This window comes from Apium graveolens, chromosome 7 (assembly GCF_009905375.1).
Source record: "Apium graveolens cultivar Ventura chromosome 7, ASM990537v1, whole genome shotgun sequence".
In the NCBI taxonomy this organism is placed as follows: Eukaryota; Viridiplantae; Streptophyta; class Magnoliopsida; order Apiales; family Apiaceae; genus Apium; species Apium graveolens.
The window spans coordinates 230,563,416-230,707,594 of NC_133653.1; positions in this window are offsets into that span (position 1 = coordinate 230,563,416).

Here is a 144,179-nt window from a genome sequence, read left to right on the forward strand (position 1 = left end):
AACTAGATGATTTTCTCTCTGGATATTTCTAAACAGCTCAGGAAAATTCTTATCTAATTACTAGCTGCTACTTGGTTTATATATCACCAAGTTTACAAGTGAAGACAAAACTGTAAAATACAATTAAAAAGATTCTTTACATGGTTCTTCTTCATTTCTCTATCAAATACAATTTAGGCTTGGCTGTAGATCTTTGACTACTTCCTTGTTTGCATCAGAATGGAAATGCTGGATTTTCTTGATTCCTCCTAGAGGCTTCCACATTCCAGTTTGTCTCTGTCAACCCATGTGCCTCTGTTAGCTTGTGAATTGTCACTATCAACTGCTAATGAACTAAGCATCCGTTGAAGCTTTCATCCATTGATGCCTTATCCGTTGAGGCTTTATCCGTTGAAGCTTTATCCGTTGATACATTATCAGTTGAAGTCTTTATCCGTTGAAGCACTTATCCGTTGATGGATATTATCCGTTGAAGCATTAGAGACATCCGTTGAAGCTTTGTTTCTTATCCGTTGAAGGTCTTCAATATCCGTTGATACTTCTTCACTTATACAAAATTACAAGGCATGAAATATTTACAATTAGCCCTCCTATTTGCATATCCACTAGTAGTCAACATGACTGATAATTTCCTACAACATCTAAGAATTACAACTTGAATCCAGAGAATGAAATGTGCTACAATACTAAACTTATTGCTAAGTAAAGCTACTCCTTCAACGGATAGCCAAGATGGTCTTATCCGTTGAGGCTACAAACACTAGATTTCTACTTAAGTGTTTTGTTTAACTTATCATGAAACTAATACACATATTCCTAACACACTCAATAATATATCAAAGATTGAATCTATTCAAGTCTTAACTTGTGGTCTCATCTATGGGATGACCTTTTGAAACCTATGAAAGGAATATGTCCTAAGTCCAATCATGTATAAGGATTTGGGAATAACTTTTTATGTAATCTGTTTTATTTCATTGATATTAATAAAAGACTTGTTTTGTTTTTATTACGGGCTCTATCTATTTAAGTGTTTAAATAAGATATACCATAGTTTAGAGTAAAGTTTTTTATGGATTATGATGAGATCATAATAGTGAGACCTAAAAGATGATAACTCTAAACTTAAATAGTTCCTGATCATAGGATTACTAACTGGTAATTAATAATCCGCAAAGATCGGTACATACTATGCTTGCTTCATTATGAAGGATGTCTGTTCTCATAGACATTTGTGTGGTGACACTATAGCTAGTATGTAGGTGCTTATTATAGAATAAGTTCACTGAACATGACTCGCACAGCTGAACAACTGATGGAGTTCACTCACGTGTCAGCAGTTGTTCACATAGTGATAGTTGTACAAGTATCCTTAGACTTGAGGTCATCATAGTCATCTTGTGTACACTGAACTATACTTTGGTTTAGTTCTTAGTCTCCAGGGACAATTATTAGGGCTCTACTGGGTATAGGAATTTGTACACGAAGATAGTGTATGATCAATAAAGGATCTACCCCTTCCAGTGAAGGAAGCGAATGTTCAAGGCTGATCCACTTATGCTAGTTCAGGAATCTCTGGCCAGAGTGAATGAAATTAGAAAGGAGTTTCTAATTTGCATAGAACTAAGCATAGTAAATGGTAAGCAAGTGATTAAATTAGATAGGCTTGATACAAGATCCATGCCTTGTATTTAATCAGGACATTGTAGGGTAGAAGGAGTTTATTGTACGGTAACTATTCACTGAATAGGTTCTTGGTATTCTAAGCAGTGAATTCGTATTATCCGGATAGTCGTGATATGCTGAGAAGTATCCCTCACGATGTAGAATAATATGATTAATTAATTAATCATATTTAATAAATTAGAGAATTTATATAAATAATGATAAAATAGTTTTATTATTATTTATTTCTACTACCGGCTTAATATTGAACCTACAGGGTCACACCATAAAAAGAAAATGATTTAATGGTGGAGGAATTAATTAATAATGGCTAATAATTATTTATTTATGAAATAAATAATTAATTGGCAAATTTAATAATTGATTAAATGAGATTTAATTGATTATAAATTAATTAAGAAAAGTTCTTAAAATTATTAATTAAGAATTTAATTTTTGGAAATTAAATCAAGAGAGAGAATTATTTCTAAAGTGTTTAGAAAAGGATTAATAATTAAAAGGTGTTTTAATTATTAATGAGAATAATAAATGGGTTAATAATAATAATATTTTATGGGAAAATTTCAGCTGAAAATTTTGCCTATAAATATACTATTATAAACCCTATTTTTATTCTAACCCGAACCCAAAAGTTTTTAGAAAACCTAATTCTCTCCACCTCCTCCTCCTCCTTAACGTCGTTTTCTTGGTGGATACCGGTAGAGTGCTTCACGTTTGAGGAGCAGCTGCTAAGGATCTCCGATCATTGCTTTTGGATCGCTATTAAAGGTTAGGAATCGATTCATATGTTTTAATCACGATTTATATGCTTTTATTTGGATTTTATATGTGTAAAAGTGTTTTACCATGCCTCCGCTGCGATTATAATCCAACATTGGTATAAGAGCATAGGTTGTATGCATATAGATCTATGGTAAAAATGTCAGAATTTTATGTGCTTGTATGAATTAATTATGATTTTTACAAGTTATATCATGGATTAATTTTGTCTGATGAGAAATCGTTTCTCAGAATAATTTTGAATGTTGATCTGGGTTCTACAAGTGTTGTAGATCGTCTGGGTATTTTTTTCATAATTTTATGATGTATAGATTTTTTATTATGAATTTTTGAAGATCTTGCAATTAAATTCATAATTAAATAATCATGTATATATATAATATAAAGTATGTATATATCTGCTGTTGTCTGCTATTATTTGTGTTGAATGCACTGAAAGTAGTAAAGAGAATGTCAGGCGCGGCGATCGAGAGAAAAAGCAACGGCGGCTGCTGCAGGCGCGTGTGGCGCACGTGCGCGGGGGGGGGGGGGGGTGTCGCGCATTCTGGGAATGCGTTACACCCTGTGGCGCATTCACGGAATGCGTTACACCTTTTAATGGCTTAAAAGGGTTGTAACGCATCACCGGAATGCGTTACAGGGCTTGTAACGCGTTCATGTAATGCGTTACAGCCCGACTGTCCACATTAAATTTGATTTTTTGGGAGTTTCGTAACTCCGTTTTGGGCGTGCAATATATCATTGGATTCGTTTTTCCGATACGGATCTAATGGTGTGATCAAATTTTAGTTTATATAAAAGTTTTGAACTGATTATATTCCATGAAGTGTTTTAAAGCTGTTTTTGACTGTTTTAATAGCTTTTAAATGCTTCATGTGATACATAGAGATGTATAACGCTTAGACCAATATTCTAGATGATGTAACATGCCTACCTTGGAATTTATTCATGTTGATATATGTGATATATGCTTAGTTTATCATGCGATGATAGATTTAGGTGAACTTAAATGAACATAAGGCGCTTGTTAGACAATCTAGTATAGTGAAATTGTTTCATAACCTTAATAATAATATTATGAATACAATCATGAAATTCTTATGTTTATGAAACACGTAATTGAATATGAATTTTCAATATGAGAGAAAGGATGATTCTGTCAACAACAGATTTCTATCTGTAAGAAAGGGTTATTAAGTGACGCCTCTTGACAATGCTCCACCCGATCTGGGAATCATCTGATTATTGATTATTGATTTGAAATATTTAATTTAAAAGGAAGAATCTCTTTATAATATGATTATGATTGTAACATAATATAATCCCTCTAAAATTAAATAATATCAAGTAGTAATTGGCCAATGATACAACGGGCTTGTGTCGGTCATAGCCTTCCAACATGATAGAAAGTAGTTCTTATTTTTAAATCATTGTCGGTTCGTGCTACAGCCGAGGGCTTTGATTTCGAAATAATAAATACTTGTCTATTACATAGAGATGTGTACATTGAATTAGAATCTAAAGGTCGGTACGTGCCACAGCCGTGGGCCGTTGGGGACTGATTTAATTGTACGGAATGTTGGGTTAGACTTAACTTAGAATATTGAGTTTGTCGTGCCACAGCCGTGACTCAATTATTCAAGAGGCTAAAGTTTGATTAGGGAATAACATAAGATGTAATTGACAAGAGTTGTCTGCCTATTGAACATTACATGGCGGTTCGTGCTACAGCCGGGGTTGTGTAATGGAATGTAGGATCCATATTCCCACTAGCATTATGAATGCTTAATTTTTCATGTAGGGGGTTGAATAAATTAGGTAACCAGTTCTAAAGGTAATAAAAGGCTTCTATTTATAATATTTAAGTTCTTAACGACAGAATTAACAAATTCATCGATGGTTACTTTCTTAGCCTCACTTAAATCATCATTGATCGCATATTTGGCTTTTTCCAATTGATCAACATTTCTTCTTCCCAATTTCACATGTGTACTTCGTTAGTCTTCGTCTTACATCGAATACTTGGATTCGCGAGCTTTCAAAAACTTTTATTCAATCACCATTCGATATGGGTATACTTTCAAGTCTTTCCTGGAATGCTATTATAGATGATAGAATCCCTTTGCTTTATCTTGAACTTTCAGTTCTTGAAAATTTTCTTCTTACTAGCATGTACCAATTTCTTTCTGTTCCTCTTGTTTATCAAAAAGAGCGTATTCATCTAGATAAGGTCTCGCACATGTCTGAGGTAACATCACGCTAATTCTACTAAACTTTCGATTCCTGCTAATGTCATCACTTCCTTCAACTTCCTAACCGCTTTGATTTTGGATCTGAAAATCATGTTAGAGCTTGACTCAATCTAATTGGAATCGATCTCCATTTAACTAACCATTAGTTAGTAAAGTTGATCAATTAACTCTTTTAATCGATCACTTAAACCAAGTGAAGACTAGCTAACTAGAATCAAAGACCAATTACATAAAGTCAGTTCGATCATAACATTCTTTCTCAAGAACCAAAATCACAACCATTTGGAGTACAACTAGGAGTGAGAATATACTTCTTTATCCTTATATGTAGAGTAATTTCTGAAAATTTAAAGTTATAGTCGGAGCAGCACAAGGTCTTGCTTATCTTCATCATGATTGTGTTCTAACAATTTTACACAGATATATGAAATGCGATTATATTCTACTAGACTCTAGGTTTAAAACTTATGTGGTCATTTCAGATTGGCCAGGCTGATGAATTCTCCAACTTATCACCAAAATGTCCAGGGTATAATATAAGGTTAAGTGACTATAAATACCATATTCTCAAAATTTATTTAAGAATAGAAATGTCAGAAAATAAAAAGCTTAAGACAAGTGATATATGACTCTATTTACAATTATCTTTTGGAGTTTGCATATATGTTCATTTTTGTTAATTAGTATGTTATATATGTTCAAATCTTCTTTCTTGTTCTAAAAGTTTTTCATTTTCTATTTGTTCTTATGACAGAGATCGAACTTAGCAATTCACAATAATGTTATGGTCCTATTCTGGGCTGCTATTTTTTTTAATAGCCAGACACCATCTTGTAGATTGTTGCTTCACCATCTTCAATCTCTGATCGTAATGGATACAAACATATGAGGTACTATTACTAGATATATTGCTTCTATTGATTCTTTCCATGTTTATTTTGAAATTTCTTTTAATTTAAAAGCATATTTAATTGTCTATATGGTGTTAGCAGGGATAAGGGATGATAGTTTTGCGACAGTTAGAGATTGAAAAGTAAAGCTAGTTTTCTTGCTCATTTACATAATCAGTAGTCTACTATGTATTAATCAAGTGTAATAACTTGAATATGGTGTGATCTTATATAACAGAGACTACCTCCAGCTGTTAACAAAAAAAATCTAAGAGAATATCCTACTTCATCGAACAACTAAGAAAGCAGTTGGCTGCAAACAAGACCCCGACAAATCATGTAGTGTTGTTATTTAATCACTAAATAATTTTTTAGGGGTATTTGTAAATAAGATAAGGTGTCTGATTGCTACCTTGAATTTAGAAGGCTAAGCGCGAGCTTTTAGCTTGTTTGCATTTAGGTTTAGGATAACTGAGATAACTATATTGGGGAGGGATGATTTATAATACATTTTTTATGATGAAGCAGGAATCTTGGCGGCCTTCTCTGCGCATTCACGTCCTGCTAAATCCAAGGTATTGCTACTTTTCAGCACACTCTTTATGACCCCGCTTTTATAGTCGTCTTTCTGTGTCCCAGTAACTAATAACTTACCCTTGTAAGATTCCGCTATTATGTCTTGATGTCCGCTCATCTTCTCCACTGAAATTGTAATTTAAGAAGTACCATCTGACCTCATTACCTCATTTGAGTTGCAAATCTTTATTTAGTTCACTTAATCTAATACTTAAAAAATTAATCTAATACTTAAAAAAATTATGCCATCAGATCAGATGACATATGATATGTTTTTGTATATTAATTCAATTTTAATACATCTATTAACTTAATACATATGTCTGGACTCTGCAAGTGGAATGGGATTGTGGCACTAAAAAATGGAGGAATCTGTTACAAGCATATATAAAACAGATCTGGAGACCAAATCATCCGAGCAATCCAGATTTTTTGCGAAAATTTGTTAATTTTTAGAATTTGACAGAGATCTCTCTAGGAACTTGTCGGTGTGTTGCTGAATTTGTCGGTGGTCCACTTGAAGTTTTCGCATCAGATTGCTTTATGTTTAATTTTGTAATTCGAACTATGTACAAATAGATAGATTACTCTTTTATTTAAATTATAAATGGTTGTAAGATGATGTTGAGACAACCTGAGAGATGCATTTGAATTGGTTATAGTACTTATAAATGACATTGATATTTGGTTTTGTGGCATAAAAAATTCCTGGCATGCTCTATTTACAGTCAAATTATATTGTTTTTTTTAAAAATACTGTTACAATTGTGTCCAAATATATTGCCGTTTACAATTACATCAGTTGTAAAATATTGCAATTGGTTCAAATTTTTTGCAATATTTGTCAAATTTGACCTTAATTTTCATTACAATTGGACCAATTAATGTTGCCTTAAGGTGGCTATTTAGCTGACAAAAATAGCTATTGCATTGATTTATCTGTGTTGCTATAAAATACATTTTGTTGCTATATATGGTTTATTGCTATAATGTTTTATTGTTGCTATAAATGGCTTAAAATATTGCTATAGGACCTCTATTATATCACCACCGGATGCAACGCCAAAATTTTACATATTTGTTGCAATAAATTCTATTGTAACATAAATAGCACATAAGGCAATATATTTTTGTGGTTGCCATAGCCATTATATGGTGTAGTGTGCAAAATCAATTGCATAGCTACGCAACATGTCTTCAATTGTTTGAATTGTCCTCTAGCTTCGACCATCAGTCTGTGGATGATACGCCGTACTCATATTCAACTTGGTGCCAAGACTTTCTTGAAATTGCTTCCACAATCTCGAGATAAATCGTGGATCTCTGTCTGAAACTATTGACACAGGTACGCCATGTCATAATACGATTTCATGCACATAGAGGTGCACCAATATGTCCAATGAAGACCTCTCGTTAATTGGAAGAAAATGTGCCGACTTCGTAAGGCGATCAACTATAACCCATATATCGTCATGTCCGGATTTCGTTCATGGTAATCCTACTATAAAGTCCATGGCAATGTTTTTCCACTTCCATTATGGAATCTTTAAAGGCTGAATTAATCCACTTGGTCTTTGATGTTCTGCCTTAACTTTCTAACAAGTATAGCACCTCGCAACCCATTCTGCTACTTCTTGCTTCATATTTGGCCACCAAAAGTTCTGCTTCAAATCCTGGTACATCTTGGTGCTTCCCGGATGGATTAAAAATTTAGAATTATGAGCTTCTTGCAATATCTCATTCTTCAATTCAGTCACATGAGGAATCCAAATTCTTGAGGAAAACCTTAATATACCTTGTTCATCCCTTTTAGTATAAATCTCTTCTCCGGTCAGTTGATTATTCTCCTGTTTCATCACTTCTTCCTGACATTTCTTTATCTTTTCCAACAATGATGGCTGAAAAGTCATAGTACGACAAATCTCCTCAGCTATTCTGTAAACACACAGTTCTAATTCAAATCTCCTGATTTTTCCAGATAATTCCTTTGATACCACTTCCATATTCAACCTCTCTTTCCTACTCAAAGCATCAGCTACCACATTTTCCTTTCTCGGATGATAATTTATCGAGCAATCATAGTCCTTAATTAATTCCAACCATCTCCTTTGCCTCATATTGAGCTCCTTCTAAGTGAAAATATACTTCAAACTCTTGTGATCCGTGTAGATCTCACACCTTTCTCCATAAAGGTAATGTCTCCAGATCTTAATACAAATACTATAGCTGCTAATTCCAAGTCATGTGTAGGATACTTCAATTCATGTGTTTTTAACTGTCTTGACGCATACACAATCACCTTGTTGTGTTACATTAGCATGCAACCTAGGCCCTTATGTGAAGCATCACTGAAAATCACAAAGTCTCCTTGATCGTCTAGTAATACTAGTACCGGAGCTGTAACCAACCTTTGTTTCAATTTTTGAAAACTATCTTCACATTCTGCATTCCATTCAAATTTCTAATTCTTCCTAGTCAACTTAGTCAATGGCGTGGTGATTTTCGAGAAATCTTTAACAAACCTTCTATAATATTCCACTAATCCTAGAAAACTTTGCACTTTCATAGGTGTCTTTGGTCTCTGCCTCAATCTTTGACGGACCCACTTTGACTCCTTCACTTCCAATAACATGTCCCAGAAATTGAACTTCCTTTAACCAGAACTCATACTTAGAAAACTTGGCATACAACTTCTCTTGTCGGAGTATCTCCAATGCTAACCATAGATGCTGCATATGTTCTTCTTCTGAATTTGAATATATAAGAATATCATCAATGAATACCACTACAAACTTGTCCAAATAGTTTTTAAATACCCGGTTCATCAGATCCATAAATGCTGCAGGAGCATTAGTCAACCCAAAAGGCATTACTAAGATTTCATAATGTCTGTATCTTGTCCTGAATGCTGTCTTTGGGATGTCATCTTCTTTGATCTTCAATTGATGGTATCCTGATCTTAAATCAATCTTGGAAAAACACTTAGCTCCTTTCAGCTGATCAAATAAATCATCTATCCTTGGTAGTGGGTAATGCTTCTTAATCGTCATCTTATTCAACTCCCGATAGTCTATACACAACCTCATGCTTCCATCCTTCTTCTTTACGAATAGAACAGGTGATCCCCATGGTGACGTACTTGGCCGTATCTCTCCTTTGTCCAACAATTCCTGTAGTTGGCTCGCCAACTCTTTCATTTCTGCTGGTGCCATTTTATAAGGTGCCTTCGAAACTGGTTCCGTGCCTGAAGCAAGATTGATCTCAAACTCAATCTGTCGATCGGGTGTTAAACCTGGTAGTTCATTTGGAAACACATCTGGAAATTTGTTGACTACGGGGATATCTTCCATGCGGAGGCTCTCTCTCTCTGAATCCACTACATATGCTAGGAACGATTCGTAACCTCTCCTAAGCAATTTCGTAGTCTGGACGATTGTAAGAAATAGTCACTCTTGCCTCTGACCCTTAAATACCATTTTTTTCTCCAATCTCTGTCTTTAAATATACTTTCTTTGATTTACAATCTATCCAGGCGTTATTCTTCCCTAACCAAATCTATCCAGGCGTTATTCTTCCCTAACCAAACCATGCCTAAGATAATGTCAAACTCCCCTAACTTGAAAAGTATCAAGTCTACTGAAAATTTATGCCCCAAAATATCAATCTCACACTTAGGACATAATTAACTCACAAGAATCTTCTCTTGGTTCACAATTACCACATCTATTACCTCGTTCAGGGTCATTTTATCACTTTTAAGTTTATCAACGAAAGTTTCTGATATAAAAGATCTAGTAGCTCCAGAATCAATCAATACCTTAGCTTCAACATTATTCATTAAAAGTTTACCTGCTATCACCTCGTAATTCTGATCAACGTCCTTTATCTTTAAATCAAATATCCTTGCTGTCGCTTGCGGAGTTGCGGTAGATGGTGGAGGTAATGCCAATACCTCAGCTAGAATGCTTGCACTAGTACTTGCCACGTTCATCAAAGCCTTGACTGGTCCAGTTGACTTGCATTCCCTAGCTATATGTCTAGTCTTTCCACACTTATAGCATGTAACTCCCGGCTTCGGTATCTTACACTCGTTAGCCAAGTGTCCCTTCTGATTACATCTATAGCATGTCATGTTCAACTTATTACACATTCCTAGATGTCTTTTTCCACAATGCTTGCACTCTGGTCTCTGAAATCTATTTTTTCCAACTTGTCATTGGCTTGACTGGTTGTCCCCCTTAGAATCTTGTCTCTTGTTCAAATTTCCCTTCTTCTGAAAATTTCCGCCTTTGTGGAATCCAATCCTTTTCACACTCCTGCCCTGTGAGCTTCCGGCTTCAGACTTCTCTCCATAAAATGGAACCTTTCTCTTCTTGTTATCATTTTCTTTTCTTGATTGAATCCCATTACTCTCAATCAGAGCAGCTTTCTGTACTACTCCAGCATAAGTATCAAGCTCAAACAGAACCACTCTATCTCTGATCCAAGGCTCTAATCCTTGTTGGAATCTTTTTGCTTTCTCTTCCTCAGTGTTGGTATACTTAGTCACAAACCTTGACAGCTCCGTAAACTTCTTTTCGTACTCCAATACAGACATACTTCCTTGCTTCAATTCAAGAAATTTAAGCTCCACTGATTCTGCGTATACTTAGGGTAATACTTTTCCTGGAATAACCTCTTAAACCTTTCCCAAGAAACCGGCTGATTTGTCTCCATAGCTTTCACTGAATCCCACCAATAGATGACTTCCTCTTTCAGAAAATAAGTAGTATATGGCGTCTTCTGATCTTCTCCTAACTAAACCAATTCGAAATCTCTTTCCATTTCCCTAATCCATGTATTAGCTATTAACGGATCAGTGGTATCATAAAATGCAGGTGGATTCACATTCTGAAAAGCTTTGAAAGTAACATTTTGTCGAGGTGGTACTGGTGGATCAGGTGGTTGGTGTAGTTCACGATTATCTTGGTTTTTAAATTGTTGTTGAAGAGTTAGTTGTTGTTGAGCTATAACATTTGTTTGCTATTGTAAGGTTTCCAGAAGTTGAAGAATATTAGGATCTGTGGTAGAAGTTGTTGTCGGGTTTTTCTTTTTAGGTGGCATGATCCTTAAATAGAAGTTATATCAAAATAGGTATGAACAATACAGAAAATTTCAAGGTTAAGGTGTCACAAGTCATTATATTCATTCAATCGGGTTTCAAATTAAACTATAAGGGTGATGCATATAAAAGCATAAGAACAATTGAAAGCAAATAGAATGATAATGTATAATTATCGAAATTAGGGTCATGGTACATCAAGATTGGAATAGAGTCTGAATCTAGGGATAACATGCTTCATTAAAGGAAATAACAGGGAATTCTACAAAGTCCAACAATACAATGACATGAAAAGTAGATAATGGAAATAACTAAGGCTCCACTCCATCAGATCGGTGTCTGGTAGTCTTCTCCTCAAGAAGCGTCTTCACAATACTCTAGAGCTCGTCCGCAATCATCTGGATAGTATACTGGCTGGTACGGTCTCGGTGCGATGGCATCTCGTCAAGCTTAGTGTTAACGTACTGAACCAAGGTCTCAAGTCTCGCAGTCATCTGCTCCTTAGGCTTTCCTTCATAGTTTCGGCTGTCCGGATACACGTTCTTCAATCGCTCTAACATTCGATTGTACTTGCCCTGAAGCCTGTCGAACTCACGCCTCAACTCAGCATACACGGAGAAAGCAATTGTGTCAGACGGTTCAGAAAATGATGAGGAATGCGCCATTTGCTGCCAAACAATGCATAGATATATATATATATAAGAGTTAGTAGCGAACAACTCGAATATCCTATACCTACATTCTCGTATAATATTCTATAAACCTATATACATATATAACCTATTTGGGCTGTCCAGGGACTCTAAACTGTAGATCTGATACCAAAACCTATCACACCCCAAACATTTACAAAAGACAATATACGAGTAATTATATTAGTTACCAAAAGGATAAATATATCCGAATCCAAGATCTTACAGTTTAGGGTTTGGAACAGCCCAATACTATTAACTATTACAACTTGATTTTTAATATTGAGTCCTCACACAAAACGATCATTAACTACCAGAGCTCGTACAGACGAATCAGCATCACAAGTCTTATGCGCTGTCTTCTTCAATCTAACTATATTTGCTAGCTGTAATATCAGGGTAAGCAAGTAGTGAGCCAAATGCTCAACAAGCGCTATAATATACATAAACAATAATAAAACATTAACAATGGAATTGAAAGATTCAACAATATAGTATCAAGAGATAAACTTTCAGGATGATGGCATCTTTTATTGTAATAAAACCATTCAAAACCATTTCCTTATCAAAACCATTTTATGACGCTACGGATTACAGCAGGTGATCAGTCGTGAAGTAATAGCGAACGGTTCTAGAACATTAATGGGATCCCTAGGAAACTTTTAAGCCTACAAATTAAGAGCGGAAAGGACTTGCGTCTCAGTCCAGATCCACTATCTAAAGAAAATATTTGTTCCCCTTTGGGATTAGAAATCCAAATTTTAACTTTTTAATTTAAAAACTGATGCCAAGAGACGGTTAATTTCTTAAACAGTGAGCATCTTATCAAGGGTTCTAGATCAACTTTGAAGCACAGGGAATAGGTCCACTAAATTTCAAGGCCGTGATGAACTAGACTATACTTTATCAACGAAATTGCAAGGTTTCTATTCACAAGGAATTTGACAATGAGATTTAGCACGGTTATCGGATAGTATGAAGGAACTGAGTCAAACTAGGTTCAAGGTAATGGTTCCAGAGAAGACATAGGTATTGAAATATAAAGAAGGTGAGCATCAGTTCAAAGTATAACAGGGTATCATGTTTTAGGAGTAAGAATAGGGTTATCAAGCAATCATGAACGACTTTTAAGGGATAACTGACTTTTAGGTATCAAGATAAGGTTACTGAGTATAACTTGCACATGGTTCCACATCACAATTACTTGGTATATCAGCATGGTACGACTTTTGAATTACTTGCATAGAAATCTCCAAGCAATGTTAAACTACTTGAAATAGATACTTGAGGGTTCATGGCATTTGCATATAATGCAAGAGATAGATTTGAAACCACTTGAATCATATATATATCAAGGTGAATTAGAATACTCGCATCATATATAAAAGCTGGGCTAACACTATCTTGCAGTATAAACAAAAAGGTAGGTTGAAACACTTGCCTTGAGAAAAGCTTGACTTGACTGGCAGGTGGGAGCAACTGGAGCTTCACTCGACTTTAATGGCAAGTTTACCCTCATCCCGAGAGCCTACACAAAATAATAATATCCTCATTATAATATATACTCACTAACTCAACCTAATTATAAATCGAAATTACGCACATTGGCATTTAGGCCTATATACATATAAACGCTTATAATTACCTTATAAGCATAATAGTTCACATAGCCACTCATGTTCATATAGAAAATTTAAGTACATAATAATATATCCATACACACTATATTGCATCACTAGGCTTGGATGATCTCACTCCACTTACTCAAGTCACTTAGTTATGCTAAACTAGCCAAAACTCTTAATATCGCCCTCATAACTCGAAGTGCCTTTTCTAAACCATCAAGTTCTTATGGACCCTGACTTAGGCCTTGCACTCTAATGACCTCATACTATCTTACAACTATGGTGTTCAACCTAGGACTCACTCATAAGTGCCCTAAAACTAAAGGTTAAGTGGTTTTGCTCATTATAGTGATTTTAGGGTGACACCAATGGGTTTATGAGTATAATTGACACACTTACACTTCAAGTTTACCTCTCAAACTTCTACACTAGACTCTTCTAACCATAAGGCTCTCAAACTTGGTATGGCTCAAGGGCCTAGCTTGGGCCTACCTGGGCCTAAGCTTAAAGTCCAATGTTCCCTTGTTTTCTGGACAGAAAAGTGTCCTGATTTGCACTAACTTATGACACATGATTCTAACTCAATTCCTATGAAATATGGCTGCAAAAACTCCTCTGACACTCCCTCTAACTAGGGCTAACCAATCCCTAGTGAGGACCTACCCATGACATGGTGAAAACTTCTCATTTCTAAGTTACAACAAAACTGTCCCCTGCTGGACAGATTCTAAATTTTGGTGTGTGCACCTCACTAAATGGTTGAGTTTCTCTAATTTGTGACTTATAGACTCAATTATACCCAAATTTTTAGCTTCCCGTGGCTTGGGCCTAACAATTCCTAAGAAATTCCCATTCAAAATCAACACAAAACTCACATGCAAATCTGGAAAAAATTCAGGATTCTATCCTAGCCTTTCCACCTTAACGCCCACTTTAAAACCACGAATTAAATCTCAACCAAGGCAAATTTACTACTATAAGACTCTAAAGTAAAGCCTCAACCAATAATGGAGATCATCCATGCCCTATAGTACCAACATGCAAAATAAAACTTAACATGCAACTCGAGATGATCACTAAATCAAGTTCGACTAAACAAGAGGGTTATTAGCTCATAAATTCGACTTAAAATACTTAACTACTTTAAAATATCATGCACAATATCTTTTAACAACTAAGATCAAGCATAATATCAAGGAAATAATTCGTTTTAAGCACATATAAGGTCGAATTTAACATAAACTAAGCATGCATGTACATTTTCAAAAAGAAGAGCATATATAACATGATTATACTTGAAAATAATGCCCTATCTCTAACATGCAAAGTAGAATATGACTTTAAAACTAAATATAAGTAGCATGCAAAGGTTTTAAAAGAGTTTTATTCATGGAAACACTTAGTTTATGCACATAAAAAGTATATCTCATAGAGAACTCTTTAATCCTTATGAATTAAGAGTTTCTCTTTGGAGATCACATAATATCAAGACATGCAAGCATTAAACTTCATCTCCTAAGAATGGAACTTCTTGTAAAGTGTATATTATATGAATGGGTAATGGAATTACACTATAATGGCAAGGATTTGATGAAGAAAATTTGAAGGGAATGGGGGAAGGGGCTTTAGTCGAATGAAGAAAAAGAGAGGGGGAGGAGAGAAAATTTGAGAGTGAAAATGATGAGCTTGAGTGGAGTGTGGTTTTGGGTTAAGTCCTCTCTTTATGGTTCATCATGCACTAATTCAATAGTGGAATTTAGAATGTACTAAAGTGCCCTTCTCCAATAACCAAGCAAAAGTGCATGCAAGGGTAGTTTAGTCTTTTGGTGGATAAAAAAAGGTTAGTGGGTTATGAATTGTCTCTTATGCCCTTTAAATTGAATTGGAGGGTATTTGCATGCATGGGCTAAGTAATTTTCAATTTAAAAATCAACTAATTTATATAAAACAATTTTTAAAAATATAAATGCACCTCCATAAATCACAAAATAAATATCATAAAATAGCTTATGATTTTAGAAATTTAATGATATAAAATTTGACAAATTATTGTTAAAAGATTTTTAAAATCAATTTTTCATATAAAATGAAGTACTTTTGATTATCATTTAAAAATACTAAATGATAAGATTTTCTTTTCAATTTTTTTTATATAAACTAATACATTAAACACTTAGTTTATTGGCACTTAGTCATATAGATCATCCACATTTAATATTCCACAAAATTTAAATTTTAATTATATACACACAATTATACATATATAGGGTTTAGAAATACCGGTCGTAACTTGGTTTATATACCACCAAATTATATGATAAAAAGACAAGTAAATAAGACAAAAAATTTCAAGTCTAATTTCATGTCCTTCATTTCTCAATCCAACATCTTTGAATATCTTCTGTTTAGCATGGAAATTGAAATGCTTCTTTGTTCTCTAAACCCTGCAAATAGGCTACCACATTCCATTTGCATACAATCAACGCATGTGACTATCAAGTCACTATAAACTGCTCTTTTGAATTTGAACATCCGTTGAAGCTTCATTGAATCATCCGTTGAAACTGTGGTTGATCATCTGTTGAAACTTTGGCTGATCATCCATTAAAACTATGTGAATCATCCGTTGAAGTTTTAGTTGATCATCCGTTGAAACTTTATGAAACATCCGTTGAGACTGTTTCTTAGCAATTAACTCCATTTCATTTATACAATATTATAAGGCATCTAATATATACATACAATTAACCAACCTATGTTGCATATCAATCTAGTAGTTAACATGATCTATGCATTCTACAGCATCTATTTCATTAAGCTATTTTGATATGCAGGAATGTGCTACTAAACTTATTGTTACATAAGCTACTCTTTTAACGAATGTTGAAATGATCATTTGTTGAAAGTTACAATGACACTTAATTAAAATCCACTAAGTGATTTGTTCAAGTTATCATCAAGTATACAACATATTCCTATTAAAGAGAAATGATGTACAATAGTGATTTCAAAAGATTTTAATGAAATAAACAATTACCGATGTAGAAAGAAGTTTGATTTTTCTCTTAAAAATGTTCAAGTGCGCAAGTCTATTTTTATTCCTAAAAAGATAAATGATTTGAAAAAGATACACACAAATCACCTAGCAGTAGTAAGAAGAGAAAGAAAGATTTTCTCTTTCAATATGAATGAGTTTTTAGAAAAAGCATTGATCACTTAGGGTAAAGTCTAAGCAATTCTCATTCATGTCAAAAGTTCCATAATCTATCTTTATAAAATTATTACCAACAACATTGTTTATTAATAAATAATCTTAATAAGAATGACTATGCTGCTGATTTTAAATTGTAGTGAATCTGTCAGATATAGCAACTTTTATAAATTCACTAGAACTTAAAATCTCACAATTATCTGCAACAAAATATTAACAATATATCATTGACTGATACTTGTCAAGTACTTTAGATACCAATAATTATGTTGCACCTTATTTTAATATAATTTAAATCATGAAACTGATTTGACATGGAATCGTCTAACATCATAATTTAAATATATTAAAATAAGATATCAATGAATTAAATACCAATTATCTATCAAATAGACATTAGCATTCAATTTCATATTCTATACAATTGTTAACTTCTAACAACTGTAATATCTCAGACAATATTGGTTCGATAAATAAAGCAACATTAACCAATATTGTCTTGTTTGCAACCTTATAAAGATATTCTAAGTTTCATAGACTTTGATCCACTGAGTACTGCATCTAGTATTAGAGTATTTAGGAATTTGCAATTAAGTATAAAAATAATTCTAAGTTGACAACATATGGTTACTTCTAATAAAGCATTATCCACATTGACCATAGTTGTACATAAGAAAGATTTTTACACTTTTTATATTAGTATAAGTGACTGAGGATAAGCATTGATTACCTAGAGAAGTTCTAAGTAATGTCACAAATACTAATACTTCATAATTAGTTTATAGTTGAACTCTTAACTGATATAAGTCAAAAACTAGCATACAACTAATCATGCTACAATCATGATTCTGATTTCAGTGAATTCTTGAGATGTAAACATTTCTAAATTCACTAAAACCAAAATCTCATAATTAACTTATAACACATAAGTTACAATCAATATACTAGACATCAATTATTGACACATTTAGTTATATTCAATCATGCTGCTTATTTATTTTAAGTTAGTTTGAATTATGGAGCAAATAAAATCATTGAATTGCTTCAATTTCCATAATCCAAACTACCCAAAATAAATATTAAATAAGTAATTTTAGAAATACTTGTAGGATTTTATACATCACAGAAGCATGGTAAAATAATTTTCTTGATATAAAATCCAAATAAAGGCATACAAATCGTGATTAAATCATATGGGATCGATTTCTAACCTTTAAAAGCGATCCAAGAACGAAGAGCGGAGATCCCTAGCAGCTGCTCCTCAAGTGTGAAGCACTCCACCGGTATCCATCAAGATATCAATGTAATGGAGGAGGAAGAGGTGGGAGAATTAGGGTTTGGTTAACTTTTTTAGGTTAAGGCAAAAATAGGGTTTATAATAGTATATTTATAGGCAAAATTTTCAGCTGAAAATTTTCCCATAAAATATTATTATTATTAACCCTTTATTCTTATTAACCAATTAACTAATAATTAAAATGCCTTTTAATTATTAATCCTTTTTCTAAACACTTTAGAAATAATTCTCTCACTTGATTTAATTTCCAAAAATTAAATTCTTAATTAATAATATTAAGAACTTTTTCTTAAATAATTTATAATCAATTAAATCTCATTTAATTAATTATTAAATCTGCCAATTAATCATTTATTACATAAATAAATGATTATCAGCCATTATTAATTAATTCCTCCACCATTAAATTATTCTCTTTTATGGTGTGACCCTGTAGGTTCAATATTAAGCCGGTAATAGAAATAAATAATAATAAAACTATTTTATCATTATTTATATAAATTCTCTAATTCATTAAATATGATTAATTAATTAATCATATTTATTCTACATCGTGAGGGATACTTCTCAGCATATCGTGACTATCCGGATAATACGAATTCACTGCTTAGAATACCAAGAACTCATTCAGTGAATAGTTATCGTACAATTAATTCCTTCTACCCTGCAATGCCACGATTAAATACAAGGCATGTAACTTGTGTCAAGCCTATCTTATTTAATCATATGCTTTCCCATTCACTATGCTTAGTTCTAATTAATGTAAATTAGAAACTCCTTTCTAATTTCATTCACTCTGGCCAGAGATTCCTGAACTAGCATAAGTGGATCACCATTGAACATTCTCTTCCTTCACTGGAAGGGGTAGATCCTTTATTGATCATACACTATCTTTGTGTACAAATTCTTATACCCAGTAGAGCCCTTATAATTGTCCCTGGAGACTAAGAATTAAACCAAAGCATAGTTCAGTGTACACAAGATGACTATGATGACATCAAGTCTAAGGATACTTATACAACTATCACTATGTGAACAACTGCTGACACGTGAGTGAACTCCATCAGTTGTTCAGCTGTGTGAGTCATGTTCAGTGAACTTATTCTATAATAAGCACCTACAAACTAGCTATAGTGTAACAACCCCAAATCCGGGGTCGGGGATCCGGGTTCTCACGAGTTCCATTTCCCTTAATAACACCTAATTCTTAATAAACAATCATCTACTGCGTACTGTGACCCCACAATATACACACACACCACAAGTTATAGTCTCAGAGATGAATACCAAACAATAACACAAGTCATTATATTCCACAATTATAAGTCATTACACCTCAAAAGGGTTTCTGAATAAATTTACATATTCTTTGCCATTATTACAATTCATAAATATACATAAGTCTGGTACATCAAAAGTTGAAAGCCTAGCCTATTGGTAGACCCTACCTCAGCTACAACGACATCAACGCCTACAGAAAACTGCGGAACATTTCTTAACCTCTTGCGAATTGGGAGCTTGGTCCTGTTCATCTTTTCTATCTGTTGTTGTGTGATGAAAGAAGAAAGCAAGGGTGAGCAACAAGCCCACCGAAATAATATGTATAATAATTAACAATATATGAGCATTCTCATAGTACTCATGAAAGTCTTGGTCAAGAAGAAATGAACCAAGTTTGATATCTTAACGCGACCAAGTCGTAAAATATTCAGTATATATGTATATATACTTTTCAAAATCTTGGAAGTCCTCTTTCATGCATAATATACACAGAGTTCCAGTTTATAACTGTATAAAAATATCGTTGCAAGGTGATCTCATATATCTAACCTTGTCTCAACATTTTTGTGAAAATCTTTGTCATGCATAAGATAATCATTAACCAGATATAAGTTGAAAAGATGAAGTTACAAGATACTCCAATATACTTATATCTTTTCCGGATACTACTTGAACTACCACCATTCAAGGTATCATCAGTTTCAAAAGTTCATCACATAGATGAGACTACAAGAAAAGACTTGAATAGATTCAAGCTTTGAAATATCATTATAAATAATGAAGTGACGAGATACTTCATTAAGTCCCGATATATATACACCTATATATATATCTCATACTTTCCTTGAAAACCTCTGTTATGAAAAATATAAACAGAGCTATAATATCCAATGAATTTGGAAAGAAGAAAACCTTGGCATAAACCTAATATCTTGCTTATCAGGCAAAGATACCAATAAGTAACCTTTTCTACTAGTAGATGGACGAATTCCCCACTGGTCATCACCCTGGCCACAATAGGACCTTATGTTGGACTGCCACTCAGCCACTTACGCATTTGATGGACTCCCACTGAGCCACTTACACTTTCATGGACGCCCGCTGAGCCCATGTTGCTTATGCCGACTCAAATAGATGAACTTACTTCCCGAACGATGGGCAAGTAATCAAGATGTTTTCTCAAAACAGCAACCTCGTTGCGAATGTAAAATACACCACTGAGCCGGATCCCTCAGGTTTTGAGCGAGTATTTAATTCCCCTTCGAAAGGAAGATCTTAAATATAAAAATAAGTTTTGGGATCCGCTCTAACTTTTAAAAATCATTTTGAAGACTCGAAAACATTTTTAAGAATGTTTGGAGTAATGCTGATTTAATGAAATAAATCAGTCCCGATATATTAGAAAATATCTGAATATTATTATTTAAATAATATTCCCAAAAGGATAATCCTTATAAAAATAATTGAAGTAGAAGTTTTAAAACTTATACTTGAAATGAATAATAAATAACCAAAGATATACGATCTTTATTTAAATAATCAGAAATATGTTTGATTATCGAAACATTATTCTTTATTAAAATAAAGAATATTATTTAATAAAATAAGCGGAGTCATAAGTCCTCGAATGAATATTCAAAATAATATTCATTAAATAAAATAAACGGAGTCATAAGTCCTAGAATGAATATTCAAACTAATATTCATTAATTAAAGTAAAGTTACCGAATAAACCCTATTCGATTAATGATTGTAAACTATTCATATATATATAAATATATATATATATATTATACTCGGGAACATCGACTCCCGGTTTAGAAAAATATGCACCTTTGGGTCCCATATACTAAGGGTATACGCAACTACTGCTTATCTCTAGTATATGTATTATGCAACTTATAAGCAACTGAATCAACAATTAGATAACAAGATTACGAAACAGACATGCATATATACCATATCAGCAAGCTCCAATATATCGCAAAATTTGCTAATAACAATCATGCACTTATCACAAGATAATGCATATGCATATATACATCACAACAACAGTATAACGGGTAGAAAACTTGCCTGAGTGTTCCCGGATAGACTTAAGCTTAGAGTGGGTCCGATAACCTATGAACAACAACATAAGTCGGAATTAACCCACGGTCACTTAAGAAACTAGACTTTAACCAACTGAACCCTAATGTTCGCTTATGGTCACTTCTACGCTTAACGAATCACATAAGTCGTTCGAGTACCCTCGGCTCCGCCATTTTTATAAATTAACCATTAAGAATTTTAAGGCGATTCTTTTGCGAATACCCTACCAACTGCTTAATCCACTTTAAATAATTTTTTCATACTCCAATTAGTCATTTAATGACCTTAACCAAGGTTTCAAAGTAAGGCGAGGGGTAATGGTTCGTTCGCGAAATGCCGTTACTTAAAACGGTCGTTTCTCCTAAACTGTACATCGGATTCAAGCGAACCACATATCAAAACGAAGCTTACAACATAATCTAACTAAAAATGGAAAGTCACAGATTCAATAGTTAGCTCTCTATCCCGAACACTAAGAACAAGCAGTTGTATGAAATTGGGCATTACGACGACTATGTTTACGCGATTACCAAGTTTTAAACCACTCCAAACAACAACCATTCAACTCACAACCAACAATACAACCAACCCTCATCCAAACCTTACTACATCAGTCCCCAAACCTCAAGATTTTCCAATTTATACAACCCCACACATGAACTACCGGCTATACTTAAGTTTCATTAACTATAAACAAGATTTCAACATCCAAATCACTAAAAATCCAATCCAAACTCTAAACACACAAGCATCATGCTTCTCATTTACTATAACTATCAAAACCATCATAATACTCAAAGTAAAGTTAGGGTTTGGAGGTGTTATACCTTCCTTGGAGTGATTAGAGTAGCTTGGAAGTCTTAGGGAGCCTCCTACAAGCTTGATCTTTCCAAAGAAATCAAGAACACAAAGTTAGGTTTTGAAGTTTCTAAAAGTCAGATTGAAAGAACTGTCAAAACGAGGGTCTTAGAATGCTTATTTGGACGAGACTTGTGAACAAGAGTTGTAGTCCATCTCAATATCTTTCTAAAGAGCTATAGAACATACTATTTGAGTGAGTATTGAAGGAGATATGGTAGTTTGAAGTTGCTGCTCTGGTTTTGGCCGAGAGCTTTTGTTCTTGGAAAGCAAAAGTCAACTTCTAATTTGTGTTTTGTGATTTGTTTTGCCTTGTCTTGGTTGCTACCTTTTGTTTGTTAATTAAATTATTACCATGGTAAAAATTGTGTGGCTCACAATCAACCAACCAATCCTTCCCACTTTGTCATGCTCATGTCATCTGCTTATGTCATCTTGTTACACTTGTCTTCCTCTTGTTGGTGTGATGACATCATCGTCCATTAACCTCTTTGATTAACCCCTAATTACTTGGCTAATGACCGCTGATCTGTTATACGGTTCGCTTAACTTTCGTTCTCGTTTATCATTTGAGAGATCATACCCGGGATCTTATTACTTGGGTTCCCCTAAACCTTTCTCAATATTTTATATTCCTTTTATGATCCTCTCTTATAATCCTTGAATTAAATCCTTTTAATTATGTTACCTTATACTCAATTCTTTCGGTATCTGGTGGATATTCGGGAAGAATTAAAGTGTTCGAATTTGGATTCTGACGATCTTTACATACACTTATTTACTTTATGGAATACTAATACGATCTTAGAATTTCCATAACAGTACTCCTATATAGTGTGGCCTGATAATTTTCCTTAATCAGCATCATCAGCAAAAGTTACTATTCATCCGTGTTTCAAAAATTCCAAAAATTGGGGTTATTACAGTCTCCCCTCCTTAAAAGGATTCAGTCCCGGAATCGGATTGAAAATGAATAGGGATGCTCTCTTAGCATTGCACTTTCTAACTCTCAAGTAAATTTTCCTACATTGTGGTTCTACCATCAAACTCTGACTAGTTTGATAACTCTTCTCCTAAGCACTTGTTTCTTTTCAATCTATAACCCTTCCTGGTTGCTCCATATAGGTTACGTCTGGTTGTATGTCTATGCGCTCATATGCCCCTATTTGTCTGGCATCCGAATTACACTTCCTTAACATTGATACGTGGAACACGTTATGAACTTGCTACAGGTTCGGGGGTAGGGCTAGCTCATTTGCTAACTTCCCAATACGTCTTAATATATCCAAGGGTCCAACAAATTGTGGACTTAGCTTTCCTTTCTTTCTGAACCTCATCAATCCTTTCCAAGGGAATACCTATAACAACACTAGGTCCCCTACTTCCTATTCTTTGTCCTTTCGTGTCAATTCAACATACTTCTTATATCTATCTTGGGCTACTACCAGCCGTCCTCTGATTAGATCTATTATATCCCTGGTACCTTGGACTACTGCGGGTCTGAGCATCTTGCGCTCTACAACTTCATCCTAACATAAGGGAGATCGACATTGTCTTCCCTCAAGGATCTCATAAGGCGACATCTCGATATTGACATACCATCTATCGTTGTAAGAAAACTCGATACGTGCTAAGTGATCATTCCAAATTCTTTCAAGTCTACCGCACAGACTCTCATCATAGCTTCTAGCGTTACAGCTTTTGCTTCTCAATACCCACTCTTTTCCAGTTCGTAATCGTTACTATCTTCCGTACAGAATACTATTCTAGATATACCTTTACTCGCTAGAGTTTTATAACCTTTTAATAAATGCGTCAACCTTAGTATCACGAATGTGTTTGCATTTCGAATACCACCGTAGTCATACTACTCCTTTTCTAACTACTTCTATCTTCGAAAGCTTGATCCATCATATAGAGGTAGAGGAATTTGTTGAGAGATCACTATGATCATGAACACTTGTTCTATTGCATAGTTAGTACAGAAGGTGGCCAGCCTTTAGTACTTGACAAGCAATTAAACAACATGCGGTATCCTACTAGGCTTCTATCACACAGATAGATAGTCATTCGGCAATACCTCCCCTTCTGGAAGGGTTGTTCTTCTCAGCTTATACAAAATGAAAAGGAGAGAAAAGAATGAATTGAAGAGAATTGTATATATATAAAATATACTGCCACAAAATATCTGGCTTGGAATCCACCTCTGAACTATAGAGGTTTGTCATAGGAGAACAAAATATATACGTATATATATCAACATCAGGTATTATAGCATCGCATTTCACGTGCCAGAATATTTATTATTCCGTCCATCATTCCATGGATCCATTCTCTTGCTCGAGCTCATAAACACTCACTTTTTAAACTCCCTCGACATCGAAACTCGAATAAGGGATTTCGTTCTAGATATCATCGTTATTGGAATCCATTGCTACACCGCAACCTTCTTCGTATAGTAATATGACTCTCTATTGATAAGAAGGAATAAGTATTCAATAGGTAGATAATCTACTTAATTAGTCTATCAATGATAACTTATACACCACCACGACCCGATTAGTGGTACTCAATCTCAACATCCATTCCAATACAACTCTCACGGTTGTAAGTAATCGGCTCATTACTCATAGAATCAATCCTGCATTACTATGGTCCACCGTTGACCTACTGTAGTCGTTCGTTTTCCATGAAGTCTTAATAGCTAACCATACGGAGTCCATACCTGCCGTATCGGATTTTTCTGAGGAGGTAACATAATTACCATTCATGATTCGTGAAGAACATTCCTAATCCTGACGTACATACATGACATGAAGCAGATAAAATTGCAGAAGAGTTTCAATCAAAGCAACGATAGCAGGCTAATACCATTATTAACCATATTTCTTTACTGGGAGACATGAAGCTCAAAGGTTCATTTAGTCCTTTCGTAACATGCTCCTGGCTTATCTCAAGATAGGACCTTCTAAGATAGAAAGCCCGCTCACGGCAATTACATGAATTAAATCTTTACCAAACTACTATTACGGTTGAGTACCGCACAGTCATCAGAAGGAATGTCAATATTTCACACCATAATACAACCTTCACGGAATTAACCATTATCATTATATTCCTCTGGCACGAGCGCCGATAATTGTCCTCTTACACTTAAAGTGTTGGCCACTTCTTTGGCCTCTTCCTGATAGTAAAATTTCCTTACAATCAATGTCATTTTAACCACCTCCAACTAAATTTTCTACCTCATTTCAATCACTGCTTATATGAAAATGCTTCTCTTAAGTCCTGGTGAGAAAAAAAATCACCATTTTTCCATAAGTCATTGCCTTAGTCTTTAGATGTGAACATTGCCACGACTGACTCTCGATCATACTTAGGATATCTCTTATCTTGGGTCCTTCTTGTTTTCACCAATCTCGGCCCTCATTGGATCGATCTATACTTTCTTATGGTTCAACACGTACCCCACCTGGCATTATTATAATTATGTCATATTTCCTTCATCAAAATTTCTATTCTTGAAAACTTTGAATATTACCTTTCTCCTTGTAAAACCTCTAAGGTTATCCTTAAATCCTTCATCAGGTACACCCTAGGCACAAGGCATATCAAGATACCATTTACTAATACCAGAATCATTGTCTATATACTTCTGAAAAATTTCTCCACTGATCCTTAAAGGTTGTTGTTACCTTAATCCTTTCCAATTCATATTGTCAAAACTCATACTATCCCTATTAAGGGTGAAATGCCAACCTTTATGCATTCCCCTAGGATTCATTTTAAGTTACCGAGGTTCTATCCTTAATTGCATCTTTAAAAAGGTACATGCATCCTTCCATGGATAACAACAGTTATCCACTTTTATGGCCTGATTCAGTAATGATAACAGGGATGTTCTATAAGATATTGGTCGTGTTCAACGTGAACCTTTTAGTTCTAACTACTCATTTACCTCTTTTATTTATCTCAACAGTCATCTCAACGCTGGGATATCTTTTATGCCTGGCGTCCCCCTTTTTGGGTATCAATTCACATGTGTTACTCACACTTCACATTCTTGAAGGTCACTTCATTCATCCAATTTCCTAATTTCTTACTTTCTTGTCTCCTCAGTCTATCCGCGTCTCATTATTTATCCTTCGAACTATCTCAAGGTTTCCTCGAATCCTCCCAACTTAAAGTGGATAAAATATATGTATCCCTTATGCCTTCAACCATTAATTTTAACTCATGGTGAATCACTCTCATCCTGATGAGTACATACTTTTCTATTTTTATTGCTACGAGTCTTTAGGGTTTCCTCATATCTAACTCCTTTATCATTCCTCCAACTCTATTGCCTTTATATTCCTTTCCACTTCAGTTTCTTTTTATCTACCTCTCTCTTGCAATCATTTCACGAACCCACTAATCATTGACTTCAAACATCATGTCGTTCTGGGATTCTAGTCCTCAGAACAAATCTTGATGACTTTTACAATCTTAGAGTCATAATTTATCATACTCGTCCGCCTTTATTTCGGCTCTAAAGCTTCTACACTATTTCCATAACCTTGGGAAGTACTTTCCCGAAACAATTGACTGAACTTTAATCAGTTTATTATAACCTCTGGCTCCGTGCATTTCTTGGTCTTTCACTAGCGGGTGGCCTCTCTCTTAGGAGGGTAAGTGACAAAAATAGTCTTTTGTGATTCGTCCATCATTTAGAATCTCAAATGATTCCTATATTTCCCTTAGCCAGGCTCTCGCCTCTGCTGGGTTTGCTTGTTCCTTGGAACTCTGAGAGCTTAGCGACTTAAAGGTCCTGAAAGAATTTCCCACCGCACTGTCTCCTCAGGGTGGTGGTTGGGGATAATAGTCTAAATTTCTTTTAGACAGGTCCATGAATTGCCGTATAGGAGTACCGTCTCGGGTCTCCTTTCCTTACTCGACTTTCTGTTTCCTTAGTATGAAATGTTTCATCCTTCTCCCATACTTGGGGTTATCTTATACGTTAAAATCCTTGTTTTCCACTTCATTATATTATGGGCTCCTTCTTTCTTAATGGCAACCTCCCTGACTATCACATTCGGGGTTTGCCCTAAATCTCATTCCTCGAGCTATGGATTTCATCTAAATCCAGTCCTTACCCTCTTAAACGTTTGGAACCCAAATTCTGTAGGAATACCTCATTATTCCCTTATCATCTTTCTTGGTATTAATCTCTTCTCCAGTCATTGATTCTCTGCCTTCATTCATCACTTTTTCTTGGCACAATATGATCTTTTTCGATAATTCGGGTTGTATTGCAATCTCAAACAGCGTTTCGGTACCGGCTCCGCTTACCTTCACTTATATTTCCATTTTCTCAAAATCTCTTATCAACTCTCCCAAAGACATTTTCATCTTGAGTCTCTCCTTTATACTAAGGGCATTAGCCACCATTTTGGCTTTCCCTGGATGATAAAGAATCTCATAATCGTAATCCTTGATTAGCTCTAACCACCTCCTCTGGCGCATGTTGAGCTCTTTCTGTGTGAAAAATGCACTAGAGCACTTATGGCTTGTGTAAATCTCGCACTTCTCTCCATACAAGTAGTGCCTCCAATCTTTAGGGCAAAACTATTACCACGAGCCCAAGCTCATGGGTGGGGATATCGAATTTTATATTACCTTAATTATCTTGATGCGTACGTGATTACCTTGCTGTGCTGTATAAGAAGCACCCTAATTCCTTATGCGAAGCGTCACTACACATCACAACATCTCTTTTTCAATCTAGCAACGCCAACATAGGGGCCGTCACCAATCTTTGCTTCAGTTCTTAAAAGCCATTCTCGCATTTCTCTGTCCATTCGAACTTCTCAGTCTTACGAGTAAGCCACGTTAAAGGGGCTACTATCTTTACAAACATGAACGAACCTCCGGTAGTGACCGGCCAATCCTACCTCTGGTAGTCGCCCTAACTATGGTTATCAATTCCTCAGTGGTCCTTTATTCATTCTTGTCAGGATCCTCGACGGGATCCTTCTCAGCAATAATCCCTTCTAGGACAACATCCTCAACCGCTACATCCTCAATATGAACATCATCTGGTCCCGTGTTAGGACGCTCTATCGGATCCACAATCTGATTTCCAATAATTAATAAAACATCATCGCGTTGTTGCTCCTCAACCTCAGGGTTCTGAGTCCCGCTACCATTTACGATAACGAACTACGCTTCTATCACGATATTTATAAGGGTTCTCATAAGGGTTTTAACTATCAGGACTACTTTAGGTAGTCTGACTATGAACTTGGCAAGAGTTCTTATTATCTTATTAAACTTCTTATCTTAACGTCGCATCATCTTTGAGGTTTATAACTCTTAGCTCTGATACCATTTCCGTAACACCCCAAAATCCGGGGTCGGGGATCCAGGATGTCACGAGTTCCATTTCCCTTAATAACACCTAATTCTTAATAAACAATCATCTACTGCGTACTGTGACCCCACAATATACACACACACCACAAGTTATAGTCTCAGAGATGAATACCAAACAATAACACAAGTCATTTTATTCCACAATTATAAGTCATTACACCTCAAAAGGGTTTCTGAATAAATTTACATATTCTTTGCCATTATTACAATTCATAAATATACATAAGTCTGGTACATCAAAAGTTGAAAGCCTAGCCTATTGGTAGACCCTACCTCAGCTAAAACGGAATCAACGCCTACAGGAAACTGCGGAACGTTTCCTAACCGCTTGTGAATTGGGAGCTTGGTCCTGTTCATCTTTTATATCTGTTGTTGTATGATGAAAGAAGAAAGCAAGGGTGAGCAACAAGCCCACCGAAATAATATGTATAATAATTAACAATATATGAGCATTCTCATAATACTCATAAAAGTCTTGGTCAAGAAGAAATGAACCAAGTTTGATATCTTAACGCGACCAAGTCGCAAAATATTCAGTATATATGTATATATACTTTTCAAAATCTTGGAAGTCCTCTTTCATGCATAATATACACAGAGTTCCAGTTTATAACTATATAAAAATATCGTTGCAGGTGATCTCATATATCTAACCTTGTCTCAACATTTTTTTGAAAAACTTTGTCATGCATAAGATAATCATTAACCAGATATAAGTTGAAAAGATGAAGTTACAAGATACTCCAATATACTTATATATTTTCCGGATACTACTTGAACTACCACCGTTCAAGGTATCATCAGTTTCAAAAGTTCATCACATAGATGAGACTACAAGAAAAGACTTGAATAGATTCAATCTTTGAAACATAATTATAAATAATGAAGTTACGAGATACTTGATTAAGTCCCGATATATATACACCTATATATATATCTCATACTTTCCTTGGAAACCTCTGTTATGAAAAATATAAACAGAGTTATAATATCCAATGAATTTGGAAAGAATAAAACCTTGGCATAAACCTGATATCTTGCTGATCGGGCAAAGATACCAATAAGTAACCTTTTCTACTAGTAGATGGACGAATTCCCCACTGGTCATCACACTGGCCGCAATAGGACCTTATGCTGGACTACCACTCAGCCACTTACACATTTGATGGACTCCCACTGAGCCACTTACACTTTCATGAACGCCCGCTGAGCCCATGTTGCTTATGTCGACTCAAATAGACGAACTTACTTCCCGAACGATGGGCAAGTAATCAAGATGTTTTCTCAAAACAGCAACCTCGTTGCGAATGTAAAATACACCATTGAGCTGGATCCCTCAGGTTTTGAGCGAGTATTTAAATCCCCTTCGAAAGGAAGATCTTAAATATAAAAATGAGTTTTGGGATCCGCTCTAACTTTTAAAAAATTATTTTGAAGACTCGAAAACATTTTTAAGAATGTTTGGAGTAATGCTGATTTAATGAAATAAATCAGTCCCGATATATTAGAAAATATCTGAATATTATTATTTAAATAATATTCCCAAAAGGATAATCCTTATAAAAATAATTGAAGTAGAAGTTTTAAAACTTATACTTGAAATGAATAATAAATAACCAAAGATATACGATCTTTATTTAAATAATAAAAAATAATTTTGATTATCAAAACATTATTCTTTATTAAAATAAAGAATATTATTTAATAAAATAAGCGGAGTCATAAGTCCTCGAATGAATATTCAAAATAATATTCATTAAATAAAATAAACGGAGTCATAAGTCCTCAAATGAATATTCAAACTAATATTCATTAATTAAAATAAAGTTACCGAATAAACCTTATTCGATTAATGGTATTGAAAACAATTCATATATATATAAATATATATATATATATATATATATATATTATACTCGGGAACATCGACTCCCAGTTTAGAAAAATGTTCATCTTTGGGTCCCCTATACTAAGGGTATACGCAACTACTGCTTATCTCTAGTATATGTATTATGCAACTTATAAGCAATTGAATCAACAATTTGATATCAAGATTACGAAACAGACATGCATATATACCATATCAGCATGCTCCAATATATCGCAAAATTTTCTAATAACAATCATGCACTTATCACAAGATAATGCATATGCATATATACATCACAACAACAGTATAACGGGTAGAAAACTTGCCTGAGTGTTCCCGGATAGACTTAAGCTTAGAGTGGGTGAGATAACCTATGAACAACAACATAAGTCGGAATTAACCCACGGTCGCTTAAGAAACTAGACTTTAACCAATTGAACCCTAATGTTCGCTTATGGTCACTACTACGCTTAACGAATCACATAAGTCGACCGAGTACCCTCGGCTCCACCATTTTTAATAAATTAACCATTAAGAATTTTAAGGTGATTCTTTCGCGAGTACCCTACCAACTGCCTAATTCACTTTACATAATTGTTTCATACTCCAATTAGTCATTTAAGGACCTTAACCAAGGTTTCAAAGTAAGGCGAGGGGTAATCGTTCGTTCGCGAAATATCGTTACTTAAAACGGGTGTTTTTCCTAAACCGTACATCGGATTCAAGCGAACCACATATCAAAATGAAGCTTATGACATAATCTAACTAAACATGGCAAAGTCACAGATTCAATAGTTAGCTCTCTATTCGGAACACTAAACACAACCAGTTGTATGAAATTGGGCATCACGATGACTATGTTTACGCGATTACCAAGTTTTAAACCACTCCAAACAACAACAATTCAACTCACAACCAACAATACAACCAACCCTCATCCAAACCTTACTACATCAGTCCCCAAACCTCAAGAGTTTCCAATTTATACAACCCCACACATGAACTACTAGCTATACTTAAGTTTCATTAACTATAAACAAGATTTCAACATCCAAATCACTACAAATCCAATCCAAACTCTAAACACACAAGCATCATGCTTCTCATTTACTATAACTATCAAAACCATCGTAATACTCAAAGTAAAGTTAGGGTTTGGAGGTGTTATACCTTCCTTGGAGTGATTAGAGTAGCTAGGAAGTCTTAGGGAGCCTCCTACAAGCTTGATCTTTCCAAAGAAATCAAGAACACAAAGTTAGGTTTTGAAGTTTCTAAAAGTCAGATTGAAAGAACTGTCAAAATGAGGGTCTTAGCATGCTTATTTGGATGAGACTTGTGAACAAGAGTTGTAGGCCATCTCAATACCTTTCGAAAGAGCTATAGAACATACTATTTGAGTGGGTATTGAAGGAGATATGGTAGTTTGAAGTTGCTGCTCTGGTTTTGGCCGAGAGCTTTAGTTCTTGGAAAGCAAAAGTCAACTTCTAATTTGTGTTTTGTGATTTGTTTTGCCTTGGTTTGGTTGCTACCTTTTGTTTGTTAATTAAATTGTTACAATGGTAAAAATTGTGTGGCTCACAATCAACCAACCTATCCTTCCCACTTTGTCATGCTCATGTCATCTGCTTATATCATCTTGTTACACTTGTCTTCCTTTTGTTGGTGTGATGACATCATCGTCCATTAACCTCTTTGATTAACCCCTAATTACTTGGCTAATGACCGCTGATCTGTTATACGGTTCGCTTAACTTTCGTTCTCGTTTATCGTTTGAGAGATCATACCCGGGATCTTATTACTTGGGTTCCCCTAAACCTTTCTCAATATTTTATATTCCTTTTATGATCCTCTCTTATAATCCTTGAATTAAATCCTTTTAATCATGTTACCTTATACTCAATTCTTTCGGTATCTGGTGGATTTTCGGGAAAAATCAAAGTGTTCGAATTTGGATTCTGACGATCTTTACATACACTTATTTACTTTATGGAATACTAATACGATCTTAGAATTTCCATAACAGTACTGCTATATAGCGTGGTCTGATAATTTTCCTTAATCAGCATTATCAGCAAAAGTTACTATTCATCCGTGTTTCAAAAATTCCAAAAATTGGGGTTATTACATATAGTATCACCACACAAATGTCTATGAGAACAGACAGCCTTCATACTGAAGTAAGCATAGTATGTACCGATCTTTGCGGATCATTAATTACCAGTTAGTAATCCTACGACCAGGAACTATTTAAGTTTAGAGTTATCATCTTTTAGGTCTCATTATTATGATCTCATCATAATCCATAAAAAGCTTTACTCTAAATTGTGGTATATCTTATTTAAACACTTAAAATAGATAAAGCCCGCAATAAAAAACAAAACAAGTCTTTTATTAATATCAATGAAATCAAAACATATTACATAAAAGTTATTCCTAAATCCTCATACATGATTGGATTTAGGACATATCTTTTTCAATACGTTCTATGCATATAAAATATTGAGAGTATAATACACATAACTTCGAAAATACTTCAACTTTCAATATTAGTGATTTTAGAAATAAGCATTGATTACTTACAACAAAAATTCTAAATAATATCACTAATACTAAAAGTATCAAAATTATTCGTATAAGATACAAATAACTATGGTGCATATTATTTTAATATAATTTAAATTATGAGAGCGATAAGGAATGGAGTTGTCTACCCTCATAATTTAAATCAATTTAAAATAATGTTCAAACTTAATGCTATAATACTTAACTACCACAAATGTATATGACATTGTAATCATGATAATCAAGATAGTAGCACTAAGTACAAGGTACTGGATTATTGATAAATTCACAAGTCCTTTAAATATTGAAGATTTAATACTTTTGAACTTATACAAAGAATTCCTTACAAATGGGATTTTCAACTAATGTGCAATGAATGATATCCCACACTTACAAACCAATCTTGAAAGCTTAACTTTGACAAGTAATTTAATAAGTGTTTCTGCAAGTGACTCTTTGACTAAAAGACATGCTCTCAAAATAAATGATACCTGGTGTCAAGGTGCCTTGTCATAGAGTGTTCCACAGAGTTATTCGATTTGAAGTTGTTTCTAATCATAGCAAGAAATCAATCTTCTTCCATGAAGTTGACAGCTTCCCGAGATGCTTCTCTTGTCACTTAAGTTGACAGCTTCAGAGATGCTTCTCCTGTCTTTCTTACAACCTGCATAATCTATATCTATATAGCCAAACATGTTAAGTACAATATCTTTAGGGTACTTTACTCCAAGAGTTGATAGTCCCTTAAGATATCTAATAATCTTGTTAATAGCTATAAGATTGGATTCTCTATGATCTACTTAGAACCTTGTACATTGGCATCTTGAGAACATTACATGTTGTCTATTAGCATTTGAGTAAAAGAGTGAGCTTGTCACCTCTATAGCTTGTCATTGTTATCCGAGTTGCACTGATCAAGCTTAAGTGCTTCTTGTTGGTAAGTAGTCTTTCAAAATCTTCTAAATTTTGCATCTTCAAAAGATCCTTAACTTACTTGTATTGCCATCACTCTTTTGGTTTACTTGTGCTCCTAAAATAAATATTCTTTTGGCTTGCTTGAGCTCCTAAAAGAATTATTCTAATGGCTTGCTTGAAGTGATTCCAAAAAGAATTACAACTTTTCCAACATGCTCCTCCATACTTACTCTGCAATTACTTAGCAAATAATCTTGCACAAGTCTTTGTTAGTATACCAACATATAACATTATCATTATATCACTGCACATATATATAACATTATGTCCGTGCCTAATTATAAGAGAGTGATTAGTATGACGACTCTAATAGTTTATATTAAACTATAATTTCAGTCAGAGTGTCATACCATGTCCTTGACGATTTCTTGAGTAGTATACCATTTCATACCATCCTGAAGTGAGCTTGTGAAGAAGAGATATGCAAAGTCCAATAGATTTGCAACGGCAAAGTTCATGAACTGTTCTGCATTAACTTCTTCCTTTGATTCACCAATGTGGCGCCCTCCAAATCCGTGTCAAAAGTTTGGCATCCACGACAAATACACACCATATTTATATAAACCTGCTTATAACAATAATAAAGAGAATAAAAATAATATGTGGTGACCCTACTTACCAACATCCACGGATCGCAACAGATTAAAGTTTGCACACAAGCCACACACAGACACTTATATTACAAACACCTAAATCCCAACTATTAAAACTTACAACTGAGTATTAAATATTCTTACAAACTTCCAAACTTAACTATTACAAAAGTCTTCAGTTAGCTTAATCCACTTAACCTGGAATCCTAGCTCGTGCACTTGGTTGGGGATCCTCGCTACCAATAGTTTCCTTCTTAATTGGAAAAGAACATAAACAGAATGGCACAAATGAGCGAACTAGCTCAGGAAGTCACATTGACAATACTGAGATTAAATAATGATCAAGTGAAATGATTTAAGGTATCAAGTTTATGGCTAAGAAAAGATTTAGAATTGGATATTAAATTTTCTTTTAAAAACCAAGGTTAGGCTGCTGATCAGTCACGCACTAACCCGAGCAAGGCTCACAACTCTGCTCTAATTACAGGATCCAAGGCACACATTGGCCTAACTTGACCACCAATCCGGTCTGACCACGAATCTGGTCCATATTTTATAAAATAATTCAATTCTATAATAATAACTGAATAAACAATGTAAAGCAATAAATAGAATCATAAACAACATTGAGTGTCAAATATAAGATGGTTTGCAATCTTCACAAGGGAACAATATGGCAAATACAAAAATTGGCTATCAGCCGGTATAAGAATTGGATAACAAAGGAATTAAAGTCTCATAGTTATATGGACTAGTCTTCCAAAGTATAAGGTATAAAGGTTGATTTTTAAACAATTTTGGTTCAGTGATTGGTATTTAGTTTGTATGTATTTGTGGAGTAGTATCGTATATCTGTGGTTCGTATCTGGGTATTCAACAATCAATGGTTCAGAAAGAACAAGGCTTGTGGCTCAAAGATCAATACTGGAATCAAGGTTTAGGGTTCAGTGCTTCAAAGAACTTGCAATATAAAATAAAACTATCAATTATTCGCAATATATTTTGAGAAGGTTCAGATTACTTGCCTCGTCTTAATCTGCTAACACTTCACTGGCTTTCAATCACTATCTCTTATTCACCAACTATCTTCTTCCCTTTCCTACGCCTTGCTTCTTCTGCTCAGACACCACAAGTATCTATCAATACGTACCTCACTTGATTCTATTCGGTATAAGCTTCTATCTACCCTTCATTTCACCCAAATCCGATTTACGGATTGAAAGTTACGATTAAAACAGTCAAACGATACATGTATATGCATATAACACATCAATAAGTTCACATATAGCACATAACAGGTAAGATATTTGATGAAAATAATTTTCAAAGAGGATTTGATGTTAAAATGATTTGTTTCGGATATTTAATACGAATTTTTAAATATTTTCGGAATTAAAATGAGCCGTTGAATCATTTTAAAATAATAAATATAGTTCGATTGCTCGAATCTGACTTTAAAATTATTTTATAATAATTATCGAGCCTTGAAAGTATTTTAAAATAATATTTTAAAATACGAAACTATTTTTCAAATTTTTAAAACAACATAAATAACAAATCTAATTAATTAATCAATTAAAATTAATTAATATTTAATTAAATTAATTAATCAATTAATATTTGAATTAATTGATCAATTGACTAATTAATTATCAAATAAAATTAATTAACTAATTAATTCACATTTAATTTTAAATTAAAATAAATTTTCAGAATTAAAAAAATTAATTTTTGGAATTTTAAAAAATAATTAAAATAATTTCTGAAAATAATTATAAAAAAGGAAATACAATTTTTTGAAAATAAATAAAATAGAAATCTATTTTTTGTAAGTTTTTAAAACAGGAGAGACTAAACTGCAAATCGGGGCAAACTACAGGGGTTATTCTGTAATTTGGTCCTCCCCGTCGCCGGTTACCGGCCGGACGCCATTAACGACGGTCCAAGCTTTTTCGGCGACACAAATACAGTCCAGAACGATTTCAAATTAACAGGGGATGATCTCTGAGATGCCAGGAACACAAATATACAAATAAAACTATCAACAAATCAACGAAACGGCCGGAATCGTCGCCTGAAAATCTTGCCGCCGCCTGGGTTCGATTTTCCGATGAACACCTTCCAGGAATCGTTCGTTGATTCCAAATACACCATTCGATTCGTTGTTAAACGATCTATTTAATCATGCAATCAATTCTAACAGATAACCCCTAAACAAGAAACACCTAAATTCCATTGAAAACATTCATATAAACCCTAATTCATGAATTCGAAATTAAAACCCAATTTTGAACATGTTATTGAACTCCAAATCAGTCATATAATATATCAAAATCATCAGGAAGAAAAGCTCTACAACATGCAATCATCAAATCATACAAACAATCTCTCGAACAAAAATTCATAATTTAAATCAAACTAATTCTAAATTAAGTAAAAATATAGAAAATAAACCTTTGATTCTGCAGTTATGAAACTTGTTGATTCTGATAGTACACCTCACGACCTTCGTTTTGAGTACTCGAGCTTTCCAAACAGAGTTCGATAACACCTCAAAAAGCTTGTCTGATTCTCAGAAACTTATATGAAATTAAGGTTTTTCTCTGTAAAATTATATATTTAACTGTTTGCAAATAATTTTCTATACAAAATAAAATACGGTAAAGGGTATTTATATTTACGAAATATTGGTACCCCATTGGATCATACCGGATATAAAATAGTACATTTATTTGATAAAACAGATCCAAAACGGTACCGGTTTCAGGATAATTATCCAAATCTATACATTTTGTACTGCGGTCTTGGTCTCAGCGCTTTGGTTACACGTATTACGAGAAGATAATTGTATTAGCTTAATAGAAAGATCCCGTCTCTAGAAAATACGGGGTTTTACCGATTTATCGAAACAAATTTTGTATCGAAAATATTACGCCGGGACCCGTATGGGGAAAACCGTACTCCGGATCGGAAAAGTCGAAACATGGAAAATGCTCGGAATATTGCAATTTGGTTAGGAAGGAGTTTTTGAAAGAGTTTAGGGTTGTAAAAACCTAAGAACGGTTGAAGTCGGTTGGTTCCCGGTTGTACAAAATAGTTTTTAGTTACTCGGAAAAATAATTTATTAAATCCATAAATCTTTTATAAAATCATAAAACAACATAAAAAATAATAGAAAGATATGACAATTATCTATACTTTATTTTGGACATATAAAAATTAAAATACTCAAATTATATCATATTTAAATATCCAACCACATATGCCATTTAATAAATAGTTCACAAAATGAATACAATAAATACATTTATTAGCAAAAATAATTACACGCTATGTCCTAGATATTACATCCTTCCCCCTTAAAAGGATTCTGTCATTAGAATCTCTTAAAAAAACAAATGAGGGTACTTCTCTCACATATCGCTTTCTAACTCCCAGGTTAATTCTTCAACTTTGGGTTTCTCCACAATACTCTTACTAACTTTACAACTTTATTCCTTAACACTTTCTCTCTTTCTTCTAGAATCTCTATCGGACTCTCTACATACGACAAATCTGCCTGAAGTTCTATCGTTTCATACTCAATTATATGCCTGGAGTCTGGATTATACTTCTTCAGCATCGATACATGAAAAACATTATGAATGTGCTCCAAATGCGGGGGTAATGCTAATTCGTAGGCTACTTTTCCAACACGCTTCAAAATCTCAAAAGGTCTGATGTATCTAGGACTTAGCTTTCCTTTCTTGCCAAAGCGGGTCAATCTTTCCATGGTGACACTTTTAACAACACTAAATCTCCTTCTTCAAATTCCATATCCTTCCTTGATTGATCTGCATACTTTCTTTGACGGTCTTGAGTTGCAATTAACCTTTTTCTGAATAACTACAACAAATTCTTTCATCTGTTGCACCAATTCAGGTTCAAATATCTTGCGTTCTCCTACTTCATCCCAATATACTGGCGATCGATATTTACATCCGTAAAGAGCTTCATAGGGTGGCATCCCAATACTGGTATGATAATTGTTGCCGTAAGAAAATTCTACCAAGGGTAAATGCTCGTCCCAACTTTCTTTGAAATCAATTGCACAAAAGCGTAATATGTCTTCAATCGTCTGATTTGTTCTTTCGCTTTGGCCGTCTATCTGTGGATGGTAAGCCGTACTCATATTCAATTTGGTTCCCAAACATTCTTGAAAACTTCTCTAAAATCTCGAATTAAATCTTGGGTCTCGATCAGATACGATAGACACAGGAACTCCATGACGAATTACTATCTCTTTCAGGTACATGTGAACCAACTTGTCTAGCAAAAATCTTTCATTTATAGGTAGAAAATGAGCTGACTTGGTAAGTCTGTCTACTATAACCCAAATGGCATCGTGATTTTCTTTTGTCCTTGGTAATACGACTATAAAATCCATGGAAATATGCTCCCACTTCCATTCTAGAATCTCTAATGGCTGCAATGGTCTCTGGTGCTCTTCCTTGACCCTTTGACATGTATAACACTTACTAACCCATTCTACAATTTCTCTTTTCATATCTGGCCACCAATAATTTTCCTTTAAATCTCTATACATTTTGGTACTTCCTGGATGAATTGAATATCTTGAATTATGAGCTTCCTGTAGAATTTCATTCTTTAACTCTGTTACAGGTGGAATCCAAATTCTAGAAGAAAACCTAGGTATACCTTGCTCATCCTTTCATGTGCACAACTCTTCGCCCACCAAACGATTGATGTCCTGATCCATTACTCTCTCTTGACACTTCTTGATCTTTTCTAATAATTCTGGCTGGAAAGTCATACTATACATCTTCGCTTCATCAGGCTTGCAAACTCTGATTTCCAATTCCAATTTCTGAAATTCGTTGTATAACTCCTCGGGTACTGTTAACACATTCAACTTCTCTTTTCGACTTAATGCGTCTGCCGCAACGTTTGCTTTACCTAGGTGATAATTAATTGTACAGTTGTAGTCCTTGATCAACTCCAACCATCTTCTATGCCTCATATTGAGTTCCTTTTGCGTGAATATGCACTTTAAACTTTTATGATCTGTATAAATCTCACATATTTCTCCATATAAATAATGTCTCCAAATCTTTAAAGCGAATACTATAGCTGCTAGCTCCAAGTCATGAGTAGGATACTTCTGTTCATGAGGTTTAAGTTGTCTCGATGCATATGCAATAACCTTGTTGTACTGCATCAAAACACAACATAGTCCCTTATGAGAAACATCACCATAGATTATAAAATTTCCTTGATCATCTGGAAGTGACAAAATAGGTTCCGTGATTAATCTCCGCTTCAATTCCTAAAAAATTTCTTCACATTTGTCGGTCCATATAAACTTCTCATTCTTCCGGGTAAGTTTTGTCAAAGGCGTCACAATCTTCAAGAAATCTTGAACAAATCATTAATAATATCCCGTTAATCCCAAGAAACTTCTCACTTCTGTTGGTTTGTTTGACCTCTCCCAATTTATAATAGCTTCGATCTTTGCCGGGTCCACTTTGATCCCTTCATTACTGACTATGTGCCCCAAGAACTGAATTTCCTGTAGCCAAAACTCACACTTTGAGAATTTAGCATATAACTTTTCCTTCCTCAAAATTTCCAAAGATATCCTCAATTGCTCAGCATGGTCTTTTTCTCTCTTCGAGTAAATCATAATATCATCTATAAACACAATGAAAAACTTGTCCAAATATTCTTTAAAAATTCTGTTCATTAAATCCATAAGCGCTGTTGGGGCATTGGTTAATCCAAAATACATCACTAAAAATTCATAAGGTCCATACCTTGTTCTGAAAGTTGTCTTTGGTATATCTTCCAGCTTAATCTTCAATTGGTGATATCCCGATCTCAGATCAATCTTGGAGAAATACTTGGCTCCCTTTAGTTGGTCAAACAAATTATCAATTCGAGGTAACGGGTACTTATTCTTGATTGTAAGCTTATTGAGTTCTCGGTAGTCGACGCATAATCTCATGCTTCCGTCTTTCTTCTTAACAAGTAGTGCTGGTACACCCCATGGGGATACACTGGGTCTAATTACTCTTTTTTCTAACAATTCCTTCAATTGCTTTACTAATTCTTTTATTTTGACAGGCGCTATTCTATACGGGGCCTTGGATACTGGTTCTGTTCCAGGTTCTAAGTCGATTGCAAACTCAATTTCTATGTCTGGAGGAAGTCCTGGTAACTCATCGGGAAACAGGTCTGGGAACTCGTTACTACTGGAATATCTTCAAGTTTTGCTGGAACCTGACTTCTATAAATCACTGACGCAATGAAATGCTCGCATCCTTGTTGTAGTAGTTTCTTAGCTTGAATCATCATTAAAAACTTCTTCGCTTGCTTACCACCTTTAAACGTTACCACTTTCTCATCTAAAGTCTTTATAATTACCTTCTTATTACGATAGTCTATCTGAGCATCGTACTTAGATAACCAGTCCATTCCTAGAATAACGTCAAACTCTCCTAACTTAAATGGTATCAAATCCACACAAAACATATTATCAGAAATTTCAATCTCACAGTTCACACATACTTGACTAACAGATACACGTTATTGATTTTCTAATTCCATGGTCATTATTTCATTTAAACACTCAACCGGACAATTTAACTTAATAACAAAATCTTGAGAAATAAACGATAGAGTTGCTCCCGAATCTATTAACGCTTTGGCACACAAAGAATTCACATTAAGCGTACCTGCCACGACATCAGTATCCTGGATAGCGTCCTTCACAGACATGTCAAAAACTCTAGCTCTTGGAGTCTCATTCAATACTGGTGTGGATCTCATGATTCTCAATGCATTATTAACTGGGGCTGGTGTCTTCCAATCCCTCGCTATGTGTCCTGGCTTTCCGCATTTAAAACATATAAATCCAACTGCTGGAACCTTGATTGCTGGATTCTGGGAAGATTGGTCTTTATTCACTGGCTCTCTTCCTGGAAGGTTACGGCACTCCCTTGAATAGTGCCCTTCCTGATTACACTTATAACAAACTACATTCAATTTATTACAAACTCCTCCATGTTTCTTCCCAAATACCTGACAATCTGGTAAAGTTAGCCTTAGCTGATTTGGCTGGTTCACAGTGGCTGAATGGTTGCCTTGACCTCCGTCGCCTGCATTTTGTTTATTAAAATTAAAATTTCTCCCTGGCTAAAACTTGCCTTTCTTCTGGTTGAAATTTAGAATCTTCCCTGCTTGGGTCTGACCTTCAGTTCCTTCAAACTTTATTTTCTTACTCTCTTTCTCCTTCTGTGATATTTCACTCTCCGTCTCTGCAATCATGGCCTTCTGTACAACTCCTGCATAGGTATCCAATTCAAATAGGGCTACCTTCCATATGATCCATGGCTTTAAACCTTGCTGAAATCTCTTAGCTTTTTTCCTATCCGTATCCACATATGATGGTACAAACCTTGACAATTTCTCAAACTTGCTTTCATAGTCAGCTACCGACATATTTCCTTGCTTTAGCTCTAAGAACTTCAACTCCATTTGATCTTGAACAAACTGAGGAAAATACTTCTCTAGAAATAACTCCCTGAATCTCTCCCAAGTAATAGCATCTGTGCCTTCCAATGTCTTCACAGTTTCCCACTAGTAGGTAGCTTCATTCTTCAAATAATAACTTGCAAACTCAACCTTCTGTTCCTCTTTTACCTTAACCAAAGCAAATGGCTTCTCTATTTCCTTTAACCAAACACTCACTTCAATTAGATCTAAAGAACCTTTGAATTCTGGTGGATTCACTGCCTGAAAAGTCTTAAAAGTTACCTGAGGGTTGGTTTGTCTTTGCTGTTGTTGAGTCAGGTTGAGGGTTTGTTGAGCCAAGATCTGAAGAATCTGGGCTACTGTTGGGTCTATGGGGTCTGGATTTGCATTCTGGTTGTTATTATCTTGGTTGTTGTTGTTGGTTTCATCATTTTGGTTGGTAGAACGGGTATTTCTTCTGGGAGGCATTTTCTGTAAAGAATCAAACAACTTATTTGGCCTTTAAATCAAATCCTTTTTATGAAAAGCTTTTGTAAAACAGAAATATCTCTTTTTGAAAACATTTGTAACAGTTGAACTAAGTAAATCGCATGCTTCTTTACATGATGTAAACAGTTAAGGGGATAGGGTACATGGTATCAAAAGAGTTAATACTGGTGCAATAAATAAAGTAAAACAGAACAGGTACAGTAATGTAAATGACAATGCTGGAAAAGAAAAGGTACTGATATATATAGATCAAAGTTTTGGTAGTACAAGTGTGAAAACACTTCAAAAGTAAAAGCAAAAGGGGTACAACAGGCCTACACACTACTCAGCAGATCTAGTCTATAAATACAAGCCAAACGTCTACTGATACACACTACAAACTTATGTATATAATAAAACAACCACAACTCTGGCTCAACATCTTTGTATCTAGCTCTAAGGAAACTCTGGTCCATAAAGCCTCTCAAGATCCTCCATCACCTCTCTAGCCCATCCCATAAGAGCATCAGGGCCTGCATACTCACATGTAGCTCCATGCATTCTAGCCTCAAGAACCCTCTGTATCACATGAATCTCCTCCCGAAGCTCCCTCACACTCATGTCAACATCTATAGTCTTCACTATATGCTGTAGCTCCCGAATCTGTGCCAACAGGGCCTCACGCTCCAAAAAAAGAGCCTCATATCGGAAATAAGAAACATGATGTGGAGTAGATTGAAATGGTGAACCCGCAACTGAATGCCTAGTAGAATCCGAACTAGAAGGTGGGGGTCCTCGGATAGGTGGCCTCATACCGGGAGGTGGAATAGCCTGCAACGTATAGCCTTTGTCACAACAGGAGGTAGTATATCCAATACTGGTGAAAGAGCAGGTCGTGGATCAGATGACGGTCCTCCTGCCGAAGGCTCCGAATTATCAGATGGTACTGGAATGATAGAATCTTCCATCTCTGCTATCTGAAAATCATATCGCAAAATATGAATCTCGAACCACAACATGAAGCATACTAACACCTATTATTAAGTCGCACTCAACCTCTCGGCGTTCTATCTTTCTATTCCTTACTTCTAATCCGATCCCTCTACCTATTCCCGACAGTCTAGGCTTGTGTCAGTGACTTATAACCTGTAGCTCTGATACCAAACTTGTGGCGCCCTCCAACCCCGGGACAGAAGTTTGGGGTCCATAACACATATACCATATATATAAACCTGCTTATAACAATAATAAAGAGAATAAAAATAATATGCAGTGTCCCTACTTACCAACATCCACGGATCGCAACAGGTTAAAGTTTGCACACAAACCACACACACACACTTATATTACAAATGCCCAAATCCCAACTATTTAAACTTATAATTGAGTATTAAACATTTTTGCAAGCTTCCAAACTTAACTATTACAAAAGTCTTCAGCTAGCTTAATCCGCTTAACCTGGAATCCTAGCTAGTGCACTTGGTTGGGGATCCCCGCTACCAATAATTTCCTTCTTAACTGGAAAAGAACATAAACAGAATCGCACAAATGAGCTAACTAGCTCAGCAAGTCACATTGACAATACTGAGATTAAACAATGATCAAGTGAAATGATTTAAAGTATCAAGTTTATGGCTAAGCAATGATTTAGAATTGGATATTAAATTTTCCTTTTAAAACACAAGGTTAGGCTGTTGATCAGTCACGCACTAACCCCGGGCAAGGCTCACAGCTCTGCTCTAAAAACTGGATCCAAGGCACACATTGGCCTAACTTGACCACCAATCTGGTCCACATTTTATAAAACAATCCAATTCTATAATAATAACTGAATAAACAATGTAAAGCAATAAACAAAATTATAAACAACATTGGGTGTCAAATATAAGATGGTTTGCAATCTTCACAAGGGAACAATATGGCAAATACAAAAATTGGCTATCAGCCGGTATAAGAATTGGTTAACAAAAGAATTAGTCTCGTGGTTATATGACTAGTCTTCCAAAGAATAAGGTATAAAGGTTTGAGTGTTAAATAATTTCGGGTTCAGTGATTGGTATTTAGTTTGTATGTATTTGTGGAGTAGTATCGTATATCTGTGGTTCGTATCTGAGTATCCAACAATCAATGGTTCAGAATGAACAAGGCTTGTAGCTCAAAGATCAATACTGGAATCAAGGTTTAGGGTTCAGTGCTTCAAAGAACTTGCAATATAAAACAAAACTATCAATTATTCGCAATATATCTTGAGAAGGTTCAGATTACTTGCCTCTTCTTAATCTGCTAACACTTCACTGGCTTTCAATCACTATCTCTTATTCGCCAACTATCTGCTTCCCTTTCCTACGCCTTGCTTCTTCTACTCAGACACCACAAGTATCTATCAATATGTACCTCACTTAATTCTATTCGGTATAAGCTTCTATCTACCCTTCGTTTCACCCAAATCCGATTTACTGATTGAAAGTTACGAATAGAAAAGTCAAATGATACACGTATACGCATATAACACATCAATAAGTTCACATATAACACATAACACGCAAGATTATTGATAAAAATTACTTTTTCAAAGAGGATTTGACGTTAAAATAAATTTTTTCGGAAATTTAATACGAATTTTTAAACATTTTTCAGAATTAAAACGGGCCGTTAAATCATTTTAAAATAATAAACAGAGTTCGATTGCTCGAATCTGACTTTAAAATCATTTTATAATAATTATCGAGCCTTGAAAGTATTTTAAAATAATATTTTAAAGCTTAAAACTATTTTCAGAATTTTTAAATCAACATAAAGAATTAAATCTAATTAATTAATCAATGAAAATTAATTAATATTAAATTAAATCAATTAATCAATTAATATTCGAACTAATTGACCCATTAACTAATTAATTATCAAATAAAATTAATTAATTAATTAATTCAAATTTAATTTTAAATTAAAATAAATTTTCAGAATTAAAAATATTGATTTTTGGAATTTTAAAAAATAATTAAAACAATTTCTGAAAATAATTATAAAAAGGAAATACAATTTTTTGAAAATAAATAAAACAGAAATCTGAGTTTTATAAGTTTTTGAAACAGGAGGGACTAAACTGCAAATCAAGGCAAACTACAGGGGTTATTCTGTAATTTGGTCATCCCCGTCACCGGTTACCGGCTAGACGCCAATAACGTCGGTCCAAGCTTTTCCGGCGACACAAATACAGTCCAGAACGGCTTCAAATTAACAGGGGATGATCTCTGAGATGCCAGGAACACATATATAAACCATTTGAATTGTTCGTTGATTCCAAATACACCTTCCAGGAATTGTTCGTTGATTCCAAATACACCATTCGATTCGTTGTTAAATAATCTATTTAATCATGCAATCAATTTTAACAGATAATGTAATATCCTATATTTTCAGATATTATTTTTATAATTATTTGGATTTGTTTATGTGATTTTTATGTGAATTTTGGTGAATTATCTGATATTGGAATTGGTGTTTGGGTGTTTATATGTGATATTATTTGAGTATTTTAATTTTTATGTGCTCAGAATAAAATATAGATAATTGTAATATTTTTCTCGTAATTTTTGGACTGTTAGATGATTTTATAATGATTTATGGATTTATTAATTATTTTCTGAATAATTACAAAACTATTTTATAAAGCCGGGAATCGTCTAACCTCAACCGTTTTTGCGTTTTTACAACCCGAAACTCTTCGGAAAACTCATTCCTAACCTAATCTGGTAATTCTGGACATTTTTGGTGTTTTGACTTTTTCGATCCGGATTACGGTTTGACCTGTGCGCGTCCCGGCGCAAAATTTTCGATACGCTAATCATTTCGGTAGATCAATAAAAACCTTATTCTCGAGAGACGGAATATTTTTAAAATATTTTCTCATATGGTGTTTTATAAAAAGCTCAGTTTTGATAATTATTCAATTCTAGTATTGAATTGTATCATTTTTATAGTTACTTAGCGGCTAAGTAACTAATTTAACGATCCAAAACGATCCAGAACGATCCAATATTCCATAAATATAAATAGCCTATTTCTTATTTCGTTTATTCCGTTTATTCATTTGCAACCAGTTAAAATACCGTAAATACAGAGAAAACCCTAGAAAACCGATACATTCCCGAGAATCAAACACAAGAACGAAGGCGTTATCGAACTCCGATTCGGGTGTGCAGCATATCAAAACGAAACTCTCGAAATCTTCTTTCTGAATCAATCATCAGTTTCTGCCCAGAAATCATGGTAATTTTCTTAATTATTTATTTATATTTGAATTATTTGATAATTAAATTATGAAAATTATTTCTTGATGTTGTTGATGTGATTTGGTGCTTCCATGTTATAGAGCATGTTTTTCTGGTCGATTTAGTATATTATACTTCAAAAATAGAGTTCAATATCATATAGAAATTAAGGTTTGATTTTCTGAAAATTTCTTGAATATGTGTTCTTGGTGTTCTTGAAGAATTCTGAAAATCAAAGTCAATTTTGAAGGTGTTATTGAACACCAAATCACAAGTATTTGTAGCCATTTTGAAGCCCTCAATCTTCTCTATCTATATCTGCCATCAAATCGTTTCAACAGTTGGTAAATTTTAAAAATCAATTTTTAGGGTTAATATTCGAATTTTGGGGCTTTTTGATTAAGCAGTATTTGGCTTGTTTTGATCCTGTAGATAGATTGTATATTGTTCAAACTTTATTTTGGAATATAGTACGTTAAATTTGGTGATGTTTTGGGGTCTGGCCGGATTTTAGTTAAGCTCGCCGGCGTTGGTTCGTTAATCGCCGGAATCGATGTTATAATCCCTGTACATCGTTGTTTTTACTGGATTTGTTGATGTTGAGTCGTATTTGTACGATTGTGGCAAAAGAATCGATCACAGCAGTTCTGGTTGTCTGGCATCGGGCTTCGCCGGGAATTCCCCTCGCCGGAATCTGCAGAATTATCCGGCGGGTTGGGGTCGTTCTTGGCGACCCGATTAACCCGGTTCCGACCAGTTCCTGACTCGTTTTCCAGAATTCCTAACTCGGTTTTGATCTTAAATTCACCAAAATCCTATTCTGAAAATGTTTCTGCATTTTCTGTTTTATTTTAATTCAGAAATCTTATTTTTAATTTTTTAAAATTCATTCTTATTTTAAAAATCACTATTTTAATTCTGAAAATTTATTTTAATTCAAAAATAAATTCAAATTATTTAATTAATTAATTTTAGTTGATAATTAATTATTTAATTAGTCAACTAATTTAAATTTTAATTGATTAATTAATTTAATTAGTTATTAATTAATTTTAATTGATTATTTAATTAGATTTAATTATTTATTTTGTTTTAAAAATTCTGAAAAATAGTTTCGAGCTTTAAAATATTAGTTTTAAATAATTTTCCAGGCTCAATAATTATTATAAAATTATTTTTGGGTGTTCGAGCCCTATTATTTAATTATAAAATGATTCGGAGACCGTTTTTAATTCTGAAAAATGTTCAAAAATTCATAATATATCAACCATTCGTCCGTTTAATACGACACGAACGCCTCTAAACTCAGAAAAATATTTCGCTTACAATAAAAATACTTTCGAGACCCAAATCCTTTTCATTTCGAAAGGTTGCTTGTTTTACAAGTTATTCTGAGTCGATTATTGATCGATAAATCATATTTTTGACCCGATTTGAGTTTTAAAAACACCGAGTCGACCCTTCTGATGAACTGAGTCTTATGTGATATGAATTATGTGATATATGAGTTATGTGCTTACGTGCTATATGAATTATGTGTGTATGTGGATCAAGAGTCCTGTGATTGTCTGCTATATTTATGTGTTGGCTATCGTATGGGTAGACGATAGGATTTTGACGCGCAGTTCGTCGAGTGATTATCGTTTAGACAATTAAAGCTATATCTTTTAATTATAGATGTGGATCTCTCGAGTTGATCGGGACAAGACGTTGGATAAAGAATGAGATGGAATGGTATTGGGTATCTGGATTCTAGCAATCGCAGGAGCAACATATTGATGGAGTGTTGAAAAGAAAGATGGTGATGTTTTGAGACAGAATGTCAGAATAGATGCCTCTTTACGAGTGTGACTAACTACTAAAACCCAAAGGCAAGTATCCCTATCATCACTTATTGTTCAAGTGGTATTTATTTTAAATCTTTTCATGCAAGTATTGCTTTCCCTATTCAGTCCGGAATAGATAAATGTTTTATATATCGCTAAATTGAATAATTCTGTTTATGCAAGTATTCTTCCGCTATTCTATGTTGAGAGTAGCTAAGTGATTTTACTTATCCAATTATCGGATTTACAAATGTTTTGGATTTTGAGAAAAGTAATTTGGTTGCGAATATTTCTACCCAAGAATTGGGAGAATAAAATTTTTTCGGGTGTCGATTATTATGACCCCATTTCAATAAAAGGTTTTAATATTGGATCTTAATTGCGTAAGTGACCGGGAAGGACGGTCCAGCGGAGGGCTATTTCTAACTGCCATATGGAATATTATGACACAATTTTGCCACAGGCAGGTATATTGCCTTTTTGTTTGAGTACTCGTGTTTTGGGGTCACGTTTCTATGAATCATGACCTTGTGCTATCACACGGGCTGATCAGCATGTGATAGTACGTCCGTCGGTGGATGATCCTAATCTAAATTATCATATCGTTTTTGATATTCATAGAATAAATGATTTATCTACTATTTCTGTTTTAGAATAATGGTAAAATGCAGTTTTGATTTAGATTTTGATTTATGCTGATACTTACGTTGTTGTTAAATATCAAAGGTGGTATTAGTATAGATGATTGGTGTTGACTTCAGTATGGGATGTTGTGAGCATCAAAGTTCGTAGTGATATCTAATTTGATATGATAACAAAATAAGTATTAATTTCCAGAGTTCGGTTTTGAGTAAAGTTTATGATTCAATCCATAATCATTGTTTCTTGTTATTGTTGTTTACGATATTTCCGTAAACACTGTTTTACGAGTTTTATTCTCGTCAAGATTCAAAGTATTGCTGAAGCATTTCGCTCAAAAATATCAAAATGGTTTTGAATACAATTAAGGTATCAATTCTGGGATTCCTCAACTAAAGTTTTATGATTCGGCAATTATGATTTCAAATGTTCTGCTCTAATGCAGATGTCAATTTTATATCAAAACGACCATATATATATGCTATAATGATCTTGCTGAGCATTTCTTCCGCTCATACTTGCCTGTTTTCAAATTTAACCTCCAGTGAGGATTAGCTTGCGCAAGTTAGTTGCGTAATTCGAGGAAGCAAGGAAGAAGCTTTTGGAAGGTGGTTGGTCCAAGGTTGCGGACTAGTGTAAGTTTTATTGTATAAAGTTGTTTATATTATATTGTATTATATTATGTTATTTTATTTGGGCCTAGTATACTTCATTTCGAAGTTATACTAGTGGGTTTAGTTTTGAGTTGGAAATTGTTGAAAAGAGTTTTAAAGAGAAAGTGAAAAAAATTATTTTGGAATTTGGGATTCTTGTTTCTAGAACTGTAACCATAAAAGATCTTGGATTAGTTTCGGGACATAGATGATAAATATCTTCCGCTGCCATTTGCTTATTAATTAAACAGGTTGATTTGGATTGAGGTTTCATAGTGACGACCAAATCCTCTGACCCCAGATTTGGGGGCGTTACAGGTTGGTATCATAGCTGAGGCTATAGTAAACTAGAAACGAGAGTGTGTAGGAGTGCGTATAGTTATGTGAGGACGATTGAGCTCATATCGAGTTCCTGTTGGACTATTGGATATAGTACCAACGAATATGTTAAGATAGGCGCATTCGTTCGAGATGGTTGTGTTGAGCTGGATGGAACTCTGGGAAGCTCCAAACTTCTATGGTGGAATCTTCCAAGGCTACTACGGTTCGACGACGATGAAGATTATCGATATCCTTGGAACACGAAGAAGCGTCTAGAATCAGATGGCGAGTTAACTGGAGAGTTTAAATTGGAGATAAATATTAAGACTTTGGCAATACCTTCCCTTTCTTTAACTTCTTTTGTCATCTCTCAAAAAGAGGTATCTTTTAGAGGATATTCCTTAACACTCTTTTGGTCATTTTATGCCAGAATTTTTGTTCTCTAGACTTTATTTCCTTCAGAAATATCAGCTTTGAAATCTTTCCAGTTTTATTCATTTGATTTTGGATTCCTTTGATATTTTTTTTATTCTGACTGAGATGAACAAACCTAATTATAGGGGACACAAGGTATACATGTCTGTGTGATAGGAGTTGGATGGGACGCCATCACTTGTGTGTGTTGTGAATACATGAAGGTTAACAACCTTTAGTAGTGTCTTAATTTGGACACGCAATACCAAGTTCATTTGATCATATTGATCTCTCAGTTATTCCTTCATTTCAACAATACTTTTTCTCAAATTCAGATTTTGGTCCCGTTATGATATCAAATTCTCTTCTTTTTAAAATTCCATGATTTTATCATTCCAAATATTCGAAGGTATGTCAATCAAATTAAGCTGAGTTATCCTGGTCAAGTCAAAGCAGGGTTATGTGATGGGATTATCAAGAGCAACAGTGGATTGCAATGCGATTAAAATATCAGGGGTTTATAGCGAAGTCAATCTGTTTCTTTATTTCTCTATCTCTCTCTTTCTTTTCTTCCCTCTATCTTTCTCTCTATTCTTCTTTCTCGCAATCAGTAAAGCGATTCTATTGAGGAATTGTTCAAAAGAGGTGAATGGAACAGTGGTGCACGGTGAAGCTCCTATAAAAATTTTATTATACAAGGAATACAAGATTTGTTTGAGATCATGGAAAATTAAGGTTATTTGGAAACAGAAAGTTGGTTAGAAAACCTTTAGTGCTTTCTTCTGCTGATTCCGAGGATGGAATCATTATAAGGAGGGTAGATTGTAATATCCCATATTTTCAGATATTATTTTTATAATTATTTGGATTTGTTTATGTGATTTTTATGTGAATTTTGGTGAATTATCTGATATTGGAATTGGTGTTTGGGTGTTTATATGTGATATTATTTGAGTATTTTAATTTTTATGTGCTCAGAATAAAATATAGATAATTGTGATATTTTTCTGGTAATTTTTGGACTGTTAGATGATTTTATAATGATTTATGGATTTATTAATTATTTTCTGAATAATTACAAAACTATTTTATAAAGCCGAGAATCGTCCAACCTCAACCGATTTTGCGTTTTTACAACCCGAAACTCTTCGGAAAACTCCTTCCTAACCCAATCTGGTAATTCCGGACATTTTCCGTGTTTTGACTTTTTCGATCCGGATTACGATTTGACCTGTGCGCGTCCCGGCGCAAAATTTTCGATACGCTAATCATATCGGTAGATCAATAAAACCCTTATTCTCGAGAGACGAGATATTTTTACAATATTTTCTCATATGGTGTTTTATAAAAAGCCCGGTTTTGATAATTATTCAATTCTGGTATTGAATTGTATCGTTTTTATAGTTACTTAGCGGCTAAGTAACTAATTTAACGATCCAAAATGATCCAGAACGATCCAATATTCCATAAATATAAATAGCCTATTTATTATTTCGTTTATTCCGTTTATTCATTTGCAACCAGTTAAAATACCGTAAATACAGAGAAAACCCTAGAAAACCGATACGTTCCTGAGAATCAAACACAAGAACGAAGGCGTTATCGAACTCCGATTCGGGCGTGCAGCATATCAAAACAAAGCTCTCGAAATCTTCTTTCTGAATCAATCATCAGTTTCTGCCCAGAAATCATGGTAATTTTCTTAATTATTTATTTATATTCGAATTATTTGATAATTAAATTATGAAAATTTGTTCTTAATGTTGTTGATGTGATTTGATGCTTCCATGTTATAGAGCATGTTTTTCTGGTCGATTTGGTATATTATACTTCAAAAATAGAGTTCAATATCATATAGAAATTAAGGTTTGATTTTCTGAAAATTTCTTGAATATGTGTTCTTGGTGTTCTTGAAGAATTCTGAAAATCAAAGTCAATTTTGAAGGTGTTATTGAACACCAAATCACAAGTATTTGTAGCCGTTTTGAAGCCCTCAATCTTCTCTATCTATATCTGCCATCAAATCGTTTCAACAGTTGGTAAATTTTAAAAATCGATTTTTAGGGTTAATATTCGAATTTTGGGGCTTTTTGATTAAGCAATATTTGGTTTGTTTTGATCCTGTAGATAGATTGTATATTGTTCAAACTTTATTTTGGTATATAGTACGTTAAATTTGGTGACGTTTTGGGGTCTGGCCGGATTTTAGTTAAGCTCGCCGACGTTGGTTCGTTAATCGCTGGAATCGATATTATAATCCCTGTACATCGTTGTTTTTACTGGGTTTGTTGATGTTGAGTCGTATTTGTATGATTGTGGCAAAAGAATCGATCACAACAGTTCTGGTTGTTTGGCATCGGGCTTCGCCGGGATCTGCAGAATTATCCGGCGGGTCGGGGTCGTTCTTGACGACCCAATTAACCCGGTTCCGACCCGTTCCTGACCCGTTTTCCAGAATTCCTAACCCGGTTTTGATCTTAAATTCCCCAAAATCCTATTCTGAAAGTGTTTCTGCATTTTCTGTATTATTTTAATTCAGAAATCTTATTTTTAATTTCTAAAAATTCATTCTTATTTTAAAAATCACTGTTTTAATTCTGAAAATTTATTTTAATTCAAAAATAAATCCAAATTATTTAATTAATTAATTTTAGTTGATAATTAATTATTGAATTAGTCAATTAATTTAAATTTTAATTGATTAATTAATTTAATTAGTTATTAATTAATTTTAATTGATTATTTAATTAGATTTAATTATTTATTTTGATTTAAAAATTTTGGAAAATAGTTTCGAGATTTAAAATATTAGTTTTAAATAATTTTCCAGGATCGATAATTATTATAAAATTATTTTCGGGTGTTCGATCCCTATTATTTAATTATAAAATGATTTGGAGACCGTTTTTAATTCTGAAAAATATTCAAAAATTCATAATAAATCAACCGGTCATCCGTTTAATACGTAACGAACGCCTCTAGACTCAGAAAAATATTCTGCTTTTAATAAAAATACATTCGAGACCCAAATCCTTTTCATTTCAAAAGGTCGCTTGTTTTACAAGTTATTCTGAGTCGATTATTGATCGATAAATCATATTTTTGACCCGATTTGAGTTTTAAAAACACCGAGTCGACCCTTCTGATGAACTGAGTCTTATGTGATATGAATTATGTGATATATGAATTATGTGCTTACGTGTTATATGAATTATGTGTGTATGTGGATCAAGAGTCCTGTGATTGTCTGCTATATTTATGTGTGGGTTATCGTATGGGTAGACGATAGGATTTTGACGCGCAGTTCCTCGAGTGATTATCGTTTAGACAATTAAAGCTATATCATTTAATTATAGATGCGGATCTCTCGAGTTGATCGGGACAAGACGTTGGATAAAGAATGAGATGGAATGGTATTGGGTATCTGGCTTCTAGCAATCGCAGGATCAACATATTGATGGAGTGTTGAAAAGAAAGATGGTGATGTTTTGAGACAGAATGTTAGAATAGATGCGTCTTTACGAGTGTGACTAACTACTAAAACCCAAAGGAAAGTATCCCTATCATCACTTATTGTTCAAGTGATATTTATTTTAACTCTTTTCATGCAAGTATTGCTTTCCCTATTCAGTCCGGAATAAATAAATTTTTTATATATCGCTGAATTAAATAATTCTGTTTATGCAAGTATTCTTCCGATATTCTATGTTGAGAGTAGCTAAGTGATTTTACTTATCCAATTATCAGATTTACAAATGTTTTGGATTTTGAGAAAAGTAATTTGGTTGCGAATATTCCTACCCAAGAATTGGGGGAATAAAATTATTTCCAGTGTCGATTATTATGACCCCATTTCAATAAAAGGTTTTAAGATTGGATCATAATTGCGTAAGTGACCGGGAAGGACGGTCCAACGGAGGGCTATTTCTAAGTGCCATATGGAATATTATGACAAAATTTTGCCACAGGCAGGTATATTGCCTTTTTGTTTGAGTACTCGTGTTTTGGGGTCACGTTTCTATGAATCATGACCTTGTGTTATCACACGGGCTGATCAGCATGTGATAGTACGTCCGTCGGAGGATGATCCTAATCTAAATTATCATATCGTTTTTGATATTCATAGAATAAATGATTTATCTACTATTTCTGTTTTAGAATAATGGTAAAATGCAGTTTTGATTTAGATTTTGATTTATGCTGATACTTACGTTGTTGTTAAATATCAAAGGTGGTATTAGTATAGATGATTGGTGTTGACTTCAGTATGGGATGTTGTGAGCATCAAAGTTCGTAGTGATATCTAATTTGATATGATAACAAAATAAGTATTAATTTCCAGAGTTCGGTTTTGAGTAAAGTTTATGATTCAATCCATAATTTATTGTTTCATGTTATTGTTGTTTACGATATTTCCGTAAACACTGTTTTACGAGTTTTATTCTCGTCAAGATTCAAAGTATTGTTGAAGCATTTCGCTCAAAAATATCAAAATGGTTTTGAATACAATTAAGGTATCAATTCTAGGATTCCTCAACTAAAGTTTTATGATTCAGCAATTATGATTTCAAATGTTCTGCTCTAATGCAGATGTCAATTTTATATCAAAACGACCATATATATATGCTATAATGATCTTGCTGAGCATTTCTTCCGCTCATACTTGCCTGTTTTTAAATTTAACCTCCAGTGAGGATTAGCTTGCGCTAGTTAGCTGCGTAATTCGAGGAAGCAAGGAAGAAGCTTTTGGAAGGTGGTTGGTCCAGGGTTGCGGACTAGTGTAAGTTTTATTGTATAAAGTTGTTTATATTATATTGTATTATATTGTTTTATTTTATTTGGGCCTAGTATACTTCATTTCGAAGTTATACTAGTGGGTTTAGTTTTGAGTTGGAAATTGTTGAAAAGAGTTTTAAAGAGAAAGTGAAAAAAATTATTTTGGAATTTGGGATTCTTGTTTCTAGAACTGTAACCTTAAAAAATCTTGGATTAGTTTGGGGTCATAGATGATAAATATCTTCCGCTGCCATTTGCGTATTAATTAAACAGGTTGATTTGGTTTGAGGTTTCATAGTGACGACCAAATCCTTTGACCCTGGATTTGGGGGCGTTACAGATAACCCCTAAATAAGAAATGCCTAAATTCAATTGAAAATATTCATAGTTCATATAAACCCTAATTCATGAATTCGAAATTAAAACCCAATTTTGAACATGTTATTGAACTCCAAATCAGTCATATAATATATCAAAATCATCAGGAAGAAAAGCTCTACGACATGCAATCATCAAATCATACAAACAATCTCTCGAACAAATTCATAATTTAAATCAAAATAATTCAAAATTAAGTAAAAATATAGAAAATAAACCTTTGATTCCGGAGTTATGAAACTTGTTGATTCTGATAGTACACCTCAAGACCTTCATTTTGAGTACTTGAGCTTTCCAAACAGAGTTCGATAACACCTCCAAAAGCTTGTTTGATTCTCAGAAACTTATATGAAATCAGGGTTTTTATCGATTGTAATAGTTTAATAGAAAGATCCCGTCTCTCGAAAATACGGGTTTTTATCGATTTATTGAAACAAATTTTGTATCGAAATTATTTTACCGGGACCAGCACGGGGAAAACCGTACTCCGGATCGAAAAAGTCGAAACATGGAAAATGCTCGGAATATTGCAATTGGGTTAGGAAGGAGTTTTCGGAAGAGTTTCGGGTTGTAAAAACGTAAGAACGGTTGAAGTCGGTAGGTTCCCGATTATACAAAATAGTTTTTAATTACTCGAAAAAATAATTTATTAAATCCATAAATCTTTTATAAAATCATAAAACAACATAAAAATTAATAGAAAGATATGACAATTATCTATACTTTATTTTGGACATATAAAAAATAAAATACTCAATTTATATCACATTTAAATATCCAACCACATATACCACTTAACAAATAATTCATAGAATGAATACAATAAATACATTTATTAACAAAAATAATTACACGCTATGTCCCAGATATTACAACCAACCAGGAGTACACTTGTACACATCTACTAGAGTCCAATTCCAAGTTTGAATGTGCATTAGGTGCCTGATATGTCGTAATATCCTCAAGTCTCGTCACTGGTGCTTTTTGTTAGATACTGCTTCCTAATATTAACCTGGCATCCAGTTTGGCCTTGTCCCTCATAACAATGCCATTGTCAGCCAGCTTTGACTTCTGGTTATCCATGTACCAATTACAAAGTTGTCATTTGGTTTGGATACTAGCTTCCCTACAATCTGCTTGTTGACTGATTGAGTTCATCTTTGTGTGCAATCACCCAATCAATCCGGATCTATCAAAGCTTCTGTGACCTTCTTAGTTTCTTCTACAGATAGAAAACTAGAGAATTAATCATTCATGTTAGATATATTTGAGATGTCATGTCTAATCTGTTGTGTTTAGTTTCAGAACTTAATATCAGGATTTATCAGGACTTACTGGAAATCAGGACTTACTGAAGTCAGAACTTATATCAGAACTTAAGGCCGTCAGGATTTATATCAGGACTTAAGTGCGGGTACTTCAGATAAGGAATACGGCTGATTTACAGGAGAGGATCTGGACTAAAATAAAAGAAGATATGCATGAAGAGTTGCACAGCTAGAAGACTTGTAGAAGATAATATCTGATTGATATATTTTAGGAGACAGAATTATATTCTATATCAATTACAAGATATCTTGTAACTGTGTACTATATAAACACAGCTTAGGGTTTACACTATATGTGTTATCATTCACGAGAAAGATTATTCATTGTAACCTAGCAGCTCTTAGTGATATTGTTCATCACTGAGAGAGTAGTTTAACCTACTTTATAATAGAGCTTATTATATTGAATAAACTTGATTACTGTTACATACTTGTGTTCTAAATTGATTTGATTATATAAACACTATATTCAACCCCCTTCTATAGTGTTGTGTGACCTAACAAGTGGTATCAGAGCATCTCTGTTGATATACAAACAGTGAGATCCAGTTTACAATCATGTATGATGAAACACAAACTCCACCTAAGCCCACCAAAACTCAAGATACTCAAAACAATCAAACCCACAGTCGATATGAAACCATTAGGGTTCCCATACTGAGAGCATCTGAGTATCCTATATGGAAGGTAAATATGGCTATGTTTCTGGAAGCCACAGATCCAGAATACCTTGATAGAATTAATGATGGACCATATAAGCCTACCAAGCTTTCTGTTGCAGTTGCTGATCAGCCAGCAAAGATGATACCAAAGGAGAAAGGTGATTACATAACTGAAGACATCTCATGTATTACCAAGGATGCAAGGGTAAGGCATCTGCTGCATAGTGCAATTGACAATGTCATATCAAACAGGGTAATTGGATGCAAGACTGCAAAGGAGATATGGGATGCTTTGGAGACAAGATGCCAGGGAATTGAAGCCATCAAAAAGAATAGGAAGACTATACTCACAGAAGAGTATGAGCACTTTGACTCAAAAGCTGATGAGTCATTAACTGATTTATATGACAGATTTTCCGAAGTCTTGAATGATCTGTCACTGGTGGACAAGGAATATGATCTTGAAGATTCAAATCTAAAATTCCTTTTAGCTCTTCCTGAAAATTGGGATTTGAAGTCTACTACCATAAGAGACAACTATGACCTTACTGAAACTACTCTTGATGAAATTTATGGTATGCTCAAGACTCATGAACTTGAGATGGATCAAAGGAGCAAAAGGCATGGAAGAAAGTCAAAGACAGTTGCACTTAAAGCTGAGGAGGAATCTCCTAAAGTGGTTGTCTCAAAGAGGGGCAAAGGAAAGGCTCACATCATACAGTCTGATTCAGAGTCATTATATTCTGATGATGATGATTCAGAATCTGAAAATTTATCTGAAAAGGATGTTAATGCAGAGATGATGCAACTTTGTGCTCTTATGGTGAAGGGTACCACAAAGGTAGCCTACAAGAAATTCAGAAAGGGCAAGAAGTTTTCCTTCAAAAATCTGAAGGCAAAGGAGGAAAGTCTGACAGAGGAGACAACTCAAATGTCTAATGCTACAATTGTGGTGAAAGAGGCCACATCTCTCCTGACTGCAAGAAAGAAAAGGTGATAAAGGCCAGGCACTTATCACAAAGAAGAAAAATTGGGCAGATACTTCAGATTCTGAAGATGAGGTGAATTATGCCTTAATGGCAAATGCTGATAGCAGTTCTGATGTGCTGAATTGAAGGTACCTCATTCAACTCTTGCTTTTCATACTGATGATATTTCTGAGCTAAGATTATATCTTAAAACCATGTTTATTAGTTTTAGAGATCAGACTTTAACAAATGAAAGATTAACATCTGAAAGTCTTGCTCTTAGAAACAGAAATTACTACTTAGAAAAAGAGTTAGTTATATTTCATCAAATTCAGAAAGAAAGAGATGAGGCTTTGTATGTTAGAGATGAAGTCTAAAACTGAATAAATCTCTTAAATCTGAACTGGAAAAGGAAAAGGAGATAATCAAAACTTGGACTAACTCTGGAAGAACAACTCAGAAAATCTTAGAAAATGAAAATTGGAAAGAAGGACTAGGTTACCTAGATGATAAAGAAGAAAAGGAAACTGTGTCATCTAAACCAAACTTTACCCAAGAAAGCTGAAAAGCCTAAAATTAATCCTGTTAAATTTGTAGCAAAAACTGTTGTGTCTGATTCTGAAAAGATGAAAGACTCTAAGACAGAAGTCAAAGAAAAGTCAACTTCTGACAAATTAAAATAGGACAAACCAGCTTCAGTAAACATTGGTTTAATGACAAAGAAGCAGCTTAAGCATAAGTTAAAAGAGATTAAAAATGTAAACAAGGTCAAGGAAGCTAGGAAAAATAGGAATGGAAAGGAAGGTGTGACTAAAAGCAATAATTATATGCCTGTTCCTAATGCTCCTAGAAAGAAATGCTATAATTGTGGAAACTCTAACCATCTTGCTTCTTTTTGCAGGAAAAATAAAGATATAAACTCTTTACCTCCTAGATCATGAGTTAAGAGTCAGTATGTTAGGTTTAAACCACAAAATATTTGTTCTCATTGTGGTAGTTTATGGCATTCTATTTATACTTGTAAGGAATATCATAGTTTGTACTATGATTATTATCAAATAAAACCTTCTTTAAATAAAGTTAGTGTAATTCCTTCTAGTGTAAATTCTGATGAAAAGTCTGATATAAAGTCTGATAAGAAGCATGTTAGCATAAACTCTGAAACTAAATCCGCTGCAAATGCTAACAAACTTAAAAAGGCCAAAGGATCCAAGCAAGTCTGGGTCCTTAAAACTAACAATAGTGGTCTTCGTGATTGCAGGGCAACAGGAAAAACATCCTAGTTCTGGACAGTGGATGTTCAGGACATATGACTGGAAATAAAGCCCTGCTATTAGACTTTGTGGAGAAAGCTGGCCCAGGAGTTTCTTATGGAGATGGCAACATGGGAAAAACTCTGGGATTTGGCAATATAAATCTTGGGAATGTCATAATTGAATCAGTAGCTCTTGTCTTAGGACTTAAACACAATATGCTAAGTGTGAGTCAAATCGGTGACAGAGGTTATCATGTGGATTTCTTTGAAGAACACTGTGAAGTTGTAAGTAATTCTACAGGAAATGTGGTTTCGATAGGTTACAGACATGGTAACATATATGAAGCCAGACTTTCAACAAACTCTGATGGTTCTGCATTCTGTCTGTTAAGTAGAGCATCAATTGAAGAAAGCTGGAATTGTCACAAGAGACTCTCTCATTTAAATTTGAACAACATAAATGAGCTAGTAAAGAAAGATCTTGTGAGAGGACCGCCAAAATCAGTATTTGGTCATGATGGTCTTTGTGACTCATGTCAAAAGGCAAAACAAAGAAAATCTTCATTTAAGAGCAAAACTGAATCCTCAATTCTTGAGCCTTATCACTTACTACATGTTGATCTATTTTGTCCAGTCAATGTCATGTCCATTGCAAAGAAGAAATATGCTATGGTTATAGTGGATGAGTTCACAAGATACACTTGGGTGTATTTCTTGCACAAGAAGAATGAAATTGCATCTACTCTAACTGATCATATCAGACAGCTGGATAAGTTGGTCAAAGATTCTGTTAAAATTATAAGAAGTGATAATGGCACTGAGTTCAAGAATTCAATCATGGAAGAGTTCTGCAAAGAGCATGGAATAAAGTAGGAATTTTCTACACCTGGAACTCCACAGCAGAATGGAGTTGTAGAAAGAAAGAACATGACTCTTATCGAAGCTACACAAACTATGCTTGATGAAGCAAAGCTACCAACCTCTTTTTCGGCTGAAGCTGTGCAGACTACTTGTTTTATACAGAATGCTACACTCATAAACAAGCATGGAAAAACACCATATGAGATGGTAAAGAAGAAGAAGCCAAATCTGAAATACTTTCATGTATTTGGATGCAAGTGTTTTATTCTTAAGACTCATCCTGAACAGCTGTCAAAATTTGATCTAAAAGCTGATGAAGAAATTTTTGTTGGATATCCACTTTCCACAAAAGCCTTCAGAGTCTACAATTTAAGAACAAGGGTTGTCATGGAATCTATCAATGTATCTTTTGATGATAAAAAGATAACTGGACTTAAAGATTTTAATGATCACGATCCGCTGAGATTTGAAAATGAAGATTTAAATTCTAATTCTGTAAATTCTGATGACCTAAATCCTGATCATGTAAGTTCTGACGGGTTAAATTCCGATGTCATTGAAACTGTAGTAATTGCTCCAAAGGAAAATGCATGTGTTCAGGGGGAGCAAGCTGATGATCAAACCACATCTCAAGATTCTCAAGAAGCATCATAACCTGTCACTGCTTCTTCAAGTTCTGATAAGCCAAATTCTGATAATTTTGAAAACTCTGATTCTTCAATTCCTGAAGGATCCAACTCAAATTCTGAAATTTCAAAGAGCAAAATTTTAGGGGGAGCATCAGAAAATGCTGATGGAGACAACATGGATCATGGGGGAGGATCCAGTTCTAGAGATCAACTTCCATCTGCAAGGAAGTGGACTAAAGCACACACACCTGACTTAATAATTGGAGATCCTGAAGCAGGTGTCAGAACTAGAAAAACAACATCAAATGAATATCTCTATAATTCCTTTCTATCTCAGACTGAACCAAAAAAATTAGAAGAAGCTCTTCAAGATGCTGATTGGGTGCAAGCAATGCAGGAAGAGTTAAATGAATTTGAAAGAAATAAAGTCTGGACCCTAGTGCCAAGACCAAAGAACAGATCAATTGTTGGCACAAAATGGGTGTTCAGAAACAAAATTGACAGTGATGGTATAATTACAAGAAACAAAGCAAGGTTGGTTGCTAAAGGTTACTCTCAACAGGAGAGTATTGACTATGATGAAACATTTGCTCCAGTTGTTAGATTGGAAGCCATAAGAATCTTTTTGGCTTATGTTGCTTATAATAAGTTCAAAGTCTTTTAAATGGATGTGAAAACTGCTTTTCTCAATGAAGAATCGGAAGAAGAGGTACATGTTAAACAACCTCCAGGCTTTGTAGATCCAAAATTTCCAAATCATGTCTACAGGCTTGACAAAGCACTTTATGGCCTTAAGCAAGCTCCAAGAGCATGGTATGAGACTTTAGCTCAATTCCTTCTGAAAAGTGAATTTACCAGAGGCACAATTGATAAAACTCTGTTCTACCTCAACCATGGAAAGGACTTACTTTTGGTACATATATATGTTGATGATATCATCTTTGATTCTACAAATGCCAAACTCTGTGAAAGGTTTACAAAGCTAATACAGTCAAGATATCAAATGAGTATGATGGGAGAACTTAGCTATTTTCTGGGACTTCAAGTCAAGCAAACTGAAGAAGGTACTTTCATAAATCAATCCAAGTACACCAGAAATTTACTCAAGAAATTTGGAATGCAAGATTGTTCAACTACATCCACTCCCATGGCCACTGCAACCAAGTTAGATAAAGATACTGGTTCATCAGTAGATATTACTAACTACAGAGGTATGATTGTCTCTTTACTCTATTCAACTGTAAGTAGACTTGATATCATGTATGCTACCTGTCTTTGTGCAAGATTTCAGGATGATCCAAGAGAACCTCATCTAATAGCTGTGAAAAGAATTTTCAAGTACCTCAAGGGTACAGCTGATCTAGGATTGTGGTATCATAGGGAATCAGATTTTAAGCTAATAGGTTACTTAGATGCAGATTTTGCAGGATGCAAAATAGACAGGAAATGCACTAGTGGAAGCTGCCAATTTCTTGGAGGCAGATTGGTTTCTTGGTTTAGCAAGAAACAAAAGTCAATTTCCACATCAACTGCAGAAGCTGAGTACATTGCTGTAGGAAGCTGTTGTGCACAGATTCTTTGGATGAAGAATCAGTTACTGGATTATGGGTTAACATATTTTAAAATACCTATTTACTGTGATAATCAAAGTGTTATTGCTATGATAGGTAATCTAGTTCAACACTCAATGACAAAGTAGATTAGCATTAGGTACCATTTCATAAGGGAACATGTGATGGAAGGTACAGTGGAATTGCATTTTGTCCCAACAGATCAACAACTAGCAGATATCTTTACAAAACCACTATGTGAAGCTACTTTTACAAGACTGGTAAATGAGCTTGGAATGGTTTCAGGTTCTTTCTCAAAATCTGTTTAGTTTTTGTTCTCATGCATCAGACTTTATGATCAATGTTTACAAATTGTCTTATCTCAATGTAATATGTGCTTAAATTGTAACATATTAAATACTGATCGTTATCTGATTTGATTCTATAAACTCTGAAAGTGTTTTGAATGTTCTGTGACTATTTACTCCAATGAGGATTATTTGTTAGATGATGAGTTAGTAGTCTTTAACAAACTATGTATCCCGTGTTTGAAAAATGCTTAAAATCAATGCTCTACATCTGCCAGAAAATTGCAATTTCAATGCTCAGATTGAAGAACCACTTCTACAGGGTATGATGGCCAATCTTGGCTATGAAAAAAGTTTGTCCAAGCTGGAACAGCTGAAGAGGCCATACATTAGAAGGGAGTGGATTTTTTTCTTTGACTGCATCACCAGAGCTTTTGCCAACAAATGCTCCAACTTTGATGCCATTCCCATTCTGAGTCAGTAAATATGGTATGCACTCTAAATCAAACACACTTTCATTATGCTACTTCTATTTTGGATTTTATTGGGGATATGATGAAGGAGGACCCAAATACTATTTATTTTGCTAGGTTTTATCAGCTTATATACAGTTTTTGTTGCTCTGACAAGCCCCAAAACATTAGTGAGTCAATTCAACCTTTTAAACTTGCTAAAGGGCCTTCACAGAATTATTATCTACTGATAATAAGAACGAGATACTAAGACCCCTTCAAATTCCTACATCAGTAAAATAGTTCTTAGTAAATTCTGATCCTCACACATACACACCCATATATCCTGATGTTGCACCAACACAACCTACCACTTCTCAACCTCCACCAACATAACCTTCCAACTCTCAACCACAGCCTACCATCATAACTTATTTCCAACCAGAAAAATCTTCTCAATCACAACCACCAGCCCTTACTACCAAACCAACCTCTGGTACTTCCCAAAAGGTGCCAGTTTTAAAATTTGCTACAATATCCAGACCCAAATCTTCAAGAGCAAAATCTGTTCCTCAATCTCCATCAAGGAGAAAGAGAAAACTGATTTTTAGAGATGAATCAGATGAAGATGAGCAAGTCCAGGTTCATGCATCAGAACTTGTGTCAATAGAAGCTGAAAAAGAAATTTTTCAGAAGAAGGTAGCAGCTGAAGAGGTAAGTCCTCAGAAGGAGAATGAAGCTGAGGGTTCTAGTCTTCAGAAAAGAAAAAGGTCTTCAGACTCTGATACAGATAATGTCTCTCCTGTATCTAAGAAATCTAGATCAAAGAAGAAGAGAGCAGGTGTGAGAATAACACAAGCTCAATATGAAGAAGCTGAGGAAGGGGATCATGAATCTCTGATCTCATTAGAACCAATAGTGATTGAAGCTCTACTAGCACCTAAAGATACTGTTCCTGACATAGTGATCACACCTCCTATCTCTCCAATCAAAGACACTGACACAGTTGAAAATTCAGGATTAAGTCCTGAAATTGACGTTCATAGGCTGAACATTCCATTTTTCTTGTTTCTAAAAGCGCCAACAGCACAAGTATCAACTCCACATATTTCTCCATTAAATGCTGATATTCCTACTACTCCAATTCTGAATGTGGAAACAGATGAAGTAATACTAGAATCACCTTCAGTGATACACACTTTAGTACTGTCAGAAGATGATGATATTCATTCAAGTTCTGGAGACAGTGCTCCAGTAAATGCTCCAATTCTTGGAAAGGAGGCACAGTTTAAAAAGTTTGTTGAAAAAGATGCTCATGTTCCTTGGGAAAGAAACTCACAGAGGAGTTGAATGGACCAAGAAGTGGAATGAATCTGACTTCATTCCCAGCTCAAAAGTTCTGTCAGATCATATTGCAAAAGCTGATGAGTTGTTGACAAATTCTGACTTTAAAGCTCAACTTAAAGTCACATCTCTCAATACTAAATCTCTTAAGGTCTACACTCTAAGATTCATGAAAAAGTTGATAAACTACAGGAAAATGCTGATAAGCTGGACCTGATGCTCAACCTAGACAAGAACAGGTTTATCAGACCTATTCATGAAAAAGTAGAGGCTATTGAGAAAGTTCAAGAAAAGCAACAGGCCCAATTGAATGAGGTCCTGCAGAATCAAGCCTCTCACCAGACTCAACTGAATGAAATCCAATATTCAGTGGAACTTCTTCTCTCTCTACTCCTACCAGATGATGCCAAAAAGGGGGAGAAGGTAGTTAAGTCCAAATGCTCTACTATTCAAACACTGAAGAAGAAGGATGATAAAGGAAATGACCAGGGAAACCCTAGCAAAGGCAAAGGTCAAGGGCAAAGCAGCAAAGTTTCTTCATATAAACTAATTTCTGATTCTAGCAAATCTTCTACACAAAAGAATTCAAGTTCTGAAGCTGTAAATGCTCAAACTCTGATAGCAAGTTCTGATAATGAAAATCTGATATCAAGTTCTGATGTTCTCATTCAGTCTGGAAGTCAAGACTCTCAGAAGTTTTTACAAACTCTGAAGCTTAAGGGAAGGGAGACTACTGTCTACTATAAAGATCCCAAGATTCAGACTCTTGATGAAGAAATTGCTAGAAGATTATTTCTCAAGCATAATCCTGGAATGGATTTAGAGACTCTAAAGGAGGAGGAAGCTAGATTTGCAGTTGAGAAGATAAATCCTAAGTCTAAAGCTTCTAATGCAAAGAAACTTCCAAGGCCTAAGGAAAAAAGTATTGTGATCAAGGAAATGTCAACTTCTGAGGCTTCAAAGCCAAGACAAGATCACAAGTTGAGATTGATCCCAAAGCAAAAGGGAAAGAAAATGTTGATAAACCAACAAAGATTCAGAAGAAGAAAATTTCTTTAGTTCTAATAGATCCTGCTTTTAAGCTACAATGCATGATGATGATACTCTGATAGAAGAGGAAGTTGAATCTTTGAAAAGAAGGAAGAAACTGAAAGAAACAGAGTTAACTACTGATAATGCTCAAGCTATCAAACTCTGGAAGCTCAGAGTTTATCAAATTATGAGAAGCTATCTGCTCAAGAAGATAATGAAACAGCAAATCCTGATCAAGTCATTAAGACATCAACCTCTGACAGAGCTCAAGTTGATTTGGGCAAGATGACAGTTACTGATAAGAAGAAACTCCTATAGAAGAATGTTAAACCATCAGATCCTAAAAATAGTCAACTGCTATCTGATTTCATGACTGTTGGATTGAAAGCCAGAGAAGCAAGAGACAGAGCTAGATTAGGTTCTGAAGAAGCCAAGATCAAAACATGAGTTGAAGTAATTACCAGAGATCCATTTTTATTAACTGATAAACCACTTGAGAAAGTTACACAGAAACACCTTGACAAGGTTAATTCTGTTCAAGTGGTACTGGATGCTCATGATAAGAGTAATGTCAAAGAAAAGCTGATTCTATTTCTTGAAGATGGAAGAACATACAGAATGTCAGAATCAGATGTGCTGAACAAATCTCTGAAAGAACTTCAATTCTTTCATTATCTTTTGGAGATAAAGTCTGAGATTACCAGAAGATGGTCAAATTTCATAATGAAGACCATAAGGGATAAAGCCAGAATCTCTGGATCAAGGGTTGCAAAATTTATTCCAAAAATAGTTGAAGATGATGGAAGTGAAATTCCAATGAAGAAGAATTCTGTTGAACTTGAAGTTATTCTGAAAGAGAAATGTCTGTGCTATAATGAAGACTCATTTCACTCAAGGGTAATCAGACTTGGTGATGGATTAGAAAGAAATCACATTCCAGCACTTAAGACTGCAATCTACCAGATTGGAAGTCAAGATGAAGAAATGAAGCAAGTCAAGGCTACATTAGCTCAAGTCCTGAGAAATGCAGAAGAGAAGCTGATATCAAACTTTGTCAATAATCACTTTGGATTCAGATTGACTCAGTAAAATTGGTAAATGCTGCAAGGACTGTAAGTTGTAGTTAGTTCTTTAAATAAACTGTCATTGCATTTGTACTTCAAAATTTTTGACATCATCAAATATATTAACTTATATATTTTCATAATTTACAAGTTGGGGGAGATTGTTTGATATATTTGAGATTTTATGTCTAATCTGTTGTGTTTAGTTTCAGAACTTAATATCAGGACTTATCAGGACTTACTAGAAATCAGGACTTTCTGAATTCAGAACTTATATCAGAACTTAAAGCCGTCAGGATTTATATTAGGACTTAAGTGCGGGTACTTCAGAGAAGAAATGCGGCTGATTTACAGGAGAGGATCTGGACTAAAACAAAAGAAGATATGCATGAAGAGTTGGGCAGCTAGAAGACTTGTAGAAGATAATATCTCATTGATATATTTTAGGAGATAGAATTATATTACATATCAATTAGAAAATATCTTGTAACTGTGTACTATATAAACACAACATAGGGTTTACACTATATGTGTTATCATTCACGAGAAAGATTATTCATTGTAACCTAGAAGCTCTTAGTGATATTATTCATCATTGAGAGAGTAGTTTAACCTACTTTGTAACAGAGCTTATTATATTGAATAAACTTTATTATCGTTACATAATTGTGTTCTAAATCGATTTGATTCTATAAACACTATATTCAACCCCCTTCCATAGTGTTGTGTGAACTAACAATTCATACTCAGTAGCCCTGCTAATCATTAGTCCACCATCTGGATCACTTAAGAACTAGACTTTGGGAATAATATTGACATCAAGCCCTTTGTCTCAGGAGATATGTTTTTGTAGTATCCTCTTGATTTTCAATGTGGTGTTGTGTCTGATTAGTTGATCCTTCTTTTCCTCCCCCTAAGCTGTTGCCGGGATTTTCTAAAAATCCTTACAAGTCTTAGCTGTAAATGCCAAGATCTTCAAACAATTAAAAACATTTCATTGTTTGCTTCTGTAGACCATTCTCTCCAAACACTTTCAGGTTATCCAGTAATTGCTTCTGTTGGCCATTAACTCATTAGTGGTCTTCATGTATACATCCTGATCGATGCTTGATCATACTTGTTGCAAACTGTATTGATTACTCCAGCCCTTTGGTCTTTAGAAAGTCTTGATTAGCTTGACATTGTCCTTGTTGCTTTAATCAAGTTCAGGTTCTTCCTTTGTACCACTCCATTATGACACGGAGCTCTCAGTGCTGAATTTATCTCAAAATGTTCTTAATGTTACAGATATTAATCAGAATTGCTTCTTGAATTCAGTCCCATTATCTGACCACAAGATTGTGTTAAGAGTGGCCATCAATCATCACTAAGGTATATCTTTAATTTGATGTGATGTTTTCTTTGACTTCTCTTCCAAATATGCCTCACATATTTCATCCTTCTGAATTCCAGATGAGGCAGTCCTCTCACTAACCCCTTTTTTACAAGACAGTTCATTGTGTTGATGTTCAAGGGTGAGAGCTTCTAATGCCATAGCTAAACTTTTATTAGATGAAGCTTTATAATAGAAACTATCGACTTCACCTTTCCTGAGATTCCGGTCTAGCCACGAGCATTTCCTTTCCTTACTCTTACAAGAGTAAGCTTCTCAACCTTCCTGTTTCAGATGAGACACTAATCCTTCATTGAATTGACATTTTGTCCTTTGATGCAGAACCGTCTGATAAGAGGATTTGTGTCTTGATTCTCCAGCAAGAAAGATACTTCAACTGTTATCAGTGACTACAATGATTAGTTATTATTAGTGATAGCAATTGTTGAGTCCATGATGACATCCCTTTTTCTTCATAGCTTTGTCCCGTGATGAAAACATTTGTTGTCATCTCCAAAGATTATTGACAAGATAGCTTTTGTCAACCACATTTGATTGTGAGGCTCTTTCTATGATCATATGCCTTGAGTATGAATTAACAAGAATATATATGAATCAATTAACATATTATGTCCTGCATTTATAAATGGATTAACAGTTCTTGTACCCAACTTATCAGTTTGGGTCCAGATGGATTAGAGATATTATTATAATTAGAGATAGCAACAGCTGCAACCTTATCATGCTAATTCTTATCTTTGACTTATCATTTTCTCCATTTTGACACCTTTGACAGAATTGTCTCTAGGCTAGGGGAAAAATGGTTCAAACCTTACATAAGGAGGACTAGCAGTCTTTGCCCTTTTGAAATCCTAAACATGCTTTCTACAATTGATGCAAATTCTAGGAGATGCATTCATGGCATAAAAATAAGCATGCATTGAAATATGAATACATGGCATTCATTCATAAATATTACACATAAGAATTAAGCAAGGCAGGCATGATATGGAACAAAAAGAATTAATAAATAAATCACTAATTCTATCTAGTCCAATCATGTTGATGTATCTCATCTAGCTATCTCATTCCAAATATAAATTAATACATCTTAACAAACAATTCAGATCAAATGAATAAATCTTATTGTAATAGGATACAGAAGATAAGCATTAACAAAGGTCTTAAGTGCTAGAAAATATATATCTCACTAAAGCAATTAATCATGTTTAACAAATATTCAAACACATATTTAAGATTTTCTAAAGTAATATGCACAAGTTAAACATCAATCCTAGTTGCCAGAAAAATATTCTAGTGAACTAGTTCAGCATTATCTAAATGTGATGATATCATGCTTGTGCGAGTGTTAAATATTTAAACACTAAGATCTTATCATGCATTGAATATTGAGAGCAAAATATTGCAGTGGTTCAAGAAATTGAAATCAGATAGGTGAGTTGGACCATCTTCAGAGATTGCTATAAAAGCAAGATATACATGATCTTCCTTTTTGTCATCTGATCCATCCCAACTCTTTCACGTGCACTATAAGTTTTGATTGGCTGCTTCCCTAAGAAAACATTCCACATTTATCTCAACTCTTCAACTGAATCCCTACTCATCCTTGTTTGTCAAGCTTCTTGTTCTGTTGTAGCAAAACCCCTGATAGTTATTTGTTGCATATATCTTGTTAGAACTGTAACTATCAAATCTTATTTCTGTCCCAATCTCAGTCTTGTAATCACCTCTTAAACTGATCTGTAAAAGTCTCTGCTTCAGAATAGATAGGCTTGTTCCTTGGCTATAGCTTATGTACTTCTTATGAATCTGATGCGACTAAACTTCCCTAACTTCTGAAACACTGCCCTGACATCCAGTCCTTCAAGTACTTCTACCTGAGCTTCCTCTGATTCAGTTATTAGTAACTCTTATATTCTGTCCCAAGGTTCCAACTTTACTGCATGTAATTGAGATATTTGTATGTCCCCGCTGTTCTCCCTGACCTCCACAATTCCTTCCTTTCTGATCTCTGTGATTCACGGATAAATGTAGCATTGGTACAAACCACTATGAGACTGTATAATCTGGAATCATAGAGTTGTCTTTAAAGTCTTCGAGAAAACTTGTACCCCTAGAAATTTCATTACTTTCCCGCATCTGAAAATCCAGTGGTATCCTATGGAGTCAGCCCTTGAGAAAGTTCCACAATTTTCTTCTGTAGGTCTTGAAATCAGTTTCGTTGGAATAAAAAAACCATTATCTTCAAAATCCGTGTTCGTAAATTTTCAGTCTGAATAGCACATGGTATTCGTTTTCTTCGAAACGTTAAAATCATCTTTAAAAGCCCGGAGGAATCTTGAGTCTACCAATACTTTCAGTACCCTAAATTTAATATTTAAGAGAAATTTAAATTTCCAATATTTTTAATTTTCTTAGAAAATAAATTAATCAAAAATAAATATTTACGTAAAATCTAACTTTCAAGAATTTCGAATTATCTTAAAAATTAAATAAAACGTAAATTATTATCTAAGAAAAATTTAAATTTAAGAATTTTAAATTTTCTGGAAAAAAAATCAAAAATAAAATTTTTTGAGGCTACAGAAAAGTTGAAGTGCTAACTGGCGACTTTTTATTCCCAAACAATCTAAACAAGAATTACAGAAGGGGGGTTGAATGGAATTCTGGCTTCTTTTGATTTTAAGAATAGTTCTTCTACAAATAAATAACTGTTTGATCTAACAATAGTGCGGAATGAAAGTAGTGTAGAAATCAAAACACAAAGTATTTAAATACAAGTACTTAAAAGCTTTCTGGTGGATTTAACTTTTCCACCAGAGATATATATTAAGTAGAGAACTCCGTGTTACAAAATTGTACACAGCTGCTTATAAGTTGAACGACAAGAACAAAGAAATTCTTTACAGATTTTGCCTTATCTATTTCTTTGGAAAATGCTTACTAACTTGAATACTATTCAACTTGCTACTCTTGGTTAATATATTACCAAGTTACATGATAAAAAGACAAGTAAATAAGATAAAACATTTCAAATCTAATTTCATGCTGCTTCATTTCTCAATCCAGCATCTTTGAATATCTTCTGTTTAGCATGGAAATGGAAATGCTTCTTTGTTCTCTAAACCCTGTAAATAGGCTGTCACATTCCATTTGCATACAATCAACGCATGTGACTGTCAAGTCACTATCAACTGCTCTTTTGAATTTGAACATCCGTTGAAGCTTCATTGAATCATCTATTGAAACTGTAGTTGATTATCCATTGAAACTTTGGCTGATCATCCATTGAGAATGTGTGATACATCCATTGAAGCTTTAGTTGATCATCCATTGAAGCTTTATGAAACATCCGTTGAGACTGTTTTCTTGGCAGTTAACTTCATTTCATTTATGCAAGATTACAAGGCATCTGATATTTACAATTAACCAACCTATCTTACATATCAATCTAGTAGTTAACATGACCTATACATTCTACAATATCTATTTCATTAAGCTATTTTGATATGCAGGAATGTGCTCGTAAACTTATTGTTACATAAGCTACCCTTTCAACGGATGTTGAAATGATCATCCGTTGAAAGCTACAATTACACTTAATTAAAATCTATTTATTGTTTTGTTCAAGTTATCATCAAGTATACAACATATTCCTAACAATCTTCCCCAATTTATGTCTACTGGAATTGTAGCCATAAATTAAGAGAAACTTGATGATAACAAAACACTTCATAGATACAGAATGAAATAAAGTATACAAAATTTACAAGTGCTGCAATTTATTGAAAATTTTCATAAAGAAAGATTTGCAGAGAGTCTTACAGATCATTTTCAAGGTGCTCCTCTAGACTGAGCAATTTTAGGTCATTTCCTTGATCGCCTTGACTTCTTTCCTAGCTTCATATTTTTGCTTCAATTTGATTTTGGAGTTGTCTAAAGAATTCTGATTCATCCTCATTTGTCTGATCCAATTTTTCTTACATCTCCTTGAGAGTTTCATTGCTTGGAATCTTTAGCCGATCTTCCAATCTAAAGAATCTTCTGATATATTTCTCATCCTTGAACTCCATTATCCAGAATGGCCTCAAATGCACCCTATTTCCAGTAAAAGGTATTGTCAATACTCTTGGGAGTGCATTTGGACCTCTCCAGCTATTCCTTATCTCCTCAATCTTGTTTAGTACCATTTTCTTGGCAACTCTATTAAATCCAAAGTTTTTATTGATTAAGGAGAAGACAGTCACCAAAGTTGAATAACCTTCATTGAGAATTCTGTGAAGAGGCCATGTTATCTATTTTCCACCCTTATACCTGAAGACTAGTCTCTCTGGAAGGTGTTTGTAGGAATCAATAGATCTAAATTCTTCTAGCTCATCCAAATAGAGATTTATGTCTGAAAATTCTTTGATGTCACAGATATAGAGTTGATCTCCCTTGTTGACAGTAGGCTTGGGTTTGGCCAAAGACTTGGATCGAAGTTTAACAGGCTTGACTGTTTTGACTACTCTTTCCTTTATTTTTCTTAGTTTAGCAAATATTGAAATGTTTAGATAAGGAAGAGGCAAGTTATCATAATATATGGGTTCATCCTTAGGAAAAACAGGATCACCATGAAAGGTGATGTTCGGATCAACCTTGAATTCAGCCTCCTTCACAGTAGGTAAGGATGATTGACTTGAAGTTGTAGATTGGGTTGGCATGTAGTCTTCCTTATCTTCATCAAAGTCTATCTTCCTTTTTGCATGAATTTTGTATCTAAACTTCCTTTTTGTCTGCTTTGGTTTTTCGTGCTTTTTTTCATTCAGAGTTTCAGTTGTCACAGTCGGAAATATAACTTTTGTGGTTGCAGGCTTCTTGGCTAGGTTCTTAGCTTCTAAAGCAGCTTGCTTTTTTATTGTTTAAGCCTCACCTTCTCTTCTTTCTTAGCTTCTGCAAACTATGGATGTCCAGCCACCACACATATTAGTTTACCATTCCTGTAGATCTTAGCAATTCTGTTCTTTGACACTATGTCTCTAGGATCTTTGGATAGAGCAATAGACCTTGCAAGAAACTTCTTTTCATCTGGCCTAGAGGTTTCATAAGATAGGTCTAGTGGATTTTTGTCTGAATTCTTTGGATAATTCCTTTTTGGTTTAAAAATCACACTGGCCTTTGGAGACTTGATTGATGAGGGTTGACCCCTTTCCATGTTCCCTAGGCTCATTTCATTTGCTGAAATTTGTCTTAATTTGGAGCAGTAAGAGAATACCTTGTCTTGCTTCTCAATTTGACCAAATTCCTCCTTGATGTTTTCTCCAAGCTTCCTCCATTGTGTATCTAGCTCTTTCTCAACTGCTGCTACATCAAGTTGTTTAAATTTGTCATTTGACTCCAACTGGGTAGCTGCTAACTTGATCAGATCAATACTGTCCAGGGCTGGTGGCTTAGTCAAAGCAATTGCTGGAACAATCACTTTGCTGATTTGTATGTCTAGCACTTTCTCCCCCTTACTTGTAGACTCCCCTTGGCTAACTAGAACAATTAAGTCTTTCTTCCCCTTTTTATTAGCATCAAGTTGAGTGGAGGATGAAGTTTGTGCAGCCACCAGTTTCTGAAGAAGTTGAGTTTGTTGGGCTTGATGTACATGGATTTCAGTAATTGAAGTTTCCAGGTTTTTGAGCCTTGTATCTAAGGAGTCCACTTTTCTTTCCAGATGAGAGTTTTTCCTAAGTTTTCTGGTGATATCAAGCATGGTTGTGTCAGGAAACTTAGCCTCCAATCTCTCAGTAACATCCTTTTTGACTTGACCAATGTCTGTTTTTAGTGCAGTGACATCCAGATAATGTTGGAGAGATTGGATTTGGTATAGTTGAAGAGAGTTGAGATGTGCTTGAAGAAGTCTCTTGGTGTTGGTATTTGTAGTAGCTTGAAGTGCTGTCTGAGTTTGTTGAATAATGTGCAAGAGAGTGGATAAATGGTGCTCATCCCATTCTTTGGAAAACACCCAAGATGGAGTGTTTGATCTTCAACTAGGGCCTGCTTCCCCCTACATCCATGAACTCTCCTTCATCATCATCTTCATCCCCAAATATGTCCTTAGAACCACCAGATGGATAGTCAACATCATCACCAGCTATGGGTGGTATGGTTGTGATGGCATACTTGTCCCTTTGCATAGAAGCAGCAGTGTGCCCCAAGTTGAGCATTCTTTCAGCATCCACATTGTCCTGTTCAGCCAAAACTTGATATGCTGAAACAGGGTGGGTAAATGCATCATCTTCATAAGAAACAGAGTCTAAGACAGCTTCATACTCTTGCTGAATTAGCTGTTTCTTCTCAGCCTCATTGACATCCATTAACTCACTTACATTGGGCTCTTCCCATTCTTCTGTACCTTTTTTTCTCTCATTATCTCTCTGTTTTTACATCAAGGACTCCCCTTGGCTTCCCACCCTCACACCCTTACCTTCACCTACTAAGGTGGGACTCCACTCACTCACTTTTTCCAAGCTGGAAGAAATAGCTTACAGATTTTCATTCTTTTCTTTGATTTGGATTGGGAAACCTTTTGTTTTGTGGCTTGGGTAGGCATCTGTTTGGTCATTGTCAGAGATGCCATTGCCACAATTGATTGCAAAGAAATAGGTGTTTAAGAAGTAATAGGGACAAAAACATTTACCGCACTTACCTGAGGCTGTTCCATGATTGGCATGTACACAAGAGCAATTTCCTTGTGATGATTTGCTCTATTCCAATCAGCAATAATTCTCCTCTCTTGGACCCAACAAGCTAACTTGTTTGTTGGGTTCTCAATTAAGAGATTCTTAGAAACAAAATTAGCTAGCATCATGGAAAATCTATCATAATAAATATTCTTAGACCTATACTTAATATCCCCTAATTTACTCCCTATCTCATACATGACAGAAGTGCTGAAATTAAAGTACTTGTCACTAAGATGCATATAAAGCATATGAACAAGTGAGTACGATACATCATCAAAATTACTAATTTTTCCAGAAAATACTTTGATAAATGAATCACACGGAAAACTCCATTCTTTTCTAAGGCCTAGTCTCCTAACATCACCTAATTTAGTGGCATTAAGAGCATATCCCATAGAAACTAACATGTTACTCACATCAGTGGTTGTGTGTGGAGCAAGTGCGTTATTTTTAGGCAATTTAAAACACTTTACAATTGCATCATAGTTAATACTGTGTTCATTACCTTTGAGAGTGAAGGTAATAGTTTTGTCCTTTGGGTTGAACACTACTATAGTCCAAATTTCCTCCACAACTTCACAGTAAATGGTTGGGGACTCAAGCATGGCATAACTCAATTTGCAGTTCAATATGAAGTCCATCATCTTGTGATATGTTAGATATATTTGATAATGTCATGGCTAATATGATTTATGTTTAGTTTTCAGATCTTACTTAAACAGGATAAATCAGTACTTACTGGAAGTCAGGACTTAAGGATATCAGTACTTATATTATCAGGAGATAATTATCAGAAGATGGATATCAGAATTTAAGTACTGAAGGACGGTCAGATAAGGACAGCAGCTGATTAAAGGAAAGAAGATTGAGACAAACATAAGAAGAGATATGCATGAAGAAGGAATTCTATGAAGAATAGAATACTTGGAAGAAAAGATATCTGATTGATATATTTTAGGAAGCAGAATTATATTCCATATCAATTAGCGATTATCTTGTAACTGTGTAGTATATAAACACAGACATAGGGTTTACACTAAAAGTGTTATCGTTATCGAAAATATTATTCATTGTAACCCTAGCAGCTCTCGTGATATCTGTTCATCACTGAGAGGTAACAGTTCCATACTGTAACAGAGTTTATTGTTTCAATAAAGTTTGTTTTCTGTTACTTGAGTTATTAAAGTTCGATTTGATTGTACTTTACACTGTATTCACCCCCTCTACAGTGTGTGTATGACCTAACAAGTGGTATCAGAGCCTATATGTTAATGTACAAACAGTTTAAGATCCAAACACAATCATTTCTGACACAGAAACTCCAACTAAGCCCACCAAAACTGAAGAACCTCCAAAGACACAAATTCAAAGTCGGTATGAGACCATCAGAGTTCCCATATTGAGACTATCTGAATATGCCATATGGAAGGTGAGGATGACCATGTTTCTGGAAGCTACAGATCCAGAATATCTTGATAGAATCAAGGAAGGACCTCACAAACCAACCAAGCTCGCTGTTACAGTTGCAGGTGAAGTAGCAAAGAATGTACCAAAGGAGAAGAGTGATTACACTGCTGAAGATATCGCATCAATTGCTAAGGATGCTAAGGTATGACACTTACTGCATAGTGCCATTGATAATGTAATGTCAAATAGGGTAATTAACTGCAAGACTGCAAAGGAGATATGGGATGCTCTGGAAACAAGGTGTCAGGGAACTGATACAATTAAGAAGAACCGGATGACAATACTCACTCAAGAGTATGAACACTTTGACTCAAAGGCTAATGAGTCATTAACTGATTTATATGATAGATTTGTCAAACTCTTGAATGATTTGTCACTGGTTAATAAGGAGTATGATCTTGAAGATTGAAACCTTAAATTCCTGTTAGCTCTTCCTGAATGCTGGGATTTGAAGGCAACAACAATAAGAGACAACTACAATCTTGATGAAACAACTCTTGATGAAATTTATGGAATGCTCAAGACTCATGAACTTGAGATGGAACAAAGAAGCAAGAGGAAAGGAGGAAAGTCAAGGATAGTTGCTCTTAAGGCTGAAGAAGAATCCCCCAAGGCAGCTACCTCAAGGAAAGACAGGGGTAAAGCTCTTTTCACAAAGTCTGATACTGAATCATCAAGTTTTGAAAGTGATGATGACTCAGAATCTGAAAGCTTGCCTAAGACTGATGCTAATGAGGAGATGATGAAGCTGTGTGCTCTTATGGTGAAAGGGATCACAAAGATTGCATACAGGAAGTTCAGGAAGGGAAAGAAGTTTTCCAGGAAAGGCACAAGTTCTGATAAGAAGAATTTCAGAAGATCTGAGGGCAGAGGAGGAAAGTCTGACATAGGAGATTATACCAACATCAAATACTATAACTGTGGTGAGAAAGGCCACATATCTCCTTATTGCAAGAAAGTGAAGAGTGACAAAGGCAAGGCTCTTGTCACAAAGAAGAAAAGCTAGACAGACACCTCAGACTCTGAAAGTGAGGAGAATTATGCTTTGATGGAAAATACTGATAAAGCAAGTGCTGAAAGCAGTTCTGAAGCTGCTGAATCAAAGGTACCTCTGACTACTTATGCTTTTCATACTGATGATATTAATGAGTTGAGAAGATATTTAAAACCATCTTTGTTAGTTATAGAGATCAAACTTTAACATGTGAAAGATTAACTTCTGAAAATCTTGCTTTTAAGAAAAGAAATGATTTCTTAGAAAAAGAGTTAGTTATGTTCCATCAAACTCAGAAAGATAGAGATGATGCTTTTTATGTTAGGGATGAAGTGCTAAAAATGAATGAATCTCTAAAAACTGAGTTAGAAAAGGAAAGAGAGGTTATCAGGACTTGGACTAACTCTGGCAGAATAACTCAAAATTTGCTAAGTAGTGAAAACTGGAAAGAGGGCTTAGGTTATGGAGATGATAAGAATGATAAAGGAACTATAGAAATTAAGCCTGTTATTGTTAAGCAAAAGCCAAAGTTAAAACCTGTTAAGTTTGTAACTGTAAAGTCTGATAATGAGAAATCAGAAGTTAAAAAGGGATTAACTTCTGACAAACTAAAACAGGAAAAGACAGCTGAAGTAAACATAGGCTTAATGACTAAGAAGTAGCTTAAGCATAAGCTGAAAGATGTTAAGAACGCAAACAAGGTAAAATCACCTAGGAAAAATAGGAATGGAATGGAAGGTGTGAATAAAAGCAATGATTATAAACCTGTTCCTAAAGCTCCTAGGAAAACGTGTCATAACTGTGGAAGTTCTAACCATCTAGCTTCTTTTTGCAGGAAGAATAAGAACATAAACTCCTTACCTTCAAAGTCAGGAGTTAAGAGTCAGTCTGTTAGATATAAGCCACAAAATCCTTGTTTCCATTATGGTAGTTTATGGCATTCCATTTATACTTGTAAGGAATATCATAGTTTGTACTATGATTATTATCAAATAAAACCTTCTTTAAAGAAAGTTTCCATTGTTCCTTCTAGTGTAAATTCTGATTCAAAGTCTGATAGTGTAAATTCTGATAAGAAAAATGTTAACATAAACTCTGATGCTAAATCCGCTGCAAATGTTAACAAACTTGATAAGGCCAAAGGATCCAAGCAAGTCTGGGTCCTTAAAACTAATCATTAGTGGTCTTTGTGATTGCAGGGCAACAGGAAAAACATCCTAGTTCTGGACAGTGGATGTTCAGGACATATGACTAGAAATAAAGCCTTGCTATCAGACTTTGTGGAGAAAGCTGGCCCAAGTGTTTCTTATGGAGATGGCAATATTGGAAAAACATTGGGATATGGCAATATCAATCTTGGGAATATCATCATTAAAGAAGTAGCTCTGGTCTCAGGACTTAAACACAATCTGCTGAGTATAAGTCAAATCTGTGACAGAGGTTATCATGTTGATTTCTTTGAAGAACACTGTGAAGTTGTGAGTAAATCTACAGGCAAAGTTGTTCTGAAAGGATACAGGCGTGGTAACATTTATGAAGCTAAGCTTTCAACAAGTACTGATGGTTCTGCAATCTATCTGATGAGTAGAGCATCAATTGAAGAAAGCTGGAATTGGCACAAGAAACTCTCTCATTTAAATTTCAACAATTTAAATGAGTTGGTCAAGAAAGATCATGTGAGAGGACTGCCAAAGTCAGTATTTGCTCCTGATGGCCTTTGTGATTCTTGTCAGAAGGCCAAACAAAGAAAATCCTCATTCAAGAGCAAGACTAAATCATCAATTCTTGAGCCTTATCACCTACTACATGTTGATCTATTTGGTCCAGTGAATGTCATGTCTATTGCAAAGAAGAAATATGCCTTGGTCATAGTAGATGAGTTCACCAGATACACATGGGTGTATTTCTTGCACACAAAAAGTGAAACTGTATCTATCTTGATTGATCATGTCAAACAACTGGATAAATTGGTCAAAGATTCTGTGAAGATAATAAGGAGTGATAATGGCACTGAGTTCAAGAATTTGATAATGGAAGAGTTCTGCAAAAACCATGGAATCAAGCAGGAATTCTCTGCTCCTGGAACTCCACAGCAAAATGGAGTTGTTGAAAGGAAGAATAGAACTCTCATTGAAGCTGCACGTACAATGCTTGAAGAAACAAAGCTTCCAACCTATTTCTGGGCTGAGGCTGTGCAGACTGCTTGTTTTACTCAAAATGCAACACTCATTAACAAGCAAGGAAAGACACCATATGAGATGGTGAAGAAAAAGAAGCCAAATCTGAAGTATTTTCATGTATTTGGATGCAAGTGTTTTGTTCTTAAGACTCATCCTGAACAGCTATCCAAATTTGATCTAAAAGCTGATGAAGGAATCTTTGTTGGATATCCACTTTTCACAAAAGCCTTCAGAGTCTATAACTTGAGAACAAGAGTGGTCATGGAGTCTATCAATGTCTCTTTTGATGACAAGAAGATTACTGTACTTGAAGATTTTATTGATCATGATCAGCTGAGATTTGAAAATGAAGACTCAAATTCTGATACTGATAATCCTGACAATCTAAGTCCTGATACTGCAAACTCTGATGGATTAAACTCTGACGTTATTGAAACTGTGGTGACTACGCCAAAGGAAGATGCACCTATGCAGGGGGAGCATACTCAAGATCTTACCACATCTTAAGAAGCATCAGAACATACATCTGGCTCTTCAAGTTCTGATTCGTCAAGTTTTGATAAGCCAAGTTCTGATAGTTCTGAAAATCTAAATTCTGAAGAATCCAACTCAGAGAGCATAGTTTCAGGGGGAACATCAGAAAATGAAAATGAAGACAGCATGGATCATGGGGGAGCATCCAGTTCTAGAGAAAACCTTCCATCTGCAAGGAAGTGGACTAAATCACATACACCTGATTTGATAATTAGAAATCCTGATGCAGGTGTCAGAACTAGAACAGGTACTTCAAATGAATGTCTTTACAATTCTTTTCTTTCTCAGACTGAGCCAAAGAAAGTAGAAGAAGCTCTTCAAGATGCTGATTGGGTGCAAGCAATGTAGGAAGAGTTAAATGAATTTGAAAGAAACAAAGTCTGAACCCTAGTGCCAAGACCAAAGAATAGATCTGTTGTTGGTACAAAGTGGGTATTCAGAAACAAAACTAACAGTGATGGCATAATTACAAGGAATAAGGGAAGGCTGGTTGCAAAAGGATATTCTCAACAGGAGGGAATTGATTATGATGAAACATTTGCACCAGTTGCTAGGTTAGAAGCCATAAGGATATTTTTGGCTTATGCTGCTCACAAAAAGTTTACTGTCTTTCAAATGGATGTGAAAAGTGCTTTTCTCAATGGAGAATTGGAGGAAGAAGTATATGTTGAACAACCTCCAGGCTTTGTAGATTCCAAATATCCAGATTATGTCTACAGGCTTGATAAAGCACTTTATGGACTTAAGCAAGCTCCTAGAGCATGGTATGAGACTTTAGCTCAGTTTCTTCTGGAAAGTGGATTTAACAGAGGAACTATAGACAAAACAATGTTCTACCTCAACCATGGAAAGGGCTTACTTCTGGTCCAGATTTATGTTGATGATATCATTTTTGGGTCTACAAATGACAGACTTTGCAAAAAGTTTGCCAAACTGATGCAGTCAAGTATCAGATGAGTATGATGGGGGAACTTGGCTATTTTCTGGGCCTTCAAGTCAAGCAGAATGAAGAAGGCACTTTTATTTGTCAAACTAAGTACACCAGAAACTTACTGAAGAAATTTGGAATGCAAGATTGTTCAAGTGCATCCACTCCCATGGCCATTGCAACAAAACTGGACAAGGATAATGGTAAATCAGTAGATATTAATGATTACAGAGGTATGATTGGCTCTCTACTCTATCTAACTGCTAGTAGACCTTATATCATGTATGCTACCTGTCTTTGTGCAAGATTTCAAGCAGATCCAAGAGAACCTCACTTAACAGCTGTGAAAAGAATTTTCAAGTATCTTAAGGGAACAGCTGATCTGGGATTGTGGTATCCCAGAGAATCAGATTTTAAACTAATAGGTTACTCAGATGCAGATTTTGCAGGTTGCAAAATTGACAGGAAAAGCACAAGTGGAAGCTGCCAATTTCTTGGAGGCAGATTAGTTTCTTGGTTTAGCAAGAAACAAAAGTCAATTTCCACATCAACTGCAGAAGCTGAGTACATTGCTGCAGGAAGCTGTTGTGCACAGATTCTTTGGATGAAGAATCAGTTACTGGATTATGGGATAACATATTTTAAAATCCCTATTTATTGTGATAATCGAAGTGCTATTACTATGACAGGTAATCCAGTTCAACACTCAATGACAAAGCACATCAGCATCAGGTACCACTTCATAAGGGAATATGTGGATGAAGGTACAGTGGAATTGCACTTTGTTCTAACAGATCAACAACTAGCAGATATCTTCACCAAACCATTGTGTGAAGCTACTTTTACAAGATTGGTAAATGAACTTGGAATGGTTCAGGTTCTTTTTCTAAATCTGCTTAGTTTTGTTCTGATGCATCAGACTTTATGATCAGTATTTACAGAAATTACTCTCTTTGTGTATTCTGTGCTTAATTGAAAATTGCTTAAGTACTGACTATTGTCTGATGTGACTTTCTAAACTCTGATAGTGATATGTCTGTTAATGTAACTATTCAATCCTATGAGGATACCTGTGCTAGATGCTAACCTAGTAGTCTTTAATAAACTAGGGATCCCATGTTAAAAGTAATTCTTTATGTGGAAATCCATTGACACAAGCAAAATCTGATATTGAGCTTAGTTGAGTTTACTTTGTCTATCTTATTCCTAAGTCACAAACTAGAATATTGCTTCTCATCTGTTAAGTTCTGATGCTAGTAAATCTGTTGAATGTAGTAAGTGCTGATAAACCTCTCTTATCAAAAGAAAAAGAAAAGAATCAAGGATTATAATCAGGTACTCCTTTGAGATCTAGAGTAAAAATGTGGAAGGGACGACCCAAGTGCATTGCTGGTATTAAGTAAATATGCATCAGAAAAGCAAAATATTTTCTTGGTGACTTTTCACACTCTATGATTACTGGAGAAATACTCTGATAATAGCATAAATTCTGATAAGCAGTCGTGACTCACTTACACTGAGAAGCCACTGTACAATTGAATTTAAAAAGATGCACAAAATTAGCACAAAATAGTAGAGGTGGACTTAAGCATGAACTCATTCAATAGTAGGTTTCAGAATATTGACAGGTTTTTAGTAAAGTTTTAGTTATGCCTTATTTCTAAGATATACTGAAGTGAATCATACTTTACTCTTTGTCTGATATTTAGCTTAATGCACACACTAAACACTCCATATGAATGATGAAAATTACTATGGTGATCTATGTTATTTTAGATGAACAGTTTCTATGTCACATTGCACAAATTCTGAGGACAAGTTCTGATTGCACGTTCTGATGATTAAGTTCTGAAGAATCTATATCAGAATTTGTGTGAGGACTTACTAAGATAGGCATTCATTTTTCGAGTTAAGAAATCATGTTCTGATAACTGTTAAGTTCTGATATAAGTCTAAGTTCTGATATTAAAATCTGATCCTTTACTTGACTTATTTCTGGATAAAATCTAAAAACAGTCTCCTTTTAAATCAGAATATGTTTGGGTAGAATATTAACAGTCAATATCATTAGGGATAGTGGTTCATGTACATGTACAGTAATGTTTACTTGTTACTTGTGCGCATTAAACCCTGACTTACACTTCCAATGACTGTTTTTCGTCTTCCCAGTCTAGGGAGACGAGGTAGAATTAATCCTACCTGTCAGCATTAAATTTCCTTGCGTCTCCTGACATTCTTTTGCCTATATAAACAACCACTTCACATCAGCCTTCACATCAACTCTTTTATCACAAACTCACCTTCATTCTCTTCATATCAAAAACACCATGGTTAATTACAATATGTTTTTGAACTATGAAACATTCAACATGGAGCTGAGCTGTGAAGCCTGGCAGCAGGAATGGCACGTCGCTGCCATTCCTGATGAGATATGGGACTCAGTTTCCCAGGAGGTACTCACCCACCTCCTGTTCTTCTACATGGATTACCATCGCCATCTGGAGCGATTGGAGGAGGAAAGGCTGGAAGCTCTCCGCCAACAAGAGCGAATCATCCGACTCGCTATTCTGTTTGTCGAGAGTAGGAAGAAGAAATGATTTATTTTCTTCTTCCTGTTTTTCTTCATCGTCAGCCTTGCTCTGCTTCTTGAGCTAGGACAAAGGCTGTTGATGTTATGTTTAGCAGCTTAGGACAATCTTGTAAAAGTTCTGATGTAATTTAAATTTCATGAATGTATTCTCTTAATATATTAATGAAATTTCTTTTTTTTTCAAGTTCTTGTCTCTGAGATGTTCTGAAATGCATTGATAAATCCTGATAAATATTCATATTCTGATGACCATTTCATATTTTGATTTAAATTAAGTTCTGATTTTACATTATCAGTACTTGTTCACTTGATTTATTTTGGTCATTCTCACTCGAATTTTTTTTTCAGAATATTGGTGTTGCAGTGAAAAATAAATGAATAAGTGGGAACAGTTTCAATTTTGAATTAAAACTGATTTACCTCGTTTAATGGAATAACTGGGTAAGTGGAACGGTTTTTCCTTGAAAAACTGCAAGTGGGTAAGTAATGATTACTGTTTTCACGTGCCCATTAACTATTCATTATTACTGCATGTCTGACAGGTGTCCAACGGTTATATTTTTTTTATCAAGTATAAGTAAGAGAGAGAGAGAAGATTATACAATCTTTTATTTACTTTTTCAACTTTATTTCTCTCTTGGCTTTTACTCTCTTTCATCTCCTGACATTGGTTTTTCATACAGACATTTTATCGAACACCTAACAGGCATTCTTAAATCTCGATTTTTCTCATGGCACCTAAGGATTTAATCATTGATGGAGCTAAATTTGTTCCAAATAACTATGCTGCAATTCTTGATCATGCTGAAGCTCCGTCTGAGTTGCATTTTGTGCAAGATCTTCTTGCACACAGTGAAATTGGGTATGCATTGACCCAACCTTCAGTCTTTTCGAGCCAACAAGTTCTGATATTTTGGCGGACTGGGCACTTTGATAATGGTGGTACACATGGTACTCCCAGTATTGTTTTCGAAGTGGATGATTCTACACATGTGGTAACTCCTGGTACAATTCGAAAGGCTCTCCATTTACCAGAAGGATGTACTTTTTCAACCCCAGAGGAATCAGCTCTTCAGGAGTTAATGGCCAGTTTGGGGTATGAGCGGAGTTTGGCTAAGCTTGCGCAGTTGAAACGGGCTCATATCAGAAAGCAATGGAGCTTCTTCTTCGACTGCATCACTAAAGCTTTTGGGAATAAGTGTTCCAACTTTGATGCAATCCCTATAATGAGTCAGTACATCGGGTATGCAACCATTAACCAAACTCATTTCGATTTTGCAAATGTTGTGATAGGTTTCATAGGGGATAGGATGACAAAAGATAGAAATGTAGTTTATTTTGCTAGATTCTGTCAGCTTATATATAACTTTTGTTGTACTAATCCCCCTCACTTAGCCAGTACCTTAATTTCACCATTCAAAATTGCAAAACGAGCTTTAATGACCTGGTAAATGCTGATCTTAAGAAAAGGGTGGTTAGACCTTTACGGAATTCCTCAGTCTGTAAAACAGATCTTGATAAATGTTGATCCTGAAACCTATAGATCTGTTTATACTGATATCCAACCAACCACCACCTCCCAAACACCACAGCAACCATCAGAACATACCACTCATACTACTCAACCTACCCTCAGAACATATCTCAAATCATATCTCTCCACTTCACAGACAGCCCAACCTTCATCCTCAGGACCTACTGTGAAGCCTTCATCTTCCAAGGCTAAGAGGACAAAGAATGTTTCTCAAACACCTCAGAAGAGAAGGAGGATTGTTTTGAGAGATGAATCTGATAGTGAGGAACAGGTTTCTACTTCAGAACCTGTTGATAAAGAAGCTGAGAAAGTTCCTTCTCAGAAGGATTCTGCAATTGGGGGATCGAGGCTTCTCAAAAGGCTTAGAAGAATTACTGTTGCTGAAACTCCCAAGGAATCCATACCTTCAAATAGATACAAGAAATAGAGGGCAAAAAGGCCAGTTTCAGATGATGAGGAAGCAGAAGCTAAGGAAGGAGATCAGGAATCTCAGATCTCACAGGAACCAGAGTCTGCTAAGGCCACTGCTTCTCCATTAACTTCAACTAAGGAAGCTGTTACTGAAAAGGCCGACACACCTTCTGTGTCTCCTAAGACTGTATCTCCTGTTAATTCAGGAACAAGTGCTGATATTGATATCCAGAACTTGGTTGTGCCTGAAGTACTTTACTTAGAAGCTCCAACAACAACTAATCCATCAACAACACCTGTTACTGATGCTCCAGAATTATCTACTACACCTTCTCTGCATCTAGATGCTGATGATTAGAATATAGGTGAGCATCAGGATATGGCTGTTGATCAGAACTTGGAACCAGATCAGCAATTAGAGGATGATCCCGAAGTCTCCATTGCTACTCATATTGTTGTTTTATCAGAAGATACTGATTCTGTAAGTTCTGATGCTGCAAATGTTGGAGATACTGGTGATGCTGCTCCAAATACAGATGCTGATAAAGCAGGTCCTTCAGGACATGCTCCTCAACAAACCGTTCTTAAATCTGAACTTGTTAAGAAGTTTGTTACAAGAGAAGCACCAGTGCCTCAGAGTGAAACTCCTGCAGGACAGGAGTGGACCAAGGAATGGAACTCAGTTACCTGTGCTCCATCTGCACAGCATCTTGCTGAGCACTTGACTAAAGCTGATGAGATGTTAATTACTGATGATTTCAAAACACAGCTTAGAGTCACTGCATTGAGTACTAAACATCTACAAGGTCTTCATTCAATTAGTCATGCAGAGTTACATAAGATTCAGGAAGAATTCATTAAGCAAGAACAAGTTCAGAAGATTGACAAGAAAAAAATCTTCCAACCTACCTTTGACAGAGTTGCTTATATTGAGAAGACTCAAGAGAAACAACAAGCTCAGATTGATGATATTCTGAAAAATCAAGCTTCTCAGCAATCTCAACTTAATGAAATCCAAGCCTCAGTGGAATTGTTTGTCTCTCTTCTCTTACCTGCTGATGCCAAAAAGGGGGAGAAAGTAATTAAGTCCAAATGCAAAACTGATAAGACACTGAAGGGGAAGGATGATGAAAAGGATGATTAAGGAAACCCTGGAATGGGTAGAGGTCATAGTCAAGGTAGAGGTCTCTCATCAAGAAAAGCTGAAATCACAAGTCACATGACAAGTTCTGATACTGGAAAAAGAATTAGTTCTGCTACTGGTAAAAGGATAAGTTCTGATGAACTTTTAGATCTTGATGAAGAAATGTCAAGATAGTTATTTCTTCAGGAAAATCTAGGAATGGACTTGGAGAGTTTAATGGAAGAAGAAGCCAGACTTAAATCAGAAAAAGTCACATCTAAATCTGAAGCTTCTGGTAAAAAGACACTTCCAAAACTCAAAGGCATTGTGATAAAAGAAAGGACAAATACTGAAGCAACATTGGCTAAATCACAACCGCAGATAGATCCAAGATCCAAGGGTAAAGAAAAAGTTGGTGAACCTGTCAAGGTTTATGTGCCTCCTGAGAATGAAGAAATCACTGATGAAAAGGATGATCTTGCTCTGACTTCAAGAAAAGTTTTTAAGACAACCTCTGACATGGCTCAAGTTGTTCAGAGTCAAGAGACAGTAAGTTCTGATATTCCGAAGAAGCAAGTAACCTCTGACATAGCTCAAGTTAACTTGATATCAGAAGATAAATCAAAGACACTCATACAAGGATTCACTAAAGCAAAACAGACTCAACCTTTGAAGACTGCTGCAAGTGGTTTTGAAGCAAGAGTAGTTACTGGAAAGGAAGCAAGAGATAAAACTGGATTGGGAAGTGCTGATGAAAGAAGAATACAGAACACTACCAATGATCCAACTTCCTTGAGTGAACCAGGTATTGGAGCAACTCCTGAGAGATTGAATCAACTAGAATCTGTACAAATGGTTTACCATACCAACTTGAAAGAACACATCTTGTTGTACTTCATGACAGATGGTAGGGTTTATCATATAAGGCAAAATGCCATTCCATTGAAGTATTATGAAGAACTGGAGCATGTACTATTCTTACTTCAAGTGGATGACAGATTAACAGAAAGTGCTGCAAACTATTTGAAGGATCAGATTCAGAGACAGAAAAGGCTTTATTCTGTTAAGTCTGACAGCACATATCTTCCAAAGTACAAAGATCACAAGGGTGATATAGTTGAAATGAAGCCCAATACTGCTAAGATTATAACTACCTTTCTGGGTTACAGGGATGTGGAATTCAATCTTGAGTCTGATAAAGCATATTTGATCAGACTGGATCAGGATATAAGAAAAGCTAAGATTAATGATCTCAGGGCTGCAATCTTTCAAATTGGTGAAGATACTGCAGAGCTTAAAGATGCTAAAAGGAGGATGATTGATGAACTCAGATATGCTGAGAGATGTTTGTTGAAGAACTATCTCAGAACAACTCCTGACATCAGAGTGATCAGAAGATGAAGCCAAGTCAAGATCTACAACTGCTTAGATTCTGATATTTGTACAGACTGAAGTTGTTATCAGAAGTTAAAGATTGGTAAAGCTTTAAGGACTGTAAGTTGTAGTTATCTAGTCTAATTCTCATGCATTTGTACTTAATGTTTTTGACATCATCAAATATCTGTTAAACTTGTATATTATGCTAATTTACAAGTTGGGGGAGATTGTTAGATATATTTGATAATGTCATGGCTAATATGATTTATGTTTAGTTTTCAAATCTTACTTAAATAGGATAAATCAGTACTTACTGGAAGTCAGGACTTAAGGATATCAGTACTTATTTTATTAGGAGATAATTATCAGAAGATGGATATCATAACTTAAGTACTGAAGGACGTTCAGATAAGGATAGCAGCTGATTAAAGGAAAGAAGATTGAGACAAACATAAGAAGAGATATGCACGAAGAAGGAATTCTATGAAAAATAGAATACTTGGAAGAAAAGATATCTGATTGATATATTTTAGGAAGTAGAATTATATTCCATATCAATTAGCGATTATCTTGTAACTGTGTAGTATATAAACATAGACATATGGTTTACACTAAAAGTGTTATCGTTATCAAAAATATTATTCATTGTAACCCTAGCAGCTCTCGTGATATTTGTTCATCACTGAGAGGTAACAATTCCATACTGTAACAGAGTTTATTGTTTCAATAAAGTTTGTTTTCTGTTACTTGAGTTATTAAAGTTCGATTTGATTCTACTTTACACTGTATTCACCCCCTCTACAGTGTGTGTGTGACCTAACATGATAGTCTTTAGATGCCGGAATTTGCTTGTTCACCAAATCCACAAAGTTGTTCTTTTCATAAACAAACCTAGTTAAGGACATAATTTTGACTATGGGTGCCATTTCTGTGATTGAGATTAGTTGCAGAAAGAGAATTTTTACTTTTGGGAAGAAGTTAGAGAAATTGCCTTGAGAGAGATAAAAGTAAAGAATAAAAATGAAATTAGATTTTATACTTTCTCATAAATAAACTGTCAACAAGTAAAAAATAAAGTGGTCAATCAAATTAGCCCAAAATAGCCGTTTAAAAATAAGGAAAACTGTCATATTTCTAAGATTATTCGTTGAAATATACATACAGGCTGTAAGTAAATTCGACGGAGAATGCTCAGAATCAACGGCTAAGATTGAGTGTAATTTGACGAATAATGATAAAATTACCCAGAGTAATAATTGATATTTCGACGGATGACATAATTCAACGGATATTCATTTCCAACGGATAATGAACATCCGTCGAGATACAAATTCTGACTTAGTCAAAATTTTATCTTAGAAAGGAAATATCAACTTTTACTCTGGCTGCATTTCAATTTGCTTAGACATCAAAATAGATTAAGAGTAATTAAGTATACCTAACTCACTTACCAACCTAGTGAAGGTGGATTCATGAAGTGGCTTGGTAAAGATGTTTGCAAGTTGTTTCTCACTTGGAACAAAATGAAGTTCCACAGTACCATTCATAACATGCTCTCTAATAAAATGGTACTTAATGTCAATGTGCTTGGTCCTTGAGTGTGGTACTGGATTTTCAGTGATTGTAATGGCACTTGTGTTATCACAAAAAATAGGAATCTTATTCACCTGTAGACCATAATCCAACATTTGATTTTTCATCCATAAAATATGTGCACAACTGCCAGCAGCAATATATTCAGCTTCAGCTGTGGAAGTAGAAACTGAATTTTGCTTCTTACTGAACCAAGATACTAGCTTATTTCCTAGAAACTGACAGGTTCCTGTTGTACTTTTTCTATCAAATTTACAACCTGCATAATCTGCATCTGAGTAACCAGTTAGATCAAAACCAGAATCTCTAGGATACCAAATGCCAAGTTTTGGTGTTCCTTTGAGATATCTGAAATGTAATAACCGGGAAATTTATGTACATATTTGGTGATATATATGATAAATATTCTCTGTTTATTTAAATTTCAAGATGTGTTTCCATGTTTTATTATGAAATAGATATTGAATTAGTCCTGCGTGGGCCAGGGTATTTTTTGAATATTTATTTAGTATTTAAAGTGCAATTATATGAATCGAGCCGCAATCTGATCGCGTGTCAGATTACGTTTCTTCCGTGTTATGTGTTAAAAATTGTTCTATGATTATATGTGTATTTTATAGTTACTTTCGAGCTTTAAATTAATTTTAGAAAGTATTTTGGTTTCTTAAAAATTAACGGACCGGGTCCCGACCGAGACGAAAAAGCCCATAAAAATTTGTACATTTATTTTAATATAAATCAAGGACAGTTCGAGTAGTCCGTATTTTTGTATCTTAATGTGTACCTAATTTTCGAGGAAATTTAAGAATAATAATTGTAATTATGTTTAAATTATCTTTTTTTTAGATATTTTCGCGTAAACTATTTTCAGGGCGTGTGATTTTAAGATATACGAACAAAAAATATATCGATTTGTGAATTATCGGGAAATTTATTGAGTATAAATACCCTCCATGATTATGAGTTCATTTTTATAAAAATCAAAATTCCTATCAGATAATTATACAATCCTTCCTTTCGTTTATCAGATAAACATCTTTCCAAAACCTTCAGTTCATAAATCAAGCCATAACAGGAGATTTAGCTATCAGTTTTTAGTATTCTTGGTGGCGAGTTAAAGCTTGTAAGAAGACGGTTCATTTGACATTGAATTCATCGATTAAGGTCGAGTTCCAACTCGTTCCGTGTTCGTTAGAATCGACGAGAATCGGGACTCCTTTATTTCATGAATCTTTGATTGTTTTGATAATTTTAGGATGTAGTAGAGATCATAATGGTTGTTTTGATATATGAATTTCATATTTTTAGTTTCGATTTCGTGAAAGTCGATTGTTCTTCATACTTGTCGAATTTCATTTTTGATTTTGAGTGTTTGTTTGATTGTAAAGATTATGTATTATGATTGTAGGATTCCTGAGGGTCAATTTCATATATAACTTGTTAAATTTGATTCGGTATTAAATAAAAACGAGTTTTAAATTTTTATAAAGTTTTGATTCGAAATTATAGCTTGATTCTTGACTGATTGTTGTTATAGTTGCTATGAATCGATTGTGTACTCCCAGGGCTTCGTTTTGTTAGTCAGTACGTTAATTATAAATGAGAAATATGGTAATTCGTTTTTCCGATGTGTTCATCGGAGAAATTGGAGGTTTTGGCCGGAGAGTTCGAATCCGGTGATGGTTGTGATGGCTGAGTTGCCATATGTGTTGCTGCAGTGTTTTTGAATTGATCTGGGGAGTAAAAATCGAAGGGGTGAATTGTTTTGGTGCAGATCGGGGTGGCCAGAAAAGTCATCGGATTCTGGGTTTTCTAGAACTCCGGTTGACTGTTTTTGGCGACCCGGAAATTTCTTGGTAACCCGGTTTTGACCCATCCAAGAACCCGGTTCTGATCCCCCATAACCCTAAATCCAAATCAATTCCCTATTTCCAGATTATTTTTTTAAAATTAATTCAAAATTTGATTTTTAGTTTTAAAAATCATTTTCTTTTATTCTAAAAATCATTTTTAAATTCCAACATTGATTTGGTTAATTATTTAATAATTAACTGAATTATGTAAAATTCCCAGAAATTATTTTATTTTATAATTTTCAAAAATCTAGATTTGTTTTAATTATTTATAATTTATTTTAATTAATTATTTAGGATTTAATTAATTGATTAATTCGTTTAATCAATTAATTTTATTTATAAATAATTAAATAAAGTATAATTATTCTTAATTAAGCCAAATAATTCCTAAAAATTATTTTAAGCTTGTAAAAATATATTTGGGTATTGAAAATCAATTAATAATTATTATTAATTGATTTAATCTTATTTTAATCATAATAAATAGACCGTCCATCCGTTTAATACGAAACGAACGCGCTTCGACTCAGAAAAATAATCCGCTTCGATTTAAAATACTTTCGGGACCCGAATCCTTTCATATAAAAAGGTCAATTGTTTTACGAGTCGTTCTGAGTGAAATACTTATCAGAAAAACCCTATTTTAACCCGATTTCAGTTTTAAAAACATCGACACCTATCTTTTAATGATCTAACTTATATATTATGTGAATAATATGATTATGTGCTATGTGATATACATGCTATCTGTTTACAACTTTTAATGCCCTGATTAGATAAACGATCGGGTAGACGCTGAGATGAATAGACATAATCCTAGTTTGTATGGGTTATTAAATGAGTGTGTTTGATTTATAGACTCAAGTCCAGGAGAGCAGTCAGGGTTTTAAAAATTAAGATTCAGTCTTTTGCATACCAGGCAAGTACCCCTGTCCTATTCCAATTTCAGAATAGACAATTGTTATATAATTGAGATTGATATTGCTGTTAGGTAATCCCTTTTGATACAGTACTATCGAATACTTGTCGATTGTTTGAGCCATATAATTCTAGTAATCTTTCTACTAGAATGTTAATTTCATTCCTGATACATAGTGAATCATTATGTTATCCCATTTCACTCTATGCAGTGGAACGTGATATTGATATTTAGCGAGTAACTAATAATTCTAATTATTTCGCCATCGGTTGTTGAGATTACTCCGGACCATGTGAAATGGGGAGTAGATTATGAAAGGATATCGATTGATTCAATTCCTTTATAACGGAAAATGATTTTGATTAAAAGATGCGTAACTGGCCCGGGTGGACGGTCCAGCATTTAGGGCATTGTGCTAACTAAAATATGTTAATACAATTTTGTCCTTTGGCCACAATGTGCCTTTTTATTAAAGTATATATTGGTTATGGCCGGTATTTAGCTTTTGTGGAGTACTCGTTTTTGGGATCTAAATTCTACGAATTATGATCCAGCTCTATCACATTGGCTGATCAACATGTGATAAGGCATCCACCAGAATTTTGTGATTCCCAACCTAAAACTTACCATTTACTATTTTATAAGCTTATTGTTAGCTTCAGTTTTGTTCAGATATCATTTATTATCTGTTGTTCTTTCTTTATCAGCATAATACTTTTGTTATCTTTTCGATCATAAATTTATACTGCTTGATGAGCATTTCATAGCTCATACTTATTTTATTGTGATGATATTTCATAGAAGGCTTGAGATGCCTCATTTGTTGCACACTGCTAGGAATAGGGTGCCACTGTTGCATCCTCGGATCTTTAGGTTTCAGGTGCCTCAGCAGCAACAGGTAGGATTTGGGAGTTGGTGTAGTTTGTTCATTAGTGTGTAGTGTAATAATAGAAATAAAATGGTTTGTAAAACTTATTAGACTTTTGAGGATTAGTATAACTTCATGTAGAAGTTATCCTAATCAGGTTTGTAGTTGTAATAACTAATGGTTTGTGTTAGTATATATTTTATATTATAACCTGTGCTCGATCCTTATGCATGCAGGGGTCATAATTATTATTTTAATTCCGCTGTGTATATTATTTCTTAGTTTATCAGTTAGTGACCCCCAAATCTAGACCCCGGATTTGGAGGGCGTCACATGAAAATTCTCTTAATAGCTACTCAATGAGATTCTTTAGGATTAACTTGAAATCTAGAATAAAGACATGTAGCAAACATTATATCTGGCCTACTGGCTGTTAAATATAAAAGTGAGCCAACCATGCCCCTATAGCTTGAAATATCCAAAGACTTTTTAGTAGTGTTTAATTCAAGTTAGTTGCAGTGGCCATGGGAGTTTTTGCAGATGTGCAATCCATTAAGTAAGATTCTTTAAAAGATCATAAATATATTTGGTTTGACTAATAAATATTCCATCACTAACTTTCTTAACTTGTAAACCAAGAAAGTAAGTTAGTTCTGCCATCATGCTCATTTATATTTACTTTGCATCAATTTGGCAAACTTTTTGCAAAAACTTTCATCTGTAGAGCCAAATATAATATCATCTACATAAATTTGAACAAGTATGCTAGAGCCATTAACATTTCTAAAGCATAACGTTTAGTCAACAGTATCTCTAGTGAAGCTATTTTCTAAGAGAAACTTTGACAAGGTGTCATACCAGGCTCTAGGTGCTTGCTTCAATCCATAAAGTGCTTTCAAAAGATAGTAGACATATTCTGGAAAATTTGGGTCTTCAAAACCAGGAGGCTGACTGACATAAACTTCCTCCTCCAAATCCCCATTTAGAAAAGAACTTTTGACATCCATTTGATAGACCTTAAAATTGGCATAGGTTGCATAGGCTAGGAAAATTCTGATGGCTTCAAGTCTTGCAACAGGAGCAAGGGTTTCATCAAAATCAATCCCTTCTTGTTGACAATAGCCCTTAGTAACCAATCTAGCTTTGTTCCTGATTACTATACCATTTTCATCCATCTTATTTTTGAATACCCACTTGGTGTTAATAGAGTTCTTTCCTTTAGGCTTGGGTACGAGCTTCCAAACTTTATTCATTTCAAATTGGTTTAGCTCTTCCTGCATTTCTAAAACCCAATCAGGATCCAACAGAGCTTCTTCTACCTTTTTAGGTTCATCCTGAGACATAAAGATGCTATATAAAAATTCCTTTTGATTTGCTTTTCTTGTTTGCACTCTTGTGGATGCATCACCAATAATCAGTTCAAATGGGTGATCTTTAGTCCATCTTCTCTGTTGAGGTAGATTAGCTCTAGATGAAGATGCCTCATTGTTGTCTTGATGTGTGACAGAGTTATGATTGTTAGAAACTCCCCCTGAGTTTATGGATCTTTGACTACAAATTGGAGTTCTTTCTGATTGTGATCTAGCTTGACTTTCAACCCCCAGTGATAGATCAAGGGATGTTGCTCTTGCCTTCCGACGGATGATGCAAATTGTCTTTCAACGGATGATGCACTTGGTCTTTCAATGGATGTTGAATTGTGTGCTTCATTAGTTGTAGATTTTTCTGTATTGTCCTTAGACATTGGTTCTTGATCACTTTCATCATTACTATCATCACTAATCATCTCAACATTATCAAATTTGAGGCTTTCATGTAAATCTCCATCTTGCAGTACTTCAATCTTTTTATCATCAAACACAATATGTATAGATTCCATAACAATGTTGGTTCTGAGATTGTAGACTCTGTATGCTTTTCCAACTACATATCCAACAAAGATTCATTCATCAGCTTTGGCATCAAACTTTCCATGTTGATCAGTTTGATTCCTTAAGATATAACATTTACAACCAAAGACATAATGAAAGTTTAATGTTGGCTTCCTGTTCATGAACAATTGGTAGGGTGTCATGCATTTTTCTTGATTAACCAAAAAAATATTCTGAGTGTATCATGCAGTATTTACAGCTTCTGCCCATAAATATGTTGGTAATTTTGATTCTTCCAGCATTCTCCTTGCAGCTTCAATAAGAGATCTGTTTTTCCTTTCCACCACACCATTTTTTGTGGAGTCCTTGTTGCTAAAAACTCATGCATGATCCCATTCTCTTCACAAAATAATCTCACCATATAATTCTTGAACTCAGTTCCATTATCACTCCTGATTCTTCTTACTTTGAAATCAGGATGATTGTTGACTTGTCTTATGTGATTGATGATGATTTCACTAGCTTCATCTTTGGATTTGAGAAAATATATCCAAGAGAAATTTGAGAAATCATCCACAATTACTAGACAGTATCTTTTCTTTGAGATTGATAATACATTGACTGGTCCACATAAGTCCATGTGCAGTAGTTGTAGAAGTTCTTCAATTGTTGAATCAAGCTTATTTCTGAATGATGCCTTGATCTGTTTTCCTTTCTGACAGGCATCACACAACCCATCCTTGGAAAATTCCACATGTGGAATTCCTCTTACCAAATTTTTCCTGACTAACTCATTCATAGTCTTGAAGTTAAGGTGGGACAACTCCTTGTGCCATAGCCAACTTTCATCTTGACTTGCCTTGCTAAATAGACAAGTGACAGATTCTGCATTAGATGAGTTGAAGTCAGCTCGATACACATTTCCTTTTCTTACTCCAGTAAGAACCACTTTGTTGCTTTTCTTGTTGGTCACAACACAGGCTTCAGAATTAAATGTTACTGAGTTGCCCTTATCACAAAGCTGGCTGATACTCAACAAATTGTGTTTAAGTCCATATACTAGAGCAACTTCCTCAATGATGACATTATCTTTTGAAAACAAGCCATATCCCACAGTATAACCCTTGTTGTCATCTCCAAAAGTAATACTTGGGCCAGATCTTTCCTTGAACTCAGTGAGCAGGGTACAATCTCCAGTCATGTGCCGTGAGCACCCACTATCTAAATACCAAAGATTCTTTCTATTTCCCTGCACACAACAAAATCAAATCAAGTTTATTTTGGTACCCAAGTTTCCTTGGGTCCTGTTTTGTTAGCCTTTTTCTTAGGTTTCTTAGGTTTGTCCTCATTTAACTTGGGCATTTGAAGTTCATCCTTAGTCAATTAAGTAGAACCCTTAAAACCATTCATCATTGCAGAATTATCATGCACAGGCTGATTAACATGGAAAGGCATATTTTGAGAAAATATGGTATTCCAGTATGGCATGCTAAATGGCATTTGTGGCATACTAAATGCAGCATAGTAAGGATTTTGTGCAAATGACATATTAGCAAACTGTGTATTCAAATTATGTGCAGGAATAATATTCACAGGTATTGTAGGCATACTGGGAAATGAAGAAAGTGCAGACATGGAAGGAGGCATAACAAGTTTATAATTAACAGACAAATGATTAACACCACCACACATAACACAAATTTTTCTTGGTGCATATTTATCAGATGTGTAGTTGTTATGTTTGTTGATTCTTACTTTCCCATTTCTATTACTTTTCCTTTTAGACTCTGTTCTCACTTCAATTTTCTCCAATCTATCATTTAATTGCTTAATAGACAGATGCCCTACATTGACTCTCTTGTTTTGTTTCACTTGACTTGTTTATCCTGGAATAAAGTTCTTAGAAACTGATCCATATTTTTCATTTAATTTAGCTAGCTTAGCTTTGCTGACTGGTTTACTTACACTCAACGGATGTGTCTCATTGTCTTTCGATGGATAATCCTTTTGATTATTCGACGAATAATTTTCATCATCCGTCGAATCCACATCCGTTGAAAGTTCTTCAACCAGATTGGAATCAAGCTTCTCCTTGTTCTTTTTCTAGGCTGTATCACAGAAAGATTCTATACCTTGAACTTTAGTAATTTGATCATGGACATCTCTAGATGATTTCCATGCCTTAATTGCTTCCTGTTCTCGTTCAAACTGTTGTCTTAAAATATCCTCTTTTTTAAGGGATTCAGTCAATTCATCTTTGGCAATCTTGCATTCTATTTTCAGTTTTTCAAACTCAACAAATTGAGTTTCTAACACAGTATTTCTTTCACTTAAAAACACATTGTCTCTTTAATATTAGTGTTTTCTTTAGTGAGAGACTTGAGTGTAACACGCAGATGATATAATTCAGTAGACATGTCATTTATGGCATCATTACACTCATCTTTAGATAAATATGATAGATTAGTGGTGCTTACCTGATTACTTGATGAACTGACCTTTGTTTCATCTGATTTGGCCATAAGTGCTAGATTGACATAGTTTATATCTTCATCATTTTCTAATGCATCTGCAGCCCAGTCATTTTCCTGTGAGATGAAAGCCCTTTCCTTTTATTTGAGTAACTCAAAATATTTATGTTTGTAATCAACAACCTCAAACTTCTTTTTACCAGAATCAGACTTTCTGCATTGACTAGCAAAATGACCAACCAAGCCACACTTGAAACATTTGAATTTAGACTTATCAACCATATTTCTGTTGGACTTGGCTGCTCCAAAATTCTTCTTGAATTTGATATTGGAAAACCTCCTCGACAGAAAAGCAAGATGCTCATCTATGTCATCCATGTCATCTTGACTAAGCTGGTCTTCATATTCAGCTACTAGCCCTTTTCCTTTGCCTTCACAAACTCTAGGGTTTGATGCAGATTCAATAGCTTCAACCTTTGTCTCCTTCTTCTTTTCTTGCTCAGCAACTAATGTAATGGACCCTCCCTTTTTTCTTCCTTTCTCCAGTTTCTCATCTTGTTCTATTTCAAGCTCAAAGGTCTTTAGAATTCCATACAATCTATCCAAGGTAAATTCCTTGTTATCTTGAGAGTTCCTTAGTGAGACTGTCATGGGTTTCCAATCCTTTGGTAGAGATCTAAGAAATTTGAGGTTTGAGTCCTTTGTTTGATAGACTCTTCCATGCAACATTACAGCATTTAGTAGCTTTTGAAATCTACTAAATATGTTAGTGAGTGACTCACTTTCTTCACTATGAAAATGCTCATATTACTGAATTAAGAGTTGCATTTTATTTTCCCTTACCTGCTCAGTACCATCACATATAACTTGAATAGTTTCCCAGACATCCTTAGCAGTTTTGCAGTTTATGATGTTGTCAAACATGTCACCATCAACACCATTAAACAAAATGTTCATGGCCTTTTTATCCTTACAAACTTGTTCAATATCTGGATCAGACCATTCTGCTCTAGGCTTTGGGACAGATTCTTTATTTCCTGTAGCAGCTCTCATAGGGACATGTGGACCTTTCTCAATACAGTCCACATAAGCTTCATCTTGAGATAGGAGATGCAGATGCATCTTCACCTTCCAATGGTGATAGTTGTCTTTGTCTAGAAATGAAATCTTTACTCCAATATCATTTTTCCTCATCTTGTTGGTTGTTGTGATCTTTAAACTCTTTATTCTTCAAGAGCTTGCTCTAATACCAATTGTTATTCTTAAACAATCTAAACAAGAATTACAGAAGGGGGTTGAATGGAATTCTGGCTTTTTTTGATTTTTAGAATAGTTCTTTTACAAATAAATAACTGTGGTTGATCTAATAATAGTGCAGAATGAAAGTAGTGTAGAAATCAAAACACAAAGTATTTAAATACAAGTACTTAAAAACTTTCTGGTGGATTTAACTTTTCCACCAGAATATATATTAAGTAGAGAACTCTGTGTTACAAAATTGTACACTGCTGCTTACAAGTTGAACAACAAGAACAGAGAAATTCTTTACAGATTTTGCATTATCTATTTCTCTGGAAAATGCTTACTAACTTGGATAATATTCAACTTGCTACTCTTGGTTTATATATTACCAAGTTACATGATAAAAAGACAAGTAAATAAGACAAAATGTCACGCCTCCAACTTGAAAATACATATTATGCAAATTATTACAATAGTTATCAAAAGAAAGTAAATACAACCGAATCCAATATCTTACAGTTTAGGGTTTGGAACAGCCCAACACTATTAACTATTACAACCTGATTTTTAATATCGAGTCCTCACACAAAACTATCTCTTATTCTACCTGAGCTCGAACATACGCATCGGCATCACAAGTCTTACGTGATGTCTGCTTGAATCTAACCATAGCTGCTAGCTGTAATATCAGGGTGAAAGCAAGTAGTGAGCCAAATGCTCAACAAGTGCTATACAATACAAAACAAAACATAAATCGAAATATAAGAATAACTTTTGAGTGATGGCATCATTTGTTTAAATCAAACCATTTCCAAATCCATTCCTTAATCAAAAATCATTTTATGATGCTATGGATTACAGCCGGTGATCAGCCGCAAAGTAATCCCGAACCTCGCTGGGTTCTAAAATATTAATTGGATCACTAGGCAAATTTTAAGCCTACAATTTAAGTGCAGAAGGACTTGCATCTCAGTCCAGATCCACTATTTAAAGAAAACATTTGACCCCCTTGGGACTAAAAATCCAATTTTTTAATCATTTCAAAAACTGATACCGATTGACAATTAATTTCTTAAACAGTAAACATCTTTATCAAGGGTTATAGATCCACTTTGAAGCACTGGGAATATATCCACTAGGGCCATGATCCACTAGACTTTACTTTATCAGGGTAATTGAAAGGTTTCTATTTACAAGGACTTTGACAAGGAGATTTAGTAAGGCTATCGGATAATATGAAAGAGTAATGCCAGACTAGGCTTAAAGCAATGGTTTCAGATAAGGTATAGGTATTAAAATACAAAGAAGATGAGCATCAATGGTTCCAGGTATGATATTGGTATTAAATACGAAGAAAGTGATCATCAGCTCAAGGTATAACAGGGTATTATGTTTTAAGGTAAGGATAAGGTTATCAAACAATCATTAACAATCTTTAAGGAATGACTGGATTTTAGGCTTTAAGCTGAAGATACTGGGTGTAACTTACACATGGTTCAACATCACAATTACTTGGGTATACTAGCATAATATGACATTTTGATCTACTTGCATAAAAATCTTCAAATAAGGTTAAATTACTTGCAATTGACACTTGAGGGTTCATGGCATTTCTATATAATACGAAGATAGATTTGAAAACCACTTGGTCCATGTATATCAAGGTAAATCATAATACTCGCATCATATATAGGAACTAGTTAACACACACTTGCAGTGTAAACGAAAAAGGCAGGTTGAATCACTTGCCTTGAAAAAGACTGGACTGGACTGGCAGGTAGGAGCAACTGGAAGCTTTACTCAACTTTTATGGCAGTTTTACCCTCATCTCGAGATCCTACACAAATAATAATAACCTCATTATAATATATTCTCACCAACTCAACCTATTTGTAAACCGAAATTAAACACGATGATACTTAGGCCTATATGCACACAATTTATAATCACCTTATAAGAATAATAGTACACATAACCACATATGATCACATACCATATTTAAGTACCAAATAATATCACACACGCCATATTGCGACACTAGGCTTGGATGATCTCGCTCCACATACTTAAGTCACTTGGTCGCTAAACTAGACAAAATCTCCAAATTTTGGCTTCCTAACTCAAAGTGCTTTTACTAAATCGTCCAATTCCTATTGACCCTAACTTGGGCCTTTCACTCTACTGACTTTATGCTATCTAGCAACTATGGTGGTCAACGTAGGCCTCACTCATAAGTACTCTAAAACTATGTGGTAAGTGAAGGTGCTTATTATGGTAAATTTCAGAATGATATCTAAGGTTTCTTGGGTGCATTTGACACTCTTACACTTCAAGTTTACCTCCAAAACTTCTACACTAGACTCTTCTGATCATAAGGAAACTCCCAAACTTGATGTGGCTCAAGGGCCTAGCTTGGGCCTCCCTAGGCCTATTTTTCTGGGCAGAAAAGGTCCTGACTTGAACTAACTTGTGACACAATATTCTAACTCAAATTCTATGAACTATGGCTGGAAAAACTCCTCTGAAATACCCTCTAACTAAGGCACAACAGGGCCTAATGAGGTCCTACCTATGACATGGTCAAAACTTCCCATTTCTAAGTTGCAACAAAACTGTCCTCTGCTGAGCAGATTTGGTGTTTCCACTCGTGCACCTAACCAAACATCTTACAAACCCCCAACAAACACCTAAAACCTATTGCATACTCCTAGTGCTAGCTTCTGGTGGCTTGGGCCTCAAAGTGAACAACAATGGCAGGTCAAATCTCACTCCAAACCTCAGGGTACCAAACTGATTTTTCTGCAAAAACTAATACTCTACTTTCACCAAGGTTCTTACTTAACAAACCCAACCAACTACAACCAAAAACCCAAACCAAACCTTAACTAAGGTGTCATACTGAACTAACTCCCTTACACTCAATATAATCTTAGTGGAGATCATCCTTACTTAAGGTGCAACATAGCAAAATAAAAGTTAACACATTACACAAATTACAAATCATCAAGTTTTTGAAAACAACAAGTTATACTTTCTTTATAAATATAAATGATTTAACATCACATATTAAGGAGCACAAATCTTAATCGATATCTTAACTCAACTGAAATTAAATCTTACTAATCAAAAATCAATCCAAATGTTCAAGAACTTTCGAAAATCAAGAGTGGTTTACATGCATGCATGTCTTCGAATATTACAAGCCAAAACAACATGATTTCCAAATAAATTTTTCATCATAAATCAACGTGCAAGCCTAACATAGATTATAACTAAATGATCATCTAGCATGCAAAAGGGTTTTATCAAGTTTCTACTACAAAATTCATGTTATCATCACAAAAATAAACACAAATAAAACAAGGAAACAAAATACCATCCATTTGGCCCCTATCAAGTCATGGCTGAATGGATTAGGGTGAAAAAAACATTTGCATAAGTGTAACACACTCATGTCTAGCCATTCTCAACCCAATGATACTATAACTCATGATGAAAGCCTTAGATTCACAAGAATCAAGGATGTTCACTTTGAGTTTAACAAAAACACCACCATGCAAGGTCAAAACATAGGTTTTTCACTCTAAACTTCTTGGATTATGAATGATCAAGATATAGGAAGTAACATTTACTTGAATGGAAGTTAGGTGCTTGAATGAAGAATGAAGAAAATGGAGGGGGTAGTGCTTCGGCCAAGAGACCGAGAGGGAGGAGAACCGAGAGGGAGGGAGGAGGAGAAAGGGGAGGGTGAAGTGGTGGAGTGGAAATGGAGTGATCATCACACTTGGGTTTGTTTTTATGTCATTGATTTTACTAAATGTGAGTGGATTTAGGAAATGACAAGAGTAACCCTCTAGCTAAAGTTAGGTCATTTTGCATGCAAGGTCAAGGAGGTAATTTGGCTAACAAAATATGAGTTAGTGGGGTTGGAAATGTCTTATTTGCCCTTTGGTTGAATGGAAGAGTATTTGCATGCTAGGGTAACTATGTAATTTTCTAATTACTAAAAAACTAATTTTCAAAGAATTACTTTTATAAAATAAAATAAAAGTTCAAAAATTATAAAATTTATACCATAAAATAACTTGGATTTTTAGAAATTTTATGAGATCACTTTTGAAATTTGAGAATGAAATAATTTTTAAAAGATAATTTTCCAAGGCATAGAATATTCTTTATAAATCAAAAATAAGGGCAATTAATAAAACTCTTGCTTCGAAAAATTTATAATCTACATAAAGCAATTTATAACGCAGCAAATTCCATTCACACAAACGTACAATCATTAAGTATATTTATAATGGGCTCTAATATTATACAGAGTTCACAAATAATATTACACAAAATGTCGGTCATAACATCCTCTCCCCCTTAAAGGATTCTGTCCCCAGAATCTAAGAGAACATATGAGGATACCGGGAACGCATATCAGACTCTAACTCCTAGGTTGATTCTTCGACCTTGGGGTTCCTCCAAAGTACTTTTACTAACTTTACTGACTTATTTCTAAGACTTTTTACGTGCCAGTCGAGTAATTTGACAGGTTGGTCCACAAATGACAGGTCTGCCTGAATTTCTATAGGTTCATATTCTATCACATGGTTGGCACCAGGATTGTACTTCTTAAGCAATGACACATGAAACATATTATGCACATGTTGATACTGAGGTGGTAAGGCTAACTCATAAGCCACCTTCCCCACTTGACTCAAAATTTCAAAAGGACCTATATATCTAGGCGCTAACTTCCCTTTCTTGCCAAATCTAGACAACACTTTCCTTGGTGACACTTTCAGCAAAACGGCTTCGCCTACATGGAATCTAACATCCTTACGCGCTGGATCCGCATACTTTCTCTGTCTATCTTGAGCAGCAAGCAACCTTTTCTGAATTAATTTGACTATCTCATGCAATTGTTGTACCAATTCTGGGCCTAGAATCTTTCCTTCTCCCACTTCATCCCAACTTGTCGGTGATCTACATTTCCATCCGTATAAAGCTTCGTATGGTGGCATGCCAATACTGGAATGATAGCTGTTGTTATAGGAGAATTCTACCAATGGCAAGTGGTCGTCCCAACTTCCTGCAAAATTGATTGCACAACTGCGCAACATATCTTCGATTGTTTGAATTGTCCTTTCGTTCTGGCCATCAGTCTGCGGATGATACGCCGTACTCATGTTCAACTTCGTGCCAAGACTCTCTTGAAATTGCCTCCAGAATCTCGAGTTAAATCGGGGATCTCTGTCTGAAACTATCGATACAGGCATGCCGTGTCTTAGTACGATTTCACGCACATACAGATGAACCAATCTGTCCAATGACGACTTCTCATTAATTGGAAGAAAATGCGCCAACTTCGTAAGGCGATCAACTATAACCCATATAGTGTCATGTCCGGATTTCGTTCGCGGTAGTCCCACTATAAAGTCCATAGCAATATTTTCCCATTTCCATTCTGGGATCTTTAGGGGCTGAATTAATCCGCTTGGTCTTTGATGTTCTGCCTTTAATTTTTCACAAGTATAACACTTCGCAACCCATTCTGCTACTTCTCGCTTCATATTTGGCCACCCAAAGTTCTGCTTCAAGTCTCGATACATCTTGGTGCTTCCCGGGTGGATTGAAAATCTTGAATTGTGGGCTTCTTACAAAATCTCATTCTTCAATTCAGGTACATGAGGAATACAAATTCTTGAGGAGAACCTTAGTATACCTTGCTCATCCCTTTGAGTACCAATCTCTTCTCCAGTTAGCAGATTTTTCTCTTGCTTCATTACTTCTTCCTGATATTTCTTTATCTTTTCTAATAATGTTGATTGAAAAGTCATTGTACGACAAACCTCTTCAACTATTCAACAATCACAAAGTTCCAATTCAAACCTCTTAATCTCTTCAGACAATTCTTTTGGTATTGCTATCATATTCAATCTTTCCTTTCTACTCAAAGCATCAGCTACAACGTTTACCTTTCCCGGATGATAATTTATCGAGCAATCATAGTCCTTAATCAATTCCAACCATCTCCTTTGCCTCATATTGAGCTCCTTCTGAGTGAAAATATACTTTAAACTTTTGTGATCCGTGTAGATCTCACACTTTTCTCCGTAGAGGTAATGTCTCCAAATCTTAAGTGCGAATACTATGGCTGCTAGTTCCAAGTCATGCGTAGGGTACTTTAATTCATGCGGTTTTAACTGTCTTGACGCATACGCGATCACCTTATTGTGTTGCATTAGCACACAGCCCAATCCTTTATGTGAAGCAACACTGAAAATCACAAAGATTCCTTGATCGTCTGGTAGTACTAACACCGGAGCTGTAACCAACATCTGCTTCAACTCTTGAAAGCTATCCTCACATTCTGCATTCCATTCGAACTTTTGATTCTTCCTAGTTAACTTAGTCAATGGCGTGGAGATTTTTGAAAAATCCTTGACAAATCTTCTATAATATCCAGCCAATCCTAGGAAACTTCGCACTTCCGTAGGTGTCTTTGGCCTCTCCCAACTCATAATCGCCTCAATCTTTGCCAGATCTACTTTAACTCCTTCATCTCCAATAACGTGTCCCAAAAATTGAACTTCCTTTAACCAAAACTCATATTTAGAAAACTTGGCATACAACTTCTCTTGTCGGAGTATCTCCAATGCTATCCATAGATGCTGCTTATGTTTTTCTTCCGACTTTGAATAAATAAGGATGTCATCAATGAATACCACTACGAACTTGTCCAAATACTTTTTAAATACCCGGTTCATCAGATCCATGAATGCTGTCGGGGCATTAGTCAATCCAAAAGGCATTACTAAGAATTCAAAATGTCTGTATCTTATCCTGAATGCTGTCTTTGGGATGTCTTCTTCTTTGATCTTTAATTGATGGTATCCTGATCTTAAGTCAATCTTTGAAAAGCACTTTGCTCCTTTCAGCTGAGCAAATAGTTCATCTATCCTTGGTAGCGGGTAACGGTTCTTAATTGTCATAATCTATACATAACCGCATACTTCCATCTTTCTTATTTACGAACAGAACAGGTGCTCCCCATGGCGACGTACTTGGCCGTATCACTCCTTTGTCCAACAATTCTTGTAGCTGGCTCGCCAACTCTTTCATTTCTGCTGGTGCCATCCTATATGGGGCCTTCGAAATTGGTTCCGTGCATGGAGCAAGGTTGATCTCAAACTCGATTTGTCGATCTGGCGGTAAGCCTGGTAGTTCATCTGGAAACACATGTGGGAATTCGTAGACTACGGGAATATCTTCTATGCTGAGGTTGTCCCTTTCTGAATCCACTACATAAGCTAGGAACGACTCGCAACCTTTTCTAAGCAACTTCTTAGCCTGGACGATTATAAGAAACAGTTGCTTCTACCTCTGTCCCTTAAATACTACTTTCTCTCCACTATCCATCTTTAAATACACCTTCTTGGACTTACAATTAATCTGAGCGTTATTCTTCCCTAACCAATCCATGCCTAAAATTATATCGAACTCTCCTAACTTGAAGAGTATCAAGTCGGCTGAAAATTTATACCCCGAAATATCAATCTCACACTTTGGACAGAGTTAACTCACAGGAATCTTCTCTTGATTCGCAATTACCACATTTACTACCTCGTTCATAACCATTTTATCACATTGAAGTTTATCAACAAAAGTTTATGACATAAAAGATCTCGTCGCTTCAGAATCAATCAATACTTTAGCTTCGACATTATTTAGTAAAAGTGTACCTGCTATCACCTCAGAATTCCGAACAGCGTCCTTCATTTTTAAATTGAATGTCCTTGATGTTGCTTGCGAAGTTGTTGTTTGTGGTGGAGGTAAGGCCAATACCTCAACTGGCACGCTTGCACTAGTACTTGCCACGTTCATTAGAGCTTTGACTGGTCCGGTTGACTTGCACTCCCTAGATATGTGTCCAGTCTTTCCACACTTGTAGCATGTAACTCCCGGCTTTGGCATCTTTCACTCGTTGGCCAAATGTCCCTTCTGGTTACACCTATAGCATGTCATGCTCAGCTTGTTACACACTCTGGGGTGCCTTCTTCCACAATGCTTGCATTCTGATCTCTAAAATCTATTTTCTCCAACTTGTCCTTGGCTTCCCTGGTTGTTCCCCTTTGATTCTTGTCTTTTGCTCAAATTTCCCTTCTTCTGAAAATTTCCGCCTTTGTGGAATCCAATCCTCTTCACATTCCTGTCTTATGAGTTTCCGGCTTCAGACTTTTCTCCATAGAATGGAACCTTCCTCTTCTTGTTATCCCTTTCCTTCCTTGACTGCATCCCATTACTCTCAATCAGAGCAGCTTTCTGCACTACGCCTGCATAAGTGTCAAGCTCAAACATAGCCACTCTATCTCTGATCCAAGACTTTAATCCTTGTTGGAATCTCTTTGTTTTTTCCTCCTCACAGCGGGTATACTTTGTGACAAACCTTGACAGCTCTGTGAACTTCTTCTCATACTCCATACAGACATACTACCTTGCTTCAATTCAAGAAATTTAAGCTCCATCTGATACTGCATGTACTTAGGGTAATACTTTTCCTGAAAAAACGTCTTAAATCTTTCCCAAGAAACTTGCTAATTTGCTTCCATAGCTTTCACTGAATCCTACCAATAGATGACTTCGCCCTTCAGGAAGTAAGTAGCATATGGTGTCTTCTGATCGTCCCCTAACTGTACCAATTCAAAAGCTCTTTCCATTTCCTTAATCCATGTGTTAGCTATTACTGGATCAGTGGTATCATGAAATGCAGGTGGATTCACATTTTGAAAAGCTTTGAAAGTAACAACTTGTCGAGGTGGTACTGGTGGAACAAGTGGTTAGTGTGGTTCACGGTTATCTTGGTTTTCAAATTGTTGTTGAAGAGTTAGTTGTTGTTGAGCTATAGCATTTGTTTGCTGTTGTAAGGTTTCCAGTAATCGAAGTATATTAGGATCTGTGGTAGATGTGGTTGTTGGGTTCTTCTTTTTGGGTGGCATGATCCTGAAATAAAAGTTACGTCAAAACAGACATGAACAATGAGATAATTCGAGGGTGTCACATGGCATTCTTCTTCACATATGAGGTCAAGTTTCAATTTAAACGAATATGGTGATGCATATAGAGGCGTAAAATAAACAATTGAAAGCAAATGGAATGATAGTGCATAATAATTGAAATTTAAAGGTCAAGATACATCAAGATTATAATAAAGTCTGAATCTAGGAATAACATGCTTATTTAAAAGAAACAACAGGGAATTCCACAAAGTCTAACAATACAACTTCATGAAAGGTAGATAATGGAAAGAACTAAGGCTCCACTCCTTCAGAACGAGGTTTGGTAGTCTTCTCTTCTCGAAACATCTTCACAATACTCTGGAGCTCGTCTGCAACCATCTGGATGATATACTGGCTGGTACGGTCTCAGTGCGATGACATCTCTTCAAGCTTAGTATTGACGTACTGAGCCAAAGTCTCAAGTCTCGCAGTCATTTGCTCATTCGGCTTTCCTTCATAGTTTCAGCTGTCCGGATATACATTCTTCAATCGGTCTAACAGTCGGTCGTACTTGCCCTGAAGCATGTCGAACTCGCGCCTCAACTCAGCATACACGGAGAAAGCAATAGTGTCATCCGACCCAGAGGATGACGAGGAGTGCGCCCTTTGCTGACAAACCATACATAGATATATATAAGAGGAGTATTAATAATAAATTTACTTAACCTACTCTCTCGCATAATATCTATAACTTATACATATATCCTATAACCTATTTGGGCTGTCCAGGGACTCTAAACTGTAGCTCTGATACCAAAACCTTTCACGCCCCCAACTTCAAAATACATATTATGCAAATTATTACAATAGTTAACAAAAGAAAGTAAATACAACCGAATCCAAGATCTTACAGTTTAGGGTTTGGAACAGCCCAACAGTATTAACTATTACAACCTGATTTTTAATATCGAGTCCTCACACAAAACTATCTCTTATTCTACCTGAGCTCGAATATATGCATCGGCATCACAAGTATTATGTTATGTCTGCTTGAATCTAACCATAGCTTCTAGCTGTAATATCAGGGTGAAAGCAAGTAGTGAGCCAAATGCTCAACAAGGGCTATACAATACAATACAAAACATAAATCGAGATTGTTGTGTATATGTTGTGTACTTGATGATTTCATGAACAAAACACCTTGGTAGATTTTACTTAGTGAAATAATATAGCACTCGACGGATAAGGTTTATAGTCCCGACGGATGACTCAATATAGTCCCGACGGATGATGATTTATTATCCATCGAGTGAGTAGCTTATGTAACAATAAGTCTGTAGCACATTTCTGCATACACATTGTTTAGAATCTATAGTAGTACTTAAGTCATGTTGACTTTAGTTAGATATGCAGAATAGGTTGATTAATTGTACATAGATGATGTCTTGTAATTCTGTATAAGTGAAATGAAGTCAAGTGCCTGATTGCTACCCGACGGATAAACAATAATGAGTTCGACAGATAATCAACAACCCGACGGATGATCAATAACTCGACGGATGATCATGAACCCGACAGATAAAGAATTCAAATATCTGTTGATAGTGACAACACAGTCACATGCGTCGAGTGGATACAAATGGAATGTGGTAGCCTATTCAACTGGGTTTTCGAGAATAAAGAAGCATTGCCATTTCCATGCTATTATGAAGATATTCAAAGATGCTGAAATAAAGTAATAAAGTAGCATTGTAATAGACTAAATAGTTTTTATTTTATTATCCTGTCTCATTACTTTGTAATCTTGGTGATATATAAACCAAGAAGTAGCAACTAAGGAACTATCTGAGAAAGAAGCAGAGAAACATTTGTAAGCAGAATTCTTAGCATTTCTCTGCATTCTTAGTTGTTCAATATTTGTAAGCAGCTGTGAGCTTTTTGCACACAGAGTTCTCTCGATATATATTATATATTTTTAGTGGAATCATTGAAATCCACCAGAAAGTTTTTAAAGACTCTTGTTTTTAATTACTTGTGTTTTGATTCATTTAAGTAACTATTCCTCATTGTGCTAATCAATTCACACTTATATATGTATTCGAGTTAGAATATTTTTATTTCAAGAAAAAGTTTCGAGAATTCCATTCAACCCCCCTTCTGTAATTCTTGCCATATTGTTAAGGGACTAACAATTGGTATCAGAGCAAGCTCTTAACTTAGAAAGAGTTTAAAGATCAAAACAATACAGCAAGATGAACAAGAAGGATGTAGAAGTCAAGATTCCTTTTCTGGATAAAGATAATTACCATCATTAGAAGGTAAAGATGCATCTTCATTTGCTTTCTGAAGATGAGGCATATGTTGACTGCATAGAAAGAGGCCCTCATGTTCCAATGAGTGCTGCAACTAGAAATGAGCCATCTATCCCCAAGCCAAGGCATGAATGGTCTGATCCTGACATTGAACAAGTCAGGAAGGATAAAAAGGCCATGAATATCTTGTTTAATGGAGTTGATGGTGATATGTTTGACAATATTATCAACTGCAAAACTGCCAAGGATGTTTGGGATACAATACAGATCATCTGTGATGGCACTGAGCAAGTTAGGGAAAACAAAATACAGCTATTGATTCAGCAATATGAGCATTTTCACAATGAAGAAAGTGAGTCTCTCACTGACATTTTTAGTAGCTTTAAAAAACTGCTAAATGCTCTAAAGCTGCATGGAAGGGTCTCTCAGACAAAAGACTCCAATCTGAAATTCCTTAGATCTCTTCCAAAGGAATGTAAACCAATGATAGTCTCATTAAGAAACTCACAAGATTATAAGGAGTTTACTTTGGAGAGACTGTATGGCATCCTGAAAACTTATGAGCTTGAAATAGAGCAAGATGAGAGGATGGAGAAAGGAAAGAAGAAAGGCGGATCCATTGCACTAGTTGCTGAGTTGGAAAAAGAGAAGAAAGTGAATATGGAAGCTGTTGAGTCAACTTCAAGGGTCTGTGAAAGCAAGGGAAAGGGGCTTGCAGTAGAAAGTGAAGATTCTTTGAGCCAAGATGACATGGAAGACATTGATGAACATTTAGCATTTCTTTCCAGAAGATTTTCCAAGCTCAAGTTTAAAAAGAACTTTGGGGCAGCCAAGCCAAGTAGAAACATGGTGGATAAATCAAAATTTAAATATTTCAAATGTGGCTTGGCATGGCACTTTGCCAATGAATGTAGAAAGTCAGATTCCCGTAACAAATAGTTTGAGCCTGTGGGTTATAAGCAAAAATACTTTGAGCTGCTCAAACAAAAGGAAAGGGATTTCATTACACAAGAAAATGACTGGGCAGCAGATGGTCTGGATGAAGATGAAGATGTCAGCTAAGTCAATCTAGCCCTAATGGCCAAGTCTGATGAAACAGAAATAAGTTCTTCAAGTAATCAGGTAATTACTACAAACCTTGCACATTTATCTAAAGCTGAGTGTGATGATGCTACAAATGACATGTCTATAGAGTTATATCATTTGCGTGTTACACTTAAGTCTCTTACTAAAGAAAATGCTAAAATCAAAGAAAACAATTTGTTTTTAAGTGAGAGGAATAATGTGCTTGAGTCTCAGTTCATTGATTTTGAAAAGTTAAAAATTGAGTGTAAGATTGCCAAGGAGGAATTAACTGAGTCCTTGAAGAAAGAAGAAATTTTGAAGAAGCAGCTCGAGCGTGAACAGGAGGTGATTAAGGCATGGAAAACATCCAGGGATATCCATGCTCAAATCACCAAAGTTCAAGGAATTGAGTCTTTCTGTGATGCAGCCTGGAAAAAGAACAAAGAGAAACTAGAACCAAATTTGGTGGATGGAGTGCTAACAGATGTAGACTCGACGGATGATGAGGATCATCCGTCGGATAACAAAAAGGGTTATCCGTCGAATGATGAAAATCCTCATTCGTCGGCTGTAAGCAAGCCTATCAGTAAAGCCAAACTTGTTAAGTTAAATGAAAAGTATGGATCTGTTTCTAAGAACTTTGTTTCAGGAGAATCGAGTCAAGTTAAGAAAGGGAAAAAGGCTAATGTTGGTCACATGATTGTCAAACAGTCAAGTGACAGACTTGAAAAGATTGAGGTAAAAATAGAGGCTAAAAGGAAAAATAATAGAAATGGTAAAGTAGGGATTAACAAACACAATAACTACACACCTGATAAATATGCTCCTAGAAAAATCTGTGTCAAGTGTGGTAGTGTAAATCATTTGTCTGTTAATTGCAAATCTGCCATGACTACTTCCATGACTGTGCCACCTCACTTTCCCAACATGAATGCCATGCCTCCCATGCCTATGAATGCTATGTCTACACAGAATATGAATGCACAGTTTGCTAACATGCCATTTGCACCTAATCCTTATTATGCTGCATTTAGTATGCCATAAATGCCATTTAGCATGCCTTACTAGAATAACATGTTTACTAATAACATGCCATTCCCTGTTAATTATAATATGCATAATAATTTTGTTGCAATGAATGGTTTCAAAGGCCCAACTCAAATGACCAAGGATGAATCTGATATCCCCAAGTCAAATGAGATAAAGCCAAAGAAACAGAAAAAGAAAGCTAACAAGGCAGGACCCAAGGAAACTTGGGTACCAAAATCAACTTGATTTGATTTTGATGTGTGCAGGGAAACAGAAAGAATCTTTGGTACTTGGATAGTGGTTGTTCAAGACACATGACTGGTGATTCTACCCTGCTCACAGAGTTTAAAGAGAGAGCTGGCCTAAGTATTACTTTTGGAGATGACAACAAGGGTTATATTGTGGGATATGGCTTGATTTCAAAGGACAATGTCATCATTGAGGAGGTTGCCTTAGTGGATGGTCTCCCACACAATTTGTTGAGGATCAACCAGCTTTGTGATAAAGGCAACTCAGTAACCTTCAACTCAGAAGCCTGTGTTGTGACTAATAAAAGAAGCAACAAAGTGGTTCTCACTGGTGTGAGAAAAGGAAATGTGTACCTAGCTGATTTCAACTCATCTAATGCAAGATCTGTTACTTGTCTTCTCAGTAAAGCAAGTCAGGATGAAAGTTGGCTATGGCACAAGAAGCTATCCCATTTAAACTTCAAGACCATGAATGAGCTAGTGAAGAAAGAACTGGTTAGAGGCATTCCTCTAGTAGAGTTTTCTAAGGATGGACTGTGTGATGCCTGCCAAAAAGGGAAGCAGAATAAAGCATCATTCAGGAAGAAACTTGATTCAACAATTGAAGAACCTTTGCAGCTGCTACACATGGATTTGTTTGGACCAGTAAATGTGTTGTCTATCTCAAGGAAAAGATTTTGCCTAGTAAATATAGATGATTTCTCAAAGTTCTCTTGGACATATTTCCTAAAGTCTAAAGATGAGACTAGTGAAATCATCATCAATCACATAAGGAAAGTCAATAATCATCCTGATTTCAAGGTTAGAAGAATCAGGAGTGATAATGGAACTGAGTTCAAGAATTCTATCATGAGAGCATTTTGTGAGGAAAATGGGATTCTGCATGAGTTTTCAGCAGCAAGAACTCCACAACATAATGGAGTAGTGGAAAGGAAGAACAGATCACTTATTGAAGCTGCAAGGACAATGCTTGAAGAATCTAAACTGCCAACATATTTCTGGGCTGAAGCTGTAAACACTGCATGCTACACTCAGAATATTTCACTGGTTAATCAAGCAAGATGCATGACTCCCTATCAATTGTTCAAGAATAAGAAGCCAACTCTAAATTTTCTTCATGTCTTTGGCTGCAATTGCTATATTCAGAGAACTCACACTGATCAAAATGGGAAGTTTGATGCTAAAGCAGATGAAGGAATTTTTGTTGGATATACTGTTGATAAAGCATATAGAGTCTACAATCTAAGAACCAACATTATGGTGGAGTCAATACATGTTGTGTTTGGTGATAAAAAGATTGAAGGACTTCAAGATGGAGATTACCATGAGAGCCTCAAATTCGATAATGTGGAGATGCTCAGTGATGACAGTGATGATGAAAGTGATCAAGAAACAGTATCAAAGGATAATGCAGAAAAATCTACAACCAATGAAGCACAAAACTCAACATATGTCGAGTTGCATAATGCTTCATCCGTTGGGAGGTAATCTGCTTTATCCATCGGGAGATAACCAGCTTCATCCATCGGTACTCAAAATTCACCATCCGTCGGGTTATCAAGAGAAGCTGGAAATCAAGTTGGATCACCTATAGAAAGTTCCTCTTTCTCAAATCAAAGATCCACAAACTCAGGGGGAGTTTCTAATAATCAAAACTCAACCACACATCAAGACAACAATGAGGCCTCTTCATCTAGAGCTAATCTACCTCAACAAAGAAAATGGACAAAAGATCACCCCTTTGAGCTCATAATTGGTGATGTATCTTCTAGAGTTCAAACAAGGAGAGCAACTCAAGAAGAATGTCTATACAACAGCTTTCTTTCCAAGGAAGAACCAAAGAAGGTAGAAGAAGCTTTGTTGGATCCTGATTGGATTTTAGCTATGCAGGAGGAGCTAAACCAATTTGAAAGGAATAATGTATGGAAGCTGGTGCCCAAGCCTAAAGGAAAGAATCCAATAGACACCAAATGGGTATTCAGAAACAAGATGGATGAAAATGGCATAGTAGTCAGGAACAAAGATATATTGGTTGCTAAGGGCTATTGTCAACGAGAAGGAATAGATTTTGATGAAACATTTGCTCCTGTTGCAAGACTTGAAGCCATCAGAATCTTCTTAGCCTATGCAGCTCATGCCAATTTCAAGGTCTATCAAATGGATGTCAAAAGTGCCTTTCTGAATGGAGATTTGGAGGAGGAAGTCTATGTCAGTCAAGCTCCTATTTTTGAAGATCCAAATTTTCCGGAACATGTCTATTATCTTTTGAAAGCAATTTATGGACTGAAGCAAGCACCTAGAGCCTGGTATGACACTTTATCAAAGTTCCTTTTGGAAAATCACTTCACAAGAGGTACTGTAGATAAAACCTTATTTTTCAAAAATGTTAATGGCCCTACTATACTTGTTCAAATTTATGTAGATGATATTATTTTTGGCTCTACAAATGAGAAACTTTGCAAAAAGTTTGCCAAATTGATGCAAAATAAGTATGAAATGAGTATGATGGGAGAACTGACTTACTTTCTTGGTTTACAAGTTAAGCAAGTTAGTGATGAAATATTCATTAGTCAAACCAAATATATTTTTGATCTTTTAAAGAAGTTTGATCTAATGGATTGCACATCTGCAAAAACTCCCATTGCTACTGCAACTAAGCTTGAATTAAACACTACTGAAAAGTCTGTGGATATTTCAAGTTATAGGGGCATGGTTGGCTCACTTCTGTACTTAACAGCTAGTAGGCCAGATATAATGTTTGCTACATGTTTATGTGCTAGATTTCAGGCTGATCCTAGAGAATCTCACTTAATAGCTATTAAGAGAATTTTCAGATATCTCAAAGGAACACCAAAACTTGGCATTTGGTACCCTGGAGATTCTGGTTTTGATCTAACTGGTTATTCAGATGCAGATTATGCAAGTTGTAGAATGATAGAAAAAGTACAACAGGAACCTGTCAATTTCTAGGAAACAAGCTTGTGTCCTGGTTTAATAAAAAGCAAAATTCAGTTTCTACTTCTACAGCTGAAGCTGAATATATTGCTGCTGGTAGTTGCTGTGCACAAATATTATGGATGAAAAATTAATTGCTAGACTATGGTTTGCAAGTTGAGAGGATTCCTATTTTCTGTGATAACACAAGTGCAATTGCCATCACTGAAAATCTAGTACAACATTCAAGGACAAAGCATATAGACATCAAGTACCACTTCATAAGGGAACATGTAATGAATGGTACTGTGGAACTACATTTTGTTCCAAGTGAGAAGCATCTTGCAGATATCTTTACCAAGCCACTGGATGAATCAATCTTTTCAAGGTTGGTAAGTGAGTTAGGTATGCTTAATTATTCTTAAATCTATATGAGTTAATTTGCAAGTGGAAATGCAGCCAGAAATTTAATTGATTTTTCAGTCTTGGATGAAATTTTGGCTAGGTCAAAATTTACATCTTGACTGATGATCTTTATCCATCGAGTTTGATCATCCGTCGGTATGCTATTTGCTAATAAAAATCAATTATATTTCTGGGATATTTTATGACTCGGTGGATAACCGTTTATCCTCATCCGTCGAATTGTCTTAATCTTAGCCGTTAATTTCCTAAACATTATCCATCGAGTATACTTACATTTTGTAAGCATAACACGACGGATAATGGGTGGAATTTTTACAGTTTATTTTTAAACGGCTATTTTAGGCAATTTTTATTGGTTACTTTATTTTACTTTATTATTTTTAACAGTTATTTTTGAGATAGTATAAAAGCTTATTTCATTTCAATCGCTTTTCTTTTATCATTCTCAAATCAACTGATCAAATTTCATTCTCTCTCAAAGCACTTACTCTCTTTCTCTTCAAGCTCTTATTCTCTAATAATGGCACCTGTTGTAAAGATTATGTCTCAAACTGGGTTCATTTATGAGAAGAACAATTTTACTGCATTGGTGAACAAGGGTATTCAGCAATCTGGTGACTATCACAAGATGATGGACTTTGTGAAGAATTGCAAGCTCAGCTATGCCATGCTGGAATCACCCACAATCTTTTGTGAAGTTGTTGAAGAGATGTGGACCATTGTTACATACAACTCAACAGATAAGACAATCACACTCACCATTAAAGGTAAAGAATTATGTATTAATAGTGATGTTATAAAAGTATGTTTCAAGATTCCCGATAACACTGTGACCTCTCCACACACTGACACTGATATAATCAATACGCTTAATTCCATGAACTATGCTCTTTCTACTTCTAAGTTAAGTGACATTAGGAGAATGGGTCTTAGGAAAGAATGGAGTTTTATGTGTGATGTAGTGACAAAGGTATTTTCAGGAAAAATCAGTAATTTTGATTCAGTCAATATATCCATGCTTAACATGCTCTACAAGCTAGTTACAGATAAATTCTATAATTTCAGTGACCTTGTCTTGTTTGAGTTAGGCTTTAAATTAGGAGAGTTAAATAAAAGAGGTAAGAATGTGTATTATGCTAGATTCTTTATGATGTTAGCTAACCACCTCTGTGAAGAGATTATGCTTGAGAACCCAAACAACAAATTAGATTGTTAGGTTCAAGAGAGAAGGCTCATTGCAGATTTGAACAGGGCCAATCATCACAAGGATGTATCATTGTTCTATTTCCCTGTAATGGAAGCACCTCAGGTAAGTGAGGTTAGTTCATCTATCCCTACCACTATTCCAAGCTCACTAATTTTTTTGAGTTCTAGTGTGACAATGGCAACTGTGTCAATGACCCAACAATTGCCTACCCAAGTCACCAAACCTGCAATTATTTCAAAATCCAAATCTAAGAAAGCCCCCTCTGGTATCTCTCAAAAGATGCCAGTTGCAAAATCCACTAAAACCAAAGAGGGGAGTGTGAAGGAGGGCAAGATAGGTGAGGGAAGGGGTGAACATAAAAGAAACCCTAAGGATAAGGATGGAGAGTTGAGTGGATCCCAGCCTAGCCACACTGTAGTTTCCCAACAAACAGCAGTGCTTAAAAAGGACAAAAACTCATCTCTAGCTGCATCCTCCCAAAAGGATGTAGTTATTGAACAAAGCTCTCAACCAAGAGCACAGGCCAAGAGGGTTAGAGACACAAGCTCACCCCAAACTTATGCCAGAAAGAAGAAATCTAAAACCCTTGGGGATGCACAGGGTACACACACTGTGCAAACTGGTGCTAAAGACACAATCACTGCACCTTCACAAATTCAGTTTGATGTGGCTCCAATAAATGTGGAGTCACAGCCAAAATCTCTAGTCATTGAAGCACCTCAAACACCTAACTCACCCACAAACTCACTGGATGTTGATATGATACACATCAATTTCTGATTCCCCTTCTTTAACTTTGTTGGGGAAGCCAAAATCTAGTGCATGTGAACATCTTTTAGATGATTTTTTGGCTCACTTGCCAATTCTTTCAGGAATTGTTGAATCATCTATGCCCAAATTATCATCAATCAGCACAGAGTCCACGATAGTTTCTTTTCCAAGTTCATTCATTTTTACTCTCTCGATGGATATTGCTCATCCGTCGAGTAGTGATTGTATCCCGCTGGATAAGCTTAACAGCAGTCATCCGTCGGATAGCAAAACCACTCACCCGATGGATATCACTCATCCGTCGAGTATCTCTACACAACCTCAAACTTCATTTATTTCAAGTGCAAAAGATTTAGTGGTTGTACAGTCACTATTAGGATTGAAAGAGAAGAGTGTTTTGAGTGAGAGTCTGGGTTGCTCCCAGGAAAAAGGAGAGGAAATGAGTGAAACTATGCAATCCATTTCTTCAGGATTGGCAAAAGAAAGTGAGAGGAGTCCCACCTTAGTATGTGAAGGTGAGGGTGTGAGGGTGGGGAGCCAGGGTGAGACCCTGATGCAACAAAAGAGAGAAAACGAGAGAAATGCAGGTACTGGAGCTATAAGGATGGATGTCATTGCTAGTGAGTTAATGAATGTCCAGGATGCAGACAGGGAGGGATTATCTCAGCAACCTAAAGCTGTTATAGATTCCACCTCCCTTGATGATGAGGCATTTACTCACCCTGTTCCAGCTTATCAACTTCTAGCTGAACAGGGCAATGACAATGCAGAAAGGATGCTCAATTTGGTGCATACCACTTAGTCTATGCTAAGAGCCAAGGATGTCATCACAGCTTTGCATTCTATAGCTGGTGATGTGGACTATGAGACTGGTGGTTCAGCTGATTTCTTTGGTGATGGGAGTGGGGATAGTGAAGATGAGGCAATGGACATAGGGGGAGAAGTAGGTTCAAGATCAAGATCAGGTATGCCATTATGGGCATTTTCAAAGCACTGTGATGAGCACTACTTCAAGACAACCCTGATCCAACTAATCAATCAGAAAAAAATTGCTCTTCAAACCACTACTAATGCCAGCACCAAGAAGCTCCTTCAGGCACATCTAGCCTCCCTGCAACTTTAACAAATCCAGGGCTTCCAACATGCTAGCTATATAAACACCATCAAGGGTGATATTGAGGAGATGAAGAAGGCCATTTAAGACAAGATGGATTCTAAACTTCCAGAAGCTACAATGCTTGACATCATGAGGCAATTAAGGAAAAATTCTGATCTTGCAACCAAGATAGATGCCTTGGACACAAGAATGTCAGCCATGGAAGCATCTTTACAAGCCCTGTAACACCCCCAGATCCGGGGTCAGGGATCCGGGCCGTCACGGTCTTTCTTTCCACAATACCACTTCACTTAATTAATAATAATTAACCTTATGCTGTGACCCCACACTAACATACACCACAACCCGTTATAGTCTCAGAGATGAAATTGAAATAAGTACAAGTCTTTGAATCCACAGTTTAAAAATTATTACAACCCAAAATGATTACTTGATAAATTTACAGTTAATTGCCATTATCTGCCACAAGTTATAATTATACAATATTTGGTTCCCAAAAGTAGAATGTCTGATCTACAGATAGATCTACCTCTGCAGCTATAGCAGCTACGATCTCAACGGGAAGGCGCAGAGTGCTTCCCACGCTCTTGCACTGGGTCTGCTTGAGCCTGGCCATCTTTCCTAACTGTTGTTGTGTGATGAAGAAATGAAGCAAGAGTGAGCATTACAGCTCGCAAGATAATATATAGTGTTAACAATAATACAAGTATCTGAATGGATACTTACTAGAATCCTTTATCATGTATAAGGTAATTACTTACTGGATATAAGTTTAAAAGAAGATGAAGTTACCAATTACTTCGCTATACTTATACCATTTTTAGAAATCTACTTGTACTACTACTGTTCAAAGTATAATAAGATTCAAGAGGTCATCCCATAGATGGGACCATAAATTAAAACTTGAGTATATTCCATCTTTGAAATATTTTTAAAAGAAATGAAGTTACGAGATACTTCATTCAATGGAAACACCAATAAAACTGTTTGACCCTGTCAATGCTTCGGCAACCACCCATTCGTAGCCTTTCGATCGAAATGCTACGGGTAGTGTTGCAGAATTATCCAACTGGATGATGAACTCATTACGGGAGTTTGTCGCGCCAGGAAGACCACTTACGATGATCAGTCGCAGTAGTACAACCCCACCATTTTCTACATGTAGAGGAGAACCTGTCGAATTTACTTGTCAACCGAACACTGGACTCCTAAGGAATGGACCGTCTTAGCGGAACTAACAGGCCATTTTGGGCCAATATAATAAGGCTGGGCCGGCGCCACTCGACCACTTACGCCACTCCTAGTTCAAATGAAATCCATGACTCTGAAACGTAAAGCTCGTCCCCCCTTTGCCCAAGTAGAAACTTGTTGATACGGCTCCACCAAGAAGTCGTATCTAGTTGGAAAGGAAAACTCACCGATATTTCCCAGCGATGCCTGTTAATGGATTAACTTGTTCCAAGAATTTTACTTCCCGAGTGTTGGGTAAGTAATCAAAATTCTTTTATCAAGACAGCAACCTTGTTGCGAATATAAAACACAACACAGAGCCGGATCCCTCAGGTTTTGAGCGAGTATTTAAATCCCCTTCGAAAGGAGGATCTTAAATATAAAAATGAGTTTTGGGATCCGCTCTAACTTTTAAAAATCATTTTGAAGACTCGCAAAACATTTTTAAGAATGTTCGGAGTGCTGCTGATTTAATAAAATAAATCAGTCCCAATATATAAAAAATATCTGAATATTATTATTTAAATAATATTCTCATAAAGAATAATCTTTATAAAAATAATTGAAGTAGATGTTGTAAAACTTATACTTGAAATGACTATTAAATAACCAACGATATACTTATACGAAAGTAATATCTTTATTTGAATAATCAAAAGTAAGTTTGATTATCGACACATTTTTCTTTAATAAAATAAAGAATATTAACTAGTAATTAATCGGAGTCATAAATCCTCAAATGAATATTCAAATAATATTCATTAAATAAAATAACGTTAAAGTTATCGAATAAACCTTATTCGATTAATAGTTTTGAAAACTATTCATATATATATATATATATAATATACTCGGGAGCCTCGCCTCCCGGTTTTTAGAAAAAGTTCACCTTTTGATTCCCTATACTAAGGGTAAACTCAAATATCGCTTATCTCTAGCATAGGTATTATGCAACTATAAGCATTTGAACCAACAGATATATAAATCAAGAATATGAAACAGGCATGCATATATACCATATCACATGCTCCAATATATCGCAAGAATTTTCTAATAACAAATATGCATTTATCGCAAGATCGTGCATATACACATATACATCACAACAACAGTTATACGGGTAGAAAACTTGCCTGAGCGACTGAGGGTTATTAATGGCTTGGGACGAGTCTGGTAACCTATAAACAACATGTGAGTTGGAATTAAACCAAAGTCACTTGTAAATCTATACTTTAACCAATTTAGACTCTAACGCTCATTTTGCGCTTACTGATTCTCTTAAGTCACTCGAGTACCCTCGGCTCCACCATTTTTAATAATTTAACCATTACGAGTTTTAAGGCGATTCCTTCGCGAGTGTCTTACCAACTTCCTAACACACTTAACATAATTGTTTCATACACTAATTAACCCTTTTTAGGTCTTTAACCTATGTTTCAAAGTAAGGCGAGGGGTAATGTTTCGTTCGCGAAACGTCGTTACTTAACACGGCCGTTTCTCCTAAACTGTACATCGGAATCAAACGAACCACATATCAAAACGAAGCTCATAACATGAACTATCTAAACATGGCAATGGTCAAAGCCTAGCAGGGAGTTCTCGGGTCCTAATGTTATGAACAAAAGCAGTCTAAAGTAAATCGGATATTACGACGGCTATGTTTACGTGATTTCCCAATTTTATACCATTCCAATTCAATCACCAAACAACCCCAATCCATTCATACAACCAAAGTCCATCCATATCACACTACAACAGCCCCAATCAACTCAATATTAACAATTATACTTATTCTTAAACTTGAATTTAAACTATACTTAAATCCTTTAACCAAACCATAAGATTTCAACATTCAATTCACCACCATTCCAACTCAAACTCTAAACAAACAAGCTTCAAGCTACTCTTTACCATAACTATCAAAATCATCCTAACATACAAAGTAAATCTAGGGTTTGGAGATGATATACCTTCCTTGAAGTGATGTGAGTAGCTAGGAAGCCTTAAGAAGCCTTGAGATGTCTTAGAGATGCTTGGATCTTAAAGGAAAAACAAGAAAAATCAAGTTAAAAACCTTGAAATCACTATTCATTGTCTTCTTCATTGATTTCTTGGAGAAGATTAAGAATGAATTGGAGGCTTAAACTCATAAGATAGCCATAACTATGCATACGGAGTACTAGAGAATTATCTTACCAATTTAGGAAGCTTGGAACTTGAATTTTGAAAATTCTTCTGTTTGAAAATGGAAAAAGCCGAGAGCAAGCTTCTTGGTGGAGAGAAATAAAATGATTTTTGTGTTTGCTTTGTTTTGTTTTGGTTGGTTGATTTTCTTTTGATTAGTTTTGGTTAATTACCTTATTAACCTTGTCTTTGTGTAGTTATAAACCAACCACATCTCCTTCCCCTTATGTCATGCTTATGATGTCATCTTCCCTTACTTGCCCCCTTCTTATTGGTTAGATGACCTCATCATCCCTAACCTCCTTGATTAACACCCTAATTGTTTGCCTAATGACCGCTGATCTGTTATACAGTTTGCTTAACTTTCGTTCTTGTTTCTCGTTTGAGGGATCATACCCGGGATCTTATTACTTGGGCTTCCTTAACCTTTCTCAATATATTATATTCCTTTTATGATCCTCTATTATAATCCTTTAATTTAATCCTTTTTATCCTATTACCTTATACTCAATTCCTTCCGTATCTAGTGGATTTCCGGGAAAAATCAAAGTGTTCGGAATTGGATTCTGACGATCTTTACATACACTTATATACCATATAAAGTACTAATAAAATCTCAGAATATCCAAAACAGAACCCCTACATAGTGTGGCATGAAAAGTTTTCTCATTCAGCAAAAACACTATTCAAAAGGGTTACAAAAAGTTCAAAATTTTGGGAATTATTACAAGCCCAATAGACAGATTTACTTCAAAAATTGGTGGCTGCTCAAACCTCCTCCTCTACTCAACTTGATGATAACAAAAAGGGGGAGAAAGGACCAAGTGAGTGGGAGAGGCTTCAGATTCAAATCAGTAAAGTAATTGTGCCTTCAATTACTATCTCAAAGCCACCAGTTACAAACAGTATTGATTTGATCAATGTAGCAGCAGCCAACATAAGAGCAGCTGATAAGGAGAAGTTGAGTTTAGTCAACTGGGAGAAGATTGATGAGGAAATACAAAAGAAGTTTGAACTAGTCAAGGAGCCAGTAAAGTCAGCCATCCATCATTCTCAAGTCAGGAAGATTTCTGTGAATGAGATGAGCATGAACTATCTGGAAAGGGGACAGTCATCCTGCATCAAATCTCCAAAGGATGAAATAATTTTGAAACCAAGGGTGAACTACTCAAAATCATCGTTGAAGAACCCTTTGGATATTGTGTATGAGACACCTAAGCCTGATGAAAAGAAGCTTCTGTCAAGGTCAATTGCTTTCTACAAAGATCCAGCTGATTCAGCTTCTAAAAGGAGAACTGCTAAAATTTTCAGGAATGGGAAAGAAATTTGTGTGGTGGCTGGACTCCTCAATTTGCCCAAGCAAAGAGAGAAGAAAAGGCTAGATTGAAGCAGGAAAAGAAGCAAGCTGCTCTAGATTCTAAAAAGACTAAACAAAAGAAAGAGCAAATTGCTATCTTGGTCAAGCTACATGCTGTAAATTCATCACAACAAATCCCTTCTCTACCATCTGAAGTTATTGAATCAAAGAAGCAAGTTGAACAACAGAAGAAATCTCCAAGAATCAAGGAATTGGCTAAAAGGACTAAAAGGAAACTGGACATTATTGATAAGGAATTGGAGAATCAGTTTCTCAAGGAATCCACTCCAACTATAACTCAAGCATCAAAACCCTCTGTGGTATTTGAAGATATCAAGGTGGTGGATCCTTACAGGAACATCCATGGTGAACCTATTGTGCCTAAGGATGAACCAGTAGAATGGGAGAACATACCAATTCCTGACTTCTATTTGCCAATCATTAACAAGCCAAAGAGAACAAAGTCAAGATCAGTCAAGAAAGTGAAGCTGTCACCTCTCAAATCCAAATCAGTAGTCAAAGCTCAATCTAAAGTCAATAGGGGAGATTACATGTACTTGTGTGACATCAAAGAATTTTCTGATCTAAACCTCTATCTAGATGAACTAGATGAAGTGAGAGGAATTGATGCATACAGAAACCTACCTGAAAGGTTAGTGTTCAAGTACAAAGGAGGAAAGGAGATTCGGTGGCCATTTCACAGGATCCTTCAAGAAAGCCAAGCTGTACTGATTAAAGTTTATTCATCCTTCAAGAAGAACTTTGGGTTCAATATTACTGCAAGAAGATTGGTACTGAAGAAGATTGAAGAGCTAAGGAGTGTTAGAGCTAAAGATGCACTCCCAAAGACTCTAATCATCCCTTACACAGGGAGAAGAGTGCATCTAAGGCCCTACTGGCTGATGGAGTTCATGGATGACAAAGGAGTGAGAAGATTTTTCAGATTAGAAGACCAATTGAGCTTCTCTAGCAATGAGACTCTTTTGGAAATGCAAGGAAAGCTAAATCTTTCAGAATCTGATGAACTGGAATTCCACAGGCAGCTCCAAAATCAGATTGAGGAAAACAACAGAAAGCTTGGAAAGAGATCCAGACCTTCAAGGAACTAGATAAATCTACTCAGGCTAGAGGAGCATCTTGAAAATGACTGTGAGCAAAACTTTGTACATATTGTTAATTGAACCACTTTTCAGTATTATCTACTGTCTTTTAAAAGTTGTATTTTTAAGGTGTTTTGTTATCATCAAGTGTCTCTTAATTTATGGCTACAATTTCAGTAGACATAAATTGGGGGAGATTGTTGTGTATATGTTGTGTACTTGATGATTGCATGAACAAAACACCTTGGTAGATTTTACTTAGTGAAATAATGTAGCACTCGACGGATAAGGTTTATAGTCCCGACAGATGACTCAATATAATCCCGACGGATGATGACTTATTATCCATCGAGTGAGTAGCTTATGTAATAATAAGTCTATAGAACATTTCTGCATATACATTATTTAGAATCTGTAGTAGTACTTAAGTCATGTTGACTTTAGTTAGATATGCAGAATAGGTTGATTAATTGTACATAGATGATGTCTTGTAATTCTGCATAAGTAAAATGAAGTCAAGTGCCTGATTGCTACCCGACGGATAAACAACAATGAATTCGACGGATGATCAACAACCCGACGGATGATCAATAACTCGACGGACGATCATGAACCTGGCAGATAAAGAATTCAAATATTTGTTGACAGTGACAACACAGTCACATGCGTCGAGTGGATGCAAATGGAATGTGGTAGCCTATTCAGCTGAGTTTTCGAGAACAAAGAAGCATTTTCATTTCCATGCTATTATGAAGATATTCAAAGATGCTGGAATAGGGTAATGAAGTAGCATTGTAATAGACTAGATAGTTTTTGTTTTATTATCCTGTCTCATTACTTTGTAATTTTGGTGATATATAAACCGAGAAGTAGCAACTAAGGAACTATCTTAGAAAGAAGCAGAGAAACATTTGTAAGCAGAATTCTTAGCATTTCTCTGCATTCTTAGTTGTTCAATATTTGTAAGCAGCTGTGAGCTTTTTGTACACAGAGTTCTCTCGATATATATTATATATCTTTGGTGGAATCATTCAAATCCACCAGAAAGTTTTCAAAGACTCTTGTTTTTAATTACTTGTGTTTTGATTCATTTAAGTAACTATTCCGCATTGTGCTAATCAATTCACACTTATATATGTATTCGAGTTAGAACATTTTTATCTCAAGAAAAAGTTTCGAGAATTCCATTCAACCCCCTTTCTCTAATTCTTGCCATATTGTTAAGGGACTAACAGAGATATAAGAATAACTATGTGAAGGTAGAGTTATTAATAACAAGAGATGAACTTTTGAGTGATGGCATCATTTGTTTAAATCAAAACATTTCCAAAACCATTCCTTAATCAAAAACCATTTTATGACGCTACGGATTACAGTCGGTGATCAACCGCGAAGTAATCTCGAACCTCGCTGGGTTCTAAAACATTAATGGGATCCCTAGGCAACTTTTAAGCCTACAATTTAAGTGCGTAAAGGACTTGGATCTCAGTCCAGATCCACTATTTAAAGAAAACATTTGTCCCCATTTGGGACTGAAAATCCAAATTTTTAATCATTTCAAAAACTGATGCCGGTTGACAATTAATTTCTTAAACAGTAAACATCTTTATCAAGGGTTATAAATCCACTTTGAAACACTGGGAATATATCCACTAGGGCCATGATCCACTAGACTTTACTTTATCAGGGTAACTGAAAGGTTTCTATTTACAAGGACTTTGACAAGGAGATTTAGTAAGGCTATCGGATAATATGAATGAGTAATGGCAGATTAGGATTAAAGCAATGGTTTCAGATAAGGTATAGGTATTAAAATACAAAGAAGGTGAGCATCAATGGTTCCAGGTATGATATTGGTATTAAATACGAAGAAAGTGATCATCAGCTTAAGGTATAACAGGGTATTATGTTTTAGGGTAAGGATAAGGTTATCAAACAATCATTAACAATCTTTAAGGAATGACTGGATTTTAGGCTTCAAGCTGAGGATACTGGGTGTAACTTACACATGGTTCAACATCGCAATTACTTGGGTATACTAGTATAATATAACATTTTGATCTACTTGCATAAAAATGTTCAAATAAGGTTAAATTACTTGCAAAAGACACTTGAGGGTTCATGGCATTTCTATATAATACGAAGATAGATTTGAAAACCACTTGGTCCATGTATATCAAGGTAAATCATAATACTCGTATCATATATAGGAACTAGTTAACACACACTTGCAGTGTAAATGAAAAAGGCAGGTTGAATCATTTGCCTTGAAAAAGGCTGGACTGGACTGGCAGGTAGGAGCAACTGGAAGCTTTACTCAAATTTTATGGCAAGTTTACCCTCATCTCGAGATCCTACACAAATAATAATAACCTCATTATAATATATTCTCACCAACTCAACCTATTTGTAAACCGAAATTAAACACGATGACACTTAGGCCTACATGCACATAATTTATAATCACCTTATAAGCATAATAGTACATATAGCCACATATGCTCACATACCATATTTAATTACCAAATAATATCACACATGCCATATTGCGATACTAGGCTTGGATGATCTCGCTCCACATACTTAAGTCACTTGGTCGCTAAACTAGACAAAATCTCCAAAATTTGGCTTCCTAACTCGAAGTACCTTTACTAAACCGTCCAATTCCTATTGACCCTAACTTGGGCCTTTCACTCTAATGACTTTATTCTATCTTGAAACTATGATGGTCAACCTAGGCCTCACTTATAAGTGCTCTAAAACTATGTGGTAAGTGAAGGTGCTTATTATGGTAAATTTCAGAATGACATCTAAGGTTTCTTGGGTGCATTTGACACTCTTACACTTCAAGTTTACCTCCAAAACTTCTACACTAGACTCTTCTGATCATAAGTCAACTCCCAAACTTGATGTGGCTCAAGGGCCTAGCTTGGGTCTCCCTAGGCCTAAGCTTAAAGTCAATGATTCCCCTGGTTTTTCTGGGCAGAAAAGGTCCTAACTTGAACTAACTTGTGACACAATATTCTAACTCAAATTCTATAAACTATGGCTGGAAAAACTCCTCTGACATTCCCTCTAACTAAGGCACAACAGGGCCTAATAAGGGCCTAGCTATGACATGTTCAAAACTTCCCATTTCTAAGTTGCAACAAAACTGTCTTCTGCTGGACAGGTTTGGTGTTTCCACTCGTGCACCTAACCAAAAGTCCTACAAACCCCCAAAAAACACCTAAAACCTATTGTATACTCCTAGTGCTAGCTTCTGGTGGCTTGGGCCTCAAAGTGCACAATAATGGCAAGGTCAAATCTCACTCCGAACCTCAGGGTACCAAACTGATTTTTCTGCAGAAACTAATACTCTACTTTCACCAAGGTTCTTACTTAACAAACCCAACCAACAACAACGAAAAACCCAAAACAAACCTTAACTAAGGTTTCATACTGAACTAACTCCCTTACACTCAATATAAGCTTAGTGGAGATCATCCTTACCTAAGGTGCAATATAGCAAAATAAAAGTTAACACATTACACAAATTACAAATCATCAAGTTTTTTAAAATAACAAGTTATACTTTATTTATAAATATAAACGATTTAACATCACATATTAAGGAGCACAAATCTTTATCAATATCTAAACTCAACTGAAATTAAAGCTTACTAATCAAAAATCAATCCAAATGTTCAAGAACTTCCGAAAATCAAGAGTGTTTACATGCATGCATGCCTTCGAATCTTACAAGCCAAAACAACATGATTTCCAAATAAATTTTTCATCATAAATCAATATGCAAGCCTAACATGGATTATAACTAAATGATCATCTAGCACGCAAAAGGGTTTTATCAAGTTTCTACTATAAAATTCATGTTATCATCACAAAAACACACACAAATAAAACAAGGCAACAAAACACTATACATTCAGCTCTTATCAAGTCATGGCTGAATGGATTAGGGTGAAAACAATATTTGCATAAGTGTAACACACTCTTGTCTAGCCATTCTCAACCCTATGATACTATAACTCATGGTGAAAGCCTTATATTCACAAGAATCAAGGATGTTCACTTTGAGTTTAGCAAATACACCACCATGCAAGGTCAAAACATAGGTTTTTCACTCTAAACTTCTTCGATTATGAATGATCAAGATATAGGAAGTAACATTTACTTGAATGGAAGTTAGGTGCTTGAATGAAGAATGAAGAAAATGGAAGGGTTAGTGCTTCGGCCAAGAGGCCGAGAGGGAGGGAGGAGGAGAAAGGGGAGGGTGAAGTGGTGGAGTGGAAATGGAGTGATCATCACACTTGGGTTTGTTTTTATGTCTTTGATTTGACTAAATGTGAGTGGATTTAGGAAATGACAAGAGTAACCCTCTAGCTAAAGTTAGGTCATTTTGCATGCAAGGTCAAGGAGGTAATTTGGCTAACAAAATGTGAGTTAGTGGGGTTAGAAATGTCTTCTTTGCCCTTTGGTTGAATGGAAGAGTATTTGTATGCAAGGATAACTATGTAATTTGCTAATTACTAAAAAACTAATTTTCAAAGATTTACTTTTATAAAATAAAATAAAAGTTCAAAAATTATAAAATTTATACCATAAAATAACTGGGATTTTTAGAAATTTTATGAGATCACTTTTGAAATTTGTGAATGAAATAATTTTTAAAAGATAATTTTCCAAGGCATAGAATATTCTTTATAAATAAAAAATAAGGGCAATTAATAAAACTCTTGCTTTGAAAAATTTATAATCTACATAAAGCAATTCATAACGCAGCAAATTCCACACACAAACGTACAATCATTAAGTATATTTATAATCGGCTCTAATATTATACAGAGTTCACAAATAATATTACACAAAATGTCGGTCATAACACAAAACATTTCAAGTCAAATTTTATGCTGCTTCATTTCTCAATCCAACATCTTTGAATATCTTTTGTTTAGCATGGGAATGGAAATGCTTCTTTGTTTACAAGACTGGTAAATGAACTTGGAATGGTTTCAGGTTCTTTCTGAAAATCTGTTTAGTTTTTGTTATCATGCATCAGACTTTATGATCAGTGTTTACAAATTGTCTTATCTCAATGTAATATGTGCTTAAATTATAACATATTAAATACTGATTATTATCTGATGTGATTCTATAAACTCTGAAAGTGTTTTGAATGTTCTGTGACTATTTACTCCAATGAGGATTATTTGTTAGATGATGACTTAGTAGTCTTTAACAAACTATGTATCCCATGTTTGAATTAGTTATTTATGTGGAAATCAATAACACAAGCAAATTCTGATTTTGATCTTACTCAAATTTACTTCTTGTATCTTATTACTAAGTCACAAACTAGATTATTGTTTCTTATATTTCAAATTCTGATGTCATTAAATCTTAAGGATAAACTACATGCTTGATAAGCCTAACTTATCTGAAGAAAATAAAAGAAAAGCAAAATTGAAATCAGGTACTCCTTTGAGATCTAGAGTAAATATGTGAAAGGGAAGACCCAAGTGCATTGCTGGTATTAAGTAATATGCATTAGAAAAGCAAATAAATTTTTCTTGGTGAATTTTCACATTCTCTGATTACTGGAGAAATATTTTGATAACAACATAAATTCTGATAGCAGTTATGACTCATTTACACTGAGAAGCCACTGTAAAAAGAATGTCAAAAGATGCATAAAATGAGCACAAACAGTTGAGGTGGATTCTTGTATAAATTTTTCTATAGTAGACTTCAAAAATAAAGTCAGATTTTAAGCATTTTTCTTAGATATGCCTTATTTCTAAGATATCTGAAATTTATCAGACTTTCATCTTTATCTGATCATTTGCAAATGCACACACTCTCACTCCATATGAATGATGAAAATTACTGTGGTGATTAAGTTATTTCTGACAAACAGTTAAGTATTATTTGCATAAATTCTAAGGACAAGTTCTGATTATGTTTTGATGATTAAACTCTGAAGAAAGCAGTCAGTATTTGTGTGAAGAAACACAGAAATAGACATTCACTTTTTGAGTACAGAAGCCATGTTCTGATGACCATTAAATTCTGATAATAGTCAAGTTCTGATACAAATCATGATGGAAACTCTGATGCTTACGTGGCATTATATAATTACTTGACTTATTTTTAGTTTTTACTGTAACAGTCATTTTTATCAGAAAATAATTAAGGGAGATAAAAACAGTAATAATCATTTGGTTTATGGGTTGCATGTTTGTTTTGAAAACAACATGTGAGCAATAATTACTGCACATTTCCCGTGCCCACTAACCACTACTTTGACTACTTACTGTGTGACAGGTGTCAAATGTCTGTTTTACTTCCAAAAAGATCCGTTGAGTGGAAATAGTATATATATTAGAGTTAAAAGATTTCACAATCTTTTACCTACTCTTACTTTATCTATTATTTCTTTTACTCTCTCTCTCTCTCTCTTTCTCTCTATTTTCTTACGGACTCTCTTACAGGCATTTTAACAAACACCTTGCAACCACACAATTTTTTCACTTAATTTCTTACAGATATGGCACCCAAGGACATCATCTTTAATGGAGCTAAGTTCGTCCCCAATAACTACATGGATATTCTCACCAAGGACGATGCTTCATCAGATCTTCACTTCATCCAAGACTTTCTTGCTCGAAGTGAGATTGGGTATGCTCTAACCCAACCACAATCACTCTCAAGAACACATATACTGGAGTTTTGGAGGAGTGGAGTTTATGTTGATGGTAGTGAAGCTGGGTCCCCAAGTATTATTTTCACAACAGGGGTAGATGAGCATCTGGTTACTTTGTCTACTGTTCGACAAGCTCTACATCTGCCAGAAAATTGCAATTTCAATGCTCAAATTGAAGAACCACTTCTATATGGTCTGATGGCCAATCTTGGCTATGAAAAAAGTCTATCCAAGCTGGGACAGCTGAAGAGGCCATACATTAGAAGGGAGTGTAGTTTTTTCTTTGACTGCATCACCAGAGCTTTTGCCAACAAATGCTCCAACTTTGATGCCATTCCCATTCCGACTCAGCAAATAGGGTATGCACTTCTAAATCAAACTCACTTTGATTTTGCTACTGCTATTTTAGGTTTTATTGGGGATAGGATGAAGGAGGACCCAAATACAGTTTATTTTGCTAGGTTTTGTCAGCTTATATACAGTTTTTGTTGTTCTGAGAAGCCCCAAAACTTTAGTGAGTCAATTCAACCTTTAAACTTGCTAAAAGGGCCTTCACAGACTTGTTATCTACTGATAATAAGAAAGAGATACTATGACCCCTTCAAATTCCTATATCAGTAAAATAGTTCTTAGTAAATTCTGATCCTCACACATACACACCCATATATCCTGATGTTGCACCCACACAACCTACCACTTCTCAACCTCCACCAACACAACCTTCCAACTCTCAACCACAGACTACCATCAGAACCTATTTCTAACCAGAAAAATCTTCTCAACCACAACCATCAGCACCTACTACCAAACTTCCGGTACTTCCCAAAAGGTGCCAGTTTTAAAATCTGCTACAACATCCAGACCCAAATCTTCAAGAGCAAAATATGTTCCTCAATATCCACCAAGGAGAAAGAGAAACTAATTCTTAGAGATGAATCATATGAAGATGAGCAAGTCCAGGTTCTTGCATCAGAACCTGTGTCAATTGAAGCTGAAAAAGAAATTTTTCAAAAGGAGGTAGCAGCTGAAGAGGTAACTCCTCAGAAGGAGAATGAAGCTGAGGGTTCCAGTCTTCAGAAAAGAAAAAGGTCTTCAAACTCTGATACAAATAATGTCTCTCATGTATCTAAGAAATCTAGATCAAAGAAGAAGAGAGCAGGTGTGAGAATAACACAAGCTCAATATGAAGAAGCTGAGGAAGGGGATCAGGAATCTCTGATCTCATTAGAACCAATAGTGATTGAAGCTCTTCCAGCACCTAAAGATACTGTTCCTGACACAATGATCACACCTCCTATCTCTCCAGTCAAAGACACTGACACATTTGAAGATTCAGGAATAAGTATTGAAATTGACATTCATAGGCTGAACATTCCATCTGTCTTGTTTCTGGAAGCACCAACAGCACAAGTATCAACTCCACATGTTTCTCCATTAAATGCTGATATTCCTACTACTCCAATTCTGGATGTGAAAACAGATGAAGTTGTACCAGAATCACCTTCAGTGACATACACTTTAGTACTGTCAGAAGATGATGAGATTCACTCAAGTTCTGGAGACAGTGCTCTAGTAAATGCTCCAATTCTTGGAAATGAGGCACTGCTTAAAAAGTTTGTTGAAAAAGATGCTCTTGTTCCTTGGGAAGAAACTCACAGAGGAGTTGAATGGACCAAGAAGTGGAATGAATCTGACTTCATTCCCACCTCAAAAGTTCTGTAAGATGATATTGCAAAAGCTGATGAGTTGTTGACAAATTCTGACTTCAAAGCTCAACTTAAAGTCACAGTTCTCAGTACTAAATCTCTTCAAGGTCTGCACTCTAAGACTCATGAAAAGGTTGATAAACTACAGCAAAATGGTGATAAGCTGGACCTGATGCTCAAGCTATACAAGAACAGGTTTATCAGACCTATACATGAAAAAGTAGAGGCTATTGAGAAAGTTCAAGAAAGGCAACAGACCCAACTGAATGAGGTCCTGCAGAATCAAGCCTCTCACCAGACTCAAATGAATGAAATCCAATCTTGAGTGGAACTTCTTCTCTCTCTACTCCTACCAGATGATGCCAAAAAGGGGGAGAAGGTAGTTAAGTCCAAATGATCTACTATTCAAACACTAAAGAAGAAGGATGATAAAGGAGATGACCAGGGAAACCCTAGCTAGGGCAAAGGTCAAGGTCAAGGGCAAAGCAGCAAAGTTTCTTCACAGAAACTAATTTCTGATTCTAACAAATCTTCTACACAGAAGAATTCATGTTCTGAAGCTGTAAATGCTCAAACTCTGATAGCAAGTTCTGATAATGAAAATATGATATCAAGTTCTGATATTCTCATTCAGTCTGGAAGTCAAGACTCTCAGAAGTTCTTACAAACTCTGAAGCTTAAGGGAAGGGAGACTATTGTCTACTATAAAGATCCCAAGATTCAGACTCCTGATGAAGAAATTGCTAGAAGATTATTTCTCAATTATAATCCTGGAATGGATTTAGAGACTCTAAAAGAGGAAGAAGCTAGATTTACAGCTGAGAAGACAAATCCTAAGTCTAAAGCTTCTAATGTAAAGAAACCTCCAAGGCCTAAGGGAAAAGGTATTGTGATCAAGGAAAGGTCAACTTCTGAGGCTTCAAAGCCCAAGACAAGATCACAAGTTGAGATTGATCCCAAAGCAAAAGGGAAAGAAAAGGTTGATGAACCAACAAAGATTCAGAAGAAGAAAATTTCTTCAGTTCTAATAGATCCTGCCTATCAAGCTACAATGCATGATGATGATACTTTGATAGAAGAGGAAGTTGAATCTTTGAAAAGAAGGAAGAAACTAAAAGAAACAGAGTTAACTACTGATAATGCTCAAGATATTCAAACTCTGGAAGCTCAGAGTTTATCAAATTCTGAGAAGCTATCTGCTTAAGAAGATAATGAAACAATAAATTCTGATCAAGTCATCAAGACATCAACCTCTAACAGAGCTCAAGTTGATTTGGGCAAGATGACAGTTACTGATAAGAAGAAACTCCTATAGAAGAATGTTAAACCATCAGCTCCTAAGAAAAGTCAACTGCTATCTAATTTCATGACTGTTGGATTGAAATCCAGAGAAGCAAGAGACAGAGCTAGATTAGGTTCTGAAGAAGCCAAGATCAAAACAGGAGTTGAATTAATTACCAGAGATCCATTTTTATTAACTGATAAACCACTTGAGAAAGTTACACAGAAACACCTTGACAAGGTTAATTCTGTTCAAGTGGTACTGGATGCTCATGATAAGAGTAATGTCAAAGAAAAGCTGATTCTATTTCTTGAAGATGGAAGAACATACAGAATGTCAGAATCAGATATGCTGAACAAATCTCTGAAAGAACTTCAATTCTTTCATTATCTTTTGGAGATAAAGTCTGAGATTACTAGAAGATGGTCAAATTTCATAATGAAGACCATAAGGGATAAAGCCAGAATCTCTGGATCAAGGGTTGCAGAATTTATTCCAAAAATAGTTGAAGATGATGTAAGTGAAATTCCAATGAAGAAGAATTCTGATAAACTTGAAGTTATTCTGAAAGAGAAATATCTGTGCTATAATGAAGACTCATTTCACTCAAGGGTAATCAGACTTGGTGATGGATTTGAAAGAAATCACATCTCAGCACTTAGGACTGCAATATACCAGATTAAAAGTCAAGATGAAGAAATGAAGCAAGTCAAGGCTACATTAGCCCAAGTCCTGAGAAATGCAGAAGAGAAGCAAATATCAAATTTTGTCAAAAATCACTTTGGATTCAGATTGACTCAGTAAAATTGGTAAAAGCTCCAAGGACTGTAAGTTGTAGTTAGTTGTTTAAATAAAATCTCATTGCATTTGTACTTAAATATTTTTAACATCATCAAATCTATTAACTTGTATATTTTTCATAATTTACAAGTTGGGGGAGATTGTTAGATATATTTGAGATGTCATGTCTAATCTGTTGTGTTTAGTTTAAGAACTTAATATCAGGACTTATCAGGACTTACTGGAAATCAGGACTTACTAAAGTCAGAACTTATATCAGAACTTAAGGCCGTCAGGATTTATATCAGGACTTAAGTGCGGGTACTTCAGATAAGGAATGCGGCTGATTTATAGGAGAGGATCTAGACTAAAACAAAAGAAGATATGTATGAAGAGTTGGACATCTAGAAGACTTGTAGAAGATAATATCTGATTGATATATTTTAGGAGACAGAATTATATTCCATATCAATTAGAAGATATCTTGTAACTGTGTACTATATAAACACAGCTTAGGGTTTACACTATATGTGTTATCATTCACGAGAAAGATTATTCATTATAACCTAGCAGCTCTTAGTGATATTGTTCATCACTAAGAGCGTAGTTTAACCTACTTTGTAACAGAGCTTATTATATTGAATAAACTTGATTACTGTTACATACTTGTGTTCTAAATCAATTTGATTGTATAAACACTATATTCAACCCCCTTCTATAGTGGTTTGTGAACTAATAATTCATACTCAGTTGCCCTGCTAATCATTACTCCACCATCTGGATCACTTAAGAACTAGACTCTGGGAATAATATTGACATCAAACCCATCAAAACTTAAGAACTATAAGGTTTGTGTCCTCTTGATTTTCAATGCGGTGTTGTGTCTGACTAGTTGATCCTTCTTTTGCTCCCCCTAAGTTGTTGCCAAGATTTCCTAAAAATCCTTACCCTTGCTAACTGGCTTCATTGAAATAATGAGTTATTTTATACACTACCAATCCAATGCTTGGATATGAATCATCAATACCATTAATTTCTCCTGTAACAGCTTGGAGCATGGAGTTGTTGAACTGTGCACTTAGACTTTAAATCATCTTCTGTTGATCAACCATAAATGCCCTGTCTGTTGTAGACTCCACTGAGTACCCATGAAGAATATCCTCACAAGTCTTAGCTGTAAATGCCAAGATCTTCAAACAATTAAAAACATTTCATTGTTTGCTTCCATAGAACATTCTCTCCAAACACTTTCAGGTTATCCAGTGTTTACTTCTGTAGGCCATTAACTTATTAGTGGTCTTCATGTATACATCCTGATCGATGCTTGATCTTACTTGTTGCAAACTGTATTGATTGCTCCAGACCTTTGGTCTTTAGAAAGTCTTGATTAGCTTGAGATTGTCCTTATTCCTTTAATCAAGTTCCAGTTCTTCCTTTATACCACTCCATTATGACACGGAGCTCCCAGTGCTGAATTTATCTCAAAATTTTCTTGATGTTACAGATATTAATCAGAACTACTTCTTGAATTCAGTCCCATTATCTGACCACAAGATTGTGTTAAGAGTGGCCATCAATCATCACTAAGGTATATCTTTACTTTGATGTAATATTTTCTTTGACTTCTCTTCCAGACATGCCTCACATATTTCATCCTTCTGAATTCCAGATGAGGCGGCCCTCTCACTAACCCCTTTTTTACAAAACAGTTCCTTGTGTTGATGTTCAAGGGTGAGAGCTTCTAATGCCATAGCTAAACTTTTATTAGATAAAGCTTTATAGTAGAAACTATCGACTTCACCTTTCCTGAGATTCCGGTCTAGCCACGAGCATTTCCTTTCCTTACTATTACAAGAGTAAGCTTCTCAACCTTCCTACTTCAGATGAGACACTAATCCTTCATTGAATTGACATTTTGTCCTTTGATGCAGAACCATCTGTGTCTTGATTCTCCAGCAAGAACGATGCTTCAACTGTTATCAGTGACTCCAATGATTAGTTATTATTAGTGATAGCAATTGTTGAGTCCATGATGACATCCCTTTTTCTTCATAGCTTTGTCCCGTGATGAAAACCTTTGTTGTCATCTCCAAAGATTATTGACGGGATAGCTTTTATCAACCACATTTGACTGTGAGGCTCTTTCTATGATCATATGCCTTGAGTATGAATTACCAAGAATATATATGAATCAATTAACCTGTTATGTCCTGCATTCATAAATGGATTAACAGTTCTTGTACCCAACTTATCAGTTTGGGTCCAGATGGATTAGAGATATTATTATAATCAGAGATAACAACAGCTGCAACCTTATCATGCTAATTCTTATCTTTGACTGATCATTTTCTCCATTTTGACATCTTTGACAAAATTGTCTCTAGGCTAGGAGAAAAATGGTTCCAACCTTATATAAGGAGGACTAGCAGTCTTTTTCCTATTGAAATCCTAAACATGCTTTCTAAAATCGATGCAAATTCTAGGAGATGCATTCATGGCATAAAAATAAGCAAGCATTGAAATAGGAATACATGGCATTCATTTAGAAATATTACACATAAGAATTAAGCAAGACAGGCATGATATGGAAAAAAAAGAATTAACAAATAAATCACTAATTCTATCTAGTCCAATCCTGTTGATGTATCTCATCTAGATATCTCAATCCAAATATAAATTAATACATCTTAACAAACAATTCAGATCAAATGAATAAATCTTATTGTAATAGGATACAGAAGATAAGCATTAACAAAGGTCTTAAGTGCTGGAAAATATATATCTCACTAAAGCAATTAATCATGTTCAACAAATATTCAAACACATATTCAACAATTAATCATAGAGTTGTCTTTATGGTCTTCAAGAAAACTTGTACCCGTAGAAATTTCATTACTTTCCCGTATCTGAAAATCCAGTGGTATCCTATGGAGTCAGCCCTTGAGGAAGTTCTACAATTTTCTTCTATAGGTCTTGAAATCAGTTTCATTGGAATAAGAAAACCATTATCTTCAAAATCCGTGTTTGTAAATTTTCTGTCTGAATAGCACATGGTCTTCTTTTCTTCGAAACATTAAAATCATCTTTAAAAGCACGGACGAATCTTGAGTCTACCAATACTTTCAGCACCCTAAATTTAATATTTAAGAGAAATTTAAATTCCCAATATTTTTAATTTTCTTAGAAAATAAATTAATCAAAAATAAATATTTACGTAAAATCTAATTTTCAAGAATTTCGAATTATCTTATAAATTAAATAAAACGTAAATTAATATCTAAGAAAAATTTAAATTTAAGAATTTCAAATTTTTTGGAAAAAATAAATAAATCAAAATAAAAAATTTTGAGGCTACAGAATTGAAGTGCTAACTAGCGACTTTTTATTCCCAAACAATCTAAACAAGAATTACAGAAGGGGGGTTGAATGGAATTCTGGCTTTTTTTGATTTTAAGAATAGTTCTTCTACAAATAAATAACTGTGTTTGATCTAACAATAGTGCGGAATGAAAGTAGTGTAGAAATCAAAACACAAAGTATTTAAATACAAGTACTTAAAAACTTTCTGGCGGATTTAACTTTTCTACCAGAGATATATATTAAGTAGAGAACTCTGTGTTACAAAATTGTACACAACTCCTTACAAGTTGAACAACAAGAACAAAGAAATTCTTTACAGATTCTGCCTTATCTATTTCTCTGGAAAATGCTTACTAACTTGGATACTATTCAACTTGCTACTCTTGGTTTATATATTACCAAGTTACATGATAAAAAGACAAGTAAATAATGTTGGATGTATTTGATATGTCATATCTAATATGTTTCATGTTTAGTTTTCAGATCTTAACAAACAGGAAATATTAGTACTTACTGGAATCAGTACTTACTGGAAGTCAGGACTTAGTGTCATATCAGGACTTAAGGTCATATTAGAACTTAAGTACGAGAGGACTTACAGTTAAGGAAGGAAGTTGATAAACAGTAGAAGATCGAGACTGATACAGAAGAAGATATGCAAGGAAAGAGTTAGAGGACTAGAAGAATTATAGAAGATATCTGATTGATATATTTTAGGAGACAGAATTATATTCGATATCAATTAGAAGTTATCTTATAACTGTGTACTATATAAACACAGACATAGGTTTACACTATATGTGTTATCATTTTCGAGAAGATCATACATTGTAACCTAGCAGCTCTCATAATATTTGTTCATCACTGAGAGAGGACACATCCATTGTAACAGAGTTTATTATATCGAATACATCTGTTTCTTGTTACTTGTGTTCTAAATCGATTTGATTGTATTCTACACTGTATTCAACCCCCTTCTACAGTGTTGTGTGACCTAACAAGTGGTATTCGAGCTTATATGTTAACACACATACAGTAAAGATCCAAAACAATCATGTCTGAAGAAGCAAAAAATCCAACCAAGCCCGCCAAAACTGAAGAAACTCCGAAGACTCAAACCCATAGTCGATATGAGACTATTAGGGTTCCCATGTTGAGACCTTTTGAGTATCCCATATGGAAAGTGAAGATGGCTATGTTTCTGGAAGCTACAAATCCAGAATATCTTGACAGAATTAATGAAGGACCACATAAGCCAACCAAGGTCTCTGTTGTAGTTGTAGATCAGCCAGCAAAGAGCGTACCAAAGGAGAAAAGTGAGTATACAACTGAAGATATCTCATCTATTTCCAAGGATACAAAGGTAAGGCATTTGCTGCATAGTACCATTGATAATGTCATGTTAGATAGGGTAATTCACTGCAAGACTGCAAAGGAGATATGGGATGCTTTGGAGATAAGATGCCAGGGAACTGATTCAATCAAGAAGAACAGGAGGACTATACTCACTCAAGAGTATGAGCACTTTTACTCAAAAAGTGATGAGTCATTAATTAACTTATATGACAGGTTTGTCAAACTCTTGAATGATCTGTCACCGGTGGACAAGGAATATGATCTTGAAGATTCAAATCTAAAATTCCTTTTAGCTCTTCCTAAAAGTTGGGATTTGAAGGCTACTATTATAAGAGACAACTATGCTCTTGATTAAACTACTCTTGATGAAATTTATGGTATGCTTAAGACTCATGAACTTGAGATGGATCAAAGAAGTAAGAGACAAGGGAGAAAGTCAAGAACAGTTGCTCTTAAGGCTGAGGAGGAATTCCCCAAAGTAACTGTCTCAAAGAAAGGAAAAGGAAAAGCTCTCATCACAAAGTCTGATTCAGAATCATCAAGTTCTGATGATGACAATTCAGAAACTGAAAGTTTAGCTGAAGTAGATGTTGATGAAGAGATGATGAAATTGTGTGCTCTTATGGTGAAGGGTATCACAAAGATAACCTATCGGAAATTCAGAAGGGGAAAGAAGTTTTTCAAGAAAGGTGGAAGTTCTGATAAGAAGGGATTCAGAAAATCTGAAGGCAGAGGAGAAAAGTCTGACAGAGGAGATTACTCAAATGTCAAATGCTACAAATGTGGTGAAAGAGGCCACATATCTCCTAACTGCAAGAAAGGAAAGAGTGAAAAAGGCAAGGCACTTGTCACAAAGAAGAAAAGCTGGACAAATAGATTCTGAAGATGAGGTGAACTATGCCTTGATGGCAAATGTTGATGGCAGCCCTAAAACTGCTGAGTTAAAGGTACCTCAAACAACTTATGCCTTTCATACTGATGATATTACTGAGTTGAGATTATATCTTAAAACCATGTTTATTAGCTACGGAGATCAAACTTTAACATCTGAAAGATTAACTTCTGAAAATCTTGCTTTTAAGAAAATGAATGATTATTTAGAAAAGGAGTTAGTTATGTTCCATCAAACTCAGAAAGAGAGAGATGATGCTTTTTATGTTAGAGATGAATTGCTGAAATTGAATAAATCTCTAAAAACTGAGTCAGAAAAAGAAAAAGAGATTATCAGGACTTGGACTAACTCTGGCAGAACAGCTCAAAATTTATTAAGTAGTGGAAACTGGAAAGAGGGCTTAGGTTATGGAGATGAAAAAAGTGAAAAGGGAACTGAACAAATTGAGCCAATTGTTGTTAAACAAACTGTTAAGCCAAAGGTATATCCTATTAAGTTTGTAGCTAAAACTGTAAAGTCTGATTCTGAAAAGATGAAAGAGTCTAAGACAGAAGTTAAGGAGAAGTTAACTTCTGAAAAATTAGAACATGATAAACCAGCTGAAGTCAACATAGGCTTAATGACTAAGAAGCAGCTTAAACATAAGCTGAAAGAAATAAAGAATGTCAACAAGGTTAAGGTAGCTAGGAAAAATAGGAATGGAAAGGAAGGTGTGAATAAAAGCAATAATTATATGCCTGTTCCTAATACTCCTAGAAAGAAATGTTATAACTGTGGAAACTCTAACCTTCTTGCTCCTTTTTGCAGGAAGAATAAGAATATAAACTCTTTATCTCCTAAGTCCAGAGTTAAGAGTCAGTCTGTTAGGTTTAAGCCACAAAATCCTTGTTTTCATTGTGGTATTTTATGGCATGCCATTTATACTTGTAAGGAATATCATAGTTTATACTATGATTATTATTAAATAAAACCTTCTTTGAAGAAAGTTGTTTTAATTCCTTCTAGTGTAAAACCTGAAGCAAAGTCTGATATAAGTTCTGATAAACAACATGTTAGCATAAACTCTGATATTAAATCCGCTATAAATGCTAACAAACTTAATAAGGCCAAAGGATCCAAGCAAGTCTGGGTCCTTAAAACTAACCATTAGTGGTCTTTGTGATTGCAGGGCAACAGGAGAAACATCCTAGTACTGGATAGTGGATGTTCAGGACATATGACTAGAAATAAAGCCCTGCTCTCAGACTTTGTGGAGAAAGTTGGCCCATAAGTTTCTTATGGAGATGGAAACTTGGGAAAAAATATGGGATATGGCAATATTTATCTTGGGAATGTCATCATTGAAACAGTAGCTCTGGTCTCAGGACTTAAACACAATCTATTGAGTATAAGTCAAATCTGTGATAGAGGTTATCATGTGGATTTCTTTGAAGAACACAGTGAAGTTGTAAGCAATTCTACAGACAAAGTGGTTCTGAAAGGTTACAGGCATGGTAACATTTATGAAGCCAGACTTTCAACAAGTACTGATGGTTCTGCAATCTGTCTGTTGAGTAGAACATCAATTGAAGAAAGCTGTAATTGGCACAAAAGACTCTCTCATTTAAACTTCAACAATATAAATAAGCTTGTAAAGAAAGATCTTGTGAGAGGACTGCCAAAATCAATATTTGCTCCTGATGGCCTTTGTGATTCATGTCAAAAGGCAAAATAAAGAAAATCTTCTTTCAAGAGCAAAACTGAGTCATCAATTCTTGAGCCTTATCACTTACTACATATTAATCTATTTGGTCCAGTCAATGTCATGTCTATTGCAAAGAAGAAATATGCTATGGTTATAGTGGATGAGTTCACAAGGTACACTTGGGTGTACTTCTTGCACAAGAAGAATAAAATTGCATTTACTCTAACTGATCATGTCAGACAGCTGGATAAGTTGGTCAAAGATTATGTTAAAATAATAAGGAGTGATAATGGCACTGAGTTTAAGAATTCAAATATGGAAGAGTTCTGCAAAGAGCATGGAATCAAACAAGAATTTTCTGCACCTAGAACTCCTCAGCAAAATGGAGTTGTAGAAAGAAAGAACATGACTCTCATTAAAGTTGCACAAACTATGCTTGATGAAGCAAAACTGCCAACCTATTTTTGGGCTGAAGATGTGCAGACTGCTTGTTTTACATAGAATGTTACACTCATAAACAAGCATGGAAAAACACCATATGAGATGGTGAAGAAAAAGAAGCCAAATCTGAAATACTTTCATGTATTTGTTTGCAAGTGTTTTGTTCTTAAGATTCATCCTGAGCAGCTGTCAAAATTCGATCTAAAAGCTGATGAAGGAATTTTTGTCGGATATCCACTTTCCACAAAAGCCTTCAGAGTTTACAATTTAAGAACAAGGGTTGTCATGGAATCTATCAATGTCTCTTTTAATGATAAGAAGATTACTGGACTTGAAGATTTCAATGATCATGATCAGCTGAGATTTGAGAATGAAGACTTAAATTTTGATTCAGTAAATTCTGATGACTTAAACTCTGAACCTGCAAGGAAGTGGACTAAATCACACACACCTAATTT